The following is a 112,649-nucleotide window of genomic DNA, read 5'->3' on the forward strand; positions in this document are numbered from 1 at the left end:
TATTAAAGGCTTTCTAAATCACTACCCTCTTGAGTGCGTCAGACTTTTTCAACAACTCTAAACTAGTAGGATCCCCACACTGAGGAGCACCAGAGGGACACCCTTTTCACACCTGAGCAGCACTCCATTCAGACTTTTTTGTGACTTTATATTATTCTTTGTTTGACACCAGAACGTCACCACCATCAGAGTCAGCCTCACTGACGTCAATGACAACAGACCTGAGTTCAGCTCTAGCAGATATGTTGGCAGCGTACTACTGAAAGACGCCGAGGAAGGGAAGCTGCTGCTGACGCTGTCCGCCACCGACAGAGACGTCGGGAACAACTCGCTCATCACCTACAGGTCAGCTCAGCTCAGGATGCCATTCGTCCTGCTGAAATTCTTCCTTTAGAAACTGTTTCTGTATGAACTCCTGTCAATTCAGTTTTATTTGTATAGCCTAATATCACAAATAACAAATTTGCCTCAGGGGACTTTACAATCTGTATATACGACACCCTCTGGCCTTTACAGTAAGACCTCTCATCGGATAGGAAAAACTTCACCAAAAAAAACTTTTAACAGGGAAAAAACACCACCTCCTCCTCACCAGCATGAAACCCAGAGAGAGGACAGGACTTTTGTTTTTAGGTCACAGTTGCTTTGGTAATGTAAACGTATGTTTCCCATGCCAATACGCCCCTTTGGACTGCTGGACTCCTGTCTTTAATTATTGATCATTTATCAGTTCATGAGTTAGCTGTTAAAAAACTCTTTATCAAGGTATTGACCAGGTGCTGAGCCCAGTGTCTGACTGTAATTCAATTTCATAGTACGGGCCTTGTGCAATTTTTGGCATTCACTAATTTTCTCTTACTTTGGATTTAAAGTACAAATGAACACATGTGGTACAATTATCTGATGTTCGTAGACTAATACCGGTACAGGTAACATTTTTAGTTCCACAACAATCCTGTTTTAATGTGTTATGTATAAGTATATACTAGAGCTGTCAATAGATTAAAATATTTAATCGCGATTAATCGTATGATTGCAAATTAATCACACGTTTTTTATCTGGTTCAAAATGTACCTTAAAGGGAAATCTGTCAAGTATTTAATACTCTTATCAACATGGGAGTGGGCAAATATGCTGCTTTATGCAAATGTGTGTATATATTTATTATTGGAAATCAATTAACAACACAAAACAAAGACACATATTGTCCAGAAACCCTCACAGGTACTGCATGTAGCATACAAATATGCTCGAATCAAACTCAAGCCCAACAGGCAACAACAGTTGTCAGTGTGTCAGTGTGCTGACTTGACTATGACTTGCCCCAAACCGCATGTGATTATCATAAAGTGGGCGTGTCTGTAAAGAGGAGACTCGTGGGTACCCATAGAACCCATTTTCATTCACATATATTGAGGTCAGAGGTCAAGGGAGCTCTTTGAAAATGGCCATGCCAGTATTTCCTCGCCAAAATGTTACACAAGTTTAGAGTGTTATTTAACCTCCTTCGTGACAAGCTAGTATGATATGGTTGGTACCAATGGATTCTTTAGGTTTTCTAGTTTCATATGATGCCAGTATCTTCACTCTAGCTTTAAAACCCCAATACACTAAAAATCACAAGTTGTGTTCATGCAAGAAATTGGTGGCGTTAAAACAAATTTGTGTTAACGCGTTATCTTTGACAGCACTAGTATATACATGTTAGGCCATACATTGTTCTTCAATTTTAAGAAGTTGTAAGGGACAAAATATTTACTGAGAACAAGTCTCCTCCAGTTTAAAAACACCACACAAATGCCTCCACTTATTTTCAATACAGCTTTATTCGGTTGTTACTGTTTGTTTTTGTAAGCAAAAATATTATATTATATTATATATGTCCAAAAATGAAAAACAAAAAATCATAATCGTGGACAACATGAGGATTGTATCAGGGTGGCTGTGACCAGGCCACCCCTTGGCGGCACAACTGAATACAACTGATGACACGTCGCAGGCTGACAGCTGTACTATTAATACTTTTAAATTGTTTCAGGTCCTCTGACACTACAGGCACTGCTCAAGTTGTTACCTTTTTATCTGCTAATTTGTGAAAAGTTTTTTTTTACTCTTTTGGTAACATTTTTGTAAAAGAAACTTTCCCACAAACCGAGCAGAACAAGACGCCTTACATGGCGATTTTAGGGGTGTTGATTATGCAAATGATCAAATCTCACAAACATGCAGCTTCTCATGAACAGGTGGCGTTCATCAGTCTGAAATGAGCAATTTTACAAATTAAGTTTGTTTTGTCAAAAGAGTTTGGTGAATCCAAATTTTAGGATAACATTATGAAAAAGTTCTTGCATGCGACCCATGTTTTCAACAGTTTTTGAAATGTTAAAATAATCTTTTTAAGATGTATTATGTTCCAGTTGATTGTGCAGTTGTCAGCTGAACTATGAGTGTGATGTATAATCTCCAAGGGTGTAATATGCTGAGAATGCTTTTTCTGCTCTCTGCTATTGTAGTTTCTGTGAAGGAAATTCTCCATATTTGGCCTTAAACAGTGAGACCGGGGCAGTGACCTTAACCTTTGACCTTGCCAATGTCACAGAGGACACCACACTGGTGCTGACAGCCATGGCTAAAGACCACGGCAGTCCTCCTCTGAACTCCACAGGTCAGTATGACAGCATCATGCAGTTTTATTCAACGTTCGTTACCCACAAGTCTCCATGTTGCCTAATCTCTGCTGTTTGTACAAAGAACGTATATTGCCAAGAAGTGAAAAGTCAATTGTTCGTTCCATTGCAATGTTAGCACTCAGCAGCAAAGCAAGGCTTCGGCCATTTTGGACTGAAAGCGACTACCGTACGCCGGTAAAACGTCTGCCTAAAAAGTGCCAAACAAAAGGAAAACAAAATTATTTCTATTCTTTTGTCATTTTATACCGAAATGGCCCGTGTTAAAAAATTAAATATTATAAATATAATAATCGTGTTCAGTCCAAAGTGCAAAAAAACACCAGAGTTTTGTCTCTTTGCTTTCATAATATTTGGTTTGAGTTCAGTTCACCGTTCAGCAACATGAAAAGATGTTTGCGTAGGAAACTTCAGACTGTGTGACAGAAACTGAAGCAGCATTTCTTTTCTTTTTACTTTTGAGTTGTGGTTTGCTGTGGTGGAATGTAACAAATACATTTACTCAAGTACTGTATTCAGATTCAGGGTATTTGTACTTTACTTGATTATTTTCATTTTATGCTACTTTATACCTCTACTCCACTACATCTCTGAGGTAAATATTGTATTTTTTACTCCACTGCATTTATCTGACAGCTTTAGTTACTTTTCAGATTACAGTTTTTCATCCCCTTCCTGTCCAGTGAAAACCTTGTATCTCCAGATGTGCTGATGTTGATTTTTTGTGATTAAATGAAGGATGAGGTGTTCCTTTATGGGTTGAGAAAATACTCCTACTTCTTAAGCTAAATAAACTCTTTAAAAAGCCTCTTCGATTAGCATCGTCACAAAACTGAAAAGCTGACGTACATGAAACCTGCCTTGGCGGAGGTCTGCGCTCTCCGAGTGCACTTCTAGTTTATCATGTCAAGCTCTGTATGAGCTTCCTGTGGGACGTAGTGCAGTATATGACTTTACAGCAACTGACAGTATAGCATCTTTAACTTAAATTAAATTATTTATAACACATTTTGAACGGATAAAAAAACGAGTGAACAATTTGCGATTAATCACGATTATATATTTTAATCGATTGACAGCCCTAACTGATAACTTTTACAACTTTTATAATTTTGGGTGTACTCAGCCTTCCTAACCTGCTCATGCTACCGAGTTCAAACCAAACTGAAAATGTGAAACTCATCAATTCATGTATTCCACAGGGTTTTCCCAGGAAACGGCTTTTAAACAATGTTAAGAACAACAAATAGAAAACCTTGCAGAATAGTATCACATTTCCTTGCATGAGAAAGTTGCATCTTGTTGGGGTTGCTAGTTAAAATGTACCTGTACGTACTGTATGTGTTTCGTGCAGCTAGTGTCGTGGTGAATCTGAGGGTGGTCAGTCTGGTGGAGGGCGTGGCCTTCAGGCGCTCCTCCTACAACTTCAGCCTACCTGAGAACCAGCCGGCGGGGGTGACGGTGGGAAGGGTCTGGGCCTCCTCAGGAAGTGACCTTTATGATGTGGCCTACACACTGAAAACACACACTGACCTGTTCTCCGTCAACGCCAGCGGAGACGTCCTCACTAGAACACAGCTGGACAAAGAGGAGCAGGAGTGGTACATCCTGGATGTGGAGGCAGTGGACACAAGGATCCCCCCTACGTCAGCCGTTGCAATGGTATGATCTGTTATTTAAATCCTATAGACATGTTTACAAGCTGAATATTTCAGATCTTAATTATTCATGCCTTCTTCTAAATTCGGCATTAAAGTGGCAGTAGGCAGTATATTTTTAGAGAAAGGTCAGATTTTTTATAGAAAGTTTGTGACCCGGCAGCCATGTTGAGATCAGTTGAAGAAATACCAAGCACCGCCCACCAGCCGGAGGACAGCCAATAGGAAAGCTCTCTTTCTGAAATGACCTGTGATTGGCCAAAGTCTCTCATCAGGGGCAAGATTTTCTAAAGCCTGAAAACAGAGCCATGAGGAGGAGCAGAAGTCTAGTTATCTCTCAGAGCACTTGAATTACAATATGCTGAAAGGTTATTATGGAATTTTTGCCCAATGATGCCAAAAACATTCTGCCTACTGCAGGTTTAATCTGCTGATTATTTTCTCCATTAATTGATTGTTTGGTTTGTAAAAATATTGAAAATAGTGAGAAATGCCATCACAATGTCACAGAGCCCAAAGTGACTCCTTCACAATGTTTGTTTTGTCAAACCAACAGTCCAAGCCTCAACATTATAACTAATACATTAACATCATTAACATTATTACTAATACATTAACATTAACAGTATTATTAAAACATTAACATTATTACTAATACATTAGCATTATTATCAGTATTACTAATACATTAGACCACCCTCCCGAGGAGGTTTTAGTACGGTTTGTTTCAGAGGGATCATAGTTCTTTTGGATTGTTAATATATACACAAAAAATGCTGACTAATCGCTCTGAGTTTTTTTGGAGGGCTGAAAGGAACCAAGTGTGAAAACACCCAAATAGAGTGAACCTCATGACATACTACTTATTCTACAGGGATTATTACAAATGGCAACGTGAAATTGAATGAGATTTTCTTAACTTTGAACAGTACCTGGAGGTTCTCTATACTGGTACATTTGTCTTGAACCAAGGACTCCTGGAAAAAATATTTTTTGTTGTCCTCTGCAGCTTGAACTCATGGATAGAAATGATCTTCAGTATTTTGACCTGTTTCTTCTCTCTCAGGTCAGAGTTCAAGTGGAGGATGTGAACGAGTCTCCACAGTTTCCCTCCGAGGTTTATAAAGCCTCTGTGTTCAGCATCGCCCCGTATAAGACCGCCGTCCTCCATGTCAAGGTAAACACACCCAGCTTCTGTTAGTTTCAATTTGTCAGAAAACATCCTCAAGAAACAATGATATAAATAAAACGTCAGTGTGTCAGATAAGAACTCGAGGCTACATTTATCTCCTCTGTGTTATATGATGGCACAATTACTGTAGCTGTGATAAACAGTAGTTTTGTACTTTGAACTGAAACCCAGCGGGTTGTTCACTCTGAATGACGTGGTTCATGAGCAGCAGTGAAATAAGTCATCACGAATAAGGAAGAAATTGATCTTTTCTGTCAGAGACTGTTATCTGAGTCTTTCCAGGACATACAGTAAACTCTCCCGACTGAGTCACTAAAAGACAGCAACTGCGCTGAAAAGATTCCAAATTTCAAAGTCCCAGAGACCACTACTGGAAGAAACATATGTCAACAGTATGTCATAAAAACTTGTCATGTCATGAAAGTTATAAAAAAAGTCCTAGTATAGTATGTCAAAAAAAAAGAAAGAAAAAGTCCTAGTATAGTATGTCGGAAAAATTAAAAAAGTCATAGTATAGTAATACAAAAACAATTCAAAAAGACTTAGGATAGCATAGTATGTCCAAAAAAAGACATACTATACTATGACTTCTTTTAAATTTTTCAACATACTATACTTATGACTTTTTTTGGTGAAATCTTTCGACATACTATACTGACTTTAAAAAAAAATTGATATACTGTACAATGACTTGTTTTAGTAGTATAGTATGTCGTAAAGTTTCACGAAAAAAAGTCATAGTATAGTTTCATGAAAAATTTCACGAAAAAAATGTATAGTATAGTATGTTTAAAAAATTCATTGAAAAGAAGGTCAGAGTATAGTATGTCGAAACATTTCATGAAAGAAAAAAAATTCATAGTTTAGTATGTGTGGAAGTAAAACTTTTAGGACTTATAGAAATATGTTAACCAATGATAGAGAATATTGATCATGAAAGTATAAAGTCATTTTTAAATGTAATGTTGTAATCCCCAGCCAGCATACTGTTCATACTGTGTGTCTCCAACCTGACCTCACCCTGCCCATTTGCATGGCCACAGCACAACTTGATAAGACTGCATGCTTCTCTCAGCCAGACTATGGACTGAACAAGAGACCTTGTTTAAAACCCAGCTGATAGTCAAATGTGCCAGACATCAGAAGCAGGTTAAGTCAGGTAACAGAGACACCAGGTTACAGGTATTATAAAAAAAAAAAGAAGAAAATAGTATAGTATGTCGAATAATTTCACAAAAAAAGTGATTGTAAAGTACGCAGAAAAATTTCACTAAAAAAAGTCATAGTATAGTATGTCGGAAAAATTTAATATAAAAAAGTCATAGTATAGTATGTCGGAAAAATTTAATATAAAAAAGTCATAGTATAGTATGCTCAAAAACTTCATGAAAAAGTCAGAAGCAGGTTTAGTCAGGTAACAGAGACACCAGGTAACAGGTATTATAAAAAAAAAGAAAATAGTAAAGTATGTCGAAAAAAATTCACGAAAAAAAGCCTTAGTATAGAATGTCGAAAAATGTCATGAAAAAAGTCATAGTATGTTGAAAAAGTCATAGTATAGTGTTTCACAGCCCGGCTCTTAGGCTGCAACAAAAATGGGAATGGAGACGAGCAAAATAACATTACGTTTATTTACAAAAATCACCAGATAACAAATAAATGCAAAGATCAGTATCAGTCATCAGTGGTGTAGGAGTGCCTGGAACAAAACAAAAAGAAGAGCCACGCTGCGGTGTCCACACGGACGGAGTGTTTGAGCGGATGGGATGAGATCTGAATGGCAAAGAGGGCTTATAATCAGAGCTACACCGGGCCCAGGTGTAGCTCATTATCTGATGATGGCCCCGCCTCAATCAGAGCCTGCAAGAAACAGAAAAGAGACCAGCGAGCCAACACACACCTAGTGGTGGGGAGGGGTCGTCACACCACAGAAATTAGTGGCGTTAAAATTAATTTGCGTTAACACGTTATTATCGTTTTAACTTTGACAGACTTAAGTATATTATGTCATAAAAAAGTCACAGTATAGTATGTCATAAAACTCATAAAATAAAGGTTATAGTATAGCATGTCTCAAAAAAGTCATAATATAGTATGTCATAAAAGTCATAAATAAGTCATGGTATAGTATGTCATAAAAGTCATGTACAGACATTTGATACGGTGTGCTGGATGCTACCCAGTCGGACATAAAAGTAGAGCCACTTCTGATGGTAAATCTTGATACTTGCCCCCAGGCTTCAGACCCTGATGTCGGTGAGGAGGGTCAGCTGGTCTACAGTCTGACAGCAGATAGTCCTTACTTTGACGTGGAGCCGTCCTCAGGTCTGGTGTACGTGGTGTCAGCAGTGGAACTGGCTGGACAGCTGGCTGCTGTGGAGGTGAAGGCCACAGACCCCAGAGGACTTCATGCTACAGCCAAGGTGGAGGTGAGTGTGGAGGACTGGATGAACAGAGGTGGAGAAAAAATAATCAATATTTTTAGAAAGGTAAGAAAATGCAAGTAGCGGAGTATGTGCAGAGAATTTGAGTATCATTTTTCAGCTTTTCAGAAAGACTGATGAAGGAAACCCTCCGGGACTTAGACAATGATTCATGATGCATCTGATGCACAATGATACATCTCAATAAGATGGAGTTGTCCATAAACACATGTTTCTTTGCTTCTATACTCTTTGGTTTATTACTAAGTTAATTGCTGATTTTTTTCTTTTCTTTTTCATTTTAGCAGACATTAATATTTCATCAATATTAAAGTTTTTGTAAATTCTTTCTTACTGTTTTTCATGAAGAATTTGAACAGCACATTAAGACCATTAAATCTAAAACTGAACACAGTTTTACAAGATTATTTGGGTGGAGAAGTGAGGCTGAACATTATGTTTAATTTTAGGCCCTCCCCAGAAAACAAAACAAAGCCCTGCAACACCCTCCTCCAAGTATATCAAAAATAATAGAATAATATTGAGTTGGTAAAATTTGTTTCACCATAAATAACAAAGTGCATAAAGACTTAATTTCATGTTTTAAATTTTCAACTGACAAGGGAACCAGAAGTGCTAAAATGCTAACTCATTCCCAGGTTTTAGGACTCATTCCTGTAGGACTCTATACATCCCATAAACGCTCTCTTCTGCCCCCAGGTGGAAGTGCAGGGAAGTGCGAGCAGTGGAGACATGGTGGTCATCTCTCTCAACCAGCCTGCGAACATCGTGGAGAAGAAAGTCCCAGAGTTGGAAAAGTGAGACAAGTTTATATCAAGATTGGTTTGAGATTTTTCCTTTGTTAAAGGGACTGTTTGTAAGAATCAGAAATGCTTGTTAACAGCGACACCTGTGGCCGTTAAGTCAACGAAAGTCAGCGTCGGGTTCGCGCTTGCTCGCTCTAAATAGACATGAACGAGCATCGCTCAAAACAGTGAGGAGACACACATCAGCTAAAACCACAATATCACTCTATATTTCACCTGCTTGGCAGTAATGCTAGCTGACCAGACGAAGGTCTCTCCATGAATCAATGCTGATCCTAGTGTTGACTTTTCCTGCTTCAGTCTCCCGACCGCGGCCGGAGGGAACAGGGGAGACACCGGCACCCGGTCAGAGACGATAACGTTTCTCGCTGCGGAGCCCCGTCACTTCACAAGACATGGGAAACCTCTGTTATTCTGGAGGAGCTACAGCAGTTATTTCTGCACAAACGTCCACTGTACATTCACTAGATATTCTCAGAGCTACGAAGTCTCCTGCAGTGTGTAGTGTGCGCGCATGCACGTGAGGTGGAGCGAGCTGAGTGAAGGCAAGCAGGCAGAGGAGCAGCCGAGCAGAGTACAGCAGAGACTCCAGCCCTCGAGACCAAAGCTACGGTCTCCCCCGCGTCCTCTGACCGCGGCCAACACTGTTTTGCAAGACGGGCTTTACTGGATATAACTTTGCGGTTTTGATGCTTCCATGTAGTTTGTGTTGGAGTCTTGTCTGAACAGCGTAGCCACACGTGAGCGCGCATATGCGAGCGCGCATGGGACACCGACTCGGGTGATTTATACTTGTAAGAAGTTACAAACAGTCCCTTTAAGATTTACTTTTTTTTCCTCTCAGGTCTCTGGGTGCGGCTCTGGGCTGGACTGTGAACATCATCGAGGTGTCAAGCGCTAACGGAGGATCCTCTCAGTCCAGAACGCTGAGAGACGCCATGAAGACTTTGGTCAGCTTCATCTCTGAAGATGGAGGAGAGGTTGTTTCCTCTGAAGAGGTCACAAAGTAAGAGTTGGATTTTTCATGTTAGAAAGTAAACTTCAATATGCAGATTTTTACATAAAAGTCATGACAAAGCAGCCTTAACCAGACTGATTTAATATATTATAGTTACTGTTGGGCCGTTCCCTACTTCAGCTTTAAGTACATTTTCCTGATCATACTTAACATACTTTTAGTGAAGTAACATTTTCAATGTAGGACTTTCACAGCATGGTATTAGTACTTCTGAGTACTTCACCTCTGTCTGTCCTGCTCCTCCTTTGAATAACTGAAAAGCCAACTTTAAGTATTTTAAGTCCAACATAAATGAAATAAAGGTCTTTAACTATATCACTAAACTAGGGCTTTTAATCGATCAGAATATTTAAACGTGATTAATCACAAATCACACATTTTTTTATCCGTTCAAAATGTACCTTAAAGGGAGATTTGTCAAGTATTTAATCCTCTTATCAACATGGGAGTGGGCAAATATGCTTGCTTTATGCAAATGTATGTACATATTTATTATTGGAAATCAATTAACATCACAAAACAATGACAAAACCCTCACAGGTACTGCATTTACATAACAAATACGCTCAAATCATAACACGGCAAACTGCAGCCCAACGGACAACAACAGCTGTTAGTGTGTCAGTGTGCTGACTTGACTATGACTTGACCCAAACTGCATGTGATTATCATAAAGTGGGCATGTCTGTAAAGGGGAGACTCTTGGGTACCCATAGAACCCATTTTCATTCACATGTCTTGAGGTCAGAGGTCAAGGGACCCCTTTGAAAATGGCCATGACCGTTTTTCTCGCCAAAATTTAGTGTAAGTTTAGAGCATTATTTAGCCTCCTTAGGTTTTCTAGTTTCACATGACGCCAGTATCTTCACTCTAGCTTTAAAACTGACGTCAGCGGAGCGTTAACTCTCTCTTCTGTCGGTTCCATCAGGAAACTGCAGAGCCAATCAGCTGCTGTGAGGGAGGAGCTGGTCAAAGTGTTCGGGGAGAGTCTTCACTTTGACGTGGAGATTAAGCCTCAAAGTCCTGACTCCAACCAGGCTGTGGTCATCACTCTGGGCGCCATGTTCGCCTTGAGCATGCTGGGATTGATTGTTGCTGTTGCCTTGATCATCAGGTGAGACTGGAAACCATCAACACTTCTGTGCTTCAGACTGGTTATGTTACATAAGCAATGGTTTGTTAACAAGTTCATTATATTAACTTAAAGGCATAGTTCTGATTTTTTTGAAGTGGGGTTGTATGAGATACTTATCCATAGTCAGTGTATTATTAAATACGCTTTGCTGCTGCCCCCTTCCTCAGCAGTACATTGCTTTGCTCCACTGCTAGTACTTCTGTCTGTTTCTCCAAACTGGTGGCGTGCCGACCGTCATCTACTGTAAGTAATATACTGACTATGAACAAGGTCCTTATACAACCCCACTTCAAAACACCTAAACTATCCCTGTAAGGTATGTCAGTATCGTGTTTACAGATTGTTACCACTGCCCCAGAGTGGACAAAAAGTTAGACATTGCAGGTTTAATGCAAGTCATTATTTCAGTACTATTTGGGATTAATCTCTGAATTCTGAAAAATGACAATTTTGGGATTAAAGTTTGAAGTTTAAGGTCAGAATTCTGAATTGATTTCCATCCCTGCTCCTCATCATGAGCACTACATGCATTTCTGTCATTTTATTTAGAGTCACTATGTGCACAATAACAAAATTCGTAACTTTAATGGCTCCGGCAGATTGTCACATTTTTCTACAAACAAAAACAAATTAAAGAAAAAGTTTTTTTTTTTAAAAAACAACTTAATGTTTTAGTGAACAAAGAAGCGATTTTAGCCTCTTATTAAATATGTCTTGTGAATATTTTGTTTTGTTCTTTTAAATTGTATATTTTTCTCAAAACTTGTGCACAAATCTCAGAAAAATAATTATTATATTATATAAGTGGGATGTTCAAAATGTAAAGATACAAAGAACTATAGAATCATTTAAATGTATAGATAAAACTCAAATTGATAAAGATGATAATTAGATATTAAAAAGTCTTAATTAAGTGAAGGTGGACACTAATGATGATCTACAAACTGTATTGATGTGTAAAAGAATCTTGGCGGCCACGCAGTGCAACAGATGGCCTATTGCTAGTTAAACAAAAAGCAAAAGATTTCACAATTATATTTTTATTGTTAAAGTCAGTGCTTTTTCCCAACGTTAAAGTGGTAATAAAAGGAGCCTCAGAAATGGAGGTCGGCCATGTTTGGAGTATTTATATGCTTAAATATCAGAGTCTCAAAACGTGAATCCTCCCAGAAGGAAGTTTAAAGTGTCAACACATGTTTACTCTCTTAGGTTCACAAGGAAGCAGAAACATCAGGAGGATTCTGACAAAGAGAGTTTTGGCATCGGCCGACGTGCTGAAGGTTACACGTAAGTCCTCCGAACAACTCTTCATGTTCAAATGTCATCACAGCTCTCTGTTTTTAATGTAAATCCCTCTGTTTTGTTCCAGGAACTGGCCTCAGAAGACTCCTGAAACCATTGAAAAGGTAAAAAAACAAGAACAAAGTGTTAATGAAATATCATAACAAGCTGACAATCAGTGATTCAGTGAGTGGTGGCAGAAGCATCCAGATCCTTAACTTAAACCTGCAGCAGGCAGTATATTTTTGGCATCATTGGGCAAAAATTCCATAATAACCTTTCAGCATATTGTAATTCAAGTGTTTTGAGAGAAAACTAGACTTCTGCTCCTCCTCACGGCTGTTTTCAGGCTTTAAATATCTAGCCCATGACGGGAGACTTTGGCCAATCACAGGTCATTTCAAAGAGAGAGAGCGTTCCTATTGGCTCTTCATTCAACGGAAGCAGCTGTCAATCACTCGTGAACTCCGATCAAACGGTCAAACTAGGCAGCGCTGATCAAATATGAATCAATATTATGTTACTGTAATGCCCATTTCTCGCCTCAAATGTTTTCAGAAACATCTTGTAGTGTACTGTTTGCGGCATCGCCCTGTCAGGGTTTCTTTCACAACAATGACCAGTTCGCTGTACATTATCTCTTACTTAGGTGAGCTTTTCTTTTAGGTGGCTAAAATATGTTTTGCTGCAGCTCCCGTACATAGCACTGCATTGTTTCTCGATGCTGGTGGCATGCAGACCGTCATCTTATACAACTCATACAACTCCACTTCAAAACACCCGAGCTATCCCTTTAAAGTACCAGTACATGCATTTTACTGCTGTTGATAATGTTAACTCCTTTTTAATTACTTTCCATTTGTGTTTCAGGAACAGACGAGGTCACAGGAGAAGGGAGCAGAGGACGAGCAGCAGAGGACGGATAGAAAGACGGACGATAACGGAGCGAGGTTTGAAGTGGACAGACAGACAGAGGACGTCGACAGTGACGGCAATGAAAGCCACACTTCTGCTCTCTGATCTGAACAGAACAGCTTATAGTCAGACTGTATGGAGTCCACAGAGTGCCACTAAAATAATTGCTCTGCTTCACAAATATTTTGATTCTTCAAGCAGTTCAGAAATGTATTTTTAATCTAAAGGCTGTTAAATGATTTATAAATGGATATAGACCCCTTTTCTGTTAGTAAACATGATGACGTATTTTGTAGGCGGAGCGTAGGTGGAGGCAAAATAACTCTCTGAACACGTTAGTTAACACCAGCTAGCAAGTATTGTCGGCTTGTTTTTTTTTAACCATGGCTGAAGAAAATACTAGTTTCTCTCAATATGTACCGTAACTCACTCGCCAGCATCACGAGTGTTAGTTGAGAAAGTTAACATTAACCAATATGACCAGATTAACCGACCCCTCAACCGCTGGCAGGCTACTTCAGGAGGAGTTGACGGCTGGCTAACGTTAGTTAGCTAGCTAGCTTGTCCGTAGACTGACAAGCAACCTAGCTAGCTAACACCTTCTCTCCTCCATGGACGTATTAAGAGAACTGGATACAGCGTTGGAGGCGGAGCCCTGGTCATTCCTATGAAAGTTGCTCAGTGGTGCATGAAGCCTAAATGGCTCGACTTCCGCCTGGAAAAGTACCCGGATATTGGGCACATGGAACAGGCGCAGTAGCGGCCGCTCGATCACATGGCTCGGTGTTTTGCCTCCAGCTAACACTGTAACGTCATCATGACGTCGACACAAAAAGGGTCTATATGGAACATGATAACCATATAAAGGATGACCATGAGATGCTCTGGAAAAAAACTAGTAAATTGATACGTATTATTTCTTACTTTATAGATTCAAAATTAAAGAGAAAATTTAATTAATCAACTTTTTGAAATGTTAAAGTACTACATTGAATTATCCCAGCGGCACTCTCCAGCCTCCATACACTCACAAACATCACAGCAGCTGATTTTATTCTTTAAGTGCAGTTGAAACTGTTTTAATTACTAAAATCAACTGCTGTCATGTTCAGTTTGACTTTCTATTTTAAATAAAATCTCTGTTGAGCAGCAAAACTGCAAATTATTTTGGCTTGTGCTTAGACAGAATGCTGAGACAAATCATGAACAACATGGCACTTTATTTTAGAAAAGCAAATTGCTGTAAAGAGTTACTGCAGTTATGTTAAATGATCAATCTATTGAGTGTTATTTAAATTTACTAGGTCATTTTTTTTGTCTGTAAAATGGCCTTCAAACTGAGCTGATCTTTCATGTTCATAATTTAACAGAAATCAAATGTCACATTTTTGTTTTGTGTTCAGACGGCTATATTCTTTTTTTCCTCTTTTCTTTGATGCACTTAATTAGATAAATGTAAATAATATGAATGCAGCTATGCAGTAACACTGGCACATTAAACTGTCCATCTAGCACCATAATCTGTAAAACAAAACATTTGAATTGTATGACTGGAATTTTACTTCTAATATTTGCAAAGTATGGAATACATGTGCAAAACAGTTCAAAGACTTTCTGCTGTTCTGGGATTTTGTATTTGTCAATGAAAATAATTGTAGTTGTGCCTCCTCTAATAACAAGTAAACAGAACATCAGTGATGAGTTTGTCCTGAATACGGAGCGTTTGAACTCAAAACTTTACTCACATTAGTGACAATAAAATGTTTACATTAATCTGGCTGTGGTTAATGGATTATAAAAGTTGAATAAACCAGTTAAATAATCCTTATTTGATTTCTCTTTATCTACTTAAAGGGATAGTTCGGGTGTTTTGAAGTGCGGTTGTATGAGGTTCTTATCCATAGTCAGTGGACAGTAGATGGCAGGGGAGACACCGGAGTTATGGTCGGAGACGATAACGTAACTCGCTCCGGAGCCCCGTCACTTTAAAAGACACGGGAAACCTCTGTTGGTCTGGAGGAGCTGCAGCATTTATTTCTGCACAAATTTCCACTGTACATTCACTAGATATTCTCAGAGCTAAACTAACTCTTCTGCAGTGTGGAGTGTGCGCGCATGCACGTGAGGTGGAGCGAGAGAGCGAGTGAGAATGAGCACGGTGTGTGAGTGAAGGCAGGCAGAGGAGAAGAGTACAGCAGAGACTCCGGCCCTGGAGACCAACGCTACGGTCTCCCGTGTGTCTTCTGTTTTGCAAGACGGGCTTCACTAGATATAACTTTTCAGTTTTGGTGCTTCCGTGTAGTTTGTGTTGGAGTCTGAGTCTGAACAGCGTAGCCACACGTGAGCGCGCATGGGACACCGACCCGCAATGATTTATACGTGTAAGAAGTTTCAAACAGTCCCTTTAAAGTATCGACCGAAATAACCCGGTTCCAAGTAGCATCGAAATTTCTCCAGTCAAATGATAACGGCATTCAATCCTGTTTGTAACCAGATCTAGGGAAAAATTTACTATTTGTATGGTTTTGCTCGCAGCCAATCACCACAAGCATTCTAATTTAATGTGACGTTTTATGCAAGACAGATACCGTATACCTGTGAATATACAGTTGATTTCATCACATTGTCAGGCAGAAATTTACACATTTACACTTTATGCAATTAAACCCACTCCCATCGGTAATGACGGTACAACCTGTTTTTCCCCCCCAGTGTGAAATATTATTCTGTACTTACATTTTCACGTACCAGACTTCGTAATCCATAGTGTCCCGTACGTCTCCACCGCAGAAACCCTGACGTGAACGTCTGCAGCCTGAAAAAACTTCTATTTTTCTCATTAGACAAACACTAAGGAAAAGAAACAAAAAAACCTCACAGCTCCACATGGATTTCAGTTCATAAGTCTTCATATTAAAACCGTTTTTATTAATTTATTCTCTATTAAAATAAAATCAGAAGAAAATCAGAACACAGCAGAAGAAGCGAAAATAAACAATAGATTATGGAATGTATTTCAGTAAAGAAAATAAAAGCTCCAGCTGGTCCAACATGGGGGGGGCTTTATTACAACCAGTCAAATAAAGCACCGCTTTTATATATTCATATATATATAAAGATATTTATATATATATTTATATAGTTTTCATATACACCTTCAGGCAATGACTAGAGAGGATTCTTTACAGAATCAAGTTTCTTGTGGTTCTCTTAATTTACAGGTAAACTTAGTTTCTGGATAATTAAACCACAGAAAAAGTCAAGGCAACTTTCTTTTGCCTCGTTCATAAAGTACAAAACTGGCACAGAGGACGACCATTTTTATACACAGTAAAAATGCAATAAAATTAAATTACATACAGAGGAGACAAAAGTTCTGTAAACCTTTCCCCGTTACAGCAAACCTCAAACAAATAAAATCACTTTCCAAAACAAAGTCAAATCAGTATAAAACACACAAAAAAAACAAAAACTTTTTTTTGCCCTTTGAAAAAAATGTGCTATAGCTTTGTACGACTTCTTGTGTTTTTCTTCTTTATTTGTCAAACGGGGGGTCGGCTATGCATGGAGTCGGGAGTTTTATAGAGCGAAACGACACGGCGAGCGCCACTGAAGCTAGAAAAACCGACCGACTGAACATCAGCAGAAGGCAACGGACAGCAGCACACAAACAGCAGAAGAAGAAGAAACCGAAAAACGGGAAAAAGTTTTTTTCCTCTGAGCAGAATTCAGATTTCCAAAGAGAAAAAAATAAAATAAAAAAATGTTAAAGATCTCATGGCGGCTGTGAGTTGATGATGTCATGACGAGGGCGGGCCCTTAACGGACAGTTTGGTAACTATGGCGATGGTGGCTTCCACCGTCCTGTACAGCATGTCCAGCATGTCGGGTGGGGGGCTGGCGCTCTGAAATGCCTGTGAGGAGGAGGGGGCGGGGCCACTGCAGCCCTCTGGCCCCTCCCCCATAAGCCCAAGGGCTGATGGGAAGGCAGCGTCCTCTGAGAGGGGTGGGGCCGAACTACCGCTGGTCTTAGAGCCCGCCTCCTTCTCTTCCATCACCTCCTCTGATGGGGCAGTCATCGCCTCACCCCTCCTCCCCTCCCCCTGTCCCCCCTCCTCTTCCTCACCTGCCGCCACGTGTCGCGGCAGATCAGGCTCCTCCCCCTGCACAAACCCCTCCCCCGTCTCCTGCAGCAGGGAGGAGGAGGAGGAGAAAGAGGAGGAGGACGACGAAGACGCCTCCATCTTCTCCTCTTTGGGGGAGGAGTCCAGGTTTCCAGAGGAGGTGGGGGCGGGGTCGGGAGAAGGCGGGTCCTGCTCGGTGCCCGGGTCGATCAGCGAGGAGGAGTCTCGTGTCTCCGTGTCCGAGGTGCTGGTGGGCGTCAGCGCCTCCTGGTGGTCTGTCTTCGGCTCGCTGCAGGGCGGGAGGGCCGAGGAGGAAGAGGACGAGGAGGAAGAGGTGGAGGCCACGCAGAGCGGCGCCGCTGCATCACCAGCTCTGTCTTCATCACTGCTCACCCTCCGCCGCTTCACCGGGGTCGCCCCTTCGTCCTCAGCTGTGAAAGAAGAAAGTAAATTTCAGAGAATTGTTATTATAATTATGAAGTTATGGATAATTCACAGCCTTTACTAGCTGTGTTTTTCGACTCATTCAGTTGGTTGTAGTTGCAATTGAAACTGTTCACAATAAAGATCTCAACAGACCGGGGGCGTGATAAATAAACGAGACGAAAATGCAAAATACTGGCCTGCGAATATTATATGACTAGGGCTTTTATTGTGAAGGGTAAGAGCGGAAGAAGTGGATCTGGTCTGCACTGCCTTTGATTTGCTGTCTTGGTTCAGACTATGGAGCCTCCGTGTTGTTTCCTCCCCTGCATTTCATTCATTAGACCCAACGTGCATCAGTAAATACTACACATAGGGATGCACCAATACCGGATAGGATATCGGGCCGACACCGACTCAAATAGCTGGATCGGATATCAGTGACAATGGGGCCGATCAACATTACACATTATATACTGGAATTTTACTTCCTGTTTAAATTTTGACCGATTTAGTGCTTCATTAAAAAGGTTAATTTTTTTACCAAGTTGCTGTTGTATGATTTATTATTTTAATAATAATAAATTATAGCAATTTATATCTATGTATTTATTGGTTACATTTTGTTTCACAAATTTAAGAAAGCAATGTTTAAGTTAAGCCTGATGTTTCCTAACACATGAACCCAGTCACCTTTATTTATTAAACACTGTTATCAGTACTCGGTATCGGCTGATACCCAAAGCCCAGGTATACCTAACGCTATCAGGACTGAAAAAGTTGCATGTGTGCATCCCTAACTACACGGCAGTAAATGTCGTTGCAGTGAGGTTTATTTTTTTCTTTGTTCAACGTGTCTTTTAGATGAAACAGACGGATACACTGAACTGCAGGCTGCAGAGTGTGTTTACCGCTGTGACCACCAGCAGCCCTCGTCACATGTCATGAGTCTGAAACTGTCTCTGTATGTATATTTTGTGTGTCATACCTTTGGCCTTGTGGTCCTTGGCCTCTAACTCCAGAGCGCTGCGCTGCTGTACACAAACACGACAGCGACCCAGCAGCTCCTGCAGGGCGGGGCAGAGGGCTGGGTCGACGGTCTGAGGCGGCTGGACGGACAGCAGCAACACCAACGCCCTCAGGTCCTGATGCACAGAAAGACAGACACACACACACTGAGTTTTCAGTCTGAAACAGAGGATACGTGCTGCTGTTTGGTCTGTGTGGGTGTGTGTTTGTGTTCCTACGGCATTCAGCAGGCCGCTGGTCTTGCTGAGCTCCAGGCGATGAGCTGCCAGTTCAGGCTGCAGGCTGCTTTGTTCACTCAGCAGGTTCGTCACCAGAACACCAATCAGGTTGGAGCAGCTGGGACCAGACAGCACCTGGACCTACGCACGCACACAACACACATACAACACAAAGGGTTGCTATGGCACCACCATCTAGATTTTTATTCCCAAAGATACAGACTGGACTACGAAACACCTGAGAGGCAAGTGAGAAAAGAGAATTCAGGTGATCATTTACTTTTCTTTCTTTTTTTTTCAGTTTTCAAGTTTTCTTCCAGGTGAGTTTTAATTTCTCCACGCACTTCTGGACAATATTTGTCTTTGTTTTGTGTTGTTAATTAATTTCCAATAATAAATATATACATACATTTGCATAAAGCAGCATATTTGTCCACTCCCATGTTGATAAGAGTATTAAATACTTGACAAATCTCCCTTTAAGGTACATTTTGAACAGATAAAAAAAATGTGTGATTAAATAAATAAGTATCACAACAACAAACACTTTTTTCACGTGTTTCACGGATTATTTTTTCTTTTTAAAGGAATGAAAAGTTTTTTTCGACATATACTTTTTTCATACTATGACTTTTTCATGGCTTTCTTCGACATACTACACTATGACTTTTTTTTTGACACATAGACTATATGGGCACAATGGATGCGGAGGATCGCCGGATGATCCAAATCATCGTCACAATGAATCACTCGGCAGCCGAGCCATTTAGCTTCATGCGCCACTGAGCAACTTCATAGGAATGAACGGGAGCCCGCCTCCAACGCTGTATCGCTGTATTTTGTACCTTGTGCAGGAAGCAGGTGAGGAAGGAGTAGGCCACATTGTTGTTGAGAAACGTCCTCTCGTCCACCAGGATGCACTTGATGTACTCGCTGAAGGCCGGATCCTCACACAGCAGCTTCACACACGTTTTAGCCAGAACAGACTGAAAGAGCAACAAGAACAACTACATCAGTGGAGTAAAAAGAGAGCTGGATGAATATGGCTAATAACACGGCACCATTTAATCATTAGTCTGGTGAGTTTAAGATGTGACATACCTGTGACTGACAGAGCTCCGTCCACAGTTTGGGGAAGATAGCGAGGTGAAGAGGAAGTCCTTCATACGCTATCAACACGCCTGCCAGACAGAGTGAATATGTGAAGTCTCATATATACAGTATGTGCAGGTGTGTATTAATGAATAGTATATTTTCAGTTCACACAGATTTATACATACTCAGTTTGACGAGCGTGTCGGTGAATTTCTCGCAGTTGATGGCGACGCGACACAGCAGGTGGCTGAACTGGTGGTAGGACAGGAAGTAATCCAGCAGCATCCGGTCATACACCTCGTCTTTACCCTGACACACGCACACGCACACACACTTTACTACCAACATCAGGTTTCAGTATGTTTTAATCTCTTCAACTCCTTGAGGGCGCCGGCGCCCTGGGAAAACTTTCAGAGGCTGTAGCTGACACGGTGTATTTGAATATTTCTGCATACTGGGGTCCCAGTCTAAACCATTTTTTGAAACTTGACCTCACTGTATAAAATGACCTCTGGTGACCTCTAGGATAATCACAGTCTCATGAAACTTTACAGCCACAAACTAGAGACCTAGAGCATTCAGAGGGTGGATGGCTTTCCTAGGTATATTGACAATAAGGGGGGTTTCTGAGCGGTTTACACAACACCATCTCACCATCCAATCGCAGAAAAATGCAATTCTTGCAGAAATCTCCAAATGTCAAAAGATTAATCAATTAGTTGGTGACGTCTTCAACTGTTTTGTTTCATCTAATCATCATTTATTCAGTTTACGGTGATATAAAATAGAGAAAAAGCAGAAAATCCTCCCATTTGATAACTAAAGACCTCTCTTAACAGGTGATGTGACAGAGCGACAGGTGTGTGTCAGCTGAACGTACCTTGCTGCTCTCCACCATGGACGGCAGCAGACACATGTTGAGCTCCGGTCTCGGAGGTCGGATGTTGTTCTTGGCTCCCATCAGCTTGATGTTCTCTCTGCAGGGCAGGTAAGGACCGAACGACACTGTGGACAGAAACACACCGTCACTGACACTGCCCTTCATGTAAAGGTTTGAATTAATAAAATACATTTAGATGAAGAGGAGGAGGGGAAGGAGACTCACTGGGGATGTTGCTGTGGTGGTAGGTGCAGTGGTTGTGCTGCAGGAAGGGAACCAGAGTGTGCAGGAAGTCGTGAGGACTCAGCAGAACGAGTTCCTTCAGAACATCTGCAGGAACCAGAACAAGGAGCGCAAAATATTACAGCCAGAAGTGGAGGAAGTATTCAGAAGGTCTAATATCACTGATATATCAGGAAAATGATAATCAGGAAAATGTACTTAAATTATCAAAAGTGTAAAAATGTCCCCTGTGACTGTTCTACCATTATATATTCTATCATTAGATTATTATTACTCATGCATTAGAGGGACTCTATGTAAGAATCAGAAATTGCTTTTTAACAGGAATGGAATAAAAAGTGTGTGTGTGTGTGTGTGTGTTACCCAGGCAGGCGTTGCGGAGCTCTGGCGGGCTGTAGGAGTTGAGGAGTGTGAGCAGCTTGTGGGCGAAGTCGATCCTCTCCTGCCACTGGATCAGAGCCTGCTTCACATCTGGACGACAAGACACAGAAACATCTGCTCAGAATAAACAGAGACACTACAGGTGGAAATTAGCTTGTCGCTAAATCTGATACAAAGCATCTTTTCTCTTTTAAAATTAATGTATTTGTGTACATGGTCCCTGATGAAAATAAATTTGATAAACTAAACTAAACAAACAGGAGAACACACCTCTCATACTACTGCATCGCCCTTTACGTCTTAAACTTAACGATAAGATAAGATAAAGATAAGATATTCAGTCTAAATTGTGTAACTTCCCAGGCGATCTGACCTTTGCGTTGCAGGTACGGCCGGGTGGCTTTGAGGACAGACAGAAAGATGGAGAGCAGCTCCACCAGGTCTCCAGTGACGTGACACGCCGTCGCCTCATGGTACATCATGTGCAGAGTGTTGAAGGACTGCAGAGGACAGACGGACAGCGAGCGTCTTATTATCCACCACATCAATAACAACTGTAGGACGTTGTGATGAGCTTCCCCTCAAATCCTCCAATATATTACTACAACAACTATCGCATTCACTTTTAATTATGGCCAGTGTTTTTGTTGACTTCAACACCATGTATTTAATCATTCAGCTCAATTAAAACTCTTCAGAGTGCTTTCTTTGTTTATAATGAACATAAATGATAAAAGTCCAATAGTTTTAAATTATCTTCCAAATGTTTTTCTTTATGCCTGTTTTTGCTGTGTGTGTGTGTGTGTGTGTGTGTGTGTTTTGGTTATATGTCTTGTTATTTTGAATATTAAAGGAACAGTGTGTAACATTTCAGGGGATCTATTAGCAGAAATGGAATATAATATTAATAACTATGTTTTCATTAGTGTATAATCACCTGAAACTAAGAATGGTTGTGTTTTCATTAGCTTAGAATGAGCCCTTCGTATCTACATAGGGAGCGGGAATTCTTCACGGAGTCCGCCATGTTTCTACAGTAGCCCAGAGCGGACAAACCAAACACTAGCTCCAGCGAGAGCCTGTCACATTTTTACGTTACCTGAAGGCCACCGTAGTTCTGCGACATGCTTATGAAACTGCGGTAACGTGAGCCGCACAGTGCAAAACCGTGGTACCACCAGCCGCCATCTGACTTCCGTTGCTCCTAAAGTAGTGTTATTATGGTAAGGATGGCCTCTGAGCGAGGTGAACGGCGTTACTACGGTTTTGCACACAGCAGCTCAAGTTATCAACACTGCAACCAAACCACTAGGTGTCGCTAAATCCTACACACTGTCCCTTTAACTTCCTAACGAAAACCAGTATGCAAACGGTAATAAAAGGAGTGTATGTTGAAGTACATGGGATTTATTATTTTTTTTACTTTTGTTTTTTATCGTGGAATCGAGAATCATGGAATTTCACTGGTATTGGTATCGACTATTACATTTCTGGTATCGCGACATCTCTAGAGTACATAGGAGATCCTGATTCTGATCCTACCTCAGTCATGAGGATGAGTCCTCTGTTGAAGACCACCAGCAGTCGGTCCTCGTCGTTCTCCAGCAGAACCCTGAAGGCACTAAGAGGAACGACAAAACCAGGTGTTAGGATCCAGATAATATAAGCTCCTGAAGACAGATATTGTGCCCGTGTTCAGATTCAATATTTTAATAGTTATTCTTATTAGAGCAGAAAGAAACAGCATTTAGATCATTACCACATATAGAAGACACTTTCTCATTAACCAAGCTACACACGAAGCTTCGCATGTGTAAGCTTGACAGTATAAACGTGTGGGTTGTGTGTGTCCTGACCTGATGAGCGTGGTCCAGCAGGAGCGGCCGTCCAGGCAGCGCAGGTAGCAGCTGATGGTGGTCTTCTTGAACTGTTTGACGTCCTCCAGCTCTTCTTCTCTCATGTCGGCTCGCTGCGCCACAAACAGCTGCATCAGGTTGAACAGCTCCTCCACCGCCTGCAGGATGCAAAAAACACACACCACAAATGTATCATCTTCATGATATATATATTTATAATAAAACTGCTATTCTACTTCCTCCATATCAGGCAAACTCCATATTCAAAACGTGTTTTATGAAGAATATTTAAATAGTCTTTATGGCTCAAATGTACTATTTTATTGTACTGGAAGCTCCAATTAAAGAAGAAAATAAACAAATGTGATTAAGAACGATATAGTTACTTATTTCAAACAATTTGTACTCTACGTGTGAAAGAGAGGAAAATTGTGAATGAACAGTAAATAAATAAATCTTTTGAAACTCTGATTTGTTTTTGATTATGTGTATGTTTTTGTACTTGACTTTGTTATCTGTGTTTTCAGACAGACTTAATAATGTTTGTATTTATTCTTTATGTCCCCTGCCTTGAAATAAAAATATATATATATATATATATATATACATATATACTGTGCATGTCAGTTACATGTCACATGGACAATATTTTGGAAATAAATATTAAAAAGTTATTCTGAAGACTTTGAAAGAGCATGTCCTCATTTGTAAGCTTGATCCCAGTGATCTGTAAAATCTATATACAGAAAATAAAACAAAATACTGAAACTAATAGAAATAACTAATCAAATGCAGCATCTAACACCTGCTTTATCAACACAGCCATCATAAAAACACATTTGGTCTGAAACTGATCTGAGAACGGACTCTCCACTCACCCCGGGGTACTGGCTGGCATGTGGCGTCAGGTTCTTGAAGGCCCACTGTATGTTCTGGTGCGAGGCGAGCTGGCGGGTGAAGGCGGGCGACTGCTCGCAGCACATGCGCAGGATGCCGTAGTAGGCGGGCAGCATGCCACGGTTGAAGAGCACCACCTCTTGGTCGTCGTGGTCGGCCAGGATGTAGTTGAAGGCGATGTTCTTGGTCACCACGGGGTTCTGCACCACCAGGCGGACGTTCTCCGGACAATCCACGCACATGTTGTACCAGAAGGACAGCAGCGCCTGCTTGTTGTGGTTGGTGGCGATGGCCGGCTCCGACAGTTTGGGCTGAAGACAAAGAGGACGAGAACGTGAATAAAGCTTCACACAAGAGACCAGTGTTCATAGCAGAGCTGCAACTAACAGTTATAATGAACTATAGGTCTATAATGTAGTTATAAGAAGATAGAAGGCCATTTTTAAATGTTAATTAATGAACAGAACAACAACATCTACAATTCCTCGACAACTGAGCAAACTCCATCTGCTGCTGAAGATCATGTGAGGCGATCGAAAGCTCCAGAACGGCTACAAAATGGACTGCTGTTTCCATGGTCATAAATTAACTTTGAACTTTTCACATTCATAAAATCTTTGGATTATACTTTAAGAAGCATGGCAGGTACATAAAAAAATAACATTTATGCTTTAATCTCTCCATTAGAGATGTTGGAAAAAAATATAGCAATAGTTTCTTTAACCAAATCAGAGGTAGCGCTGCAGCTGGTATAGCAGTATTCCTGATCCTTAGTTGGAAGATTTAGCAGCAAAGACAAGTATACATAAAAAAATAATAAGTAAATGATAAAAGAAAATGACACATATTAGAAGAATAACTGAATGTACCTGGAAGAGGTTCCACAGGTCCATAAAGTATCCAGAGAACATGAGCTTCTCCGTCTTGGAGATGAGGCAGTAGGTCATGAAGCTGAAGTACTGCACCAGCTTGGTGGTGCCGTGAACGCTGGCGTCAACATACAGCTTGGCGCGTCCCAGCAGCCCCAACAGCAGGTTGTAGACCTGGTGGAGGACCACGGTGGTGTCGGGCGACAGCGGCAGCTCGCGGGTCGGCAGGTGGAGGGAGCGCGTGGAGCGAAACATCTGGCGGAAAGAGTTGCTGGGGATGAGGGAGACGAGGAGGTACGCCGCCGCTGGAGGAACGAGAGACAGTTTTATTCTGAATGTCTTTTGTAAATTAGTAAAGGCTTCCTTCTAATCTTCTAATCAAGACAAGGTCACAAGTACGTCTAGTAGTTTCTGCTCAGTTTATGTTGAATAAATGTAGCATATCTGCAAACGTAAAGCTACAGCTGCAAAAGGCTAATTATGTTATCCATAAATATCTATTTATCTTATTTTATTTTTTATCATCATATTTTATTTAAGAATAGTTGTTACTGCGGTAATATCTTATGGGTATCCTAAATAAAAAACTAAATAAATAAAATACCACAGCCACTTACCAAAGAAAAAACATAGAAGTTCTGGTCAAATCAATAAAACATTTTTAAAACACTATAAACCGTGGTGTATCTGCACACTTGCCTTCCACAGGGAAACACAATAATTGAATTTAATATGTAACCCCAAATGTATTAGATGGTTTTTATTTTTAAAATCCACTTGAATGGCTGGAATTGGTTCTTTTATGCCACATCCAACTCTAGTCAGGTTAAACCCTGGGTACTGTAGGTTAGTTTCACCACTGCTGCAGTATAGTGTTGAGGCTCTTACATGTGCGGACTCGGGGGTAGTTGTGTGCCAGCAGGAAGCGTTCCACCCAGTTCTCCATGTTCTGCAGCACCCAGCTGTGGGCCAGTTTGTTCCTGGGAGTCTGGACTGCCAGCCAGTCCAGACACTGGGACGGGTTGTACTCGATCACCTGACGGGAAGAACACAAACACACATGAAGACACACACAATAACACAAAAAGATGCCATGGCTAGTTTGTGTGGGACTGAGATCAAAATTAAAGACCCCCCTCTAATGAAAAACAGTTTTTAACATTGCCAACATGTCCATATGGTGTTTTTTATATGCTGCAAGGCGCTACAGCAAAACGAGGGGTAGAGAAGCCCAGTGTAGCTACGTATCTGTATTTTGCAAGTTAAGTTTCACTATTTTCAAAACAATTCCATTTCTGCCAATAGATTCCCCTAATTGTTACACACTGGTCCTTTAACGGAAGATAATAACTTTATTTGCTTCAAAATGTGCAAAAGTAGAACAGTAAATTACCTCCCAGATCCTCTGGAGGATGTAGGAGGCGAAGGAGGGCATCCCTGGTGGTCCGCCCGCAAACTCCATCAACATTGTCAGCAGCTTGAAGAAAGGATTGGCAGCCTAATGGAAGAAAAGAAAACTGTTGTAGAGCTACTTCTTATACTCTCAGACCTTAGATTATCTAGAATCAGACTGCCACATTAATAACACAGATGTAGAATGAGCTTAAAACTGCATGAGGTAAAGGTACTCATGATTCCACAGAGCGGCTGAATAATATAAAAAATAATAAAAAAACAAAACAGCTAGACAAATGTGTCAAAACCTTGGATTAAAAAAAAACTTCTGTTCAACTGTGTTGTGTTTTTGTTGTGTTTTCAGTAGCATGAATAAAGCTGATGAGTAACCTGCTTACCTCAGGAGTCAGCTTTGCTATGGAGGTGAAGAGCATCGACACAATCTGTAGTCAGGAGGAGAATTACACATTCAGTATTAGAACAACTATTTGTACGACTTGCTGCAAATACTTCTGTTTGTCTTTGTGCCAATTTAAAAAATCTGATATTGAAAGTTGATGTTTTAAAATGCCAAAACATTTTCTACTTTCAAACTCTGCTGGAAGTTCAGGAAAAAAATAAATCTGTATACTTTTCTCTGGCAGAAAAAACAAAAACACGATTCTTATTTTCAGGTGATCACTGTGTGTGGTATCTTAGGAAAACTTGACAATCAATAATTCATTGTTTGGTTTCTGAATGAAGGGCGGTCTATACAACGTGTTTAAAAGATGGACTCAGTAAGTCGAGTCCTAAGTAGAGGTTATAAATTAATTCTATCAAGTTATTTTCTGTGTGAATGTGTGATGAACCTACATGCTCGGCCAGACGGTTGTTATAGCGACAAAGGCTGAAGATGAGGTTGCAGGTCTGCCTGATGTTGATGCCATCTCTGATGTGCTGGAAGAGGAAAGGGAAGCCTTTCCCTCCGGTGAGCGCCGCCATGTCGCTCTGGGACAGAGTCAGATGTCTGGAGAGCAGGAAGAGAAAGAGTTGTCTGAACTCCTGCAGCATTTAACACACATTAAATAAAACCACAAGAGGTTCTTCTCAAAAGACGGAGTTTGGTGACGTCGTGAAGTAGCGCGGGATCATGGGAGTTGTTTTCTTCATTGCAGTCAGTTTCTCCCAGTTAGGATACCTTCAGTGTTCATCATTCAGAGGGTTTTCAGGTCTCCTCCTCCTCTCCAAAACAAACCAATCCGCTGATTAAAACCGGTAAAACCATGCGCAAAGAGGATATGACTCCATTGAGAGGTGACCAAATGAAATGCACCATTACCTTGATTAAAATTACAGATTTCTCCAGGTTTGAAGTACACAACTCAACACAATATATTACATAGTTCTAGTGGTTTTTAGACATTGTTAAGGCCCAGACACACCAAGCCAACATCAAAGAACTAGCGGCGATGGAGGCCGACTGTTGCCTCGCCTTTGTCTTGGCCAAAAAGTTGCACTTGAAAAGACTGAAAAAACTACAGCAGACGTCCAGTTAGCACGGACGTTCTGCGCCTGCGTGAGATGAAATAACTCTCCATATCAGCAGGTGGCGGTAGTCTGTATTCATCATTCAAAAAGGGAAACCGTCAGACCAAGGACGGCGGATATGCAGGTCGTTGTTATGATGAAACAAAGCGGCGTTTGCTGATCATTTTCTTACCACTCTCAATCACCACTTAGCTTCATTTCAGACGGCGATGTCGCTGTGAAAATATTTGTGTATTGGAACGATCAGATGAGATGAAGATAAAAAATGAAAAGAGCCTTCTATGTTTGTGTCCTTCTGACTTTACTCATTGGCTTGCTTTCCTCACTTCTGTTTCTCTTCTCGTGCACTGATTCATTTAAGCTGAACAGCCAGTCAGAGTAATTTCTCTTACCAACGAGCTCCGCCGCCGATTCAACATGCTGAATTCGCTGAAAAGCCTACGACACGGGCAGACTAGAGCCGACGATATGGGACCCACCGCAAAAACTAGACACTCACTGTCGGCCCCAAACGGTCCAACGGCCGACCGTCGGCTTGGTGTGTCAGGGCCTTTAATCTGGAAAAGTTACATACTGTTCCTTTATTTCCATGTCATACCTCTCAGAGCGAGACTGCTCCACCAGCAGAGCAATGAGGGCGATCATCTTCTCCAGAGCTGCAGGACGATACTTCTCCTCCGCCAGAGACAAGATGTCTTCCTCCTCATCCTCCTCCTCTCCCTCCTCCTCTGACAGCACCTCCACCTGAGGCTGAAGGACATTCATTTACAATTTAATTCAATTTAATATGCTTTATTGACAGCATTTAAAATTAGCTCCACCAGCTTTAAAATTAATGTCCTGCTTACATGTTAATGCATCAATAATAATGGTTTAGTAATATAATATATAACACTGACAACTGAAGACTTTAAGTACATTTTGCTGATAAAACTGTACTGTACTTGTACTTGTGTGTAATATTGTAGAGTATTTCTGTGTGGTATTAGTACTTCTACTCAAGTTAATGATTTGAATACTTCTTCGACCACTGATCATTAATCTACAAGAGGGCGACAGACTCAATTATCACATTTAACAGAAAGAAGGCCAATAAATAAAAGTACCATTCAGATAGAAATCAATAAGAACATTCTAGTAAATAAATATAGTGAGTTGTGAAACATAAATAAAGTAATCAGTGTGTAAACTTACGTTCTCTGGGCCTTTGGTTCCCATGTAGAAATGAACCATGATGGAAATAGCTTGTAGGGACAACAGGAACTGACTCTGGAGACACAAAACAGATGAATGACTCGACTTGCAAAAGTTAACTAATAATAATAATAATAGCTTAGAAACAATCACATTATACATGGAAATAAGTGAATACTATTTTCAAGTAAAAGTGTACAAAAACAGATTAAAAACTATAAAGGAAAAAGCTTTTGTGGTATTTCATAAACAATATTGACATTAGAGCTGCAACAATCAATCGATTAGTTGTCAACTATTAAATTAATCGCTAACTGTTTTGATTTGTAATTTCTGATGTTTATTTCTGCTGTGAAGTCAGGAACTTTGACATGGGGGTCTATGGAGATTGACTCGCTTTTGGAGACAGCCTCAAGTGGACATTGAGGAACTGCAGTTTTTGGCACGTCCGCATTGGCTTCATTTCTCAGCGCCAGAGGTTTTCGCTTGGGTCATACATCTAACTTGCATGCCCAAATACCGTGCTTCCATTACAGCACAGACGGTACATTACCGCCACCAAGTGGACAGGAGTCTCTATGCTCTCAGTCATGAGCTTTCTTTAGCCCAATTCCAAACCAGTCAGTGAAGACTGACAACACTTGAAATTAATGTTAGCAAAACAGATGAAGCCTCTTTGGATGACAAACATCTTTCAGACTAAAAACATCAAATTCAGAGTAGAAGTTCAGACCGACCTCTTCCTCTCCCATCTTTGCGAACTCGTAGAGAAAGGCGAAGTACTCCGTCAGGTGTTTGCTGTGAGGCTTGACGCCGTGCTCCATGATGGACAAGAGGGTCTTAACGAAGCGAGTGACGCAGGACCGGCTGCCGATGTCCTCCACCGGACCATCCATGTCGTCGGAGCTGAGGCAACGGAAAAAGGGAAAGATGTTTTCAGATTCAGAGTCAACTTTAGTGGCCAAGTATGTGAAGACATCCAACGAATCTGACTCAATACACACAGAACAATTTAAAGGAAGATAGAAATAGACATGAAGCTAAAAACAAGGACAACAAAGCTGAAAAAAGATAGAGCAACATAAACATAGAACTATTATGTTCATACAAGTTGGTGAAAAAATGGCTGCGTATATAAATACATACTGTAATAACAACTGTACAATGTCTATTTACAAGTCGGGTGTTTCTGTAGTGCAAGAGTGCAAAGAGTGCTGGAATAAATAAATATTGAATGATTAATGTAGTAAATTACTTTATATACAGGAAATAGGTGGTAATGTATAATATATGTATGTATACATGTCTGTATACAGAATATACTAGCATATATGTGTTTAGGAAGTAGTGAGCATACAGCTGGATAAATGAGACTTCTACAGCACCAGAGTTTGTAAACAGATGTTTTGATTAGGGCTGTCAATCGAAAACAGTTAATCGCGATTAGTCGCAAATTAATCACACATTTTTCATCTGTTGAAAATGTACCTTAAAAGGGAGATTTGTCAAGTATTTATTACTCTTATCAACATGAGAGAGGGCAAATATGCTTGCTTCATGCAAATTAACAACACAAAACATTGACTGATATTGTCCAGAAACCCTCACAGGTACTGCATTCAGCATAAAAAATATGCTCAAATCATAACATGGTAAACTGCAGCCCAACAGGCAACAACAGCTGTCAGTGTGTCAGTGTGCTGACTTGACTATGACTTGCCCCAAACTGCATGCGATTATCATAAAGTGTGCATGTCTGTAAAGGGGAGACTCGTGGGTACCCATAGAACCCATTTACATTCACATATCTTGAGGTCAAAGGTCAAAATTTAGTCTAAGTACGGAGCATTATTTAGCCTCTTTCACAACAAGCTAGTATGACATGGTTGGTACCATGTTGAGGCCGCTACAACCTCCGAAAGATCGGATGCATTAATGCGTTTAAGAAATGTGTGCCTTAAAACAAATTTGTGTTACGTGTTATTGCATTAACTCTGACAGCCCTAGTTTTGATATAGTTTTGCTGTTGTTAAACGCAGACCCCATTTACTTCAGGTCATCAGGACTTATCTCTATTTTTTGACTCTTCATTCATCGTGGAGGCATGAGAGAAATACAACGAAGAATTCAAGGTAACACGAGGTGAGTAACTGATATAAAAATTTTCATTTTGTGGGTCAAGTATTCCTTTAAAAAACAGTGCGTATTTAAACTATAAAATATTTCAATTTAGAATTTATGTTTTGGTGTTACAGGGTTAATGCACACGGGGGTTTTCTGACACCATATGACTGATTCAACAGTCCATCAGAGCGATGTTCAAACTGAACATGATACAGGAAGCTAAGCAGAAGTTGTTGCTTGGCCATTGATCCAGCACATCTATAAACTACAGCCTTGAATGCATTTTCCATTCAGCAGCATCAGTGATGTGGAGCCAAAAATCTTTGTCAGAGTCCATAGTGACGGAGACACTGAGTGACACACAGCTCCTGTTTGATCTCTGTCGCCACCTGATATCAGACACAACACTGTCTGTTTGTGCTGCACATCTCTAATGGCACAATTACACTGACGCTCCATTTATCATTCAATCTGATGGATTATTTTTGGAGCTCAATGTGAAACAAAAGGTCCAAACACTTCTATTTTAAGGACAAAGTATCTAACTTAAATCTAAATATCAAGCAGCTCGTGTGTTTTGATTTTCTTCAGGATTAAGAGCAAAAATGAGAGTAAAACATTGTACAAATCCAACCAATCGGGTGTGACTTACCCATCCTCCATGCCGGGCTGCAGGTAGAGATGAGCGTGAACCGGACGCAGCCTCTGGATGACATGAATACACAACCTCTGGAACATCTGGAGGACAGAAGCAGAAGTGAGTCAACTCGGTGTTTGTGACATGAGATGATATGAAGATGGAACTTTAATCATTAAATACATGTGGGGGAAACTAGGAACAGGATAGAGGAAGAAAACATGTATATAGTAGGTTACAATGAAGTCATATCAGATAAATATCTCACTTGTCTGACAATCTGATTGGGGCACTTAATGAGGATCTGCATCGGCCACCAGTTGTCATCAGCCATCCGATCCAAAAACCACTAAAACAGAGGAAAACAGTTCATCAGTCATTGTGAAAACAAAAACAGTTTCTATACTGCATCGGTTTCCTTGGTTAAAACCAATAGAAACACCATACAGTAGATATGAGGTGTACCAAAACAACTGAGGTAAAATAACAATAAAGCTGTGATCAAACCTCGCAGGCGGCCTGGCTGTTGTTGAACTGTTTAGTTAGGAGTTCAATCCACTGCAGCATTGTGGGCTGGCGGTATCAGAGCAGGAAGGAAACACACATCAGTCAATTGTCTCCACTGTACAGACTTCCAGCAGTCACGCATCAAATGTCCCATAATAATAATAATAATAATAATAATAATAATAATAATACTAATAATAATAATAATAATAAAGGTGAGTTTTACCTTCTCCTTGGAGTGAATGAAAGTCTCGAGGACAAATGATGTGCTGAGCTGCAAAGAAAAGAACATTTACAGGAAATAAATGATCTTTCATGTGACGTGGTGATCTTTGGCTGTTGTGTTCAGGAATGAAAGCACTTTGACAAAACAGGTTACTTAGGTGTACGAGCCAATTCCTTAGTTTGTATTTATTAGGGCTGTCAAAGTTAAAGCGTTAACGTTTAACGGCAGTAATTTCTTTAACACATTAACGCAATTGATCGGGCTCAGCTTTAAAGCTAGAGTGAAGCATTACACAAAACAAGAAAACCTAACCTTTTCTTATCAACTTATTAGCTCTTATTCTGACAACCCAGGTTCAAGTCACGAGAAACCTTTTAGAAGCATAATTTCTGGTTTTCTTAACCTTCTATTAGTGTTATAAATACTGAAAGTGACATTAAAGGTAAAAATAAATGCTTGAACCTGTAATATTTCTCACCTTAGCAGTCATGAGGGATACGGCTTTAGGGTCTGGTAGAGTGCTGGGGATGCTGCTGCAGAGCTGCCACATGAAACTGGAAGAAAGTCATAAGAAATATAAACAATAGTGGAAGGTGAGAAATGATTAGTTCACCCTGTCAAAATACATAAGTAACAGGTTTGATACCCACCCAAAGTATGTGTGTTCAAATATATTTTTATCCTGGAGAAACTGCATGTTGTCATGCCAAATCCACTGAAAGACACACAGACATGTACATTCAATATTTAAACATAGTTATAAATGTTCTTACATAATTCCAACTTTGAAAAAAGTAAAGCCACGGTACCTCCAGCAGATCAGGAGAGACGTCAAAACTAAAGTCCTTCCCGTTCTCCTCCTCCAGCTCCACCCTCTTATAGAAGAGCATGTAGGCACTATGTGTCTGCAAGTTCAATCAACACTTCATTATTACCTTCTGGACCATTTAATGCATAACACAATGAGATCATAAAACACAGCCAGGAAAACATCTTCACCTTCTCAAAAGAGAAATCCATGAACTTGTCCGTGACGGAGTCGTAGGTTTTAGTCTGAAAGATAAACTAATGTCAGCAAAAGTGACGGGATAAAATGGATGTTTTATTTTACGTTGACTGCAGCTCGTACCGTCATTTCTCCTCCGAAGCACTCGGAGGCTAGCTGGGCCGAGTCGAAGGGCTTCACCTCGGCATCGTTGAACAGGTACCTGCAAGAAGGGTTGCTTTTAAATCCAACTACATGTCTAAGCAACATGACAGTTCACAAACTGTGCAGTTCACAAACTGTGCAGTTCACTGACATCTCATTAAAGTCCTTCAAACTAATCATTATTTCCATTTTAAAGGGATAGTTTGGGTGTTTTAAAGTGAGGTTGTATGAGGTACTTATTGTGTGAGTTAGCACAGTTACAGTCACACAACAGCACAAACAAACTAACCGATCGAGGCAGCGGTAGACCAGCAACCCCTGTGCTCTGCAAGGTAAAATTGCAGTTTGTTTCAATGGAGTCTGGTGGCTTTGAAGAGAGCATAGATGGATACAATGGCTTCAGTTCCCTGTCGAAAAGGGCCGTCTGATTCACATTTAAACGGTGAAAGTATTATAAATATAGGGTACAATTAAAATGATATTGATTTTTTTTTAGGTGGGCCTTTCTTTTTAGGTGGCTAAAATATGTTTTGCTGCCGTCCCCGTCCACAGCAGTACATTGCTTTGCTTCTGTTAAGTAACTCCTGTTTGTTTCTCTAAACTTGGGGCGTGCTGACCACCATCTACTGTAGGTAATACACTGACACATCCTCATACACTTCAGAACACCCAAACACATCCATTTAACATGCTTCTGTTCTCACCACTTGTTGTTCTTGTAGGCATGTGGATTGACGATGTCTCTAATGAAGCTGTAGTAATGGCCGCCGTCTGCTGTGCCCGTGTGCACTGTGACGCCGATGAGGTCGTACTCGTAGCTCTCGGTGACTTTTGCCTCGCCCTCTTCCCGAAAACCTGCAGCACACAGCACACATCGCTCAGAAACTGTATTTTCTCTCGCACCATAACCAAAACACAAACTTTTCAGTAATTATTTGTTCTCTTTAAAGGAATAGTTTGGGTGTTTTGACGTGGGGTTGTATGAGGCACTTATCCATAGTCAGTGTATTATCTACAGTAGGTGACGGTCGGCACGCCACCAGTTTGGAGAAACAGACAGGAGTACCATCAGTGGAGCAAAGCAATGTACTGCTGTGGACGGGGGCAACAGCAAAACTTATTTTTAAAAATTCAATATCAGTTTAAATGTACGCTATATTTATAATATTTTCACTGCTTTACCTTGCCGTCAGACGGCCCTTTCCGACAGGGAACTGAAACTGCTATCTATGCTCTCTTCAAAGCCGCTAGACTCCATCGAAAAAAAACTGTAATTTTTACCTTGCAGAACACAGGAGTTGCTGGTCTACTACTGCCTCGATCGGTTAAAGGTTAGTTTGTTTGTGTTATTTTGCGACTTTGGTGTTTTAAAGGGTTAGTTTGGATTCACCAAAGTCACACAATAATGCAAACTAACTAACCGATCAAGGCAGCGGTAGACCACCAACCCCCGTGTTCTGCAAGGTAGAATTACAGGTTTTTTCAAAGGAGTCTTGTGGCTTTGAAGAGAGCATAGATAACGGCTTCAGTTCCCTGTCGGAAAGGGCTGTCTGATGGCATGGTGAAAATATTCTAAATACAGCGTACACTTTAACTGATATTGATTTTTTTTAGGTGTCTAAAATACATTTTGCTGCCGTCCCTATCCACAGCAGTACATTGCTTTGTTCCCGTGCTGGTACTCTTGTCTGTTTCTACAAACTGGGGGTGTGCCGACCGCCATCTACTGTAGATAATACACTGACTATGGAGAAGGTCTTTATACAACCCCCAACTTCAAAACACCCAAACTATCACTTTAATATTTGAGTAATGCTCAGTGTTTTGTGATGTTTGGACGAACCCTCTTTGCGCTCTCCTTTGCCCATGAGGAAGTCCTCGGTGTAGGGCGTCATGTCGAGGCGCAGAGGGAAGGAGAAGTGGGTATTGACCTTTTCTTTCATCATCGTCACCATGTTGAAGGTGTATCTCATAGTGTTGAAACTCAGGATCCGAGGCAGCTTTTTGAAACACGCCCTGTGGGAGATGAGACGAAGGACAGAGTGAGATGAATTACAGGATTTATCTCACGGATTTTAATTGTGAAGATGTAACATTGCTACAAGAGGCTTTCAGAGGTTTGTTTTTTACATGCTACTTTAACTAAACAGATCCACAGACCTTTTCTCAGCCCGGACCTTCTTGCCACACTGGGAGCAGGTGTACATGTTGTCGCCCTCCAGAGTGTCCTTGATGGTAACCTCATCCAGAGATTCCTGGATAAAGACGGAAAGAAATAAACAGTTGAGAGCTTTTCGCAGAATCTTACGTTTGGTAAAAGTGCAAAGTATTCAGATCCTTTACTTAAGTAAAAGTAATAATACCACACTGTGAAAATACTCCATTACAAGTAAAAAGTCCTGCATTCAAAACCTTACTTGAGTAAAAGTATTATCAACACTGGATGATTTTGGAATTGGAAATATTCAAGTAAAGTATAAGTATCTCAAATTTGTACAGTACTTGAGTAAATGTACTTAGTTACATTCCACCTCTGTCTGATACTGATGTGTTTGATATACTCACGTAGATGTTCTTCATGTCCGCCACTTGACATCTGACCGTGTAAAACTCCTCTGCAGTCTGACTGACGTGGTCACAGTCCTGCAGGACAAACAGTACAAAACGTCAGTCAAACTGTTCGGGACTGAAATTTAAATTTCACCACTAGGTTGACTTTGTACCACATGAATTAAATTACATTAACCTCTGCACTACATTTGGAAAATACGTTCTGAAGATATGAAGTTTGTACTTCATGTATAGTGTACAATCAAGTACATTACCAATTATACCCTGAACTTAACATACAGTAAGAGCAGCAGCAATATTCTTCATTATCACTGATTACAATATAATAATAAAGTAGACTTTTTGTTTATTATAAATAATAATAAGTGTCAGAAATACTTTAAAGGGTAAATAAGATAGAGCTAAGAGGTGTACTTGGAGCTTGATAGCTTCTTTATGGTTCTCAGAATATTTGAGATCTAAATAACCGAATTTTGTGGGGAAAAAATATTATTAAGTTCAATATTCCTCATTTAAAAATCAAACTCATGTCTTCAAACTCACCAAAGAGACCACGTTGTTGGTGATGACGCCTCCAAACAGAGTCTTCACTGTGTTTTTCTGTGAGATTAAGACACATTCATTAATACGTAAACAAATATGTAAACATAAACCTGTAATTTATATAATTTGTACGCTTCTTGTAACATTCCTTATATGCGTACGTCTTGTTTGCATTTGAGCTTTTATTCCTTTAACTCTGAAGCATTCAATTCATTTTAACATCAGGGGTTTTTGAGGTTTTTATGACCAACTCCCATCATTATTGGGTAATTTTGTAATCAGGAAATTTGTTGTCTTTATTCCTACAAATTGTTGAATTCAGAAGCATTATGAATAAAAACCTTTTCCAAATCATCAGTTCTTGACATACAGGACCTTTGTAAAATGTTTTAAGTTGTAAAATAAAACTTAGTAAAAAGTGGAGTGAGTTTACCAGCTCCTGGGACATCTCCTCTATCTTGGTGATGAGGTCGGTAAAGAACTCCGTCATGTCCTTCTGCTCCCCGGTGTTGAGAGGCTGTTTGTCCATGGTGTAGGTTTTACAGAACGGACGGGGGTTGTATGCTTTCCTCTCGCTCTCCTGAACAGACAGACGGGTGGAGAAATGACAAATTCAGATATTGATGTTTTAACATACAAATGTTTGACATCAGGTTGCACCTTCACAAATCATGAAACATCATGAAAAAACATGCTTTCGTGTTCATGTTTCCTTTCTTTTACTGACCTCTGTTCTCTGTGGTGTTATTATCAAAATCCAAAGTAGAGGCTGATTTTAAGGACAGTTGGAGGTATAACACTCACCATAAGATACGTGAACATCTTCTGCAGTTCCAGCAGTGTGGTCTTGTGTTTGATATCCTCAGCGTACTGCACACACACATATACACAAACAATATGAGTAAATTTGAATGATGTTTTCCTGGGGTGCTCTGCCTTGCAGGTACTGACCTTGGCAGTGAAGACAGCCTGGCGAGCCTCAGGGATCATGTAGAGCTGCTGGATGGTGGAGGCCAGGTAGCAGGTTGCTCCCAGGTTAGTCAGACCCACGAATCGGCACTCGGCCCGGACGTCATCGTGGGGCCAGTAGTCCCACTTGTACGGGGCGTGAGAGGCTGGAGGAAGAAGATAAGAAGGAAGTTTTTAATGTTCAGCACGTAGCCCAAGGCTTTTCAGGTGTACATGGTGGCACTTTTGCCAGAAAACAAATGTCCCTGTAAAACCTACCGTAATCAATATTTCTGACATTAACTCAATTGTGAGTGTGAAAGAGCTTGTTTGCAGAGATATGTCACCAACTCTGCAGCTTTAATCAGCTTTTCAGACAATTTTAGCTAATTGTTGTAGCTTTAAACCACATTTACTGTTGTTGTCATTGAGGCTGTCCCAGTGTATCCAGCATTAATCCCACCAGAGGGACAATGTCTCACGGAAACAGACTGGATTCACTGTAGCAAAGCTCAAATTGAGACAGATCATCGTCCCTGAGGACTTCTGACACAGAGTGTAGCTTGCAGTGGACAGAAACAGTGTGGACAGAAACATGACTAAATAAATCAGAATGTTGCTTTGTGTCAGGTGTGCATGTAAATAGTAAATGTTTGCTAACATGTTACCCACAACAACATTATAAGTTTAAGTTTTTATGCCACCTAGTGGACAAATCAATGCAACCTTAAAGATAATTTATTCAGAAGTAAAATGACCTCAACCCAAAATATCTACATTTATTTTACGTGGTTATGAATAATATCAGTTATTATTTGGATGCAGTGGTTTTGATTCTGGATACACTGTTGCTGAATACTGTGGTCTAATGTTGTGTGATCAAATACAACAATATTTACTGCATTATTTCCCAAGCTTCTGATATGGAAATGGGGTTGCAACCAACTTACTAAGATGATATTATTTAAGAAGTAAATATAAAGTTAATTTAAATTCAGTAAATTTTTTAAAGTTTCATTTAAATTAGAAAACATAGATGTACACCCTGAAGCGCAGCTAAGTAATTATAAATGCAACATGCTGGCCTCTTGCCTCTTAGCCAGGCAACAGGTGGAAAGACTCAAGCTAGAAAAGATAAGATATTCTCTGAGGGTCTACTCTGAGATTCAATGCAACTTGAGAGCCTTTCTTGACATTTGTAGAAAATATTGAGGCCGAGAACGTAACCCATAATACGACCAAACTTTTGACTTCTTTTATTGTTGTGTGTTTGTCAGTCTGTTTGTTTGTTTCTATTAAGTTCTTTTATATGCTTTTCCTCTTTAGCAAATGTGGGAAATGACGACTCTAATTTAGTGGTGCAGGTCTGGGGGGCGGGTGGGTACTTGGGTGTAGATGTCATACAGTGTACTGTTTTTATATTGTGAAAATCTGCAATAAAAAGACATTGATCATATTAGAAAACAATCTCCCTTGAACTTCATGAACTTCAACCTCCACATAAGACTGTTTGTATGTGCAAGTAAGTCTTCTTGGATGTTTTTCTACAGTTTTGTTTTTCTTTCTTTTATAAATGGTCTTATTTTCTGTTTAGTTTTGTATGTTTATGCTTCATGTAAAGCACTTTGAATTGCCTTAGTGTCAGAAATGTGTATGTAAATAGACTTGCCTTGCTTTGAACGTAAACCTTCAAAATGTTCACAAATTTACAACTAAACATTCTTTGTTATAGATTTATAAGGAAATACTTGTACAGTAAAGTGTTGTTTGTTGAGAAAAAGAAACCAAACAAACTTAAAAGACACTTTCAGACAGAGACTACAACGGCTAGTTAACGTGATGAACTGAGCAGGCAGTGGAGGCACTTTAGAGAGGCCATGACTGTTGTCACTTTTCATTAACTTCTCTGTCTAACATTAAAAGAATAAATAAAAATAAAATAAAATAAATAGCTGGGGTTAAAAAAAGATTTCAGACCTAAAATAATTTTGAAACCTTGAAAAATTTGAAACCTGATTTTTCAGTTTTTGTGTGCTGCTAGTTTTCTGTTTTCTCGAGGCAGAGAAACGTCTGCTCTACCTGGTAACAAATCAAAAAGCGAAGCGTCCTCACCTTGCATGTGCTGCGACATGACCCAGTTGTGGAGCAGCCGGTAGTTCTCCACAGAGCCCTTCACCGTCTCCACCAGCAGGTCATAGGCGGCGGCCCGCGCAGCGTGGGACTTGCATTTGGGCTGAGCGCGGTCGGCCAGACTGGGCAGGAGGAAGAGGAGGTTGTGGACGTCACGCAGGAACTCCTGACCCTCGCGGGAGAACTTGAAGGGAGGCTTGTGTTTGAGGACGCTGGTGGCTAGACGCAGGAGGCCGGTCAGCCCGTCGTCCTCGATGGTGCCGTCCTGCTGGTCCAGGATCTCACGGCTGGAGGAGAGAGGAACACTGAGGTCATGGCGGGTTGGTGTTACATTTCCACACTGAACAACATGCTCTTCAGTTCACCACAAGCATGATAGAGCCGATCACAAAGCTTGTCGGTAGAGAAAGATTTCCAGACTTTTCTGTTTGCCACTGCCTTTTATTAAATCAAATAATTATTAATTTCTTACACTGCATTGTAACTTTTATTCTTGTATAAAATTGTATTTGAATTCCCTTTAATGTGTATATTTGCACTTTGTCTCAATGTTTTTGATGTTTTATGTAGAGCACTTTGAATTTCCTTGTTGCTGAAATGTGCTATATAAATAAGCCTGCCTTGCCTTACAGAAACCAAACCTACACCAAACGATTATGCTCCACAAACCCACTTCAAAATAAGAAAAAATGTACATAAAGTTTTTCAAACGGTTTCACCAAAAGGTGCAACACCTGAAGGCGGTCAATACACCCAACTATAAGCCCAGTTGCAGTTCACTGTATATAAAACTCCTGTATTCAGTACGTGACTGTCTGACCTCCTGATGCAGTCGGCGAGGTGTCTGGCGAGAGCGTCCAGGTCCAGCAGGGTGGTCTGCATCGAGCCAGCCAGCGACAGAGAGGGAGAGACCTTCTGTGAGTTCAAACAGACCAATACTAGCAACAGCTCAATAAAACATCACAACAATACCACCAACTGTTATCCATCAGCTGATCATCAGTACTGTGCTCAGTGAGCTTCCCACCTGGGTGGCGTCTTTAACGTGGATGTTGTCGATGAGTTTACAGAGCAGCCAGAAGTATTCCTTACAGCCCGTCCTCAACAGAGGCTCCTCTTCGTAGTCCTCCACCTGCAGAATACACAAGTTACCATCAAACCCCCTTTAAACAGCAAAATACACACATTCTGCTCTCAGTAGCATCTTTATAAACTGAAGTTACATCATTAACACCAGTCAGAGTTTGGATCTCTCTCTGCAGGAAACCACCAATCACCTGCAGTAGCGGTGAGCGGATTTAAATTGTTGCTTACAAGTGTTTTATGAGGAAGTAACTCTGCTTTCAACATGTTTGTTTGACCTCAAGGATGCATACAATGAATTTTGATGAGTAACATTAAATAAAAACATAACTTTTGTTTGTTTACCAGAAAAAAAACCTCCACAGGGCACCTTTATTCAGAGTGTGTCCAGGTGTCTCTGGCATTAATCCCAGCAGAGGGACAATGTCTCACAGAAACAAACTGATGTCACTGTAGCAAAGCTCAAATTGAGTCAGATCATCATCCCGGAGGACTATCGACACAGAGTGTAGCTTGCACATGAGTTTCCTGTGTACGTTCTTCTATGGGAGGGAGGGTTTCAGCTTGAGTGTGTGTGTGTATGTGTGAGACCCACCCTGAGTGGTTTGAGGGCCTGTGCGTCAGGCAGGAACTTGAGTAGCGTGGAGGCGGCGAGCAGCAGGAAGGACCTGTTGATGGACTCTCCACCCTCCAATCCAGAGAGAGAGAGCTTGTAGAGGCCGTTACACGCCTCGTGTCTCACAGCCGGCTGGAAACAACAACAACAACAATACGTCAGACAACAAACTGATAATAATGTTTTGTAAACTTCTATAATTGATTTTTTAGCTCTGAACCAAGGTTGTGAAATCTACCTGCTGCTTGTACTAGTTTAGGTCACATGAAGGTACAGCTAAATATGAGCCCAGACTTCTCTTTGCTATGCTTGGTACTCCTACAGTACCACTGACAATAGACAGAGCTGTAAATTTAAGGCATTTCGATCCTGTGATTTGGTGCTCTTGTGCATCAATTCAAGCATTGATAAAATGTCAGATTTAAAGGAATAGTTCGACATTTTGCTTATTTGCTTTCTTGTAATACCACTCTCGATAAAATCAATACCACTCTCACATCTGTCTGATCTAGGGATGTCGAGACTAACGGCGTACCGTGTGTTTGTGTAAACTCACTATTGACGCGACCAGGGGACGCACCCTATTTTTTTCCTGATAATGCTACATTGTAAACCCGTGTTGAAATCAGCAGGACGAGAGCTACTTAACATTAGCGCCGTACAGGACTGTGCTGCTTACCGGCTGCTAACAGCTAACGTTGACTAGCTCTTTTCCTGCCGATTTCAACACGGGAGGTGCCACTGATTTGCATTATGATGCATTCAGTAAAAATTTGTATGGGGCAGAGGTAAATTCTCATGTTATCATGATGTGTTCAAATGTAATTTTGTAAAAGGCATTTTTTTGGTGAGAAACTTGAATAAGAGCAGTTGTTTGAAGGATATGTTTTCACAGCAATATAGAATAGATAATAGAGAGGGAATCATGACCTGTTTAACTTCCTAACAAAAAACAGTATGCAAACGATAATAAAGGAGTGGATGCGGAAGTTCAAATTGGTATCGAGAATCATGGAGTTTCACTGGTATTGGTATCGACTACTAAATTTCTGGTATTGTGACATCCATAGCAGCCGGTTAGCTTAACTTAGTCAGGCTCTGTCCAAAGGCAACAAAATCCACCTACCAGTACCTCTGAAGCTCCTTAATGAACATGTCACACCTCATTTGTTTAGCAGATAATCACAATTTGTAATTTTTAAATTTCAGTTTTTGTTCTGATTAAACAAACAAGATATAAAGCGCTAATTAGTGAGCATTAGAGGTGCTAGTAAGTGGATATGGTTACTTTCATAGTAAACTTGTGAGAGGCCTGTGGATGTTTTAGACCGGCTTACCTCGGGCACCAGCAGGGTGAGTTTCTTCAGCCAGTCATGGAGGTGGTCGCTGTCGGCCAGACTGGACTTCACTGTGGAGGAGCAGTGTGCCCAGCTCACCAGCAGCCACATGGAGTAGTGAGTCACTGGTGAAAGAAAATAAACATCACCGTCATGTCACTGCCAAAAATATCAGCTGAGATTGTTTTCTTTTTTCTGCATCATGTTTATTTTTGTTCTGCATGCTTTTCTTTTCCTTCTTCCTTTCAGAATTTTATCATTGTGTGTAAATATACAAAATCAATGTAAAATGTTGCTGAGCTCATACCTTCGTGACGAGACCGGTGGTCAGACTGAGCCTTAAGAACTCTGTTGAACGAAAAGACAACATGTAAATTATACTTGACATATTTAGAATTTAAACACCAGAAAGATTTTTTTTTTTACTCACCTATGTGCAAGGTTGTCGTAGGTGTAGGCCACGTTGATCAGACGCTGGATGAGGTTGGTACCCTGAACGAGGCTGAGGAACACCTGCAAACCAACAGACAGAATAATCACTTCAACAGCTTCAACAATCAGCTGTTAGTTTTTCCAGCTGGTGGAATATTTACCTCGGTCAGCCGAGGGATGTGCAGCCCTTTCCCGTGCTCTACAGTGGACTTGCGTGATTTGCCCGGCCACGCCCGCTTGCGTTGGCTGTCGGCGAGGCCGGACCAGGAGAAGACGTCGTGGTAGGCCAGGTCCAGGTCTGCGGGGTCCACCGCAAACTGGCAGATCAACTTCAGCAGGCAGGCCAGGCAGTCCAGCAGCCACTGCAGAGGAGGCGAATAGAGAATAAAATGAGAACCACACATGAAGAAGCTGTGAGACTCTGCCACATGCGTCTTTGTTCAGAAACAGACAAATCAAACAACTCATTCGATTTAAGTAGTCTCTCTCACCACAGTCCAGGACTCCTGGTCTTTGGGTTCCAGGATGCCCGAGTTGAAGATCTCCAGGAGCAGCTGAAGGCCTCCAGACGACACAAACTGGAGGACAGAAAGAAAAACACTGAATCCAACTATAACTGTTGTATATTGTGGTTTTACTTACATCTTTACTTTTAACAACTACTGAAATTTGAAAGACAGTAAAAGTCAGAAAGACAATAAGGAGGGAAAAAAAGGTTTTTGAGTTCCTCACTGTCTAAACAAGTCAATCAAGTTTTTTTCTGTCACAGATGTGCTGAGTTGTACCTTGCAGCTCCAGGTGTTCTTGCTGTTTTCTATCTGATCCTCACTGGAGTCATCAGAGTCCGGATACAGATCACTGTAGCTGCCCTGGAAACACACACACACACATACACTCTCACAGTAAGATTCACAAAAACAGTACAAACGAGTACCAGGTATATAGACGAATCTGGTGATGTGAATTCTGCGATCTAAAAAAAGTAGAAAATTGTACACTTCTTAGGACAGCTTGCATTCAAACAGCAATGGCGACTTGTTTACTTCCGGTATTTCCCCGGATTCATCTATACAAGTCTAAGAATGTGTCTAAGAAATGTCTAATGCATTGTGGTTGTGTGCATGTTTGTGCGTTTATAGTGACGATATTAAATTTCACTGATGAATCAGTATCAATGATCAACTTGCTAAAATCCTTAAATATGTTAATATTTAATATGTTGTTCAGGACAGACTAGCAGGTGTGTTTCTATAGGTTTGCGCTGATGTTGTTCATGTACATAATACACATATGTATGCGCTAAAAAAGTGCTTAAAAATAAATACAAATGATATCAGTATTTCTTATTTCAATCTATGACGTTTTATAGAAAAGACATTTTCGTCTTTCTTGTATTTAATGCTTATTCTGCCCTCATATTGTACAAAGTAAAGAAAACTCCAGAAACAAATTACAAAACCATGTAGACACATCTTTTTAAAAACAAAGATGAGTGTGTTTTTCCTCACAGTGGACTCTCGGTGGATGCGTCGGTTGGGTTTGCCCAGAGCCTCGATGATCTCCAGAGCGTAAAGCAGCTTGTGGGGACTTTTAATCCTCAGCAGCTCCTTCCAGCACAGACCCTCCCCATTCTGCACACACACACAATAACAAGTTCAGGTATTCACTGTTTGACAGAAAAACACAGAGCAATTTGAATTTGTGACGGCATTGTCTATTTCCTCCTCCTGTATGTTTAGAACTTGATCTCTGTGTTTCCTCTTCTCGATATATGCTGGTTGAATGTAAGCGCAAAATGGCAACTCAAGAAATAAACCTTTGCTCTTTGATTCTAAAGGACAACTTGTTGTTTTGTTATTCTGCCATTAAAGGGTAACTTTGGTATTTTCCAACATATTTTCCCATGTTTTTGTGCCTAAGTGACTAATGTGGACAACAATTGTTGAAATTGGTCCAGTATTGAGGGAGAACGCTGCAGACGGCAGCCGCTAAACAAGCTGTAATGTAATCGCTCGGGGCAAACTCCTCCTCGTCAATGTACGTCCACTAAAAGTGCTTGTTCTGAAATCTTGCGAGAGGTGACAGAGGTGGAAACGTGAGTGAATGTTGGAGAGAGGAGTGCCTCTGTTGTGTTGGAGTACAGAAAGCGTAGCTTAGTGTTACCTAAAATGTTTTCAATGTCATGGCTGAATATTTAGATGATTTCCACAATGTGGATGTGACACAAGATTTCAGAACGAGACTTCTCAGAGTGAGACACACAATAACAAACAGACCGGATCAAGAGAAAGGTTAGAAAAAGGTTTTATTTCTCTGTAGGGTCCTTTCCATAATGTTCTCAGGCACTTATAATGACAATCTGAGCCCGTCAGTGGCAAAAACAAGCACTTTTAATGGATGTAAATTGGCGGTGATCAGTTGCCACGAGTGATTACATTGCAACCCATTTAGCAGCTGCAGCGTTCTCCCTCAATACTGGACCAATTTCAAAAAATGTTGTCCCCATTAGTCACTTAGATACAAAAACATGGGAAAATATTGTCTAGGTTGAAAAATACTGACATTTTTCTTTAACTTGTGAGAGTTGTTTGGTAAGTGTGGTGACTGACCGTGTCGTCTGAGATGTTCTGGAAGGCCTGAAGCATCTTGGGACATGTAGGAAGCAGCATCAGCAGCTCCCAAACCCGACGAGACAGATTCTCTGCATGTAGGTGAAGCTCCTCACACCGTGCACTCTGCATAAAAAGACTCATACGATCATTTTGTCCCAATTATGAGTCGCTCTGCATTCATGAATACTGTGTGACATGCAAAAGTAGGTTAAAAGATTCCTCCATCAGTCACACCAACCTCAGGGTTTTCCTGGACCTTCTCCGTGTTGGGGCTGGGCGGTTTGAAGCAGGCCAGCATCTCCAGCAGGTCGAACAGCGTGGGGAGGTGCGGCTCCTGGAGGAGCAGCAGCATGGGGATGTGTTCCTTCTGGGGAGGAGGAAGGCAGGAGGCCGGTAGCTGGACGCCCTCTCCCTTCCTCTCCCTCCGCGGAGCTCCCAGAGACACAAACACCATCTGAGATTAAAAACAAACATTGTACATTTCAAATGACAATATAACGCCAAGAAGTTTTTACATGAATATCAAACAACAATATTTTATTCAGCCAACAGTAATCAAACTGTGTCTTCTTTGTGTTTTAGGTATTGACAAACATAAGGAAATAAACCAGACTGTCACCTGCATGTCTTTGAAGCCCAGCTCATGCAGAGTCTTCTCATCGTAGTCAGTGGTCAGCTCGTGGCCAGAGGAAATCATCCGGACTGGTCCCATCAAACCTCCTGCAGGAGACGAGACAGACTTCACACACAAGCTCACAGAAGGCTTTTAATACAAAGAGGACCTACTGACAGCTGTTTCAGTAATCTAGAGATGTTTGTTATGTTTAAGTAAACAATAACAAGGATCTAATCGGAGAGTGCTGACCTGGGAAGTCTACGGACTGCCGGCCGCTCTGACCGAACTCCTGCAGCTGAGCCTGCTGGTTCATCTGCTCCTTCTGCAGGTTCTCGTACCAGTGGGTCACCTCAGCTCGCAGGTCTGCTACCTGGTCGCTGGGGTACATCTCGATCGTCATCTGCAATGAAAAAAAACGTAGTATACACAAAAGCTGAATCTACTGATGTAACCGGTTGATATTTACATTCAAAATTAAATAAACTTGGACTTTAAAGATTGAATTTCTAATGACCTCTGAGTTGACACCGTTTAAAGTGCAGAATTGTAACAAAGTTGGTTAATCAGTCAACCTGTGTTTTTTTCAAAATCAAAAATTTCAAAAAACTTGTATGAAATAAGTTCGACTAAAATGACAATTATTGGGTTTGGCTAGACTAGATTGACTGAAATGTTCTATATAACTGACTGATGACTAAAGAAGGACATTTGATACAGGACTAAGATTAAATTAAAAAATAGCTGACAAAATTAAGAGAGAAAATATTTTGACTAAAAGTTGACTAAATTGTAATGACTTTTCGGCAACTAAAGCTGGACTAAAATGTTTTGAGTTGTCATCGACTACAACTAGACTAAAACTATGAAGGATAATAATGACTAAAAAGTGACTAAAACAATAACCATTTTCGTCTTAAGACTAAGAGTAAATCTAAAAGAGATCATGACCCTCATGAACACAATAAGCACACATATAATTCTACTTTGTTTTAAAAAGTCGTCTTATTAGCATATCTGTTTTCCTATTGTGTAAATGTGTAACTTGGGGCATCTCTAAAAAGCCCTTGTGTGTCAGAGCTACAAGTCAGATGTAGTTGTACGTGGAGATGTAGATTTGTGACCTTGTCAGGAAGACCGGCGGGCTGACAGACGATCCTGAGCGGCAGAGACTGTTTGTCGCTCAGAGCCTTCAGGTGGCTGCTGATCCCCGTCCCCTCGATCTGCCACTGCCGCAGGTGGTACGCGAACCTGACGGGGTCAGGAAACAATGTGTTGCTGAGATGTTTAAATACAGTCAGTATTTATATTTATGTCCTTTCGTCTTGTGTTAACTTTCCTGGTGTGTGTGTACCTGCGTCGAAAGGCCTCCAGGTGTGTTTTGAGCATCAGCAGCCCCCTCTCGATGCTGGTCAGGCTGGAGTGGGCGTCCTTCTCCAGGTTGGCTGAAGCCATCAACAGACTCTCCATACACTTCCTGATAAACTCCTGCTCCTTCTCCAGGCCCGTCTTGCCAGCTGCAGACGTCAACATGCACACAACGAGACATACAAAACAGGGTGGTAAAACTTTTAACTTACCTCTAAAGATGTTTTCACTTTGACATTAAAAGTATGGCCAAAGAAGTTAAGATATAAAAATGAAAAAATGTAAAAAATATTGGAAAAATGTGAAAAAAATATGTAAAATATATGAAAAATGTCTGAAAAATATGTGAAAATTGTCCGAAAAATATGAAAAATAACCCCATAGACCCAAATAACCCCATAAAATATCTGAAAAATGTCCAAAAAACATGTGAAAAATATCTGAAAAATGTAATTTGCATTACAGTCTGTTAACTTTGTGTAATTTCAGAGTGTAAATGATGGAGGGAAACTAACCGTTGATGTAGTAGGAATTGATGTACTGGATCGCAGCGCGGCTGATATCAGCAGACTGAGCTCTCAGAGCAATTCCCCACAGCTGGTCCATACCACACAGCTGGAGACAGACACAAACACACACACACACACACACAGGGCTGTGAGTTAAATGTCTGTCTACTCTGATTTAGCTAAAGGCAAGATGAGTACTTATAACATGTCAGCATAGCTCTTTAATCTCCATATAGTCTACAAACTGTATGGAGAAAACTGCTTTTACATAGAAATAAACATAAAATTATTAAAGGGTTTTTTTTAAATACTGTTTTATACATGAAGTTCAGAGGAGTTTGTGTACCTCACAGCTGGAGGCATTGTCCAGTGCGCTAGTGGCGAGGCGGGCTAAGTTACAGAGGTGTTGAAAGAGGTTGAGGCCCGTCATGCTGATAGTCTCTGGCTTCAGCTGGGGCATCTGGAGACACACAAACAGTTACAGTAACACACACAAACGCAGCAACATCAACACACAACTGCTGCTGTAGAGCTGTCAGTGTGTTTTAACTGTATGGAACAAACTGCTGGATGCGGTAAAGAATCTCTTATTTAAGTCATTTTTACTTCTTTCATTGCCATCTGACATGATCATGGACAAACTTTATTTGAAGCCGGCTTTACAACAGACGACGGACGGCTCTCCTTCTCACGATTGATTTCGCTAACGCATCACTCACTAGGCTGTTTGCTTTGAAGAAAAACGTGGTGGAAATGCTGTCATGTTTGTACATATGTTTGAGGAAAGAAATTGTTCATGCAGTTACAAAATCAGGATTTATTTCATATCTACTGTATAATGTTTTATTTATTTATAGAGCCAGTAAGTCGTCACATAGTTTATCTAAACAGGCTCAATCAATTCTCAGTTGACATAAACTGAGTTTGTGAGGCATTGAGTGTGTTTGCATACAATCTAGTATCCTGGTTTGCAGCCTTATCACGGGGCTGGTTTTGATCATATTTGGGATTTGTTTACATGGAACATGAAAAACCTGATTATTCATATTCCTGTAAGCATGATCCTAACAGTCTCCAGGTTTCTGATCATCTACGCACAGATGTGTCATGATGTCATCTCAGCCATGATGTTGAAACCAGGGTATGGTGTTTGCAGTACATGCAACACATAACCTAATTATAACCAGGATACTAGTGTGCATGTTAACTCACTCATTGAAGAGTATATCCTGTATATTGTGGTGTGTTCTCTACCTTCTCCAGGAAAAGATGTTTGTAGGTCTCCATGCCCATTGCATGCTGGTCCTTGCTGCGAACCTGATTGAGGAACCAGTGCAGAGCGTCGTCGTAGCACTCGGCGTCCTCCACCAGGCAGTGCCACAGGATGTCCACCTGCTCCAGACTCAGTCCTAAAACACACAAACACACTCACACAATTACACACAGGAGCTCAACCAGATGTGAACATAGACTCCACCGCTTCTTTGTTTAATATAACACAAACAGGTGTGAAAAACAAGTTTCTCTCCCTGCTTTTTCTCTCACAAGCTACTGTAGTGGTTCCCAACATGGGGTTTGGGCCTCAAAAGGGGTCCCGAGACACATGTAAGGGATAATGTACAGCGAGCCGGTAATCGTTGTGAAATAAACCCTGACAGTGTGGCATCGCCCAGAAGGGGTTTATTTCACAAAATTGACCCGCTAGCTGTACATTATTCTGCTTATTACATGGCTAATTACTTTAGAAATCAATATTTTGACACAAAAACGGTCCGCCAGAGACCGACATCAGAACTGCGCCCATAGCAATGGTCTGTTATACATAGCAATGATCTGTTGTAAAGAAATAACAGACCGTAGAACGCTGTGATTGACCAATCAGAATTGAGTATTCAACAAATCCGTGTAATAAACAAAAAGGTAATGATGACTAAAAGAAAAATAATCTTTGTAATACAAATTTGAACATTTGAATTTCCTGTGAAATAATGAATACTTTTACCTCTTTAGGAAGAATTTATATCCCAGACTTTTCTGGTTCTACGAGGGAATATTGACAGAAACTACGGTTCTGACTCCTTAACATCTGCCTTTGGCTTCTTGCAGTCAGTGTTTGAGGAACTGAGGCTTTAAAATCAGCTAAATTTAGATACTACTTGAATGATCGATGTGAGTGATCAAACTGGTCTAAACCTGGTGATATACTACTGGAGACAGGTTATATTTTCTCCTCATCAGTGTTACGTCATTCTCTCTCTCACACACACACACACACACACACACACAGACAGACAGACAGCGGGAGCATTGTTCTCAGTGGTGCGGCTCAGGTTACATAATGAGATCTATTTTAACAGTGTTCCCCAAAGAGAAACCAGGCAGACATTAACAGTTAATTTCCAAACAACTGTTAAATATGCTTCTCTTACACCGTGTTGGTGATAGCAAGCAAAACGACTGTCGACCTGTTTTGCACATTTAAGCTAATTCACCAATAATCACATCCACCTAACATTGCTGCTTAATATTTTCGATGCAAATAGAACTATTTTCCAACTGGGCATTAATTTCACTACAGCATGAAGCTTGCAAAGACTTGAAATGGGCTTAGTAGTGTTGCAGACAGTTATATCAATGGATTATACGATTATTAGGGCTCAACCGAATGTTATGTTTTTTATATTAAAAGCGTCTATTACGGTTTTTCGAGTGAAGCTTTGAATGTCTGTCATTTTATTTTATGATGTCATCACCCTAAAAGAAAAATATAAAGATTTTTTTGTTATATAAATGTAATTTATGGTGCTGTTAGATTGCTGCTAAACCACCCTGTTAATACAGGTGCGTGCCTCCCTTTGTGTGCGGCGAGCAGGAGAGCAAATGCTTTTTTTTTGTTTATTGCAGTGAAAATGTTGTTATTGAAAGGCTAAATGCCAACAAATATGGATCGAAGCAGAATATTTCTGTAGATAAATACATATTGTGAATTTTGGAAATGATTACATTTATCTTTTTTCAATAAATTATGAATTCTGGACTTAACAACGCGAGTCGGAAACAGTCCTACGCAGCCACCACTGGAATTTAATTCTACAAATAGTATAATACTACTAATGTTAGTGTAGCCTTATCTTTATCTGCAACTGTGCAGAAATACTGGGTTTAAACAGAATAAATAGACATGCAAAAAAAGCTACGCAGCATTCGAACGTTGATTTAGAATTCAAATGGCAACATTATGAACAAAGCTTCAAACTATTCGGTACAGCCCTAATGATTATAATTATTATCATAAGAGAAACAAGGACATTGTATCTATAAATATACAATGTAATGTTGGTTTTAATCTTTTTTTGTTTTGAGGTCCACATATGCCTTTGACTTCTATTGTATTGGGGGTGAACCTGATACCACCTGTATAACTAGATATGACGTATAACGTGGTAAAACAGTCATAACCATTCGTAAAGTTAAAATCATGTTGATATCAGACTTTGTGACAGCCTTGTGCATGCTCCTCCAAATTCAGTGTTACTATAACAACTTTAATTTCCAGTTGTGTAAAAGTATCTTTAGCTTGTGAAGCAACATGTTAATAATCTTTGTGTTTGCTTAAATGTACCATATATGTTTTCTTTATCCAGACTGTTGTTTTCTGAGAAGAATAAAAGAAGATGGATCTTACTGAAGTGGTCTGGAGATCCCAGTGTGGAGAAGACACAGGTGAGGAACTGTAGACGGACCTGGACCTCCGCACTGTGGCTGTACCTGCAACGACACAGCAAGGGAAGACGTGTCAGTATTAGTAGAGACAATTTCTAAACAGGGAAAACATATTATTTTACCAGAATCCATAATGTTCATACAGATAAGTGTTTGTGTTGCTGCTCTATGTGTGATTTTAAAATCAGCTTGAGTCCAACAAGCGTTTCACTGTTGTTTATAATCATAAAGAAGTAGGTATTTAACTTGGGTAGTGATGAAGGGCTGACTGACTTACAGTGCAAACTTGTGCCGGTGTTCACGGACTTCCTGGATGTAGTGCTGCAGGTTGTCGAAGAACAGCTTCATCATGTGCAGCTCCTTCTCGGCCCACCTATCCAAACCGACAAGCACATCAGAACCAGTCATTAAACGAGATGTTCCCCTCTTCATTTAATTTTTAAATTATATTTAGGCCATTTAACATCTTAAAACCAGCAGAAGTTTGGAACATATGCTGGAAAAAAATAAAGAATTATTAGAAGTTCAAAGAATATACAGCCAGTTCACCAGCTGTTCAACACATTAATCTGAATTTGGTTGTGTCGATAATCAAGCTAGGAAATGTTACTTACATGGTGATCCAGTGAGTGTCGTAGCTGGAGCCAAACTGCTGAAAAGTGCCAAAAAGTTTGGGTAGTAGACGCAAGGAAACCACAACAGACCTGAGAGGGTAGACAAGAAGATGAAGGTCAAAAACAAGGATAAAAGAAAAGAGAGAAAGGTGGAAATAATATTTTGTTCCTGTATGAGCAGTTTCTTTCTATTTTACTTTATATTTGCAGACGCGGTCATAAAAGATGTTATTTGTGGTTTATTTTGACAAGGACCCAAGAACGATCATCTAACATGTTCAACACGATGAAATACTTTCTAGGTCACCGTGCAGCTTTCAGACATTCATTCTATGAGCGCTCAGTGCGAACCCTGAATAAAATCAGACCGGTGCTCTGGCACTCTTACCTGTGGTGGGCCAAGTTGTCGAGGCAACCCTCGATGAAGCGCATTCGGATCTGTCTGTCGGTGAACCAACAAACGAGCGAACACAGCAACTTTTCTGCTTCGTTAATCAGACCCTCAGACAGATGAATCTACAACGCACACAGACAAATTAAACATGAAAAAACACACAAAGGAAACTGAATGTTGCAGCATTTCTGGCTTTCACTTGTGCTGATTCACCTCTCAATTGGGTATCGAGAACCATGGGTATTAAGAACCATGGAATTTCACTGGTATTGGTATCAACTTCTACATTTCTGGTATCATGACATCCCCAGTGAACAGAGCATTAAAAACACTGAGATCTGCCTATAAAGAGAAGTTGGAGGTTTGAAGTCCTACCGCGTCCTCGTCCTGCACCAGGTCCCAAAGCAGAGTGTTGCCCTTCTTACAAACGTTGTCCAGGTTGATGTCAGTCACAGCGTGGCTGCTGGAGTACTGGTGCTTATGGACGGCCGGACCTGCAGAGACAGAGAGTGATCACAAAATTAGTTCCACTGGTTCTTTGCCAGGTCAACCTTTATATAGTCTTCGGGGTTTAAAGGGATAGTTTGGGTATTTTGAAGTGGGGTTGTATGAGGTACTTATCCATAGTCAGTGTATTGGCTACAGTAGATGGCGGTCAATATAGTGTACACTTTAGCTGATATTGATTTTTTAGGTCTCTAAAATACGTTTTGCTGTTGCCCCCGTCCACAGCAGTACATTGCTTTGCTCCCGTGCTGGTACTCCTGTCTGTTTCTCCAAACTGGGGGCGTGCCTACCGTCATCTACTGTAGGTAATATACTGACTATGAATAAGTACCTAATACAACCCCACTTCAAAACACCCAAACTATTCCTTTAACACAAAAAATAGTGAAAATAACCTGTTGTATTAATCAAAATAATCTGATTATTAAAAACATTTCAAGGCCTTGAGTGTGGCTCACCTTGCACCAGGTGCTCATGGTAGATGGAGGCCAGGTTGGGGAGGTGCTGCTGGAGGTGGGAGCTGAGCTCGGCGTGGGAGTTGATCTGGACCAGCTCCTCCTCACAGCCCGACTCCTCGCCGTCAAAGTCGGCCATGTTCTTCTCCGACTTGGCGCTGACCTGGGAGCTGCTGCAGCTCACGTCGTCAGCACTCAGCATGTCCTCCACCATGGGACTGACGGAGGAGGCAGAGAAGCAGATCCATTAAAGATCAATCAACTAGCTCCATCACAAATGTGGAACATTGTTTGTTTAGAGGAATTTAGATAAAAAGGAAACATTTTCATTGCAGTCAACAACATTTTTACACAAACAATGGCTCGATTCACATGAAATGTGCTGTGAATATTCTTCGCCAGAGGTTAGATCCTGATGTTTCTAGTGACTTTCTGACCTTTCCTCTAGCGCCACCATGAATTTGTCCTTACCCTTCATGATGGTGGTGGTGATGATGGTGATGGTGGTGGTGCTGGGGGCCAATGAAGCGCCTGCAGTTAAAAAGCTCAGTACCCATGGCCTCTCCCAGGAAATCCCCGGGCCGCGGCAGACACGGAGGCTCCTGAGGCCCCTGGACCATCTGTGAGGGGCCAATGTCTGGCGGCTGCTGCTGAGGCTCCGCCCCCTCGGGCCGAGCAGACGACGACGCAGAACAGGCGTCCAACATCCTCATTCGGCCCTCCAATGACGTCGATGCCGCTGTAACCATGACAGCAGAAGTGTCCGGGTTGAAGGGGAGAACCTTGGGCTTGGCCCCGCCCCCCGACCCACTGGGCCCGGCCCCCTGGCTCGGCCCCTCGCCAAGTGCCTCACCCGCCTTCCTCTTCCTCGATTCCGTCTGCTCCCTGGGCTCCTTCTGCTGCCCGCCCTCAGCAGCTGACCGGTTCCCCTCGTCTTCGTCCTCTTCATCGTCATCGTCATCCTCGTCGTCGTCTTCCTCTTCGTCATCCTCCTCCTCCTCCTTCAAGGCCTCGCTGTCCGCCATGTCGTCTGAGTGCATCTCGCTGCCGGGGCTCCCGGCTGATTGGCTGGCTCGGCTGGAGGCGGCTTCGTTGCTGGAAGCCTCACTGCGGCCGCTGCTACTACCCGGCCCGCTGCTGCCTTCTTCCACGCTGTTGGCCGTCTCATCAGAGCTGCCCTGCATCGACTCCTGACGAAACAACACAGACACAAGAAACAATAACATTATTTTAAATCACTTCGGTGTGGCATGTACCCAAATTTTATCCTTAGGGCAATTCAATTTTAAATTTCATCCCATTTCACTTCCAGTTGTTCTTGTTTTGGTTGATTAATTTGCCTTAAATTATAATTGTTTTTTACATTTTGTTGTTATTTGTGTTTCTTGATGCTTATGATTGTTTGTTTATTTTTTTTTATTTTTTTTTACTATAATGTAAATGAGGTCTCTACCTAAATGTATTTCTGAGTCAAAACAAAGGTTGAATGACTGAATGAATGATTTTGTTTTGTTCTGCAAGTTCAGCTGTGATCCCGCCATTATTATCAGCAGCTGTGTATCAAAGGGACCGTGAATCTACATCTGTTGGGTTAATGACAGGCTGATTTGGATCCTGGCATCCCTGCTGTTTTTGTTTGCATTTCAGCTGACAGTGTGTGCACCAGTGTGTGTGTGTGTGTGTGTGTGTGTGCGTACCTCTGTGTCAGACAGCCTCTGCTGGCTCCTCTTGCTGCCAGTCATCATCTGGTCGTCCATCTCCATGTCGCTGCCTCCACTGTGCTGAGTGTCACTGTTGTCACTGCTGTCTGGACTGGCAGCCGGTGAACCTGAGACCAGACAAGAAGACTGAGACTGAAAACCAGGAACCAGACTGAGAACCTCCCCTGGGAAGGAAATCAAACCTGCCACACAAACATCCACAGTTGACACCCGCAGTAGTGGCTGAGGAGAGACGGATGCACACGTCTGCAGAAGCTCAGACACTCTGTCTATTTGAGGAGGATCTGTTTTATACTGCTGCCACTGTCATTTACTCAAGTACTGTAATTAAGTACAATTTTCAGGAACTTGAACTTTACTTGAGTATTTACATGTTCTACTACTTCATACTTCTACTCTACTACCTCTCAGAGGCAAATATTGTACTTTTTACCCCACAACAGTGATTTGTTAAATTTAGTTACAGATTCAGATTGATAACACAAAATAAAATCAATCAATAAATAAATAATGATTTTATTATTATTATACGTTAACATAAGATAAGGCTTTATTGATCCTTGGAGGGAAATTCACAAGCAACCTAACACTATAAAATATAAAGTAATTAGAATTAGCATCACCTTTATCAGCTGCAACATTAAAGTGTTGAACATATTATTGCATCAATAATTACAATCCAATAATATAATATATATGATTCTGAAATGGACCATTCTGCATAATGAGTACTTTTACTTTTGGTAATTTGTGTATATTTTGAAAGAACAACTTTTACTTGTAACAGAATATTTCTACACGGTAGTGTTTCTACCTTTATCCCCATTCCCTCAGAAAAAACAGCTAAAATAATATAACTAAAAAGAATCAGGAATAGCTCGTCAACCATAAGGCTTATGAGCGTATATCTGGTCTCATTTGAAATGTAAGAAACTAAGGATTACGAATCCATTGTAAGTAAACTAAACTATTTTACCATGGAGATTACAATGGAGATGCAATAAAAGAAAAAATAAGATTTTCATCCTCGCCTAGTATAAAATCTAAATTTCAATGGCAATATTACCAGTATAACCAAGATCACAAAAACTGGAGCCAAGATTGCACCTGTTTCCTCTCCCAGTCGATCTCTGTGACTGTCTGGCGGTTTCCCAGATCTTTTGAATATATTTTTCTTATATTTGCAAAGTTTATATCTGTACAATGTTATTTTTAAAATACTTTGTAATAAGACATAGTTTGGACAGCGTACAGTTGGTTTACAGATTCTGAAAGCTGAATACCTCATGTTTTGGTGAACCCGGTACCGGGTTCATTGGGCTTAAGGAGTTTTAAGATGATATGAATACTTCTTCCATCAAAGTGTCAAGAGAAAAAATCCTTATGTTGATCAGTCCAGGTTTCTCTGGAGTGCTAAAACATTTTGAATGTAGCTCTCACATTTCAATTCGTCAATCTTAACTTCCTGGAGTCATACATGAATCCAGACTGACCTTTCTTGTTGCCCATGGGGAGGTTGGTGTTGAGCAGGGAGGCAAAGGAGCTCTGTTTGGAGAGCTGGGCCTTGGCTGCCAGGGCGTTGTTCCACAGAGCCTTGATCAGCATGGAGGCCAGGTACAAAGTCTGAGGAGGGAGACACATGGGCGTTTATTAAACACCTTAAAATACAACAGTCTAGCGAAGACAGCGTATTTTAGGTAATTTTTGAGGCTGTGTGTGTGTGTGTGTGTGTACCTGCTCGGTGTGGGCACTGGGGTGCAGGCCTGACACCAGGTTGAGGACGTGGCGGAGAGGCACTGGGTCCAGGTTCTTGATGAGTGAAGGGAAAAGGTCGTGGATGTAGCGGCTACAGTGTTTCAGCTAAAACACCAAACAAAAAGCAGAGTTAATCATTTCATATCTGTTTTCCTCATTGACAGATTGGTACAGAGCTGTTTTTGTACTGTCTGTATACAACATTAAATATGCCAAAACTAAATTTAAAACTATTTAAAAGGTACAATTGATAACATTCAGTATATCTTCACTCTAGCTTTAAAACTGAGCCCGCTGAAACCTAAAAAAGAAATTAGTGGCGTTAAAACTAATTTGCATTAATGTGTTCTTATCGCGTTAACTTTGACAGCCCTAGTTTTAACTCCAGCTAGACCAGGCCAGATCGCCAGCCAACATTGCCATTGTCATATGTGGCTTTATAACCTTGATAGTACTGCTATTGTGATAAATACTGTAGGCTCCTTTCATGCTGTTCCACAGAATAACGTAATAATGTGGAATAAAGCTGCGTACAGTCAGGTGTAAATCTGTACCGTCTTACCTGAGCTGCAGCCCAGATACAGTCCACGTGCTGCGTGCTGAGTCGGCCCTCTGCAGCCAAGAAGTTCAGGATCACTTGGCACTGTTTAATGATCTGGAAAAGACACACTTACTGTAACATCAGCCTTGCTTGGATAAAATAAAATGACATCCAATCTCCAGAAAATAATATGACAGTTCACATCACTGGATCAGACGTCTCACCTCAATGTGCAAATTTGGTCCGAATATGTGCTCCACCACGTTGTTGTGGATCAGCCAGTCAGCTAGTTCCTTCGCTATGGACCTGGTAGGGTGAAGCAGAATCAGACATTCAGTAAAGTAACACATAGGGTTAACCAGAGCTCAACATATGGAGCAGAAAATTCATCATTATATAGGATGTGTGATGTTGTGACATGGTGCATATTGACTGTATTTATGTATAACTACAGGTGTTAAAAGAGGAGGCTGTATTGTGTCTTTATCCTTCTTCTTTGGTTATTTTTAGGACTGTCAAAGTTAACGCGATAACGTATTAACACAACTTGCAATTTCTAGGTTGCAGCTCAGTGGCTCAGTTTTAAAGCTAGAGTGAAGATGGCGTCATATGAAGCTAGAAAACCTAAGGAATCCATCGGTACCAATCATGTCACACTAGCTTGTTGTGAAGGAGGCGAAATAAGGCTCCAAACTTGCGCTAAATTTTAGCGAGGGAAAAACTGGCATGGCCATTTTCTGGCGGTCCCTTGACCTCTGACCTCAAGATACGTGAATGAAGATGGGGTCTATGGGTACCCACGAGTCTCCCCTTTACAACTCAATACTGACTATGTTTACATGCACACTAATATCCCACTATTATTCAGAATATGCCAAAATTGTGAATTTGATACGGGTCATGTAAACAGCATATTCCGTTTGGATATTCTGAATTAGGCTTTATTCTGAATGGAGCATTTTCCGATTAAGACATGTGGGATATGTCGATATTATTCAGGGTTTTAGGAGCATTGTTTGGACATGTACGCAGCACATTCAGAATATGCGTCTCAATTGGGGTTTTTACGGCAGTTTGCAACACACGGCCTCTTGCCTGTTAATGGCCAGCTCTGTGTACACAAACAAACTAGCCGACAGTTTGCAGAGATGCATGCCCAAAAGAAAAGCTCCCATTTCTGGTTGGAGGGAGAAACACACTTACTTTTAAACATTATGAAAGACTTGAATATCAACAGGTTTTTGGATATGCGCAAATATCGCAACGCCGACCTTTTCAAAAAGGGGGTTGAAGGAATGAAACAGGGAGGCTGTGTTAGCTACTGGTTACATTAATCGGAGTATGAACGACTGCATGTGAATAAGGGCAAAAAACTAAATATTTTGTGCATGTAAATGTAGTCAATCATTGTTCTCAAGACTGCTGCTTTTGTGGATATTAATAAAATGCAAATATATCATCAATTAATTAAAGCAGACCCAATTACTTTTCTAATTGGATATATCAGCACCTTCTTGGACGGTATCTGATCCCTTTAAACTGACTTACGTTTCTGTGTCGGACACCAGTGACTCGTTGTTGCAGACATCATTGAAGGTGTGGAGTTGATTCTAAGGAAACACAGACACATATGGTTCATGATGAGTGAAGAAATAATACATCAATCATCTTTGTACAAGGTTGTTTCCCCATCAGTGCCATACAAACACTTTCAAATTAAAAAGAAAGCTGTTGACAAACTGTCTCCTGGCTGTAATTATCACTGTTTCTTGGGAAATACAGGCAGAGTCAAAGAGTCTTTAGTGGCCTTTGCAAACTAAATTAAATTAATCAAATAGAGCACCAGCCTTTTCCAGAGTCCTCACAGTGATTCAGTTCACTGACATTTATAAGGAAATATAGTGTTACTGCATTTTTTAACCCAATAAATGTTTACTGTAGACATTCAAATAGCATACTAAACAACAGCAGGTATATTTATAATGATACCAGCACTACTGTATATACACAATACAATGCATTACAATTTTACAATAAGAGGTAACGTCCAATATCTAAAACCTGCTCTTCACTTGCAGTTTTATAGCACTCAAAGTCACTTATTATCTCAACAATGTGTCCTCATTGCTTTTCATTCATACATTTTAACCTGCTAATTGCTTAAAGGCACAGTGTGTTGGATTTGGTGGCATCTAGTGGTGAAGTTGCAGAATGCAAAACCGTGGTAATGCCATCCATATCACTTTACTGCAGTTTCATGCGTTTCAGTGTGTAGAGAATTACGGTGGCCTTCAGGTAACGTAAAAGCGTGAAAGGCTCTCTCTAGAGCCAGTGTTTGGTTTGTCTGTTCTGGGCTACTGTAGAAACATGGCGGAGCAACGTGGCGGACTCTGTGAAGAGGTCCCGCTCCCTATGTAGATATGAAGGGCTCAGTCTAAGCTAACAAAAACACAACAAATCTTAGTTTCAGGTGATTATAAACTAAAGAAAATATAGTTATGAATGTTATATTTCATGTCTGCTGATACATCCCCGAAATGTTACACACAGTTTCTTTAATATCACATACTGAGTATTTAACATTTAAAAATGTAAAGACTGTACGCATGTTAAGACATGCAATGTTAGATTGCTAAAATGCAAAGTGTTACATACTGAATGTTCAGTTAATATACCAAGAAAGGAAGTGTTGTGCAAAAATGTGGTCCAAGCGATTGGATCTCAATGCGTCCTCAATGCGTCTTGGGTGCATTCACACCTGTATTTAGAGATGTCCACTAATGATCGGATCATCCAGGACGCATGTTAATACCAGGTCTGAACAGGGCTGAAACAGAACTGCAGCTGAAACTCAAATGACAAACACAGAGCCAGAATCAATCACAGAGGTTGCTCATAGGGTGTGACGAGTCCCACCAAGAACCCCTGTTAAAAAGCCCCTGTTTATCAGCCGACCCCAAGCGACCGTGTGTCAGTGAGTTCAGTCATGTTTGCGGTGACTCACAGTGATTTGGCTGAGTCCAGCCAGCCTCATGGTGAGCGTGGGGGACATGAAGTATTTGAAGGCGAGGTCCAGGCTCTCCTTGTCGAAGCACAGCGCGCTGTCCAGCGGCTCCTTCACCGTGCTCCACATCAGGTCGGCCATGTTGCGCGCCGCGCTCTGCCGCAGCTCCTGGTCCGACAGCTTACACAGATACCTGCAGGCAGCAGAAACAAAATGTAACTAACTGCTCTTAATGCTAATGTTTGGACAGAACCAAGTACTGTGTTACATTCAGATTTGGTTATAATTTCATCTCTCCGAACACCCATTGTCTGCGGGTCAGTACCATTGACTTATCTTGTATATGTTGGTTTCCTTATCAATAGCTTATCGTGTAAAAAAAAAAAAAAATCACAGACTAATTACACACGTACAGTAAGAAGATGAACACCCTGAAAACATGATTCTCAATCCAATATTTTGTCCCTACATCCACGTTAGCAGAAACACTGATACCCTCTTCAAAATTCCCCACCAGCACTTCTGGCAGGGAAAAATCCTCCAGGAGGAATTTGAGTAGCTGGTGGGCAGCATGCCAAGAAGACACATCACAGCTGCGATAATGAGAAAGACTGTTGGACTCAACATAAATCTAGGATCTCTCACATTTCACATTTCTGTGACTCCACCTTTTCAAACATCTGAAAAACTTTGCACCTTTGAGATTCATTTTTAATCACATTCCTTTTCCTGCCCTGTGTAGGCGAACGTTGAGAGATGTGATCAACAGCAGAGTGCTGCTGCTGACTCATCCAGTCTCTGCTCTGAGCCGGGATTGGTTGGGTTTGTGGTTTTCAGGTCTTTTCTGATGAGCTGGGATGCTACAGTTGCTGCTAAAGGGGTTTGTGTTTTGCTGATCAAACAGATTTAAAAAGATAAACATGTACAAAGACCTAAACTGGACTGAACACCGGGAAACACGGTTTAGAATTGTCTAATTAGTTGTATTGGACTACAGCCTTGTAGAAAAAGCTAATTTCTGTTTTGAATATGATTTTGACAACTAAGGCTGTTCTCGACCAAAGAAATTCCTAGTCGACTAACACTCATACGATTTTATCGACTAATCGATTAGTTGATTTAATCGACAGATCTGTAAAACTGAGTTTCTCCACAAAGACTAAGACCAAAACTACCGATTAGTCGACTAATCGACTAAGAGGGGACAGCCCTACCTGTAACCGTATTGTCAGCAAAAACTTTTTCTTTAAGATGAAAGTAAACCCAAAAAGCAAAACCAAATACACTTCAGGCTGAGGCCAGGCAGGAGGAAGCACAGAAAGAAACAGTGTGGTGAACATTAAATCAGCTGCAGTACAGTAAGTCTTGTTAATAAGAAAATACTTTGAGAACTACACAACCAGTCCTCCAAATGTTGAACTTGATCTGTCATGTTGCTACACAACAATCAGCTACTAGCTATGTTAGCCCTTGCACAATTTGCATATGTAATTGTTCATATATTTATCTTAATATCTTCTATGATACTATTAGGGCTGTCAAAGTAAATGCAATAACGCGTTAATGCAAATTTGTTTTAACGCCACTAATTTCTTTCACACATTAACGCAACTTGCAGTTTATAGGTTGTAGCGGTCTCAGTTTTAAAGCTAGTGAAGATACTGGTATATCATAAGGAATCCATTGGTATCAATCATGTCATACTAGCCTTTTGCGAAGGAGGTCAAATAACGCTCCAAACTTAATCACTAAATTTTGGAGAGAAAAAACTGTCATGGCCATTTTCAAAGAGGTCCCTTGACCTCTGACCTCAAGATATGTGAATGAAAATGGGTTCTATGGGTACCCACGAGTCTCCTCTTCACAGACATGCCCACTTTATGATAATCACATGCAGTTTGGGGCAAGTCATAGTCAAGTCAGCACACCCGACTTGGGTTTGAGTTTGCCATGTTATGATTTAAGCATATTGTTTTATGCTAAATGCAGTACCTGTGAGGGTTTCTGGACAATATTTGTCATTGTTTTGTGTTGTTAATTGATTTCCAATAATAAATATATACAAACATTCCCATGGTAATAACAGTTTTAAATACTTGACAAATCTCCCTTTAAGGTACATTTTGAACAGATAAAAATGTGCAATTCATTTGTGATTAATCGCAATTAACTATGAACAATCACGCAATTAATCACGATTATATATTTTAATCGATTGACAGCCCTAAACACTATATATATTATTTTATTTATATTATCCGTAGTAATCATTATTCTTGCACTGTTTTTATTATTTAATTACTTTTTAATCACCTTACATTTGCATTACCTCAATTAGCTTGCTGTACATTATCCCTTACTTGTGCAACTTTACTCGGCTCTGAATCCACGTTGACATACTGAATCCCTCATCTCGTTTCTCCAAGCTGTGCTCATGCACCTTTGTTGTGCATCATATGCTGCTGGTGTGTGTTGCCCTTTAGTTAAAGCTGAATGACGAAGTAATCTAAGAGATCTTGATGACATTAACGATTGAAATGTTTAAAAACTGAACTGTGACAACATCGACAGTGAGATGGATGAATATTCTGAGGGAAGAGGGAAGTTATAATAAAATCAGGGAATGACCCTTTAATCATTATTCATATTACAGTAATCATTGTTATTCGACCACTGTGTGTCTCTGCTCAGTGAGACAGAAGAGGCTGCGGAGCATCAGCCCGCCTTCGTCACATGACCGAGCCTGCCAGCGCTCTGCCTCCTCTAGGGTCATGTGAGGAGAGGTTCACCGGAGGCCTGGCAACTGTTGCCATGGCGACGGAAGCTCTTCCTAGCAACACATGTGTGGCACTTTGGTATTTGGGGGAGAGAGCACGAATGAGCGAGGTGCACTGACTGACTGAGTGAGAGAGACGGAGAGGGAAAGAGCTCCGAGACAAAATACACCACGTCTGGCTTCTTCACTTCAAATGGCAGCAGACATCGATGGAGAGACACACCTAAACTGTCATGGATTCCCAAAACATTTAAAGGCGCAATAAATACGATTTTATCATATGACAGTGCAGAATAACACAGGAATGACAAGGTTACTGATTAAGAACTGGCAGTCATATCTAGATTTTAGGGGTTTGTTCTGATATTAATCAAAAAGTCACCGCCAATCCTCTGCACAAGCTACACTTCTTCCAGCCTGATTTGAGTGGAGGAGCTGTCAGATGCTGCGCTAACAGGAAAGCAAGGTGTTCAACAAAATGGCAGCTACTCAGTCATATACAAACCAGGGACTCAGACAGGCCTGCAGCAGTGTGCAGGAGTTAAACTGGCAAAATCACAACAGCAGCTGAATGGAGGACCATGACTTTAGAGGCTGCTGGATTTCCTATTTCGATTTAAGAAAAGGTGGTCTTTTCACGTCTGTGTACAGACAGGTGCATGGGAGATAGATTCCTTGATACCCACCAATAATTGCTTTTAAATTGTATTTACGTTGTACATTGAAGGGAACTCGCCTTACTGGGTCTTAATAATAGATTTTCTTTCCCTCTCCCAGATGTGTTTGCAACTTTCCATATGGGTTTGTTTATTACTCTGTCCCTAGGATCGGCTGATTGTTCTGTGCATGTATGTATACTGTATATGTGCAGGTTTATTGTCATTTGTTGTATGAAATGCCTGATGAAGGTCGCTTGACCAACATGTACCAAGTGTTGACAGTGTGCGGAAGTTGATTTTTTTGTTTTGCACCAACAACACAAGTGCAATATCTCTGAAGGACAGCTTTTGCCACAGCAAACATATTCACCAGCATAGAGAAAGAGCGCAACGTAGTATACTCTGAAAACCACAGGAGGTGACTCAGTGTTGAATAAAACCAGATTAAAACTATGAAGGACAAAAAAAAGACTAAAATGTGACTAAAACTAATAAGCATTTTTTGTCTTAAGAATAAGATTAAATCTAAAATAGCTGCGAAAATTAACACTGAAAGTCAATGGAGAGCGATGAATTGTTTTCCCCTCCGATGTGGGCGGGACTTAATTGCGCTCTGTGTCTATGTGACTGAGGAAAACTTCCTATTTTGTTCCCTTATAAAAGAAAACTGTGGCGTCTGTTTGGAGTAAACTCACCGTATTACATAGGTGCGGAACGGTATGATGTGCTGCATGACCGCAGGAATGTGCAACCATATTCGGATCTGTGAGGAGAACCAAAAACAAAACGCAGTAAGTATTTAACATCAAACGTGTGAAAATATATCAGACAATCTATACTGGGTGTTTTTAAAAATAGTATCCCACTTCCTAGCTTATGGGGCACATCTCGCTAAAACTAATTAAGTCTAATATTTTGTCCACCCCATTTTTATCAATGAGGATGGGTTAAATAATTGGAAACACCTATGCAATACTGTTCAACAGCACCTCAAATTAGGAGCCCATAAATGACTATTAAGTTGAAACAACACCTCTCTTAAACACAACAACAACAAAACAAAAGCTGAATAAATTATAATCTTCATGAAGGGAGGATTTATTGCAGGACTGTTGTATTAGACTGCATTAGTTTTAGCTAGGTGTTCCTAATAAACTGGCAACTAGCCAAAACATCACTTTCCCTCCAAATCCACCTGAAAAATAATGTCTCAATCTAGGTAAGATTTATTGATTTTAGAGTGTTACATTTGAGTTTTAGACAAACAGCATTTTGTGTCTGGGTCGGTGGACTCACGTTGGAGACGATGGTGATGAAGGCGTGGGCAATGGGGAAGGGGAGGCTCTCCGGAGTGCCCGATTCGAAGCACTCCTTCATCAGGGAGAGGCCGTGCTTCCCACAGAACAGACAGACGTAACGCAGCAGATGCAAGGGAACCTCCACGTCCTGGTCAACAAGGGGAGACAACATCAGATACATCTCATGAAGTCAGGATGCATTATCACAATTAACTCTTTAGTAGGGCTGCAACAATTATTTTCATTGTCGATTAATCTGTCGATTATTTTCTTGATTGATCGATTAGTTGTTTGATCTTTAAAATGTCAGAAAATGGTAAAAAATGTGTTTCCCAAAGCCTAAGATGACGTCCTCAAATGTCTTGTTTTGTCCACAACTCAAAGATACTCAATTTAGGGTTGTACAGGAGTAAAGAAACCAGAAAATATTCACATTTAAGAAGCTGGAATCACAGAATTTTGGCGTTTTTTAACTTAAAAATTACTCAAACCAATTAATCGATGATCAAAATAGTTGGCGATTAATTTAATAGTTGACAACTGATCGAATATTCGATTAATCGTTGCAGCTCTACTCGTTTGTCGTCTTCTTTCAACGATTTTTTTGGTTTACTTTCCAGAAGTGGAGCACTTGCTGAGAAGTGCTCATTTACAATCAACTGTGAAATGTTTTTGCAGCAATAAACATCAAAACTTGTGGGTGCATTTCTTTAAAATTACCTCCTTTGTAAAAATGTTTTTGTAAAAAAATGGTTATTTATTTGTGAAAAAGCAGTAAAAAACAAAAGTAATGAGCCTTAATTATAGTGCCAGAAAGCTTTTCTGTTTGGACGTTTCAACACTTTTTCTGCTATAAAAACTTGTAGTAATTGATATGAATTGAAAATCATGTCAACAGCGCTCTGAGCTCTGCTGCAAAATGCAGTAATGTTTATTATAAGACCTTCTGCATTTCTTAACATTTACTTCTACTTAGCATTTTCTTTCTGATTTAAACAAAGCGAGTGTGTTGGAAACTGATGTAGTCTTGTGTAGTATATTTGTTGTCATGTGGTTGTTTTTTGTCTACCTGTCCAGGGACAACAGATGCACATAGCTTCTAGATTACTCTGATCATTTTTTTTTTTTAATTGTGCGCTGTCCCTGAAAATAAATAAAATGGTCATGCCAATTTTGGCTTGTTTCGACTTAATTGGAAACTCTACGTGAAATCAGTGTATTTTAATAAGAATAAATCAATTATTTTATGCTATACCAGTTGTTCTGACCGGTAAAAAAAGTGAAAGCTGGTAGTTTTTCTTAGTAGTGCGGCTCATTTTTCATACAGCCTGTTATTAAGCTCATCTGGCCCCTGAGCTTAATGAAAACTTTATTACGGTGGGAAGGTAAAAGCCATCGAGCTAGCAGATTATCCGGGGACACATTACGGCTCTCTAGAGGACAGTGACTTCATCTGCAGGAAACGGTGTTCGAGAAAGAAAAACGTACCCAGCACAGCTCTTTTACTTGTTTTGTTTTTTCCACAGTATACAATCCCTAACCCCCATCTAAAAACTACAATATGAGCTAATTTAACAAAGAATAGAAGTACAGTACATTCCTTTCAAAAACATTGTTCTTAAACTGATTCTGAGCTCTTAAAATCTCAGAACACAAAGAGCAGCATCAGGAGCACAGAAACAATGAAACCCCGTTACCATGGAGTTCATGAGGCTCAGCACGCTGCAATAACGTGGGCGTCGATTTGACAAAACAACCAAAGGGGGCAGGAAATGTGGACAATACTTATCTAAAATCAAAAAACTTAACACACAGACTGATGTGACCCAAAACTGTGATATCAGGCCTTTCTGATAAAAACATTCTGCCTCTGACTCATAATTGAACACATGAACGGTCTAAGTCCTAAGAAACTTCCAAAATGAGCAAAGTCATTGTTTTCCTAAGTCTTACATAGATTTTTTTTTTTGACCTGATGTGACATTTTGCTGCCTTTGTTAATAACAGTCTAGATCTAGAAGTCTAGAAGTGACACAAGCACCTTGGCTTGTTTTTGGCACGTCATCTTCTGCTTTTTATCTGTAGGATATTAATTGTTACATTTGTACTGACCTGCAGTGGTGCAATGTAACAAAACATGTAAGGTTCTCTCTTTGTTTTATTGTGAATCTACTCCCCATTTTGGATGATTTTCCATCCCATGTGAAGCCATTTAGTTCATTATATTAATAAACAAAAAGTAAGTCATAAATTCAAGCTGGGCCGCCCAACACAGAGCGGATCGTAGCAACATGAAACATCACATCAGACAACGTTTATATTTGGACACTGAGCCGCCTCAGTATCAGGTTTCTGAGGTCAGATCTGAGGTAACCTCTCAGATCAGGAGACAATATGAACTCCCCCCAGAAGAGAAATGCAAAATGCAAAAAAACTGCTGCAACTGCTGCTGAGAAAAGGTAATTATCAGAAATTTCTAGACAATTCACAGGAGGTGACTCGGTGAAAACTGGTGTTACTAACACTTTAACTATTTCTCTTCCCAGTCAAGGGAAGATGATGAAGTACTTTATTTTTTCCGGTTAATCTGTCCTTGTGCCTGTACAAACCTGAATATTAATTCCCACAGTATGTGCACGGTGACCTCAGACACCAGCCAAAACTAAAGACTGTTTAGTAGACTGCTCATATGGGCCCCTGATGATGACGTCTCTTACAGCAATTCCAAACAGGCCTGAGGCCTACATCTAGTTTTCATCTTCACCCCTGAACGAGGAAGTCTGTGTTTGTTGAGGCAGACATCGTCACTGGTCTGAACTGGATGTAACGCAACATGTTTTTGAGGGATTATCTCCTGCTGTTGGAGTCAGGAAATTGACAGGAAGCAGAGTCTACACCTAACTTGACTCAGTGGAAAAAGGGAAAAGGTAGTTTTCTTACGTTCATGTCGCAGAAGGAGCCGAGGATGTTGCTTTCATGAGCAGATATGTCCTAAAGGAAAGAAACACAGACAGAAAGGACAGACAGCAACACAAGAGTTTTAGAGGTTATACACGACATGAAAAAGTTGTGCCATCCTGAAATAGAGTAATTAAACTTACAGGCCATTGTTCCCATTCAAAGGATGTTAAGAAGAGCTTGAACAGGGAAGAATGTGTTTTGGTATTCAGCAGAAAGCTACAATACATCGGTGGGTTTACACCACAGGACAAGGACAAAAACATACATCTGTGAGTTTGAAGAAAGAGACTCATCTATCTGGACTAAAGATAGCCTGACAAATACCTGTCTATTATGACAGTATCGACAATATTTAAGAGTTTTTAAAAATCAGACGATATACTGAATATACTTAAAGGAATAATTTGGGGAACTATGTGCATTTGTTTTCTTGCTGAGAGGTGCATGAGAAAAAATCAATATCACTCATGTTTGTACATTAAGACCAGCGCTAGAGCCAGGAGGCATTTAGCTCAGCTTAGCTGGATAACTTAGACTGGAAGCAGGGGGAAACAGCTAGCCTGGACAACTCCAAAGTTAAAAAAATGTGCTTACCATAACCTCCTCCAAAAGTCCACTAATTAAGACAACATATCTTGTTTGTTTAATCAATACACCAACAAAAATGTAAAAACATGAAGATGTGGTTTTATAGGGGAATTACATGCTGGAACAATTTCTTGGTGACCAACAGCCGGACCTGGAAGTGACTAGGAAGTCACTGCATCCAGCCGCTGTGTATTATTCAGTAAAAACTGGTAAAAAATTATAAATGTTTGATATAATTTAGAATCAATGTCTTGATGACATAATTTGTCCACCACAGAGAACTAATAGGTTTATTTTTACACGGTAAAATGTCTCACTCAGTACATATTTTTTACCCTTTTCCCACCCAAATTGGTGCAAATATTTACGTTTTTTAAACACGGAAAACCCGCTCAAAACAGGCGATAGACTCCTTTCCCATTGCCAGTATGCCGTGCCGTTGCACTGGCCTCTCTGTTTTTTGCCTGGTGTGTCATGTTCAACGTCATGGACGCACCGCTTAGCACCAGAAGCAGGGTTAGTAAACAGTGAAAATGTTGCGGTGGTTACTTCTTTTTTATATCGGTTACTTATTCAGTCTTTCTTTCACACTCTCAAACCAGAGTTGGTGATTGTTGGAAGTGTGTTTTACGACAAATCAGCAAGGTAAAATTACTGTTTTCTGACTGGAGTCTGGTGGTTTTGAAGAGTGCATATTAATTGTATGTTTTGAAAGTAAATAAATTATAATGGTTGTAAAAAATCCCTGTTGGCTTTATTTATTATAGATTAACTTCCACACGTCACATAGCATTGCACCGGAAAAGGGGCAAAAATTAGCGTACTGTCCACTTGGGTGTCATGTTTCCATCACTGTCAATTGGAACGATAACAACCCGTGACTACTGCAGTCATTTGTCGCCAGATGTTGGCGAGTGTTTGCCTCAGAAATCATGCACTTGTCAGGCTGTAACCTGCAGGGCGTGATGGTGTGTGATATGGGACTTGTCCTCACCTCTATGGTGGGGTGTGTGTTGTGTTTGTAGGCTGTGTAGAGGGGGAATTGGATCTGGAAGATCTTGGCGGCACACAACAGCAGTTTCTCCCTCTCCTCTGTGCTCCAGGAGCTGAACGGGTCCTGGTTGTCACTGCTGCTGCTTGCTCCGACAGTACCATCCCCATCACCACCCCCAGACCCACCGCCGCTCTCCCCAGGACCCAGCGCTTCCATCTGGGCTTCACACGGCTGGTTGGGCCCCTGAGCCTGGCTCTGGGTCTTATTCTGGTTCAGGTCGGGGGCGTCGCCGTCCTCCTCGGCAGAGTCTCTCTCCACATTCACAGGTTCGTCCTCCCCGGGTGAGGACGGCTGTGGGAGGGGCCCGGGTGCAGCCTCGGCACCGCTCCATTCGGACCCTGCCTCAGCCCCAGACACGCCTCCTTTATGGGTGTGGTCCTGGACGCTGCAGAGGCGGTCTCTCAGGCTGCTGATCTGAGCGATGACCAAGTTGATGAGGGCGTAGACCAGCTGATTAAAGACCTCCAGGTGCTTGTACTCCTTGAAGCAGCAGAGACATTGTCTGAAGACACAATGCAGGAGAAACAGGAAGTGTTAAAGAGGAAACCCACATGGCTGCAAAGCTTCAGGATCTTACTGAGCGGTTCTGTAATTACAGAGCTACGACAGAGGAAAATACCTGCAGCATTTCTGTATGATTGAGATGCAATTTGTGACTTTTTTGGGGGGTCAAATCTATAGGTTGTGTGGCTCAGGCTCGATTGAACAGCCAAATCTGAGTCGAATCAAAACAGTGTGATTCGGGAACAGCCCTTGTACACACGACATCTACTGCATGTCAGGGCTCTGTTGCTCATCTAGAGGTGTCTTCCATTTTTTTATGGGGAGTTTTTCTCTATCTGGAACGAGGGTCTGAGGACAGAGGGTGTTGAATCCTGTACGGATTGCAAAGCCCTTTGAGGCAAATTTGTGAAATGTGATATTGGGCTGTATAAATAAAATTGACAGACATTAGTCATATAAAAATAGATAATAGAGGAGAGAAAAATTATACTAGTTTAAAGAATTCACTGAAAATCTGACATGTAAATTGCTGAAGTAACAGTAAAATTTGTCTCAGAGGGTTTGCGGTGTTTTAAGAGTTAGTAGTCTGTGCAGATACAGTAAGTAGCCATGAAGTTTATTTTCTTTGGAGTTTGCTTTGCCCAAAACTGTGGATAACAGATGAATCGTATTCTTATGCTCAGACTCAATAAATTCTATGAAGAAATGTAATGTAGACATTGGTTAACCTTTCGTTAATTCTTGTTCTCTAAAATAATAAATTGTTGGACCGACTGTCGAGCCACAAGCACAAACAAAGCAGTATCATTAGTGCACACAACATGGCGTTAGATTACCTGTTTATGTGTTAAGATTTGTTTAATTTCAGCATTTATGAGCTAGTTCACTATTCTCTACTGGGAAAATGTTACAGAAGCCATGTCTCCACTTTACTTTTCACAAACAGCAACAGTAGCATCAGATCCTGTGTTTATTGGTAAAATGTCTTATTTCAAACAGTGTAAAACAAGCAAGAGCATTCAGAAATCATTTTCTCAGTGGACTGCAACTTTGTGTAAAAACTAGGGCTGCCTCCGTTTTGGTCTTAGTCGACTAAGATTTCTTTAGTGGATTAGTCGTTTTTAATGATTTGTCATGCTGAATGACTTACTTCTAACAAACTTATGAGCACATCTCTGGTAAACACATGATTTGAAGTGGTGCTTCATATGAATCTTTGTGGAGAAACTCAGTTTTATAAATCTGTCGGTTAAATCAACTAATCAATTAGTCAACAAAATTGTATGAGTGTTAGTCGACTACGAATTCGAGGACAGCCCTTGTAAAAATGTCTCTTTCCAATCTTCAAAAACTCAACTTTTCTTCCAACAAACTCTGACTGCAATGTGCATTAAACAACTTGACATGTAAGATGACATAAATAAACATCAAGACAAGTAGATTTTAAAACACTATATTTCCATTCAAGTTTCTTGTTACAAAGTAAACTGAGTGTGTGGAAGTACAGTGCTGATGTTTTGCCACGTCTCAGCGTATTACCCATCACTTAAGGTCACCAGCAATTTCCTTACTTTCTACAAACGATGGAAGCATGACACACTTATAAATAAAGCACAGGAGGCCCAAGGAAGGATTGCTTCTCGGTAACATTTAAACAAATTAGTCAGCTTAATTTTGAGTGTGTAGGTCAGCGACTTCAAGTCTCCTTCATTACACCAAATATAAAAACACTCTGACTGGATGAATAAAAACAGACCAAACTAAATGAGAGTCATCATTACTCAGAAGCTTCATCGTCTGTCAGAGCAGACTGGAGTCTGTTTCTGCTCCCATTAAACAACGATCATCTTTGTGCTTGGAAATACAATATTTATTTATCCAAGTGAAGGTTGGCAGAGCATGAAAGCTCCTCCGAAACATCACAGTGAAGCCACATTCACACCTGAGAAACGCCCACCAAACCACAGGCTTCACCAGGTTTAATGCCTTGCTCAAAGGTAGCTGGACTATAGTAACTGAAGAGGGGCAGACTGAGTCATTCATTTCCACTAACCACATTATCCCAGCTGGTAAGAAGCCAACGTGAATGGAGTTTGTCACTTTCACCAGCTTGTACAAAATTAGATTTGCTGTTTTCTCCTTTTATAATGTTTTTAAAACACACACACACACACACACACACACACACTGTCCTATTGCCTAGACAGAGTTGAAGTACAGGCTCAAAGAAAACCCTGACTGCACCAACTTATAGTGATAAAGTCCTGCAGAGGGAGAGAGCTGCCGAGACAAGCTACTGGGTTAAAAGGTGGTCAAAATAAAAAAAATGTCTCCATTTTCCTCAGCAGTGAACACAAGCAAAGAGCTGCTTATTACAGTTTGGAAAACCTTTCAAGGACACAAGATCATCAAGGAAAGCAATGTCATTTCTTGCTTCTCTTTGAGCCTAAATATGTAAACGTTATCAGCTGACTCGTGTGATTCGAGAGGAAGATGTACTGACCTCTGTGTCCAGGAGCTGATGTAGCCCAGCACTCGCAGGGCATGTTCCTTCTTCAGCTGGAAGCCTCCTTCACTGCCGTCTGCATCCGATACTGAGGAGGAACAAGAGAAAATACCTGTTAGAGAAGAGCTGCATACATCTCAGGGAATCTGATGAAAAATAACGTCTTATGTCGCATTCACACCAAGAGCGAAGCAAATTTTCGACTCGCTTTACTCGCACGAGTTGGACCGCCGGGTTTTCTGAATGGAGTTTAGATCGATCAGTGCCAGGCTATGCTAACATTGTAGCTGCTTCATCAACACTCAACATAACGTTATCTAGGCATTTGCGAAAAGTCTGCTTCGCGCTTGGTTTCAATGCAGCATTATTTTAACATTTTATTCCCCAAACAGCTGACTAAACACCACCAATGAGCTGGTGGTTGGTTTTAACACTGTTACTGTCAGGTGACCTAACTCCTAATTAGAGTTGTCCTAATTGTCATGAAAAGAGAACATCTTTGAGATTGTGTAGGCACATAAATGTTACCACATTTTGGGAGAATATATCTTTAAGCCCTAAGAGACATTTTAGTTTATGAAATTCCAGTAAGACGTTTCTTGGATTAATAACAGAAGACGAAAAAAAGTGACCTGTATCTGCGAAATTCATTGATGTTTTTTCTCTCTTGATGGGCTTCAATTTGGAGGCTGCCTACTACAAACACATTAAATATTGGCACCAGACTTCAAAAGCTTCAGTCTAAAGTTACGGTTATTCTATTGGCCTTCAAAGATCCACATCAGTCACACCCAGTTTAGAGGAATCAAGTGTCTCCACTGGATCGCTGACCTCAATTTGACAGCAAAGACACACACAACACAAAAAGCGGCAACAATAGTACTCAATCAACCCTCTTGGCCGTGCAAGCCTGAAACAGAACCGAACCCTCTCAGGTCTATATATGAACAGAAGCTCCTCTGAGGCTTCAGAACCGGGGCTGACTTAAACTCTCTGCGATATTGGCCCGGCCGGCAGATTTGGCCGTATTTCCTGCAGCCGCTTCACTGCTTTGATGATGATGTCGTCTGGGAACGGGCACACAGGTGCCAACATTAAACCCAGTTTATGGCTGCAGCTCACCGTGGATATAAATACAAAGCGGGGGAGGACACCTGCACTGTGTGATCACACTCCTCAGCTCAGCAGTGACTGTAACGCTCAGCCAGACTGGAGGCGTTTAAACATGAACGCTCCAGCTGTGACACTAAAAGTACAGTTCAACTAAAATGTGTTTTTGAAAGCCAACAGCGGTTGACTGAGAAAGATCTGAAGCGCTCAGAAAGACAATATGTAAAAAACAAAAAGAAAGATGCTCTTTGATAGAGGCCGTGTGCCCAGGGCTCTGAACTAACTTTTTTCACCATCGTCCCGGAACTGTCCCAAAATACAACCTAAGTCGTCCCGAATTGAATGTGGACCGTCACAAATTTAAAATCTGTTTATCTACATTATCATTAGTTAAAATCAAAGTGACCCATAACATAAATAAAACACCAAACGTGATTTGTTTGTTTTTGTACATACATTTATAATTTATTCAAAACATTGTTTTTGTTATTTTATTGGTTTGTTATTTATAATTTGCATGTTTCTTTGATGTCAACAATGCAGCTAAGTTAATTATTTTTTAACGAGTAAAAAGTAGAGAGTAAAAAGTTAGAACCGGCCCTGTTAGCTGGTGTGTCCTAAAGTTGAGGAGCTGCTGGACAAGATGCTCCTGTCATGGAGAGAGGAGCAGCATGTTGGTACGGACAAAATGTGATGGAGAGATCTTATTGCAGCCTTATTACCCAAAGGGGACAAAGTGGAGTAAGTAGGTAAATAAGTGGTTAACATTAGTAACATGATTTGAGCTGTGGCGGAGTTTTGAATCCTCATAGTTAACATAACGTTATTGTCAGTTAATATCAGTCTAAAGTTAGCTAACTGGTCACGTTAATTCTAGTAAGCTCATTGACTTGGGTTGAATTCCCCGTTGCCGCTGCAGCTGTGGTGAAGACAGAGGCCGGCGGTATGTACCGTCTGTGTGTATATGTGTATGTGTAGGACAGATCAAGGGGCACTGACAGTGTGTGTGTGCATGCGATTATGTGGCCACGGATGTTTAATAACAACAGTGTGTGCTATACAAAACATGCAGTCAGTTTAATTTTCATCGCCGTTCATTGTAGGATATTTTTCTTTCAACTCTCGTCCCAAATTCGTTCAAAAAATCATTTCTGAACCAAATTTCACAGCAATCCATATAACAGTTATTGAGGTATTTCAGTCGGGCCCAAAGCGGTCGACCAACTGAACTAAAGACCGATATTTGTTATCCCTAGAGCCTTACGTGGCAACACAAGTTGCACCGCCCATCAACAATGGGGACATCGACTACATTGCTCTGGCAACAGTTAACAACGCAAGCCCCTACACACAACTGTTGGCATCTCAAGGTTGTCATGTTATCGGATCCACACTTCATCTGTACATAAAGTAAACAATCCTTGCACAGCAACAGCAGGTTCCTCTCACACCTTGTAAGCACATGTGAAAACACATCTTTTTGTTTTAAGCTTCCATCTAAACAAAACCATCACCTTTGCAACAATAAAAAAGCCACTGATGCACGATTGTCACATTTTCACAGGTTACATTTTATGCTCAGTAGTGAAGATAAGAAGCCAATTTTAAGTTATCTCAAACTTTGTGTTGCTTATTTGTTGTTTCAGTTCTGCATTAGCCTAAAACCAGGGTTCGAGTTCAAGGACGTCCCGCCATCTCTGGGCCGAAAAAGAATAGGATCAGGGAGGATGAAAATGAATTTGGGGACGAAATTGGGATGAGAGTTTCAAAGACAAATACCCTACTAACGTTACAATGAACAGAGATGAAAATGACTGAAAGTTTTGTGTAGTGCACCGTTATTATTAAACCTCTTTGATAACATAAACACACGCTGTAAGTGCCCAATCCGTCCCGCACGTACACACACACACAGCACATACCGCCGGCCTCTGACCTCACGACAGCCGTAGCAGCAACAGAAAATTATTCCCAAGTCAATGATGTAAGCTTGCTAGTATTAACGTTACCAGTTAGCTAACGTTTGACTGTTTGATGCATACCGGTATCGCCAGATTCTTGCCAGTATACAGCCCTATGATCCTGCCAAATTTAAGCCTCAACCCGACCTGAACTGGAGGATATATTTTTTCTTTACTTCATCCATTACTGACCATAATCTCGTCAGACTAACACTGTGTCCTAACTGGATGTGTCGTGAGCGAGCGTCAGCAACAAAATCAGCTTGATAACATTGTTCTCTATTGGAGTGTCGTAACTGGCTGCGAGCGACCAACACGACTGATTAGTCAACTAATCGACAAAGAGGGAGCGGTCCTATTAGATTTATCTGCATCTATGTGGACATCATTTTAAAAGGTTCATCGCTCCGAGTTCCCTTCTCAATAGGAGCTAGAGGTGTTTCTACAGGATGCTGCAGTGGTATTACAGATAAATATGCTGGTAAACACAAGTCGGTCAGGTGTGTGTCTGCTGCTGGGAAAAAGATTAATCTGCATGAAAAGGTTGATCAGAATCTCTGGTCTGTGTCACAGCTGATTCTGTGTGAAAATTGCTCTCTGCTGGTCTGGCTGCTGTGGTGGGGCTTTTATTTTTGTGGGGTTCCCAGTCAAAAACTGAGCCCGGCCGTGGTCATATTCTGCATTTGGCCATTTTGCTAAAATATTCAAATCAGAGACGCCATAATCCTCACATCCCTTAGACCCTTTCATCCAAAGTTCTACATATTTAGTGAATCATTTTATACCAATTTGAATTTAGTTTAGGTCTCCAGTTTATGACCATAAGAAATCTAAATAAAGTTCGAAAACAATGAGTAACAAAAAGCTTTTGTTGCTCTGAGCAGAAGCTCGTCCTCCTCTTGCCCTAAACTTGAACTCTGACCACATTTCCTTCAGCATGTTGAGGTTTCATCATCCCTGGAGTCAGTGGTTACTGTAACCTCAACATGAATGAGGCCTGATTTACCTTCTTTTAGCACTAGTTCACTCAAAATACAATACAAATATTGCATTTATTATTTCTTATAGCCTTTTTTCACACAGGACATTTTGACTTGTAGGAAAAGCACAAGTGTTACTACATCAACAATGGCTCTGTTCAAATCAAAAGCCCACATTTCTGCTTGGAGGGAGAAACAACTACTTTTAAACATTATGAAAGACTTTTTTGAGGTTTTTGGATATGCACAAATATTGCAACGCCAACCTTTTCAAGAAGATGGTTGAAAGAATGAAAGAGGGAGGCTGTGTTTACACGGTCGAACAAGTCCGCCAACAGTTACGTTAATATTAAACGGGAATACTAGTTAATATTAAACGGGAATATTAGTGGAATATTCATTTTCATTAGCCATGTAACCAGCTTAGTAGGAAATCATATTGTCTTTTTTGGAATAGGGGCAAAAAAAAACTGAATATTTTGTGCATGTAAACGTAGTCAGTAAGCCAGCATGCACAATATCCCGACCCTGAAAGCAAAGCAGCCAAATGGAATTCAGCCATTACTAACGTTGTTATTCACACCTGTGTTTTTCATGTCAAAATGTCTTCAGTAATGTTTTTAAATTGTTTATCAAGCCTACTCATCATTCTTTAAAGCTGCCGTGGATAGAGATGGAGCAAATATGATTTAAAAAGTGTGGTTTAAGTCTCTTTAAACAGGGAGAAAGGCTATGATGTAGTGATGTTAATAATTAACCGTTTCATCATTAACCGACATCAAGAATTTTAACCGATTAATGCTATTGGTTAAACGGTTAAGAGAAATATTTAAAATTAATTAAAAAGCTGAGCAAACCTCAGAGGAGCGGCTTGTCACTTTAAGGAGAAAAACTGGTCCATCTTTACAGCCCACCTTATGTGAGTCTGAGCCGGCGCTGCAAGATACGGGAAGTGAGGAGTTGTAGCATTTATTCACCGACAAATAAACTGTACACACACTGCTACTGCTACGTTCACAGCTACAACGCCACCGACAACCCCACACTCACCGCCGCCACTCACACACGGTCCGTCGGACACTCGCTAACGTTACGCCGCACTGACAGACCGTATGTGTGTGACAAAGGCGAGCACGAAGCCACCAGCAACACCACTGCTGCGAACGTAGCACAAACACACAGGGCCTGTCGGACACTCGCTAACGTTACGACGGGCACACACAGGTGACAACCTGCTAACCTAAATGGTGCACTGGAAACTTCCTGGGAAAGTGACTGCATTTGTCCTCGGCAATACACACAGCACCGTGGCTGCTAACTCTCCCGGACGAGTGAACTGGGGACTCAGTTGCCTGTTTTGCACATACACTGCAGCTGGCGCACCGCTGCATACGCTCACTAATCTTGTCAGTTAACAGTTAATAATCGGTAAACGAGGGTCGGTTTTCGGTTAAAAAATTCAAAATTAGCATCCATACTATGATGCACTGTCTGACCATTGAGACATGCTCACGTTGGGTATAAACTATAAAGATATCGCAGCTCTACAGGCTCAATTTAATTCAATTAATTTGGAAAATACTACAAAATGTCAATCACAATTTCCCAGAGCCGAAGGTGACATCTTCAAATTGTTTGTTTTGTCTGGCAAATAGTTCAAAACCCATAATTTACAAACAAAAAAACAAAAGAAGCAGTTCCTTGCATTTTTGGAAACAACGCAGATCAGCTCTGTGTTAAAAGCGCCCATTGAACACAGCTCCCTGTTGTTAAGGGGATTCTGTCTCTTACATACACACACAAACGCATGCTGCGGCAGCAAATCTGAGGTCACAGGTCACCTACAGACAGAACACATGGACCTGCCAGTCTTGTAGACAGAGCTGTCACAGCTGACAGCACCCCGCTGTTGAACCCCCATCACAACCCTCCACAACAACAGTTTGTATCAGTGAAGTTGTAAAGACCCAACACGCTTCATCCTGCCACAAAAATACAACCAGTGGGTTTCACAAATTTCACTGCTGAACTGGTGAACAAGCACATGAGCAGCAGATTTTCTGTCTTGTAACTTGAGTCAGAATCAAGCCACACTACAGCGAGGTGAAACGGTGTGTCAGCACAGAGCAAACTTTAACCTTCATCTAACTTGAACCCAACACCACATCAAAACCAAAAACTTGAGTGCTGTTTAACAGAGGAGTAACATAAATGTGAATCTTTACAGGACAAAAACACAATACATTCATACTAGGGCTGTCAAAGTTAACGCGATAATAAATAAACGTGTTAACGCAAATGTGTTTTAACACCACTAATTTCTTTAACACATGAACACAACTTGCGATTTTTAGGTTGTAGCGGGCTCAGTTTTAAACCTAGAGTGAAGATACTGATATCATATGAAACTAGAAAACCTCAGGATTCCATTGGTACCAACCATGTCATTCAAGCTTGTCGTGAAGGAGGCGGCTAAATAATGCTATGAATTTATACTCAATTTTGGCGAGGAACAACTGGCATGGCCATTTTCAAAGACCTCTGACCTCAAGATATGTGAATGAAAATGGGTTTTATGGGTACCCACGAGTCTCCCCTTTACAGACATGCCCACTTTATGATAATCACATGCAGTTTGGGGCAAGTCATAGTCAAGTCAGCACACTGACACACTGACAGCTATTGTTGTCTGTTGGGCTCGAGTTTGCCATGTTGTGATTTGAGCATATTTTTTAACGCTAAATGCAGTACCTGTGAGGGTTTCTGGACAATATTTGTCATTGTTTTGGTGAGATTTGTCAAGTATTTAATACTCCTATCAACATGAAAGCGGATAAATATGCTTGCTTTATGCAAACGTATGTACAGTATATATTTATTATTGGTAATCAACTAACAACACAAAACAATGACAAATGACAAGTGTGCTTCTAGCTTTGTGTCAACAGTTTGTGTCCATCTCCTTCCTGTTTCAACATGACAATGTCTCCATACACAAAGCCAGCTCCATAACAAATGGGTATTCCCAGATTGGTGTGGTAGAACTTGACTGGACTGCACAGAGTTCAGACCTTGACCCCATCATACCAACACCTTTGGGATGAACTGGAACGTCAACTGCAAGCTAGGCCTCATCACCCAACATCAGTGGCCGACTTCATAAATAACATATTCAAACCAACACGGCTGCCCGACTTTAGTAACCAGCCGTCTCTATTAAGAATAGAAAATTAATGATATTGACCTTTAAATGTCATCTGACATACTCCCTAACAAGAGACAGAAAAAGAGAAACAGCCAAACAGGAAGCATCCAGGCGTGGGCAAGACAGACTTCTCTTTTATTTGGTAATAATTAGGGCTCTCAATCGATTAAAATATTTAATAACAATTAATCGCATGATTATCCAGAGTTAATTGTGATAAATCACAAATTAATCACATATTTTGTATCTGTTCAAAATGTACCTTAAAGGGAGATTTGTCAAGCATTTAATACTCTTATCAACATGGGAGTGGGCAAATATGCTTTCTTTATGCAAATGTATGTATATATCTATTATTGGAAATCAATTAACAACACAAAACAATTACAAATACAGGCAACAACAGCTGTCAGTGTGTCAGTGTGCTGACTTGACTATGACTTGCCTCAAAACTGCATGTGATTATCATAAAGTGGGCATGTCTGTTAAGGGGAGACTCGTGGGTACCCATAGAACCCATTTTCAAAATGCTAAAATTTAGCGTAAGTTTGGTGCGTTATTTAACCTCCTTAGCGACAAACTAGAAGGAGCGACAAGCATTGGTACCGATGGATTCCTTAGGTTTTGTAGCTTCATATAATACCAGTATCTTCACTCTAGCTTTAAAACTGAGCCCACTACAACCTAAAAATCAGAAGTTGCATTAATGCGTTAAAGAAATTAGTGGCGTTAAAACGACGTTAACGTGTTATTATCGCGTTAAATTTGACAGCCCTAGTAATAATGTAATTCTGTGTTATTGTATGGTTTAGCAACTAAATTGCCTTCAACCACACTGCAGACTTGAGTCTCTGCTAAGAAATACAACCAGATATCTGACTGATATCTCATATTATAAGGTCCAGCACAAGTTTAAGGCATGTCAGTTAAGCCATGTCATGCGTGCATCTCCTGTATGAAAGGATTATAATGCTCTTGTTGCAAAATGGGAGCAAAATCCGTGCAGCCAAGTTATAAAATCTTATGAAAAGTCTTCCTAGAGGAGGAGGCTGTGATAGCAGCAGAATAATACCCAAGGTTTTTTAAATGACATGTTCAGCTAGTATCATATACGAATAAGGCTGTCCCAAATACCATTTTTTGGGGCTTCGAAGCTTCTGTGAGATATATTCGGAGGTATATTCGAAGCTTTGCGGCTTTACTTTATTATTACCTACTTCTATAAAAACAAAACAAAAAAACGAAGCATTCGAATACTGCTTTGGAGGTTGATTACCACGGCAACTGTCAAAGCTTCGTAGCATTCAGGTCAGCCCTATACACTGGTATGTCTATAAGGTTTTGGGTGTCCACATACTTCTACCCATATACTGTACGGGGCGGCAGTAGCTCAGTCCATAGGGACTTGGCTCGGGAACTGGAGGGTCGACCAAGTGCTGAGTGTGAACTGGTCGCTGGAGAGATGCCAGTTTGCTGCTTGGGCACTGCCGAGGTGCCCTTGAGCAAGGCACCAAACCCCCAACTGCTCGGGTGCCTGTCAGGGGCAGCCCCCTCACTCTGACATTGCTCTCATTAACGCATGTATATAGGTCCTGTTTGTGCATGTGTGTGTGTGTGTGTGTGTGTGTGTGTGTGTCCTGTATATATTCTTCCTCTTCTTCTTCAATGAAGATGACATTCATTTCCAAAAACAGGTGGTCACAACTCACTCTCACAATTTGAGTTCAATATTTTTTATGTATTGTGTTTATCTTCTAATGGACTTGTAAAAAAAGAAATTAGCTGTATTTTGAGGGGGTACCTTCTAAAAGCTTGAATTAGTGATCCCACACTGCTACAGTCAGGTGCATGATTGTCTGTTAAAGTGGAGCCTGCAGGAGGAGCTTTCCCTTAACATGACACACACACACACAATAGAGGCTGCATACACACAGGAGGAAAACGACAAAATGAACTGCATAGTAACGGCTTTAACAAATACTGTTATAACACCACAATAAAAGCTTCTCACAGACACCCCTGAAGTAGCAGCAAGGCCCCAGTTAGCACGCCTTGCATGGACGCCTGGCTAACTTGTAGCTTATAAAAGGCAACCTTGTATTTACTGTTTGCTGCTGACTTTAAGTTGACATTAGTAGGTGAAACACGACTTGGTAGCAAGATTAAATTTAGCCCCCAAAACCGAGGAAAAAAGGAGTGAGGCTGATTGTGCAGAGGAAATCGGCCCCGAAAAAATCATACACACACAAGCTACCGAGGATTAACGATGTGCCCAAAAAAATATGCGCCTCGTTGCAGCCATTAATTTTCTAGGCTAGCTCCTAGTCGCCGCTAGCTGAGGTTAACATTTAAGAGACTCTCCAAAAAAAAACATACATTTATCATCTTTGTGTCAGCTGTATATAAGCAGTGTGAGAGTGTTATTGACAAGTTATCAGGGCGTTTTTGAGCTGTGAATGAGAGCAAGCCTGTAAAACAATGGTGGTGTCAGCAGCAGCGGAGTGGACAGCTAGCAGCAGACTGACCTGACAAACACATCAAACAAAGTCAGCTACTAGCTCGCTAGTTAGCTACACTAAGCTAACTCTCCAAAAAAAACCAGCACCATTTAGCACCATTTAGCATCCTCAAAAAAACTCCCCAATGCACTGTGTTCAAGTGTGTGAAGTCATAACTGTACAAAACCCAGCTAGGTGATTTTAGAGTTGATTTTAGTGGAGCTAGCTTGTGTGTGAGTTTGAGTGTTTGACAGACAGGCCCCAAAAAACTGCCAATTTGTAAGAGAAAAAATGGCATTCATGTGTATAAAAACCGTCCTGACAGGAAGACACACCTGTCCTCTACTACACAACAACGCAGAGACAATGACAATACTTCCACTTGTCTCATGGCTGCAAAATGCTAATCATGAAAACACACAAAGTTATATATAGCTAGCCTGGAGCTAACAGCAAGCTAACACCCAGCAGCTAGTTCAGCATCGTCTGCTGCTGCAAAATCAAAATCTCTACTTACTTTCATTTAAAACCTCCACCAGCTCGGCGCAGTTTTCACACATTGTTCATGAAGAGGAGAGCTGAGTCAAAGCATTGCACTGGAGGCTGTTGTTGGCTTGGTTGTTTTTAAGGGTGAGATAATAAAAGGCCCAGTGGAGGAGGGAGTGATTGGTGAAGGTTATCTCCACTCACTGTAACCAGGGGCAACGACAAGGTGCAGAACGGGATTTGCATCCAAGCAGAAGTTGATGTACCACCAGAAAAGTTAAAGAGGCAACTGGAAGGGTAGAGATCCGAGTCAGTGTCCAGTCTGAGCGTTACTTTGAGAGAGTAGACACAGCAGCCATGATGGAAAAGGAGGGGGTGGGGGGGAAGACACACAGTGGAGATGGTTCGGCTCTTTCCGGGCTGTCTCCTTCACCCCGTTCGGCTTTCTTCGTTAGTATCGCGAGATCTTCCCCAAAATGACGTACAATCCTTTTCTTAACAATCTCAAGGGCAGTTGCTGTTAAAATAGTTGATTTTTACACATCTTGGATTATTTTATCTGTCATTTAGATTTTCTACTTTTTTCTACTGGGATATGTGTTTTTATTTTGTATTTTTAAAATATATATGTATATATATTATATATATATATATATATATATATAATTATATAATAGATATAATTATATAATAGATATAATTATATAATAGATATAATTATATATCATTATAATTATTTATATTATATATAAATAATATATTATTTATTATATATATATAATAAATAATAATTTTTAAGGTTCATGAAAAAGAGCATTTTCTAATCAATCTCATAGTTTTTGCAAAGTTTTACATTCATAAATGTAAATTTGCTAAAGTAAAACCTCACGTTCCTGTTTTCAAGAAAGAAATGGAGCAATATATTAAGACAATAACTTAAAAAAAAAAAAGCTATTAAAACTGTTAGACTGTGCTCCCAGTTTAAAGTTTTACTGAAGTTACTTTCTATTTATTTAAATTGACCCCATGGCATGTTTTATGTTACTTTATTTTATTTCATTTTTATGTCTATCCCGTTCATTTGCTTTTATACATATTCAACTATGTATCTGTTTAATTGGAAGTGTTACTGTTTATTTGTATCATTGTATTGTTAACTGATTTAAAATAAATAAATGAATAAAATAAAAAACAGTGTTGAAAAGACCAATTATATTTATTTATTTATTCATCATATTGCTTATTTTTATTATTTACAATTTATGTAATTTAATTTATGTTTTTTTATATTTTATTAAAAAAAAATAAAAAAATTCTACTCAGACACATAAGGATTTTAATACTATCTTTAAAGTATCTCCATAACTGCAACTACAACTTAGTATAGTTGGCGTTTAATTGAAAGATGAAGGACAACCTTTTCTTACATTCTCAAGGGCAATTGCTGTTGAAATAGTAGATTTACCCATCTTGGATTATTTTATGTGTAATTTTTGATTTTCTACTTTTCTACTGGAAAATGTGTTTCTATATTTTTCATTTTTAAGGTTCATGAAAAAGAGTATTTTTTTAATCAATCTCATAGTTTTGCAAAGTTTTACATTCATAAATGTAATTTAATTTGCTAAAGTAAAAACAAAACCTCACGTTCATGTTTTCAAGAAAGAAATGGAGCTATATATTAAGACAATAACTTAACAAAAAAAAAGCTATTAAAACTGTGAGACTGTGCTCCTAGTTTAAAGTTGCTTTCTATTTATTTAAATTGTACCCGGCATGTTTGTGTTACTTTATTTTATTTAATTTTATGTCTATCCCGTCATTTGCTTTTATATATATTTAACTATGTATCTGTTTATTTGTATCATTGTATTGTTAACTGATTTAAAATGAATAAATGATTAAAATAAAAAACAGTGTTGAAAATACTATTAATTTAATTTGAAGACCAATTATATTTATTTATTCATCGTATTGTTTATTTTTATTATTTACAATTTATGTAATTTAATTTATGTTTTTTTATATTTTATATATTTGATTTTAGTTTTTTTTACTACTCAGACACATAAGGATTTTAATACTATCTTTAAAGTATCTCCATAACTGCAACTACAACTTATTATAGTTGGCGTTTTATTCATTATTGTTAAAGTATTTTACATCGGTGATAAGTATATTTGCTCCTTATTGATAAGTATTGTATAGTTGCTGTTAACTTTTTGCTCTGAGCTGCTATAACAGTGAAATTTGCTGCCGGGATTAATAAAATACTCTATCTATATTCAACCTGTCTTGTTGTTTGTTGATTTGTTATTCAATAAAGAAAAGAAAAAAAAGAACTGCGGTGAAAATAATCTACAAAATTTTAACGGAATTTCTGCAAAATACAACAAAAATATTTTTTAAAATGTGTTAGACAAAAATACATATTCAATATTTCTATTTTGTGTTTTAAGATTTTATTTAAATTTTCTCTGGTATTACATGTAATTATTTTTACAGTTTGAACACAGACATATGTCAAATATACATATAATTGAATAATGTGAATACTTGACAGCTACAAAATCATGTAATGAGGTTATTGTACTTTATTTTGTGTTCGTTTTGTCTTCAGTACTCAGATATTTTACTGTAAAAGAAGCAATACCACGGTGTAGAAATACAAAAGTCCTGCATTCAAAATTTTACTTAAGTAAAAGTACAGAAGTATTAGCATCAAACAAAGTACCGAACATAAAAGTACTCAATATGCAGAAAGGCTCATTTCACAATAATGTATATTATATCGCTGGATTATAATTATTGATGCATTAATGTGTTCATCACTTTAATACTGCAGCTGCTAAAGGTGGAGCTAATTTCAACTATTTTATATACTGCTGGGTAGTTTAATCTATAATAATGCATCATCATTTATTAGTTGATTTATATTTTGTATTAATAATCTGAATCTGCAAATTAACCTAATATATCAAACAAATGTAGTGCAGTAAAAAGTACAATATTGGCTTCCAAAATGTAGTGAAGTAGAAGTAGAATGTAACATTTCAACACTGCTGTACAGTGTACTTACACTGCATGTATTCTAAAAGGCGTTGGGCTGGGAGGCTATAAAGGGAGGAAAAAAGTATTTTGTTTACAATATTTGTTCCATTTCCTCCAATGTAATAAATATTATGCTACATTTACTGAACAGTTAGATCCCTCATTATCCAAAGACCTTTCATTCATTTCAGACCCTTTACACGACAGGGACAGGTGACTTTAAAACATTTATCTAATTAGCTTTCTCAGGACCCACACTGTAGTTTGTGTTTGTAGGCTAAAGAAAACTGAACTCTTTCCCTGGAACCGAACTTGCTATAAACTTGCCATCAGGCCAGCTACCAACTTCAGACTCATTTAATGTCAAAACTGGCAACTCACAGCGTTTCTTTCAGTCTAGATTAACAGAGCAGAGCATTTCTTAGAAAAGTAAATATACCTTTTTTGACCAGTGTCTGGAACATCATCCCAAAATGTCTGTCAGCATACCACTGGACTCAGTGTAAAGAATATTAAATGCAGTTAAAGCTGTACAGATGTGCTCATGTTCGCTTTGTTAAGTAACTTATTTTATGTTACTCGTTCCCAAATGAATCAGATTCATAAGACCTTTTTATACAGACGACATTTTGTCTTGTCATAAAAGGAAAAACACAGGTGGAACTATAAACATGGCAAACGGGCGTAACTAATATTACATTATTAATTGCATTACATTATAATAATTGATGGAACAGAACATCATTATTGTTATTACTAATGTGTAACTGGGACAAAGCTAAAATGTCTAGAGCTGCAACAACTAAAAAATCAATTGACATATATTAAATTAATCAGCAATACCTTTGAGTTGTGGACAAAACAAGACATCGTCTTGGGCTTTGCAACACTGATAGACATTTTTCACCATTTCCTGACAGTTAATTGATTATTCGAGAAAATAAGCGACAGATTAATCGGCAATGAAAATAATCGTTAGTTGCAGCCCTAAAAATATCCAACAATGTGTGATGATGTGTCCAACATCATCATTAGTTTCACTCCACATTTTCCCCTCTGTTCAAGTGTGACTCCTCAACAATGCCCCCCAGTTTAAGAACCATTTCCTCCAAAAGGTAACTATATCTATAAACAGCCAAGCTCAACATCAGATTTTCCAAAACCTTTTAGACTATATGTCATATGCAATAACCCTTCATGTCCTGAAAGCCGAGCTGTGACATTCCTCGCCTTTTCCAGGTTTTTCCATTACCTTCAGGGCTTTGTGGAAGAAGCAGAGTCACACACGTTTTTTTTTGTAAAAATAGCCAACTTTATATTCTCAGAGTACTAAGACAGCTTTACAAACAGGATGATATGCACACAGCCTTCCTTCTCATCCAAACGCAGAGCGGTCCAACTGAAGCTCTGACTCCATCAGAGAGCCAGAGTAAAAGAAAAAAAACAAACACACTGACAAACCAAAAACAAGACAACAAAGGAAGCAAGGAAGTACACGTCTACCCCTTGAGCATCACATTCGTCCTGCACCATGCACATGGCACTTCTGAAACCAGAGCAATCTGTCAACTAACCATCGCAAGTGTTTCCACATTATATATTACATATTAACAAATAGGAGAGGAGGTGAATTGAGGGGATTAAAAATAACCTTGAATTCTTTCAGCTTCATGCAGGTGTAAAAGAACCGTATGGCCAAACATAAAGCTTTAATTAGCAAAAGAATTAACAAAAGATGGCATGTTACACACAAAAAAAACTTTGTATAAAATAAGTTTGTAAGACAAAAAAAAAAAAAAAGAATCCGCGCCAGGGTTGATGGGGGTCAAGGGGACGATTCTCATTTACATATTGACATTGATTTGGTCGACGTACAACCGAGTGCTGGGGTCCTTCCTCTGGCCCCTCATTCTCTTTTCAAACACACACACACACGCACACACACATTCCCACACAAACACACTTGAAAAGAAAACAATTTATCAACAGGAAGCGTCCTTGCTCTCTCTCGACCCTTTCCCCCTTCAGAGCTGTTTTGTACACGCTGTTCGCTGCTGCTGCTTCAGTCGCACATCTCCTCCGGCAGCTCGTGAGGGTTGAGGATGCCCGGCACTGACATCTGGAGCTTGTGTTTCTCCTCCTGGGCTTGGCGTAGAGCCGTCTCCCTCTCCTCCAGGAACAGGTCAGTCGTGTCCTCGCCAGCAAACTCCTGCAGGACCACACAAGCAGAGGCTCAGCAGCGATCAACCCCAGCCTTTCGGCGTTAGATTCAAGCTGGCCAAACTGCCATTTTCCCACAGAGGGAGACCTGCACTGCTCAAACTTTCCACAAAGTCTCTCCACTCAGAAGTTAAAATAATCTGAGTCCTGACGCAGGTTTCAAACGCTTCCAATCAGATTACATATACTCTAATATCTTTGTTGATTTACAATCATAAACAAGTAGTAATGATGTCCCTGAGCTTATATAAGTGTGTAACATAGACAAAGAGTTGCCCCTTTTGTTAAATGAAGCATACTATCTGTCTTTATTTTGATCTACGCCCAGAATCAATGTTTACGTTTTGAAGGAGACTCCGGTGAGATGATGTTGCCTGTTTTCATATCATCATTAGGGCTGTCGAAGTTAGCGCTATAGTAACACGTTAAGGCAAAATCGATTTAACACCAGTAATATCTTTAACGCATTAACACAACTTGTGATTTTTAAGCTGTAGCGGGCTCAGTTTTAAAGCTAGAGTGATGATACTGGCATCATATGAAATTATAAACCCTAAATAATTCATTGGTACCAAGCACGTCAAACTAGCTTGTTGCACTCGCAACTTGCGTTAAATTTTGGTGAGAAAAAACTGGCATGGCCATTTTCAAAGGGGTCCCTTAACCTGAAAATGGGTTCTATGGGTACCCACGAGTCTCCCCTTTACAGACATGCCCACTTTATGATAATCACATGCAGTTTGGGGCAAGTAAGCAAACTGACAGCTGTTGTTGCCTGTTGGGCTGCAGTTTGCCATGTTATGATTTGAGCATATATGTTATGTTAAATGCAGTACCTGTGAGGGTTTCTGGATAATAATTGTCATTGTGTTGTGTTATTAATTGATTTCCAATAATAACTATATACATAAAGCAGCATATTTGCCCACTCCCATGTTGATAAGAGTATTAAATACTTGACAAATCTCTCTTTAAGGTACAGTTAACAGCTAAAAAATTTGCGATTAACCAGAAGTAACAACATTTTTAGCTGACCAGTATGTTAGTATTACCTCTCATGAAAACACGGACAACTCCCAGACTGGAAAACGCCGTGGTAGCGCCCTGTCAATCACAAGGTAGCCACGCCCTAAAGCATACACTGCTTTATGGTCTATTTGACTCTAAGTGGGACCATAATTTACTAAATGAACATCATGCTGTATTGAAGAAGACTTTACTGAGGTAATAAATCAAGTGAGAAGTAGGCTCATTTTCTCATAGACTTCTATACAATCAGACTTCTTTTTGCAACCAGAGGAGCTGCCCCCTGCTGGCCGGTAGAAAGAATGCAGGTTTAAGGCACTTCAGCATTGGCTTCACTTTTCAGACCCAGAGGTTGGCGCCTGATTTCAACTAATCAATAATGTAAAAGAAGTAATGTGATTGATCCCACCAGACTGCCTCCCCTGCTGCAAGACTCTGAGAGGCTACTACGTTGTCATTAAATACATCCTCCCTGGTCTGTTTTCAGGACACTCACCTTGATCTGCACGAGGAAGTCCCTCAGGTGCTCCTTGAAGGCGGGGATATCCTGATTCAGGCTGAACAGACCCGTTACAAACACCTTCACCTGGGCACTGAAGACAAGACAATCAATTAGCTGCAAGTCTGTGAACAGTCCTGTAACAAATATGACCTTTTAATTAACTCATCTAATATACTACCACTTCATGTAGTCATTTTCCCTGAATGCTTTTTAACAACTCCCAAAGGAGGAGTGACAACTTGCTGCTTTCAATCAAAAGTGGATCCATCTACAGTTCCATTTTCAACATTCAGAAATAATCTGACCCAGTGAATACATGGTACAATGTTTTAACCATACAGTTACGATTACATAACGCAAATCTTAAAAGCACAACACAGCCTCAAAACATATGAGTGCAATATTGACAGGTGGAATTCATTTTGTGGAACAAAGCATAAGACTCTCAAAAGCACAGAATACGTGGCAAACACACACAGCTCATGTTATCCCACTGTGGTTCCCCTGGCAAGGCTGAAGCCTACTTACTCTTGCAGATGGGGGAAGGCCGTCTTCAGCAGGTTGGCGATGTACTCCTGGACGTGCGCCTGGTTGTTGGCCGGACTGGCGGCGCTCAGAGCAACGCTGACCTTCCCCTCCTCCACCAGGTTAAACATGTAGGCCAAGATGGTGGCATGCATGGTCAGCCCTGCGGACAGGAAGCAAGCAGATAACAATTATTTATGTGTTGAGTATGTTTCACAAAATTGGGTCCCCAAGAGCGGTTAACACCCCACAGAGTAACTTCTAACACTATAGAAGACAATGTGTTCTATATTACATTTAACAAAAGGAACATTGGGAAATAAGTAGCCCCATCTTTATTCGCAAATTTTAACTTGAGAGCAAATATGAATGACGGCGTATTAGGGCTATGGTAAAATCAATAAATAAATTAATAAATTACGGAGCCGAGGGAGGGGGGTAATACTCTGAGAAAAGGTCGTAAATTTACGAGAAAAAGAAGCCTCAGATATTCTCTGAGATTAAAGTGGTAAATTTACGAGAAAACCTCCCACAAATTTACGGAAAAAAAATAACAAATTCAAACAGAACATTGTATATTTTGAACTTTAAAAAGTCTACAATTAATTTCCACACAGGTCCCCGCTGCCATCACATCAGTGTCTTTACCTGCAGTGTGAGACGTATCGGTGACCACGGAGAAGATGTGTTGCAGGACGTCACAGAAGTATGTCTGGTAGAAGCTCTGTGCTGCTGCTTCCTCTCCAGACACGTTCTGCAGGAGAGTGTACAGGATCTGGAGACCTGCATGAGAGACAGAGATGCTCATTAGACCAACAGAGATATGAACTAGACTGATAAAGCCGTCATGGAGCTGACTTCATTATCTATTTTTCTAGCCTTGCCAAGACCGTTTTGAATTCAATGACTGACCTGTGTCGGCCACATTCCTCATCGTGTGCTTGAAGGCCCAGATGATGGAGTCGAGGATCAGTTTGAACTGGGCCGGGGCGATGGACAGGAAGGCTGGGAAGCACTGGGAGGTGGCGGCTTGAAGGAGGTAGAAGAAATGTGTTCTGTGTTCTGGGAATTCTTCAAAGTCCTGACGGCACAGGAGGAAAACGACAAGGAGTCAAAGTCTGTAACTTTGTAACTGTAATTTAAAATGTTCATAGTCTTCAAAGAGATTTCACCTGATGCCAGGTATGATTAAATGACTCAGACAGACCTTGTTTATCATGTTCAAAGTGCACTCGAAGACGGCATCAAAGATCTTGGGGATTTCTCCCGTGATGTGGACTCCCAGCTTGTTGACGATGGTTGCCATGGTGCTGAGGACCTCGGGCTCGCGGGCAGCTGGGACGTTCCTCTGATAGTCGATGAGCACCGCCTCCAGCAGGGGGGGCACAAAGTTCTCTCCCACCTGGACCACAGCACATGAACATGTTGACAATATTGTCTGTGAGTTTCAGAGTTTTTCCCAAGTGAGCTTTAGAATGGCAGCAGCCTAATTTCTATGACCGCACCGTCATGGAGCCCAAAGAGACCTCATTAGATGGTGGAAAATAAGAGCTCCATTATGTCGATTTACTAAATTCAAATACCTCTATAATCTATACTATAATTAAATTTCACTTTAACATGATTTAGTCTAAATTAGGATCTAGCGTTGTCAAAAATATTGAAGAATCGATATATATATATATACTGAATATTTTCAACGGTTTCAATTCTCATTTTCTGCAGTATTGATACCGGGTACCAGCTGCGCTTTCTGCTCCCTCTTCTCTCCGACAGTGAGTTGACACACACACACACACACACACACACACACACTCACACACTGCTATCTATCTTTAAAAAAAAAAAAAAAATTCTGGGCCCTCAACGTTGTGTCCATTTTTGCCCACGGTATTGAAAATGGTATCAAATATCAATACTGTTCAAGGTATTGTATCAAAGTTAGAAATTCCAGGCTCGTGACAACACTATTACCAAATGTCCTTTTGTTCATTCAAAGCTTAAACTGAGGTTTTCAAATGAAGATTTGAATGTATGTCGTCATATTTTCATCCCCAATCCTCAAACAAAATCCTCAATTTGAATAAAGTGATTAATCAAATTAAATTAGTCTTCTTTTTATTAAATCTACTTTCTTTAATGGATATAACTCGTCAGTGCATTCCTCACTTTTTGTGTGGCAAGCGGGAGAGCAAACTGTTTTTTGACCGCAGTGAAAATTTAGTTTTTGAAAGGCTAAATGCCAACAAATATGGATTGAAGCAGAATATTTCATTAGATAAAAACATGTTGTGAATTTTGCAAATGATTACATCTATATTTTTTTCAATATATGATCTTGACTTTTGGACTTCACAAGGCTCTGGATTTATTCTTTAACACACAGTGATGCGTGTGAATGTGTAAAAGAATTGGAAATGTTTGGAAACAATAATTCAAAGCCACCACAATTTAATTCTACAAAAAGTATAATACTAATAATATTAGTGTAGCCTGATCTTTATCTGCAACTGTGCGGAAATACCGGGTTTGAATAGACATGCAAAATAAATAAATTCACAGCTTTCGTATGTTGATTTAGAATTCGAATGTCAACGTCTCTTTATTCGCTTTTTTCTTTTTATTTGTATTATTTAATAGGTACGTTTTTTTTATTGTTTTTATCAATTGTATTGTTTTATCTGTGTTTAAATTTTACCTTAGTTTTGTCTTGTTTTTGTTTGGCTTTCTGTTGTTATATTGCCTTGTATCCTGCTTTTGCTTTGCTCTGTCTGTCAAAGCACTTTGCAAACTCTTTCTTTTTAAAAAGGTGCTATATAAATAAAGTTATTGTTATAAATGAATAAAATCATTATTAACGGTATGAATGAAGCTTCAAACTATTCAGTAGAGCCCTAGACTAAATAAAACCTTGTTAAAACCCACGTGTATGAGTTGATACCTGTTAATAAGACCAGTAAGTCCATGTTTTGGTCCCAGTTAGGGTTACAGTGTAGGTCATAGTACTGAAATTTTATTTTTTAAATTATAAACATTATGGCCGTAGTTTTTACGAAGCAACTTGGCATAATTCCAAAATTATTAGTCCAGTTTTCCATTTGCTACAGCAGCAACGCTGAATGAACAGAGAGGATGCTTTGTGTGCTGCTAAACTGCTAAAAATAGTCATTATAAACACAGATTTAAATGTAACACACATGTAAAAACCCTCTTCCATTACAGACTCAACTGTGGAAAAAAAAAAAAAAAAAAAGGCCAGCTCACCATCTGAGGGTCGTTGGAGCGACTGACCCAGCCTGAGATCAGCTTCAGTGTCTCTCTCTTTACCGTCCTCATACTCCTGATAAGAGGCTGTTTGGTCACCATCTCACCTGTATGAACGACAAAAGACATTATTTAAACCGGCAATAACTCTGTTTTGGCCACTTGATTTATGACTTGTTACAAAACATTAGCATTCATTTGGAGTGGTGTTTTGTCCAATATTCACTCTCTTTCTTTTGTTCTCTCAACCAACTCTTTAGCTGCTAAATGCCCCACTATGTTCACCAGAATGTCTCTAACTGACTGTCTGCTGTTTGGTGCTTTGGTCTCCTACTCACCAAAACAAACCGACCCGGTGATCAAAACCAGTAAAAAACACTGAATAAAGCAGTTTCAAGTTAAAAAATCTGTGTTTCTCCAACGCTGTTCGGCAGACACAGGATGTCCCCAAGGGGCTGCAAGGCAAGCTGCCGCTAAAGTTTGCTCAGCTTGTTTCTTTGATAACTTAAGATGTAGATGTCAGATGATTAAAATCCTTCACCTGGTTAAAATATATAGTTTAAAATTGAGCAAGATCTAAAAAGCGTATTGCAAAAAATGTGGCTTAAAACTTGATAAAAAGTAAATTTATGACTCTTCTTCTGACAGACAACCACAATGCTGACTCATGTGCAAAGAGGATATGATGCAATTGACAGGCGACCAAATGAAACGCACCGTTATCTTGATTAAAATTAAAGATTTCTCAGGGTTTGACATCTGGAATATTGTAATTACACAACTCAACAAAATATATATCATAGGTCTAGTCGCTTTTAGACATTTTAATATGGAAAGGTTACATGTCATACCTTTAACAACTCTCATGTTTTAAATAAACTTAGTCTCAAAGTATGAATAATGTTAAATAATATAAGGGCATGTGAGTCTAAATTATTATGATTAGAAAAATCTTTGTGTCAGGATATTTCATCATGGCTCCAGTAGAAGGAAATATTTCGTCCAGCTCTACCACATATATTCTGTGTATTGAGCTGGAAGGAGTCCCAGTCTTAAATATGCTCATAAAAGCTGTGAGTCTTGACAGGTTTTATTATGTTGTCACAGCAGAGACAGGAATCTCATTCTCCTTTCATTCCTGTGAATCATGAGCTTTGTTTTACACTCCCGTTAGACCCAAGAAGAGCCTCCTAAATCAGGTTTTCATAAAAGATTACTGACATTTTGCCTTTACTACCGGCCTACACACACACACACACACACAGGGAGCAAACAGGAACTAACCATTGGTCTGGACAGCCGAGGAGATGTTTTCACTCAGACACTTGTATACGTTGAGCATGTCCAGGTAGATTCGTCCCAGCTGGACAACGAAGGGATGGCCGACAGCTTTACAGGCTCTGACATTTGTCTTTAGGATGCTGCCCAGCTGACGCACCGTCTCTGCGTCCTTCAGGATGTCAACGTTCTGCAGAAGAGAGTACACAATTTAGCATAAGAGGCAATTCTCAACAAAAGTGGGCTACAAGCGGCATCAAATTTGAGGGCATTTAGGAGACATCGGTGGATTATAATCCTCTTGCTGTCCTCACCTTGGTGGCCTGCTGGATGATGCTGTCCCACACCTGGTTAGGCAGCAGCATGTACTTCTCTATCAGAAGCTCCTGTACTGCCTGATCTGTCTGAGCTCCAATCATGTAGCCAACGGCCTCATAAAACGTATGGACCTGCAGAGACGAGGAGCAGAGTTTATATGATTCACACCATCATAGAAACATTTTATTGCAAAATGTAACATTTGTCATCAGAAAAAAGTCTTACAAATAATGGCATTTGAAAAAAACAGCAACAACTAAAACTCTAAATTGTGCCAATGGTGACAGGAAGTCCAGAGACAAGACTGACCTGCTGTGGCTGCAGGTCACAGATGATGGTGTTGATGTTGTTGAGGATCTCGTCGATGAAGGGCATCACCTCGCCCACCTGAACCTGGACAAAATGACGCCGGCACTTCTGGGCGATCTTGATGAAGGTGTCACACGCCATGTCCTGCACACCGTCGTGAGTCTCTGTGTGAAGACGAAGAAGGTGAACCACATAGAATCATGATAAGCGTTAAATCACAACTCAAGTAACAGTGGTACTTTAAGGACCTGATGAGACAGAGTGCGTTTTGCAGGTGGAAAAATGCAAGGCGCACCGCACTACCTTTTTGTTGCCCAATCAGACAGTGTTTTTTGCAGTATGTTGCGTTTTAAAAAAAAAAAATTGTTGCTAGGCAACCACCGAATGAGTGCTGACGTTAGCTTAACACAAACTAGGAACTGTACGCTACCTAATAGTTAATAGTACAGTTTAAATTAATGAAAACAATTTACCCGAAACATCTAGTACCGCACTAATTTGCTTCCAGTTAATGGTAACTATGATTGGTAAAGTCATATAGCGTAGCTCCCGGTATCCGGCAAAACTCACCACAATAACAAAAAATGCTAATGACGTTGAATCATTTTCAACTTGAGGCTCCTGTAAAAACGCAAGGTGCTCAGCAACTCAAAAGCAGTGCAAAAAACGCTACATTCTCTTTGAAAACAATCATAAAAAGCCGCCCCATGTTGCTTCAACGCAGTGTCTGATCAGGGCTTAAGGACATACCTATTCTAAATCTTCAGGTCTTTATTTTTGGCTCTAAACATCAGAATCACACATCAAAATGTGAAGCCAGATTTAGATTTAATAATTAAAACTTTTCAATAAAGATGCATTTCAGACTTCAAATAGCAGTGGATTTCTGACTCAAATATTGATGCAAAAGGATTGTAACTGATCTGTGTGGAGAATTTCTTCTTTTCTCACCGTGCATGAACTCAAACAGCTTGTTGACAACAGTCTTGAGGAACTTCCAGTGGGCTCGGAGGAAGCGAGGATACTGGCCCACAATGTACATGATGTTGGACGCTATGATGGCCTTGTTGTCCTTCCCTCTTTTCTGCTCACACAAGCCAAGCAGGTCCTGAGTACACAACAAACACACAATCCGTTAACGTCGGTCACAGTTACATCATAACTGAACTTTGGTGAATTTGAACTAACCCTTTAAAACACCATAGTCACACAATAATACAGACATAATACAGCGGTAGACCAGCAATTCCCGTGTTCTGCGAGGTAAAATTCCTGTTTTTGTCAAAGGAGTCTGGTGGCTTTGAAGAGAGTATAGATAACGTCTTCAGTTCCCCATTAGAAAGGGCTGTCTGGCGGTGAGGTAAAGCGATGAAAATATTCTAAATATAGCATATAAATATACACGGATATTGATTTTTTTTTAGGCGTCTAAAATATGTTTTGCTGCTGCCCCCGTCCACAGCAGTACATTGCTTTGCTCCCATGCTGGTACTCCTGTCTGTTTCTCCAAACTGGGGGCATGCCGACCGCCATCTACTGTAGGTAATACACTGACTATTGATAAGTACCTCATACAACCCCACTTCAAAGAATCCTAACTATCCCTGTAATGCCGATATATCGTCTGTATGTCCCACCTTGATGACGGTGACCAGGAACCTCTTCTCATCTTCCTCGTGCATCGCCCCGCTGATGGAGCCAATGGCCCAGCAGAGCATGTTCAAGTTCCTCCACGACCACTCGGTGCCGTTCACCTGGTTGTGGAGCTTCTCTGTCATTATTCGTTCAGTGTCGGCGTAGTCCAGATGGGTCAGATACACTGCAGACACAGAGAGAGAGATGGATAAGTCAATAACTCAGCATGTCAGGTTACTTTTTCTGTGTTTTCCAATTTTCTTGGTTGCCATTAAAAAACACTGTAAAAAAATGCTAATTCCTCCATCTGACTCAGTGATAGCAGTGTGGGGCAATGCTGATCCAACAGTAGGTGTTACTCTCAGGGAAAACAAAAACTGAGAGACCGAACACACCAATCTGATAAATACAGGACTAAACCAGCCAATTTAAATGGGTTTATTATCACAACTTTGCCAGATTTCCTGACTCAGTTATGTAATTTACAATAAACAGCCCTCTATCAGGAACACAAACAAATTCAGTGTACAAGACATGTATGAGTTAATATAGAACTAAACAAACTGGACTACCAATGACAATAATGAGTAGACTGTCCAAAAATAAATCTACCTGGGAAACTAACAGAGGCACTCTTCAACCTCACATTTAAATAAAGAAAAGCTGGTATTTCTTAATTTATGTATCTGAAACAGAACAACGTATTTATCACTACAGAGGTGTATTATCTTACCGAGAGTCTCCCTCATGTTCTTGTAAAGGTTAATGGCGTCTGTGTCCTTCATGAACTCCCTGACCACCTCGCCCTGGTCGTTCTCCACCACCAGCACCTCCTCTGGTTTGGCCATGCGGCTCACCATCAACAAACGCACCTTCAACAAGAGAAAGAGGAGAAATAAGTTGGATGTGAGAGTCTGCGACAGCCAACTGACCAATCTTCCTAATATGAAGCATGTTTAAGTACAGTGTTAAAGTGACGGGCATTTATTTCTATGGCTACATTTTAAGGCTGTCAAAGTTAACGCAAATTGGTTTTAACTCCACTAATTTCTTTAATGCAACTTTAGGTTGTAGCGGGCTGAGTTTTAAAACTACAGTGAAGATACTGACATCATATGAAACTAGAAGTGCACTCGGAGAGCGCAGACCTCCGCCAAGAAAGGTTTCATGTACGTCGCTAAATTGTTTGACTAAAAAATAATCTGCAGATTAATCAGAAGGATCATTAGTTCACATTTGTGTCATAAATCAGTCTATAGGGGGTAAAAGTTTTCTGTTCGGTCATCGTGTGTGTTGGGTGGTAGGCCTACCTGGGAAAGTACTGGCAGGTAGAGGTGTCTGCGTGGTGGAACGTCAGAAAGCAGCGGGGTGCTGGAGGTGGAGAAAGGGCTCTCCCTGTAGAGCTCTGCTGCCAGGTGGTTCCAGTACTCCAGACAGATCTTAAAGATCTCCGTCTCTTCCACCTCCGACACCAGCAGCATGAAGTGCAGGGCCTGAGGGCGGGGGCACAGTGTGGTGAGGTCACATAAGTCAGTTATACTGTATGCTACAAGTAAAAGCAAATTACTTCTTCATCTGTTACAGAGAGGAATGACATTGTAAAATCCCCGATGTTTGTTCATTGAGAGCAATGCAAAAAAAACAACAACAATTTCCTTGTATGTGCATTGTGCACACATACTGGGTCAATAAAGCTGATTCTGAAAATGTCTTATATATTTAACATTGAACACTTGAGTCTTCTGGCACATCCGTGGTGTCCTTATGTTTTTATTTTTGCCACTTGACTACATCTGGAATTACAGTGGAAACCGCTTGATATATGAATCATAAAGCTTGGAACTGAATCATTCCTATACAAATGCTGTTTTTAAATAATTTGCTTATAGTAATCAAGTAGTCCGCTTACAGTGTTGATTTTGAGTTATTTCCTACAGGTCATACATGGAAACATTTCTAAAACTTTGGTAATTCTATGTACACACAGTATTTTATTTTTTATTTTACTACCTTGATACTTTACCTTGCGGTAACCCGTTTGCGTTTTGGGACGCAGTAAACTCACTATTGACGCGTCCAGGGGACGCAAACTATTTTTTCCCTGATAATGCTACATTGTGAACAACAAATCTGTGTTGAAATTGGCAGAAGCTAGTTAACAGGCGCTGCCATTAATTTACATTATGATGCGTTCAGGCTCAATTCAGTAAAACTGTATTAGGCGAAGGTAAATTCCAACGTTATCATGATGTGTTCAAATATAACCTTGTAAAATGTAGTTTTTGGCAAGAAACTTGAATAAGTGCAGTTGTTTGAAGGAGATGTTCAAAGCAATATAAAATAGATAAAACAGATAATAGTACAATAGTTACTTTTGTTTTTTACCGTGGTATCGAGGTAGTATCGAGAACCGTGGAATTTCTTTTTTTTTTAAGATTACTTTTTGGCATTTTTGCCTTTATTCAACAGTGACAGTGATAGTTGTGAAAGGGGGAGAGAGAGGGGGTGACATGCAGCAAAAGGCCGCAGGTCGGTTTAGAACCCCGGGCCACTACGGTAAGGACTCAGCCTTGGTACATAGGGCGCCCTCTCTACCAGGTGAGCTACCGGGGCGCCCCGAGAATCGTGTAATTTCACTGATAATGATATCAACTACAAAATTTCTGGTATTGTGACATCTCTAACAAAAATATACAAATGTTAATTACATCATAATCTGCATTAGAAATAAAAAATAAATAAATTGGTTACAATAATCATCCACTTATAGCGATCAATTTGATGACGTGAACACTGTAAGAAGTTTCCACTGTATTAGATCTCTCTGTTAAACTACAGCAAAATACTAACTGAACAGGCTTTTCTAGAATAAAACTCCTTCTGTCCTCAAAATCTCCCCCTGAAACAATTATCTCTAAGTAAGTACTTGGACAAACAACCACAGGAAAGGTGGACCTTCCCACTGTAATCGGTCCCAAATGTATGTCATTGCAAAGGTGTAATCAGGACAACTCAGGCGAGGGAAGACAGAGGCAGGAAAATGAGTCAGGGGGAGGTTTCTTTTCAACAACCCTAAAGCAGAGGTGGAAATGACAATGAGCCACCAGCTGAGCGTTGTAGGTTTGTTTACTCCTCCAGACAAAAACGCAAACTGAACAGTGAAAGCAGTTCTTTCTATAATGAAAAATGTAATGTCTGTCCTCTTACCTCCATGAGCGACTCTCGCAGGCTGGGTCTCTTCTCGATGAGCTGGCCGTGTTCTTTGAGGAAGGTGCAGAGGAACAGGCTGAGGTTCTGGATGAAGTTCTGCTCGTCGTCCTTCCCGTTGGCGTAGGCCACTCTGATGTTAGTGTTCAAAGGCAGCATCTGACCAGACGACCAAACAAAGCTTTATTTATTTATACTCAAATTTTATTTTATTTCACTTGTTTTGCCATAATTGCATCCACAGTGTGTTTAGTTTGATGATGTTGCATTGACTGTAAATGGGCTTAGTCTTCAACCACTGAACCATGAGACCACCCAAGAAAACCATTTCATCTAAAACTAACAAAGCAACCACGCAAACACTATCTGACGAGGAAGACCATAAAGGCTTTAGGAAAAAGCTGGTAAGTAACATGTGAGTTAAGATCTTTGTCCAAATACAGTTTTCAAAGTCAAGAATTAACTTTCATACTCAAGATCTGAACCATTTCAGCAAAGGAATACAAATTCAAAATGATGAATAGATATCAGACTCACTGATATCAGAATCAGATATCAGTGCGTTGTGTCTTTTTTGGAAAATTAATTACACTCAAATTAACAGTGTAGGGAGGTGGAGAGAGAGTCTGTAACCATAACTGTATATATGAAATGATATAAGGGGCACTGGATTATTTACATGATATTAAAATGTGTATTATTAACATGGTATCAATATTTAATTTTATAAATACAATTTATCACAGTTATTTTCAACACCTCTGTCACAATGACAGCAGCTGCAGGCAGGTGGAGCTGTTTACATCCACCTGGTGAGGTGTATGTGTGTGTGTGAGAGAGAGAGAGAGAGAGAGAGAGAGAGAGAGAGAGAGAGAGAGAGAGAGAGAGAGAGAGAGAGAGAGAGAGAGAGTGTGCATGCTGTAAATACAGTGAGACCATTTGGAGAGAAGATTATGATTCGTTTCCAAAAAGACAGGTGATCCGTTATGAAATTCAAGACTTCAAGATCGTTCAAATGTTTGATGAGTCATATTTAAACAATTTGTGCCTATTGAAGCCTGATCTGTAATATGAAACTGGGCTACAACAGAAGTAATAGTACACTGAAGAGAGTCTCAGAGGAGCCAAATCAGCTCAAATTTGTAAGAAGCATCTTGTTTTTCTTGATATTATCACTTTATATTGTGCATTTGTAAACTCTGTCTCATTGTCTTTTCTTATATTCCCCATTTGTCACTTCCTCCTGTAGAGCACTCTTACTTTAAGAAGTACTACATAAATAAATGTCAGCCTGATCAAACTTACGTGTGCTGAAATATTCTTCATTCAGAAATACATTAGTCAATATTACCGACTCCTAGAGAGTATTTCTTTATGTTGCCCATCATCTTTTTAGCCTCAGGCAGTCTGTAAAAGCATACTCTCTGTAGGTGTGTCAGGGGTGAAGGCAACTACACTTGCGTCAGCTGATTGGGTTTATATTAAGTAAGCTGAAGTGTGTCACTTTCCCTCAGCGCTGCCCAAGGAAGCTCAATGATTCTCTGAACAAGACAAACTACTTAGACTACTACAAAGACTTCCAGTCATGCTTCTTTTTGGGGGAAATTCCCCCTGCAGCTTCTACTGTAGTGTGTTTGTTTGTGTGTGCAACAACAGGCTGAAAGCAAGTCTGAGAGTTTGTGCTGCCTGCAGACTTTATGTACTGTATGTGTGTTTGTGTGAGGTAGGAAACTGAGGAGGTTTGCACAAAGTGTGTGCTTGTGTGTGTAATAACAGAGTGGGCACATGTAAGCGTGCTTGTGTGTAATCAAACTGAGTGGAATTAACTTGAGCACCACTCAAAATGATTGTGTGTGTGTTTGTGTGTGTGTGTGTGTGTGTGTGTGTGTGTGTGTGTGTGTGTGTGTGCGTGTACCTGTTTGAGCTGGCACATGGTGAGGGTAAACAGGTTGACAAACTGCTCCTCGTACTGGTTGACGCTCACTCCGGCGATCTCCGTCAAACATTTCAGTGTCACATTGCGAAACATGGGCACGTTCAAGAACTGAAACACAAGAATAAAACAAGTCAGGTCAGCGCTGAATGGCCAGGTTAACTGTCCAGTATCTGTATTGTAAGTCAGTATTCACCATTTCTCTATGAAAAATGGCAGCTTTATAATTCAGTGTCTACAGCTTGCAGGCTGCCAACAAAACTGTGACAGTCGGTCAGGATTGTGTAGTTCACAGGCAAATGTGTGACAAATAACAGACTAAACTAGAATGGCACTCGGAGAGCACAGACCTCCGCCCCCCTCTCCGTTCAGCTTGCGCCATCATCCATGTGTATTTTTGTTTATGTTAAGATCAGCTTTACGTAGCGGAGCATCTTAAACACTTCATTCAAACTGGACAGAAACAAAATAAAACTCACCTAAACCGTGGTCGTTACTCTTTCCAGCAATCACCTAGTGTGCTTTGGTGGAACTCAACTGTAATTTCACGAGTTTAATGTGAAAAATCGCTGATTCTACAGTTTTGTTCATATATTTAGTTTTCACTATTATGTGTACTGTGTGTTTCTACTTATTTGTGAGCCAAACAAAGACAAATTTATATTTACTCTGATTCACGCTTCATCTAAAGTTTTGATTTCCTGGATGAATATTAGATGGTTTACCTTGTAGACCAGAGTGCTGATGAGCTTGGTCTCGAAGATGTAACCTAAAGGAATCCAATTCAGGAAGCGGAGGAGAGTCTCCAGCGTGGCGTGGACCAGCGGGGCGTTCTGGGAGTTTTCCTACACAGAAAAAGAAAAAGAAGGTGCATATCAGAATAGATTGTGGATTTATTAAAAAAATCAGATTCGGAGAACTGTTTGGTCTGGGGTCAGCCTCGTCTTACCATCACAAACTGGCACAGCTGAAATATTTGGGAGAACTCGTTGCACATGCTGAAAAACAAAGAATAGAGATTATCAGTGACGTTACAATCACGGTACAAACATTTCCAATAGCTACAGAGCGTTCTAAAGTCCAAAAGTCAAAATGTATTGAAAAAATACGCTATTAAAGCTAAGGAAATGGTGCTGGACCTGAGGTCAGCGAGGGATCATACTCCAGTAGTCATCCATAAGGTTAAGATCAACCAGGTTAGCTCCTACAGGTATCTTGGTTTACACCTAGATAACCTGTTCAGCTGGAAAGGCCATGTTGATAATTTGTGTTCTCGTTTACAGCAAAGAATGTATTTTTTACGCAGACTCAGGGTGTATGGGGTGGATCATAACATCATGTTTTTATTTTACCAGGCTGTGTTGGAGAGCATCCTCAGGTATGGGATGTCGGCATGATACGGCAACCTCTCTATGCAGTTGAAATCACAGACTGCTATGAAGGTTATGGGGAGGACTGACAACCCCTCCCTCCAGTCAATAAATGAGCAGTCTGTTCTTAGGCAAGCGCAGAGAGTATTGTCGGGCCCATCTTACATCGTCCACTCGTCGAACTCGTTTGTGCCCACCACGATCAAAATTTTAAATTTTAAATAATGTTTCTTGAGGCTGAGGGTTGTGCAACCCTCATGGTATTCTTATTTTTATCTTTTATTTATTCTGTTTTTATATAGATCTTGTGCAATATGAGTAATGTGCAATATACAGTATGTTGTTTGTGGTTTACATTGGTTGTGTTTCTGTGTTTACATGTGGATTGTTGTTTGTTCCATTTACTGATGCTGCTGTGGAGGTACTGAGTCCAAAACAAGGGGACAATAAAGTGTATCGTATCGTAAAAGATTGACGTAATCATTTCCAAAATTCACAACATGTTTTTATCTAACGAAATATTCTGCTTCAATCCGGATTTGTTGGTGTTTCGCCTTTCAAAAACAACATTTTCACTGCAGTCAAAACAGTTTACCTGCACATTAACAAAACTGCATTAACGGGGTGGCAATCAAATGAAACGGAGAGGGTGATTCAAAAATGTAGTGTGAGCTAACAAAATGTACAATATTAATAAAATCTGCCCAAAGCTGCTAAAAGCTTTGGAAAAGGGCACACACCCATCCAAAGTACTTCAACTGAATGGATGTTAACCAGGAAAGTGATCTGAAGAATACACAAAAAGCTGGTACAAAGAGAAAAAACAGGTTTTTGGAGGACAGAACAGACAACCAAACTGTACCAAAAACTCTTAAACTTCACACAAGTCACAGTGCATAATCTTTCATCAGTCACCTGTCTTTGAGGTGCTTGGCTTTCACTTGGGTCATCTGGCCACTGGAGAAGTCAAAAACCTCCTCGCTGAGCAGTTTGAGGATGATCATGTTGTTCTGACAAAGGCTCTCGCTGGTCCGACTTGCGCCCACGATGTCGCTGATGAAGGTGGGCCAGTGTTTGGGCCATTCCTGCTTCAAGATCTAAACCAGTCCAGAGAGGAAGAGCTCTGTTTCACAACCAGCCTCATCACATCATGTCAGTAATCGTTCTTGTACCATGTTGTATTAAATAATAAAATAATTATTTACCTGTACGAGGATCATATTGAGTTTTGAAATGTAAACTCCCTCTTTCTGCAAATAAACACAAAAACAGTGACATCAGAATCGAGAACCACAGTTCATTTACAAAGTGCCGTATCTGTAATGTAACCTCACCTCCATGTTTGCAGGATCAGAAGAAGTCTTGATGATCAACCCAACAACATACTTCTTGATGCCTGAAAATATATCCAAGAGTTTTTAATGGAAAATGCATAGAGACAGACAGAAACCCTCTTTCTAATCTGTTTATCTAATCAATAAACTGACCTTCACACTGATTTCTGGGGAGAATCTTCCAGCGTGTTTTGATGACTGTCTCCAGAATCTGCAGCGCATAATACTGAGAAAAAAAAAGTGTGACGTATTAGAGACATATTCTTTACGTCAAGAGCTAATTAACAACAAACAAGGTTATAACCAAAATATAGCATTTGGCTGTGTCTGAAATCACTCACTACTCAATATATAGTGGACTATATAGTGAGTATAGTATAGTAGTGCTGTCCGAATGTATAGTGAGAATTATTATACCCTATAAAGTGGACTCAAAGTATCCCACAATGTATCGTGAAAAATAGTGGACAACGATGGTCACTAACCGAGCACTATATACCATCATGCATTGCGCTGAAGGAAAAATGGCAGATGGACGAGAAGAAAGAGAGCAGCGCAATTGAGACAAATCCATGAGATGTGGCGCGAAAATAATATATTTAATGTGAGCAGAGCAGCGCATCACAACACAAACGGCCACAGAGTACTTTGTATTTATTGATTTGGGAAAATACACTTATTGCCCCCACATTCACAACGGCCGTTAATTCTTACCTTTAACAATAAAAGCCCTAGACATATACGCTGCATCACTGCTTACCAAGTGGAACTTAAATTCACTCAGAGCGTTTTGCCAAGAGATAACTCAACAAAATAGCTTACATATGTATTTATTACACACAAAATACATGTCAGTATTTATTATGGATGGTCTACCAGTAGACATCGATCTGGCACATTTTAATTATGCGACAGCAATGACATAATTAAAGGCGCAGAGAAAATGACCTAAGTAGTGTCCGAATGTGTTTTTTCATTTTGCCGATGAGTTCACTTTATAGAACTCCCTGGATAGTGAGTACGGAGGAGTGAATGATTTCAGACACAACTTCAGTCTCCCCGGTGGTGCTGTACATGAACATGTATTATGACCCACAGATTATTGGCATGAACCACACACACCGAAAAACATATGCAAACATGTTTGTGCATGGAGATACTCAATAGTAAACAGAACTGTGTGCACCATCAATAGTCTGTTTTTTGACTATATAACTGAACAAATAAAGATAACAGCGACACCAAGCTCCAAACTCAAAAACTTCCAACAGAAACCAACCTTTTGACAGTACTGACCACTGATAATATCACAACAACAAATGCCATAAAGCAAAAATGGACATAATATTACAGATAACCACAGATTTAAAACACCGCATAAGCTTCCGTTTGCTGGAGAAAATCCAATAAATACAGCGTAGCTAAAGCAGAGGTAATGCTCAAACCTCACTGCCCTGAAAGCCTCGGCCTGATGTGGATAAACTGATAAACATCAGCTCACATTATTAAATTCGCCCTGAGACTGTGGTGTCAACAAGCAGCTGGTATTAGTTGATAGCTTTTCTCTGCTACAACATCAGTAAGCGTCAGGTACGTACTTTAGTTTTCATGTTCTGGGAGAACTCCAGGATGGTATCGACCCTCGTCCATGCGTCTGGGTGGTCCTTCAGGTTGGTGAGAACTTCCTGGGCCACTCGTTGCTAAAAGTGAGCAACAAAGCAAACGTGAATCTTTAGGTTTTAAGATCAATTTAACTTATATTTCCCTACGTTAAAACACCATATCTGACCTGACCTCCCCTAATAGCTGCATGGTTAAGTTAAGTCTTCATTTTTGTTACTGAACAAATATACACTTAACCCATGAAGGGCTTGTTTATAATCAAATGGCACAGTTTTGCACTGACTACATGTGAATCCCATCCAGACACTTGAAAGTGGAAGCCCACAGTGGAAAGGAGCTGGTCCTCACCTGGGAGCCAATGTCGTGGTACATGGAGTTGACAACATTGTCTAACAGGTTGATGTCCAGTTTCTGACTGAAGTCCAGCAGCTGTCTGGCTGGGTGATCCGCCAACATCGTCATTTCTGCTGGCATAGAGCTTCTGAGGGGAGGAAAATTATTTATATATTTATTTGAACTTCAATCACAGCAGCACCTGGTAATAATCACAAAAGTATGACTGAAACATACACAAAATAGTTTACACACCTACAGGTAAGAAATTACAGTAGGAGGAGAACTACATTAGTACTACATTACTTTACCTTTATGTTGTCACTTTACCTCTATATATTTTTACTTACTGTTTACATCTCTGTATATATATTTATTGTCATTATGCATATTTACTACATTCCTGTTTACATTACAGTTTATAATTCATTTTGAAATTACTGTTACCACAAATATATTACTTTGTTTTATATGTATCCCTACATTTTAGCTTCTGCGTTATTTGATGTCTTAGATTCTCATTTTTTACTTGCAGAATTTTCTTTTTATGCATATCTAATTAGCATTATTGGAGGGAGTCAGATCTAAGATTTTCATTTGTCAACTGTTCCTCTTAATTGTTGTGCATATGACAATAAATAACTCGAAATTACATATTTTAATATTAATTCAAATATTGTATTGTAAACTAGGGAATTCAAACATGACATTTAATCAGCGGTGGAATGTAACTAAGTACATTTACTCAAGTACTGTTGAGTATTTCCATTATACTTCTACTCTACAGCTGTAGATACTAGTTACTTTTCAGGTCAAGATTTAACATGTAAAACACATGATCAGTTTAATAAATAGTATGCAATCTTACAAATTAAACCAGTGATTCCCAAAGTGGAGTCTCTGACACTCTGCCAGAAGGTCCATGAAAAGTTTTCAGATACATTCATACAAATTACTTTTTTTATTAATAAAATCATTATCTTCATAGTTCAATGAATAATATTTAAATTTTTAAATCTATAATAGTTCATAGATTAGAACTCTTAGAATCTGTAAATGTTTCATACATGTTTAATACTGTGCAATATAATTTTCCACTTGTGTAATTTTGTTAATAGTCTGTTTATTGTCAATACTGTATATATTGCTCCTTTTTTGTATTTCCTTCTATTTAAATGGTTCATATTTTGTTGCACTTTGTTTAGCTCTTTTTTTACTGTGTTAGCTGATGCATCTTGTTTTTTGCACTATCCCCTTTGCTGCTGTACACTGCAAATGTCCCCACTGTGGGACTAATAAAGTAATATCTTATCTTATATATATATATATATATATATATATATATATATATATATATATATATATATTTCTAATGCATTTCTCTTGTGTTGTTCTCTCATAAAACTAAGACTATAGGTGTACTTTTACTTTTGATACTTTTTGATGCTAATACTGAGTCCAATGTTTATATGCAGTACTTTAACTTGTAATCCGAGTATTTTTATACTATGGTATTACTACTTCTACATGAGTAAAAATCTCAATACTTATTCCACCACTGCATTTAATGCATACATTCATATTTAAAAAGCTGAGCCAAAAACAGAAAGGTGAATGTAGGTATTAAAATCATGGTAAAGTCTTCGTCTCCTGCTTAGAAGGATAGATAGATAGTAACTTTATTAATCCCGAGGGAAATTCAAGTTTCCAGCATCACAGTTCCATAGTGCAAAACATGTTGGTAAAAAGACAGTAAAAAAGTTACTAGTGCAAAGTACAACAAAATATACCAGATATAAAAATACAAGGAGATGAAGAAAACTGTTAAAACTGAATATAGTGCAGGGTAACAACTGTGATACAGGACTATTAAAGAAGTGAATATAGTGCAGGGTAACAACTGTGATACACGACTATTAAAAAAGTGGATATAGTGCAGAAGAGACTGTTAAAAATGAATATAGTGCAGGGTAACAGCTGTGATACACGACTATTAAAAAAGTGATTTTAGTGCAGAAGAGACTGTTAAAAATGAATATAGTGCAGGGTAACTCCAGTAGCTTAGTCTATGAAAGTGCACTGTGTGCATTATTATATAACTGTAGTAGCACCTTAATCAGAAACGAGTTATTCTTGTTCAGCCAAAATGTGTCAAGTGAAAGTCAGTCAGCCTGCAGCTTCAGTCTGCCCTCGTGGTCCAATTATGACACCCCATTGAAACAAATCATTAAGGTGTAAAGAGATGTAAACAGCGCCCTCACCCGGATAACTAGATAACTATCACCAGCATTCACCACAACCACACTGATAGACCTGTTTCACCACTACTGAATTAAAATGTGTGGAGGTGCCAGACTGCAATACTCTCTCTGTCATTGTTTATGTGTGTGTGTGTGACCTCTAGTTAGTTAGTTATCCCCCCCTACACAAACACACAAACACAGTACTGTTGAACCTGACGGATGCTAACAGTTAGTTAGCCCCACGCTGGGTGAGTTAACATCAGGTTACTGTAACTTACCTGGTGTGTTCTGTCCTGCTCCTTGAAAACAAAGTACTGGGTGAACAGATGAGACTTGTAGTCAGTTGAAGACCGGAGTAATAATCCTCTGAAAGCGATCCAGACCGAGCTAACGCTATCTCATCGCTCAGACTGCTCCTAACCTTCGATAGCAACAATGCTACTGTTAGCTTAATGTTAGCTAAATGCTAATGCTAGCTACTATAAAAACACCGTTATATGTTGGATACTTATCTATTCTTGGTGTTAAAGAGCTTTCCCGCAGATTTACCAGAGTCTTATTGTCTCTTTGTCTTCTTGCCAGTCTGAAACATCTCTTTCTTTATTAACAGCCGACTCCCACCATGCTAATGCTAATGCTAGAGTTAGCGTGCTAATGGAGAAGTGAATGCTGGTTCTCAGTCTGCTGGGCTAATGTTGAGCTAAGCTAACAGCACTTCAGAGCGGTACTCCGGGTCATAATCACCAAGTTAACAAAGAGTCTGCTGTTTATTTCTGGCTCTATTCGCACACAACTGTTGTTGGAGAAGCAGAGGTTGTTTTAATGCGTGCCAGTGTGCTCTTCCTCTAAGCTCATGCTTCCAACCCCGGACCGGTTGGAACCGGTTGAGACCGGTGATATTCATTCTCGGTGTTTCGGCCCGTTGCGCGCCGCGTAAAATTTGGACTATGTACCCGCCCACCGAGCAACCTGATTGGCTGAGCTGGTGATGACGTCATGCGGTGGTGTCATAGGCTGGGTGGAGCTGTCAATCTGGCTCATCCTCCCTCCCTCTCTGGTGTCTGACCTCTGAAAACAACATGAATATCAACACACACACAGGCCCTGAACAATGGTAAAATATCTGTGGAATGTAACTAAGTACATTTACTCAAGTACTGTTGAGTATTTCCATTATACTTCTACTCTACAGCTGTAGATACTAGTTACTTTTCAGGTCAAGATTTAACATGTAAAACACATGATCAGTTTAATAAATAGTATGCAATCTTACAAATTAAATCAGTGATTCCCAAAGTGGAGTCTCTGGCCCTCTGCCAGGGGGTCCATGAAAAGTTTTCAGATACATTCATATAAATTACTTTTTTTTATTAATAAAATCATCATCTTCATAGTTCAACGAATAATATTTAAATTTTTAAATCTATAATGAGCTGGTGCTGACGTAATGCGGTGGTGTCATAGGCTGGGTGGAGCTGTCAATCTGGCTCATCCTCCCTCCCTCTCTGGTGTCTGACCTCTGAAAACAACATGAATATCAACACACACACAGGCCCTGAACAATGGTAAAATATCTGTGGAATGTAACTAAGTACATTTACTCAAGTAGTACAAATTTGAGGTACTTGTACTTAATTTGAGGTACTTTCTAGTTTATGCTTCAACTTGCTTCAACCTGTTCATCAAGGCCTATTATCTCAGCTGACTCTTCCTACACATCACTCTTTTAATAATTTAGCTATAGTTTCTCCTCTGTGTTATTTATTAGTATGATTTTATGTGCCCCCTTTGTAAAGCATCCTTGGGTTTCTGAAAGGCGCTATATAAGTCCAATTTATTATTATTATTATTAACTTAATACTTCTTTTCCGCTACATCTCAGATGTAAATATTGTACTCTGTACTCCACTATGTTTGTCTGACAGCTATAGTTACTTTTCAGATTACAGTTTTTCATACAAAAACATCATATATAATAGTAAAACACAGGGAGCATTTTTACTTTTACTTTTATACTTTAAGTACATTTTCCTGATAATACATACTTTTAAATAAGGTTTTGCAGGATTGTAGAGTATTCTCAAAGTGTGGTATTTGTACTTTTACTGAGGTAATGCATCTGAATACTTCTTCCACCAATTCATAACAAAATAAAACAAGTTGTCGTTTTTGAATAAGTGGCTTTATTGAAGATGGTCCAGTGTGACATAAAAGGTTATGATGACAAAAAAAACAATGAATAAGTATTTCATATTGCCATTTCTGTCAGGTCATATATGTCATTTGATATCTAAAGTGCCATCCAATTACACAAGAGTATATGTCCCTAAATCAATAACTGAGAGCCATAAACATTACACAAACATTATTCTTGTATTAAAATTGTGCCTGTATGACAAGAATCTTTTCACAGAGTGTAGTTTCTCTTATAACCTTTAATTCATTGACATTAGGCCTTAAATGGAAGACAATTATTGTCACAGCAGGAAAAGTACATCTGT

The 112,649-nt window shown here is 40.0% G+C and overlaps 3 protein-coding genes across 5 annotated transcripts; 1 reads left to right on the top strand and 2 right to left on the bottom strand.

The window, feature by feature from the left end:
• Positions 1–7,697: 7,697 nt before the first annotated feature.
• LOC119484924 lies at positions 7,698–13,242 on the top strand. Its single transcript, XM_037764106.1, has 7 exons — positions 7,698–7,967; positions 8,682–8,779; positions 9,633–9,794; positions 10,735–10,920; positions 12,151–12,228; positions 12,311–12,347; positions 13,093–13,242. The coding sequence occupies exons 1-7, from the start codon at positions 7,749–7,751 to the stop codon at positions 13,240–13,242; spliced, it is 930 nt and encodes a 309-aa protein (XP_037620034.1). The 5' UTR covers positions 7,698–7,748.
• Positions 12,305–84,391, bottom strand: usp34 (ubiquitin specific peptidase 34). Of its 2 annotated transcripts, none has more exons than XM_037763410.1 (79): positions 84,009–84,391; positions 73,735–73,825; positions 70,668–71,229; positions 69,065–69,115; positions 66,123–66,272; positions 65,522–65,589; positions 61,392–61,584; positions 59,936–59,997; positions 58,612–58,693; positions 58,409–58,501; positions 57,826–57,951; positions 57,585–57,714; positions 56,068–56,198; positions 54,842–55,560; positions 54,374–54,588; positions 53,784–53,902; positions 53,403–53,530; positions 53,015–53,104; positions 52,678–52,773; positions 52,363–52,445; positions 49,932–50,086; positions 49,024–49,137; positions 48,684–48,783; positions 48,155–48,317; positions 47,925–48,051; positions 47,053–47,203; positions 46,807–46,907; positions 46,426–46,641; positions 46,185–46,310; positions 45,084–45,206; positions 44,361–44,444; positions 44,067–44,153; positions 43,737–43,937; positions 43,574–43,656; positions 43,451–43,491; positions 43,144–43,268; positions 41,786–41,938; positions 41,135–41,239; positions 40,928–40,983; positions 40,090–40,394; positions 37,981–38,144; positions 37,834–37,899; positions 37,463–37,609; positions 37,030–37,086; positions 36,481–36,558; positions 36,076–36,170; positions 35,759–35,931; positions 34,620–34,770; positions 33,895–33,973; positions 33,765–33,818; positions 33,575–33,670; positions 33,416–33,480; positions 33,244–33,319; positions 32,766–32,813; positions 32,540–32,605; positions 32,301–32,381; positions 32,048–32,133; positions 30,009–30,177; positions 29,272–29,346; positions 28,676–28,827; positions 27,403–27,556; positions 26,946–26,990; positions 26,546–26,650; positions 26,041–26,188; positions 25,153–25,457; positions 24,265–24,594; positions 23,387–23,544; positions 23,073–23,151; positions 21,904–22,030; positions 21,513–21,620; positions 21,132–21,236; positions 20,907–21,031; positions 20,212–20,335; positions 20,033–20,112; positions 19,777–19,917; positions 18,932–19,072; positions 18,673–18,829; positions 15,874–17,692; positions 12,305–12,330 (listed from the first exon to the last, which is right to left on the bottom strand). In XM_037763410.1, the coding sequence occupies exons 1-78, from the start codon at positions 84,049–84,051 to the stop codon at positions 16,938–16,940; spliced, it is 11,013 nt and encodes a 3,670-aa protein (XP_037619338.1). In that variant the 5' UTR covers positions 84,052–84,391; the 3' UTR covers positions 12,305–12,330; positions 15,874–16,937. The 2 variants fall into 2 exon arrangements, with proteins under 2 accessions (XP_037619338.1, XP_037619337.1); XM_037763409.1 differs by having other exon boundaries at positions 40,928–41,022.
• A 3,925-nt stretch (positions 84,392–88,316) lies between these two features.
• Positions 88,317–111,016, bottom strand: xpo1a (exportin 1 (CRM1 homolog, yeast) a). 2 transcript variants are annotated; one of them, XM_037764740.1, is made up of 25 exons: positions 110,427–111,016; positions 107,921–108,053; positions 107,548–107,649; positions 106,103–106,175; positions 105,950–106,011; positions 105,821–105,865; positions 105,531–105,712; positions 104,195–104,243; positions 103,971–104,090; positions 103,228–103,356; positions 101,313–101,471; positions 99,416–99,598; positions 98,839–98,977; positions 98,108–98,289; positions 97,422–97,578; positions 96,471–96,634; positions 96,158–96,292; positions 95,850–96,033; positions 94,566–94,672; positions 92,509–92,703; positions 92,214–92,382; positions 91,950–92,084; positions 91,305–91,464; positions 90,771–90,867; positions 88,317–89,237 (listed from the first exon to the last, which is right to left on the bottom strand). In XM_037764740.1, the coding sequence occupies exons 2-25, from the start codon at positions 108,044–108,046 to the stop codon at positions 89,091–89,093; spliced, it is 3,201 nt and encodes a 1,066-aa protein (XP_037620668.1). In that variant the 5' UTR covers positions 108,047–108,053; positions 110,427–111,016; the 3' UTR covers positions 88,317–89,090. The 2 variants fall into 2 exon arrangements, with proteins under 2 accessions (XP_037620668.1, XP_037620669.1); XM_037764741.1 differs by lacking the exons at positions 105,531–105,712; positions 105,821–105,865; positions 105,950–106,011; ... (2 more) ...; positions 107,921–108,053; positions 110,427–111,016 and adding an exon at positions 104,385–104,408.
• Positions 111,017–112,649: the final 1,633 nt, after the last annotated feature.

This window comes from Sebastes umbrosus, chromosome 3, assembly GCF_015220745.1.
Source record: "Sebastes umbrosus isolate fSebUmb1 chromosome 3, fSebUmb1.pri, whole genome shotgun sequence".
Taxonomy (NCBI): domain Eukaryota; kingdom Metazoa; phylum Chordata; class Actinopteri; order Perciformes; family Sebastidae; genus Sebastes; species Sebastes umbrosus.

Coding starts and splice junctions, on each gene's coding strand:
- xpo1a (XM_037764740.1), bottom strand. CDS start 108,046: ATGCCAGCAGAAATGACGATGTTGGCGGATCACCCAGCCAGACAGCTG. Junction 106,176..107,547: donor CCCAGAACATGAAAACTAAA/GTACGTACCTGA, acceptor TTTTTTTCTCAG/TATTATGCGCTGCAGATTCT. Junction 98,290..98,838: donor GAACATGAGGGAGACTCTCG/GTAAGATAATAC, acceptor CTGTGTCTGCAG/TGTATCTGACCCATCTGGAC.
- usp34 (XM_037763409.1), bottom strand. CDS start 84,051: ATGTGTGAAAACTGCGCCGAGCTGGTGGAGGTTTTAAATGAAA. Junction 57,715..57,825: donor CCAGTGCCCACACCGAGCAG/GTACACACACAC, acceptor CTCCCTCCTCAG/ACTTTGTACCTGGCCTCCAT. Junction 32,134..32,300: donor CCAATCAGATTGTCAGACAA/GTGAGATATTTA, acceptor TCTGTCCTCCAG/ATGTTCCAGAGGTTGTGTAT.
- LOC119484924 (XM_037764106.1), top strand. CDS start 7,749: ATGGTAAATCTTGATACTTGCCCCCAGGCTTCAGACCCTGATGTCGGT. Junction 12,229..12,310: donor CGACGTGCTGAAGGTTACAC/GTAAGTCCTCCG, acceptor GTTTTGTTCCAG/GAACTGGCCTCAGAAGACTC. Junction 12,348..13,092: donor CTCCTGAAACCATTGAAAAG/GTAAAAAAACAA, acceptor TTTGTGTTTCAG/GAACAGACGAGGTCACAGGA.